The 118,658-nt window shown below is 37.1% G+C and overlaps 5 protein-coding genes and 2 long non-coding RNA genes across 8 annotated transcripts; 1 reads left to right on the top strand and 6 right to left on the bottom strand.

Annotated features, from left to right (window-relative positions):
* Nucleotides 1-33,153: 33,153 nt before the first annotated feature.
* LOC131942872 (uncharacterized) lies at nucleotides 33,154-39,174 on the bottom strand. Its single transcript, XM_059302835.1, has 3 exons — nucleotides 39,148-39,174; nucleotides 36,407-36,481; nucleotides 33,154-34,324 (listed from the first exon to the last, which is right to left on the bottom strand). The coding sequence occupies exons 2-3, from the start codon at nucleotides 36,444-36,446 to the stop codon at nucleotides 33,408-33,410; spliced, it is 957 nt and encodes a 318-aa protein (XP_059158818.1). The 5' UTR covers nucleotides 36,447-36,481; nucleotides 39,148-39,174; the 3' UTR covers nucleotides 33,154-33,407.
* A 2,993-nt stretch (nucleotides 39,175-42,167) lies between these two features.
* Nucleotides 42,168-46,545, bottom strand: LOC131942871 (uncharacterized). 2 transcript variants are annotated; one of them, XM_059302834.1, is made up of 4 exons: nucleotides 46,352-46,545; nucleotides 44,108-44,165; nucleotides 43,685-43,753; nucleotides 42,168-43,303 (listed from the first exon to the last, which is right to left on the bottom strand). In XM_059302834.1, the coding sequence occupies exons 2-4, from the start codon at nucleotides 44,148-44,150 to the stop codon at nucleotides 42,399-42,401; spliced, it is 1,017 nt and encodes a 338-aa protein (XP_059158817.1). In that variant the 5' UTR covers nucleotides 44,151-44,165; nucleotides 46,352-46,545; the 3' UTR covers nucleotides 42,168-42,398. The 2 variants fall into 2 exon arrangements, with proteins under 2 accessions (XP_059158817.1, XP_059158816.1); XM_059302833.1 differs by having other exon boundaries at nucleotides 44,102-44,165.
* A 4,484-nt stretch (nucleotides 46,546-51,029) lies between these two features.
* Nucleotides 51,030-52,043, bottom strand: LOC131942863 (uncharacterized). Its single transcript, XM_059302823.1, has 2 exons — nucleotides 51,988-52,043; nucleotides 51,030-51,607 (listed from the first exon to the last, which is right to left on the bottom strand). The coding sequence occupies exons 1-2, from the start codon at nucleotides 52,025-52,027 to the stop codon at nucleotides 51,030-51,032; spliced, it is 618 nt and encodes a 205-aa protein (XP_059158806.1). The 5' UTR covers nucleotides 52,028-52,043.
* Nucleotides 52,044-54,446: 2,403 nt separating this feature from the next.
* LOC131942864 (uncharacterized) lies at nucleotides 54,447-71,561 on the bottom strand. Its single transcript, XM_059302824.1, has 5 exons — nucleotides 71,503-71,561; nucleotides 60,902-60,965; nucleotides 60,626-60,754; nucleotides 59,713-60,264; nucleotides 54,447-54,559 (listed from the first exon to the last, which is right to left on the bottom strand). Exons 2-5 carry the CDS (start codon nucleotides 60,948-60,950, stop codon nucleotides 54,447-54,449), a joined length of 843 nt encoding a protein of 280 aa, XP_059158807.1. The 5' UTR covers nucleotides 60,951-60,965; nucleotides 71,503-71,561.
* Nucleotides 71,562-76,254: 4,693 nt separating this feature from the next.
* On the bottom strand, nucleotides 76,255-102,732 carry LOC131942865 (ubiquitin-like modifier-activating enzyme 5). Its single transcript, XM_059302825.1, has 11 exons — nucleotides 102,709-102,732; nucleotides 102,177-102,266; nucleotides 98,733-98,842; nucleotides 97,554-97,640; nucleotides 96,078-96,162; nucleotides 95,624-95,728; nucleotides 94,913-95,040; nucleotides 91,529-91,664; nucleotides 90,360-90,441; nucleotides 89,565-89,695; nucleotides 76,255-76,332 (listed from the first exon to the last, which is right to left on the bottom strand). The coding sequence occupies exons 1-11, from the start codon at nucleotides 102,730-102,732 to the stop codon at nucleotides 76,255-76,257; spliced, it is 1,056 nt and encodes a 351-aa protein (XP_059158808.1).
* Nucleotides 102,733-103,947: 1,215 nt separating this feature from the next.
* Nucleotides 103,948-106,640, top strand: LOC131942873 (uncharacterized). Its single transcript, XR_009386819.1, has 3 exons — nucleotides 103,948-104,127; nucleotides 106,018-106,079; nucleotides 106,521-106,640. It is a non-coding gene; the product is annotated as an uncharacterized LOC131942873 (long non-coding RNA).
* Nucleotides 106,641-116,299: 9,659 nt separating this feature from the next.
* LOC131942874 (uncharacterized) lies at nucleotides 116,300-116,554 on the bottom strand. Its single transcript, XR_009386820.1, has 2 exons — nucleotides 116,484-116,554; nucleotides 116,300-116,340 (listed from the first exon to the last, which is right to left on the bottom strand). It is a non-coding gene; the product is annotated as an uncharacterized LOC131942874 (long non-coding RNA).
* Nucleotides 116,555-118,658: the final 2,104 nt, after the last annotated feature.

The raw sequence follows: 118,658 nt of genomic DNA on the forward strand, positions 1-118,658 counted from the left end.
AGAGGAGAGAGTGTGATATAGAGGAGAGAGTGTGATATAGAGGGGAGAGTGTGATATAGAGGGGAGAGTGTGATATAGAGGGGAGAGTGTGATATAGAGGGGGAAAGTGTGATATAGAGGAGAGAGTGTGATATAGAGGAGAGAGTGTGATATAGAGGGGAGAGTGTGATATAGAGGGGAGAGTGTGATATAGAGGAGAGAGTGTGATATAGAGGGGAGAGTGTGATATAGAGGGGAAAGTGTGATATAGAGGAGAGAGTGTCATATAGAGGAGAGAGTGTGATATAGAGGGGAGAGTGTGATATAGAGGGGAGAGTGTGATATAGAGGAGAGAGTGTGATATAGAGAGGAGAGTGTGATATACAGGGGAGAGTGATATAGATGAGAGAGTGTGATATAGAGAGGAGAGTGTGATATACAGGGGAGAGTGATATAGAGGGGAGAGTGTGATATAGAGGGGAGAGTGTGATATAGAGGGGAGAGTGTGATATAGAAGGGAGAGTGTGATATAGAGGGGAGAGTGTGATATAGAGGGGAGAGTGTGATATAGAGGGGAGAGTGTGATATAGAGGAGAGATTGATATAGATGGGAGAGTGTGATATAGAGGGGAGATTGATATAGAGGAGAGAGTGTGATATAGAGAGTTTGATATAGAGGAGAGTGATATAGAGGAGAGAGTGTGATATAGAGGGGAGAGTGTGATATAGAGAGTTTGATATAGAGGAGAGTGATATAGAGGGGAGATTGATATAGAGGGGAGAGTGTGATATAGAGGGGAGATTGATATAGAGGAGAGAGTGTGATATAGAGAGTTTGATATAGAGGGGAGAGTGTGATATAGAGAGTTTGATATAGAGGGGAGAGTGTGATATAGAGGGGAGATTGATATAGAGGAGAGAGTGTGATATAGAGAGTTTGATATAGAGGAGAGAGTGTGATATAGAGAGTTTGATATAGAGGAGAGTGATATAGAGAGTTTGATATAGAGGAGAGAGTGTGATATAGAGAGTTTGATATAGAGGAGAGTGATATAGAGGAGAGAGTGTGATATAGAGGGGAGAGTGTGATATAGAGAGTTTGATATAGAGTAGAGTGATATAGAGGGGAGATTGATATAGAGTGGAGAGTGTGATATAGAGGGGAGATTGATATAGAGGAGAGAGTGTGATATAGAGAGTTTGATATAGAGGGGAGAGTGTGATATAGAGAGTTTGATATAGAGGAGAGAGTGTGATATAGAGAGTTTGATATAGAGGAGAGTGATATAGAGGAGAGAGTGTGATATAGAGGGGAGAGTGTGATATAGAGAGTTTGATATAGAGGAGAGTGATATAGAGGGGAGATTGATATAGAGGGGAGAGTGTGATATAGAGGGGAGATTGATATAGAGGAGAGAGTGTGATATAGAGAGTTTGATATAGAGGGGAGAGTGTGATATAGAGAGTTTGATATAGAGGGGAGAGTGTGATATAGAGGGGAGATTGATATAGAGGAGAGAGTGTGATATAGAGAGTTTGATATAGAGGAGAGAGTGTGATATAGAGAGTTTGATATAGAGGAGAGTGATATAGAGAGTTTGATATAGAGGAGAGAGTGTGATATAGAGAGTTTGATATAGAGGAGAGTGATATAGAGGAGAGAGTGTGATATAGAGGGGAGAGTGTGATATAGAGAGTTTGATATAGAGTAGAGTGATATAGAGGGGAGATTGATATAGAGTGGAGAGTGTGATATAGAGGGGAGATTGATATAGAGGGGAGAGTGTGATATAGAGGAGAGAGTGTGATATAGAGTGGAGAGTGTGATATAGAGGCTAGATTGATATAGAGGGGAGAGTGTGATATAGAGGGGAGAGTGTGATATAGAGGAAAGAGTGTGATATAGAGGAGAGAGTGTGATATAGAGAGTTTGATATAGAGGAGAGTTGATATAGAGGGAGAGAGTGTGATATAGAGAGTTGAGATAGAGTGATATATAGAGGGAGATTGATATAGAGGGGAGAGTGTGATATAGAGGGGAGTATAGAGGGGAGAGTGTGTATAGAGAGAGTGTGATAGAGAGAGTGTGATATAGAGAGTTGATATAGAGGGAGAGTGTGGTATAGAGGGGAGAGTGTGATATAGAGGAGAGAGTGTGATATAGAGTGGAGAGTGTGATATAGAGGCTAGATTGATATAGAGGGGAGAGTGTGATATAGAGGGGAGAGTGTGATATAGAGGGGAGAGTGTGATATAGAGGAGAGAGTGTGAAATAGAGGGGAGAGTGTGATATAGAAGAGAGAGTGTGATAAAGAGAGTGTGATATAGAGGGGAGAGTGTGATATAGAGGGGAGAGTGTGATATAGAGGGGAAAGTGTGATATAGAGGAGAGAGTGTGATGTAGAGGGGAGAGTGTGATATAGAGGGGAGAGTGTGATATAGAGGAGAGAGTGTGATATAGAGGGGAGAGTGTGATATAGAAGGGAGAGTGTGATATAGAGGGGAGAGTGTGATATAGAGGGGAGAGTATGATATAGAGGAGAGAGTGTGATATAGAGGGAAGAGTGTGATATAGAGGGGAGAGTGTGATATAGAGGGGAGAGTGTGATATAGAGGGGAGAGTGTGATATAGAGGGGAGAGTGTGGTATAGATGGGAGAGTGTGATATACAGGGGAGAGTGATATAGAAGGGAGTGTGATATAGAGGGGAGATTGATATAGAGGAGAGAGTGTGATATAGAGAGTTTGATATAGAGGGGAGAGTGTGATATAGAGAGTTTGATATAGAGGGGAGAGTGTGATATAGAGGGGAGATTGATATAGAGGAGAGAGTGTGATATAGAGAGTTTGATATAGAGGAGTGTGATATAGAGAGTTTGATATAGAGGAGAGTGATATAGAGGAGAGAGTGTGATATAGAGAGGAGAGTGTGATATAGAGAGTTTGATATAGAGGAGAGTGATATAGAGGGGAGATTGACATAGAGTGGAGAGTGTGATATAGAGGGGAGATTGATATAGAGGGGAGAGTGTGATATAGAGGGGAGAGTGTGATATAGAGGGGAGAGTGTGATATAGAGGAGAGAGTGTGATATAGAGGGGAGAGTGTGTTATAGAGGGGAGAGTGTGATATAGAGGGGAGATTGATATAGAGGGGAGAGTGTGATATAGAGGGGAGATTGATATAGAGGGGAGAGTGTGATATAGAGAGTTTGATATAGAGGAGAGTGATATAGAGGAGAGAGTGTGATATAGAGGGGAGAGTGTGATATAGAGAGTTTGATATAGAGGAGAGTGATATAGAGGGTAGATTGATATAGAGGGGAGAGTGTGATATAGAGGGGAGATTGATATAGAGGAGAGAGTGTGATATAGAGAGTTTGATATAGAGGAGAGTGATATAGAGGGGAGAGTGTGATATAGAGTGGAGAGTGTGATATAGAGGGGAGAGTGTGATATAGAGTGGAGAGTGTGATATAGAGGGGAGAGTGTGGTATAGATGGGAGAGTGTGATATAGAGGGGAGAGTGTGATATAGAGGGGAGATTGATATAGAGGAGAGAGTGTGATATAGAGAGTTTGATATAGAGGAGGGAGTGTGATATAGAGAGTTTGATATAGAGGAGAGTGATATAGAGGAGAGAGTGTGATATAGAGGGGAGAGTTTGATATAGAGGAGAGTGATATAGAGGGGAGATTGATATAGAGGGGAGAGTGTGATATAGAGGGGAGATTGATATAGAGGAGATAGTGTGATATAGAGAGTTTGATATAGAGGAGAGTGATATAGAGGGGAGAGTGTGATATAGAGTGGAGAGTGTGATATAGAGGGGAGAGTGTGATATAGAGTGAAGAGTGTGATATAGAGGGGAGAGTGTGATATAGAGAGTTTGATATAGAAGAGAGTGATATAGAGGAGAGAGTGTGATATAGAGGGGAGAGTTTGATATAGAGAGTTTGATATAGAGGAGAGTGATATAGAGTGGAGATTGATATAGAGGGGAGAGTGTGATATAGAGGGGAGATTGATATGGAGGAGAGAGTGTGATATAGAGAGTATGATATAGAGGGGAGAGTGTGATATAGAGGGGAGATTGATATAGAGGAGAGAGTGTGATATAGAGAGTTTGATATAGAGGGGAGAGTGTGATATAGAGAGTTTGATATAGAGGGGAGAGTGTGATATAGAGGGGAGATTGATATAGAGGAGAGAGTGTGATATAGAGAGTTTGATATAGAGGAGAGTGATATAGAGAGTTTGATATAGAGGAGAGAGTGTGATATAGAGAGTTTGATATAGAGGAGAGTGATATAGAGGAGAGAGTGTGATATAGAGGGGAGAGTGTGATATAGAGAGTTTGATATAGAGTAGTGATATAGAGGGGAGATTGATATAGAGTGGAGAGTGTGATATAGAGGGGAGATTGATATAGAGGGGAGAGTGTGGTATAGAGGGGAGAGTGTGATATAGAGGAGAGAGTGTGATATAGAGTGGAGAGTGTGATATAGAGGGGAGATTGATATAGAGGGGAGAGTGTGATATAGAGGGGAGAGTGTGATATAGAGGGGAGAGTGTGATATAGAGGAGAGAGTGTGATATAGAGGGGAGAGTGTGATATAGAGGGGAGAGTGTGATATAGAGAGTGTGATATAGAGGGGAGAGTGTGATATAGAGGGGAGAGTGTGATATAGAGGGGAGAGTGTGATATGGAAGGGAGAGTGTGATATAGAGGGGAGAGTGTGATATAGAGGAGAGAGTGTGATATAGAGGGGAGAGTGTGATATAGAGGGGAGAGTGTGATATAGAGGGGAAAGTGTGATATAGAGGAGAGAGTGTGATATAGAGGAGAGAGTGTGATATAGAGGAGAGAGTGTGATATAGAGGAGAGAGTGTGATATAGAGGGGAGAGTGTGATATAGAGGGGAGAGTGTGATATAGAGGAGAGAGTGTGATATAGAGGGGAGAGTGGTATAGAGGGGAGAGTGTGATATAGAGGGGAGAGTGGTATAGAGGGGAGAGTGTGATATAGAGGGGAGAGTGTTATATAGAGGGGAGAGTGTGATATAGAGGGGAGAGTGTGGTATAGAGGGGAGATTGATATAGAGGGGAGAGTGTGATATAGAGGGGAGATTGATATAGAGGGGAGAGTGTGAAACACAAACCTATACCAGTAAATAAAACAATTTAACATCAAGGTTTCAATTAGATTAAACACAAACCTATACCAGTAAATAAAACATTTGAACATCAAGGTTTCAATTAGATTAAACACAAACCTATACCAGTAAATAAAACAATTTAACATCAAGGTTTCAATTAGATTAAACACAAACCTATACCAGTAAATAAAACAATTTAACATCAAACTTTCAATTAGATTAAACACAAACCTATACCAGTAAATAAAACAATTTAACATCAAGCTTTCAATTAGATTAAACACAAACCTATACCAGTAAATAAAACAATTTAACATCAAGGTTTCAATTAGATTAAACACAAACCTATACCAGTAAATAAAACAATTTAACATCAAGGTTTCAATTAGATTAAACACAAACCAAAGTTTCAATTAGATTAAACACAAACCTATACCAGTAAATAAAACATTTGAACATCAAAGTTTCAATTAGATTAAACACAAACCTATACCAGTAAATAAAACAATTTAACATCAAGGTTTCAATTAGATTAAACACAAACCTATACCAGTAAATAAAACAATTTAACATCAAGTTTTCAATTAGATTAAACACAAACCTATACCAGTAAATAAAACAATTTAACATCAAGCTTTCAATTAGATTAAACACAAACCTATACCAGTAAATAAAACAATTTAACATCAAGCTTTCAATTAGATTAAACACAAACCTATACCAGTAAATAAAACAATTTAACATCAAGCTTTCAATTAGATTAAACACAAACCTATACCAGTAAATAAAACATTTCTCTATTTGTAAAACAACTGGGATGTTCTAAACATTTACAGTAAATACAAAACATGGTGCCTAGAAACATTTATTTTACCTTTCTCTGCCAACTGATTTTCTCTGTTCTTTCCACCTATATTTCCCATCTCTGACAACTTTACCTGCAATAAAAAAATTTTTTGTAAAATAAGCTTACATTTTATGATTTTGTTACAAAACTTGTCATCATTTAATAAGTCAACCTTAATGATGAGTTCCAGATTCTATTATAGTGATGTGAAGACAGTTTGGTGAGGTGCTGACTAACATAATCTGGTGATGTGAAGACAGTTTGGTGAGGTGCTGACTAACTTAATCTGGTGATGTGAAGACAGTTTGGTGAGGTGCTGACTAACATAATCTGGTGATGTGAAGACAGTTTGGTGAGGTGCTGACTAACATAATCTGGTGATGTGAATACAGTTTGGTGAGGTGCTGACTAACATAATCTGGTGATGTGAAGACAGTTTGGTGAGGTGCTGACTAACATAATCTGTTGATGTGAATACAGTTTGGTGAGGTGCTGACTAACATAATCTGGTGATGTGAAGACAGTTTGGTGAGGTGCTGACTAACATAATCTGGTGATGTGAAGACAGTTTAATGTGGTGCTGACTAACATAATCTGGTGATGTGAAGACAGTTTGGTGAGGTGCTGACTAACATAATCTGGTGATGTGAATACAGTTTGGTGAGGTGCTGACTAACATAATCTGGTGATGTGAATACAGTTTGGTGAGGTGCTGACTAACATAATCTGGTGATGTGAAGACAGTTTGGTGAGGTGCTGACTAACATAATCTGGTGATGTGAAGACAGTTTGGTGAGGTGCTGACTAACATAATCTGGTGATGTGAAGACAGTTTGGTGAGGTGCTGACTAACATAATCTGGTGATGTGAAGACAGTTTGGTGAGGTGCTGACTAGCATAATCTGGTGATGTGAATACAGTTTGGTGAGGTGCTGACTAACATACTCTGGTGATGTGAAGACAGTTTGGTGTGGTGCTGACTAACATAATCTGGTGATGTGAAGACAGTTTGGTGAGGTGCTGACTAACATAATCTGGTGATGTGAAGACAGTTTAATGTGGTGCTGACTAACATAATCTGGTGATGTGAAGACAGTTTGGTGAGGTGCTGACTAACATAATCTGGTGATGTGAATACAGTTTGGTGAGGTGCTGACTAACATAATCTGGTGATGTGAATACAGTTTGGTGAGGTGCTGACTAACATAATCTGGTGATGTGAAGACAGTTTGGTGAGGTGCTGACTAACATACTCTGGTGATGTGAAGACAGTTTGGTGAGGTGCTGACTAACATAATCTGGTGATGTGAAGACAGTTTGGTGAGGTGCTGACTAACATACTCTGGTGATGTGAAGACAGTTTGGTGAGGTGCTGACTAACATAATCTGGTGATGTGAAGACAGTTTGGTGAGGTGCTGACTAACATAATCTGGTGATGTGAAGACAGTTTGGTGAGGTGCTGACTAACATAATCTGTTGATGTGAATACAGTTTGGTGAGGTGCTGACTAACATAATCTGGTGATGTGAAGACAGTTTGGTGAGGTGCTGACTAACATAATCTGGTGATGTGAAGACAGTTTGGTGAGGTGCTGACTAACATAATCTGGTGATGTGAAGACAGTTTAATGTGGTGCTGACTAACATAATCTGGTGATGTGAAGACAGTTTGGTGAGGTGCTGACTAACATAATCTGGTGATGTGAAGACAGTTTGGTGAGGTGCTGACTAACATAATCTGGTGATGTGAAGACAGTTTGGTGAGGTGCTGACTAACATAATCTGGTGATGTGAAGACAGTTTGGTGAGGTGCTGACTAACATAATCTGGTGATGTGAAGACAGTTTGGTGAGGTGCTGACTAACATAATCTGGTGATGTGAATACAGTTTGGTGAGGTGCTGACTAACATAATCTGGTGATGTGAAGACAGTTTGGTGAGGTGCTAACTAACATAATCTGGTCATAGAACTCAACTGGAGTTGAATCAGCTCAACTCTACTTCACTTCATCCACCATTACATTGTATCACAGTAAATTACATTACATTTTTTTTTACTTTAAATAACAGTTACATCAGATGTTAGCCTACATAAAAAAAAAATTTATATTGTTTGATATCAAATTTGAAATGTTTTTAACTGATAAAATATTAAAAAGTAGCTTAACACATTCGCAAACTATATACTTTTCATAAAAGCTTAATTCTTTTAAACTCAAGTTGTCTCATTTAATTAGTTATCAGCTAGATAAACTCAATTAACAACACAGAAAAAGATGAAGCTAGTTGCAATAAAATTATTGTCATACCAAAATCAAGTACATAATCTTAAAACTTACATTACTTTTGATTTTCTTCTATAAATTATGTTTTAGTTTATGTCACCTTTAAAATGTGGCTTTTAAATGTCTCACATTTTAAATGATTTTTATCTGCCCTCTATGCATTATCTTTCATGTCAGATTCCAACTCAACCCACCCCCTTAAAATGATATCACACCTCAACCTTGTAATTTTTTATTCTCAAGAGATTTCATTCTAAAATAAACTGAGCCTATTGAAGCTTAGAATATTTCTTCTATTTACAATTTACAAAAAAGTATTTTAAATGTTAAATAATGGCAAAATTTAGTTTCAAACACATCTTAATGTAATTCTGAAATTTAAACTTAAAAAGAGACACAAAATCATTGACGTTTTCTCAGAAGTAATCAAAGTTGACTTAAAAAATATGTGGTCTATTAAAATGCTAGATCAAATTCTATTGAATGTGTAATAGATTGAAATAATTGTGAGGTCAAGGGAACTCACTCTTCTGTATTAGTTATATTTATAATATTGTTATCTTGAGTGATGTCCCTTGTGTACTTCCTTCCGTGCTCTCTGTGTGTTACCATCGTGGTAGTTAGACCCAAATAAATGTGTTATATACAACCACAGGCTTCTGTCGTCAATCTATTATAACTGGCGACGAAGGATAAACATCTACTAGAAAGAGCACCTACTTACGCAAAAAAGAGGTTTGCTAGAGCTTATTAGCTAATTATTTCTAGAATTATGGCGCTGTATGGCCAAATAAAACAATTTGATGCGAATGATGAAATCATTCAAGATTACCTAGAGAGGTTAAGCTTTTACCTAGAAGCTAACGACGTGACGATAGAAGCCAAAAAGAGAGCTGTTTTGTTAACAGTCATAGGGCCTCAACAATTCAGGCTACTAAAGGACTTATGCGCACCAGCTAGTCCAGATACCAAGAGCTTTAACGAGCTGAGCAAATTGCTAACAGACCACCATGCGCCTACCCCATCAAAGTTTTTATGTAGAGCTAGATTTGACAGTAGGACTCGTCAACCAAACGAGTCAATATCAGAATATGTTGCTGCTTTACGTCATTTAAGTGAATTTTGTGAATTCGGAGAAACGCTGTCTGACAGACTATGTGAAAAGTTTGTGACAGGTGTAAACAGCCCTGATATTCAAAGAAAGTTGCTGCTCGAGTCAGATCTAACATTAGAAAAAGCAATACAACTTGCAACTTCAATCCAGCAGTCATCAGATGCGGCGAAATCTTTAGCACCTTCAGAGATCCATGCAGTAAACAGCAGGTTAGTCAATAAACATCAACCCCATCAGAGCATTCCAACTTATGCTAAACAGCCTGCTCGTTCAAATCCTAGATCTAAATCTAGTCATAATTATCAAAAATGTCATCGATGCAAAGGTCCCCATGCATCTCATCGGTGCAAGTTCAAGTTAGCAACTTGTTATAAGTGCGGTAAGCAAGGTCACATTGCCAAGGCCTGCTTTGCAAAGTCTTCGTCTGTTGCTAAATCTAGCCAGTCAAGACAGTACCGCAACCAAGAGCAGCACTATGTTAACTCTCACCAAGACTACCTAACCCAACCAATGAACCACTCTACCTGTGAAAATTCTCAAACTGATTCGCAGCCGGATTTCAGCCTGTTCTCTGTGAAATCAATAAGTCATGCTCCCATCAATGTACAAGTTAATATCAACGGTAAGAGCATCAGCTTCCAACTTGACACTGGAGCATCTCTAACAGTCATAACAAAGAAAGATTTTGACGCTGTCATAGGAGGATCAGTGCCTCTACAGCCATGTCACAAGTGTCTAACAACATACACTGGTGACAATGTTCCGGTAATAGGAGAGTGTATGGTTCATGTAAGTTATAATGGTCAAAGTGTTAAACTTCCTCTTCTTGTGGTTGAAGGAAATGGACCGCCATTACTAGGTAGGAACTGGTTAAGTGATCTTAAGTTAAATTGGGAGAGTATTTGTTCATTGAAGAATGTAAAAGAATCTAGTCTTACTTCACTAGATAAAGTTATATCTGAAAATAAATGTGTTTTTGGTAACTCAGGATTACTAAATGATAGAACAGTGAAGTTAAGCATTAAAGATACAAATCCAAGATACTGCAAAGCTAGAGTTCCACCTTATGCAATGAGGAATAAAATTGAAAATGAGCTAAGTAGATTGGAATCTAATGGCATTATAAAGAAGGTAGACTATTCCGATTGGGCGACACCCATTGTGCCAGTGTTAAAGAAGGATGGTTCTATAAGAATTTGTGGAGATTATAAAACTACACTGAATAAGCAAATAGAGCTAAATAGGTACCCTATACCTAACATTGAGGAAATTTCTTTGAATTTGGCAGGAGGAGACAAATTCACTGAATTAGACTTTAGTCATGCTTACACTCAACTAGAACTGCATCCAGATTCAAAAGTCTATACGACAATAAACACTCATAAAGGACTCTACCAATATGAAAGACTATGTTTTGGCATATCATCTAGCCCTGGAATTTTCCAAGCTGTCATGGACAGTATTTTTAAGGATATTCCAAATGTTTGTGTGTACTTTGACAATGTGTACATAACTGGTAAGAATGACACTGAACATCTTAAAACACTTGATAAAGTATTGAAAATTGTTGGTGAAAAAGGTTTAAAGATAAACAAAGATAAATGTCAATTCATGTTGACAGAAATTAGTTTTCTTGATTATATATTGAGCAAACAAGGCATCAGACCTCAACCTGAGAAAACAAAAGCCATTAAAGAAGCACCCAAACCTGAAAATACCCAACAACTAAGAGCTTTTTTGGGCTTGATAAATTACTATGCAAAGTTCATGGGAAATCTGTCTGGTAAACTATCACCACTGTACAAGCTGCTACAGAAAAATGCAACTTGGCACTGGGGTAAACAACAAGAAGCTGCTTTTAATACAGCAAAAGAGGCTTTGTCTGCTGACACCTTACTAACTCACTATGACCCAGGGAAAAGACTTATATTAACATGTGATGCTTCACCAGATGGTGTAGGAGCAGTCTTGTCCCATATGGATGAGAAGGGTGACAGACCCATTGCTTTTGCCAGTAGATCTTTGAACCAGGCTGAGAAAAATTATTCTCAGTTAGATAGGGAAGGCTTAGGCATCATTTTTGGTGTTAAGAAATTTCATAAGTTTCTGTTTGGTAGGAAGTTCACCATCTTTACAGATCATAAACCATTGCTAGGTTTATTTGGAGAAAACAAAACCCTACCTGAGCATGCCTCACCAAGGATTCAAAGATGGGCTATCACACTAACTGCATACAATTATGAATTGAAATACAAACCTGGATCTGAGAATAGTGCAGATAGTCTTAGTAGATTACCTTTAAAAAACCAAAGCCTGAGCTATGTACCAGAAGATGTATTTGTTCTCTTCACTATCATGGATAACTCCAATATAAATGTGAATGATATTAAGAGAGAAACACAAAAAGATGAGTGCTTAATAAAAGTATATGAGTACTGTAAGAATGGTTGGCCTGAAGAGTCAGTGAATGAGGACTTAAAGCCATATAAAATAAGAAAAACAGAGTTAAGTCTAGAAGATGGATGTATACTATGGGGGTCAAGAGTAATTATCCCCAAAATGTTACAAAAAGAAGTTTTAAGAACTTTACATGATACTCATCTTGGTTCTTCCAAAATGAAGAGTCTAGCAAGATCATGGTTCTGGTGGCCACATATGGATGCTGATATTGAAAAATATGTAAAACTTTGTTCAAGCTGTGCACAACATTCAAATCAACCAGCTACAGCACCTTTGCAAAACTGGGACTGGCCAATTGAACCATGGAAACGTATACATATAGATTTCGCAGGACCTTTCATGAACAAAATGTTCTTAATTGTTATTGATTCACATTCTAAATGGTTAGAAGTTAAAATCATGAACACAATCACTGCAAATGATACCATTATAGAACTTAAGGAAATATTTTCAACTCATGGATTACCAGATCAAATTGTTTCAGATAATGGGCCTAGTTTCACAGCTCATGAGTTTAAACTGTTTTGTGTGGCAAATGGTATTGAGCATATAACCACATCCCCCTATCATCCTGCTGGGAATGGTTTAGCTGAAAGAGCGGTAGGCATATTCAAAACCGCTATGGTAAAAATGAATACCGGTAACAAGTTTTCTCTTAGAGAAAGAGTAAACAGGTTCTTAACCAAATACCGCACAACTCCTCATATAACAACAGGTGTTGCACCATGTGAATTGCTATGTGGTAGGAAAATTAAAACTCATCTTGACCTACTACATCCAACTGTTCAAAGGTCTGTTTCCCAACATCAACATACACAAAAAGTAAATCATGACAAATCATCCATTGAAAGAGAATTTGCAGTTAATGATAATGTGTATCTAAGAAATTATGGGAGAAAGGAAAAATGGATTCCAGGTCAAATTGTTCAATGTACAGGACCTGTGTCTTATAAAGTAAAAACAAATGATGGACTTATTGTCCGTAGACATGCAGACCAGTTAAAAATAACTTGTGCAGATAATAAGGGTGAATCTGTCAATCCCACCAAGTCTGATCAGTTCACACCAACTCAGTTTGTTCCACAACCAAGTTCTGTTGATATGAGTGAATCAAGTTGTCTAGAGTCAGAAAATGTAAATTCTGGAGTTAATGATTTAAATCCTAGACCTCCTGAGATAGAGAATCCAGATGGTCAGAATCTTGAGTCACCAAATCAGAAGCCACTGAGAAGGTCAAGCAGGACAATCAAAGTCCCAAATAAGTTAGACCTATGATTCTAAAGGTCAAAAGGACTTTGACATTATTGTTTTGTATTTTGATTATGTTGTAGCATATTGTGCATTGTTTGTAAGGATGTAATCTACCATAGTGTTCATGTTACAATATAATTGGTGATTTTAGGATACTATCAATTGTTCTATTGAGAGATGTGTTATTGTGTTCTAAGGGTAAAGGGATGTAATAGATTGAAATAATTGTGAGGTCAAGGGAACTCACTCTTCTGTATTAGTTATATTTATAATATTGTTATCTTGAGTGATGTCCCTTGTGTACTTCCTTCCGTGCTCTCTGTGTGTTACCATCGTGGTAGTTAGACCCAAATAAATGTGTTATATACAACCACAGGCTTCTGTCGTCAATCTATTATAGAATGAATAAAAAATGCAGGCTTCAACACAAACCTCAAGTAGTTTTGTAATTGGATCCTTTGAATAACAAAATTATGTCTTTATAGCCCTATTGATGGGTGATTCCACTGTCCATGTTTCTCCTTCATACACCTTGATAAAAAGACATGCATACTGTTACATACCTTCAAAACATTAGAATATAGGGTTGCATCTATTAACAAATCTAGATTAGCAATGTATGCTCTAGTCTAAACTCTAATTAACTTGTCTAACTTGGTTTCTTAATTTTATCAAATTTAGCAAATGTGGGGATGTAATGTGTATAAAAGGTGGGATAGATTACTGCGTGTGTGTATGTATCATGTAGCGAGATGCAAGGCCGGGTGTGTTGATGTGTATATTGTTGTCCGGAGTGAACGAGGGTACAAGGGAAGCGAATGGTTGAGTGACAGCGGGTGTGTTGTGAGCAAGAGAAAGGAGGTGTGTAGGGATGAATGCAGAGGACAGTTGAAGGTTGGGGTGAAACTAGACAGGTTGATGTGGACCTGGAAAAGTGTTTGAGGAAAATAAAAGAGACTGTTATACATAGCCTTAAAGTGTTATTAGTGTATTCTATGAGATTCCTGTCACCCTCACAGCAGGACTAAATTATTATAATAGTTTTTTAATGTAAGCTAAACTATAGTGTTTAGACTAAAGTCTAGATCTATTTATTCCTAGACTAGATAGATAGAATTAGTCAGATCTAGATTCTATATATTTATCTAGATATAACCTTTATTCATGTCCAATTACTACTGGATTAATTAATGTTGCAATATAAAAAGTATGATAGCTATATAGGCCTATTAGTAATCCCCCTGTTTAGCATAGGTTATAATTTCGGAATGGTATAGCAATTAAAAAACAATATATAAAACAAACCGTAGTCTGTTACGCTGTACCAGAAGTACTGTAAACCATACTTTATTTGGCAACATCTTTTATTTTTATTACAGAACATTCAAATAATTGGATACATTGATTTTTTTGCATGTGGAATACTGTTTTACTAATCATTTTGTATTGCTAATTATTTATAAGCATTTTTGATAATTATTGCTGCTACTAAACATTGTTCTATTACTATTAGTCATTTTTATATTTGCGCAATCATTTTTACTAGATCTAGAAATCTAGATCCAATTCTAAATTGATTGTTGCAAATCCTCTGCAAGATTTTATTTCTGTGTTTTAGAAAAACAACATTAAACTAACTACTACACACTACACTTGACCTTATTATTTATATTTATAACTTGGCCCTATTTATTTCTGTGTGTCGATTCAACTTAAGTTAAGTTTAAACATTAATTTAGTACACTGAATTTATTATATTTCAACAGTAAAAATAAACCATGGTTTACAGATACTAGTCTAATGTTAACAAACATTACTGGATAATTTCCAATGCTATACTGGGGGATTTTCTGCCTATTAATGCAGAAAATAGCTATAGTGTAGTTTCTAATTCTAGGCCTCTAGTTATAGACTATAGAATCTGGAAATAGAAGTCTAACAGCTGTGCGGTAGCTTACAACTACAGTACAGTGTCTAGATGTAGACTTGAGTGACCTATTACTATTAGTAATATTATTTCCTTTTTATTCAGATCCTATCAGTATCTTGCTAATGCTATCTAATCTAGACTAGATTATTCAGATACATTAAATAATTTAGAATTTAGGTCTAGATATAGATCTAGAACTATCAACTTATTATAAATTATAATTTAATGTATTCTAGACGACTAGATTCTAGAGCTAGATCTAGATTCTGTAGTAAACTGTAGTGTTAAGTGTAGAGTAGTAGATCTAATCTAGAATAGTAAGAAGTACTACAATCTAGATCTAGATCTAGATTAAGATCTAGATCTATGTCTAGATCTAGATTTAGTAAGTAGAGTAAGAGACTGACTGTACTCAAAGTAATTAGATCTAGATTAATCTAGATCTAGAAGAATTAGAATATAGATAGAAATCTAGATCTAGAAATCTAGTAAGTGTACTGTCTAGTCTGTCTGTACGCTGTATGATAGTCTCTAGATCTAGACCTAGATCAAGAGTAAAGGAACGACAGATTGAGTAGTGTCTAGACCTAGACCTGTATCTTTGAAAGTTTGTCACACACACACAATTCATTAAAAATTAAAATACTAGCCTAAATATTTTGAAAACCAAACATTAATATTGACAATAATTAATATTGTTGTCTGTTGTCGTCTGCTGGGGTCTGAAGCAAGCAAACGGCAGTGGCAACGTATTCGATACTGTAAATATCGTGTTATTAAATTGTCGATCAAAATAAATATCTAAATTGTTGTTTTTTGGTATTTTGTAGTGTAGATATGGATCTAGAATATAAATATTTTTTTTAAAATGCAGCACACGTAGAGTCTAGTCTTTATTTTACGATAACGTAAGAAAAATTGATTTTTTGTGAAAGTTCTTGAAATAACTTGTTCAATGCAATTACGCCGAGATTTTATGACATCAATACTTGCCAGATACACGTCAGTATTTTGAGATGAAACGAAGAATCTAGATCTGGTCTAAAACGTGTTGTTATAATTAAATCTTTAAATAATAGATCTCTATGTCAAAAGCCTTTTAAAAATAAGTCTTAAAATACTGACTCAAAAGATTTTTTAATAAATCTTCGACAGATGATAATACACTAATTTAGATCTATATAGATCTAGATCCATTAACAACTGTCGAATATTGGAATAATTTTTCTCAACGAATGTGTACTCTAATCAAATTAATCATTGCAATAATAAATTGTTTTGCACTCGAGTTAAACTGACGTAGTGTTTTTATCATCTCATATGGCGACTGGTTAATGCGATCATTCACACAAGAAGTCTCACTCATAGTGGGAGGGGGGGGGGGGGGGGTTGGACTCTTGTGCCGATGTAGGCGATAACCGTAACGGTTAAAAAAAAAACTAGACGCAACACTTTTGCAATTTAAAAAAAAAAATTCAATATTTGAAGTTAATGTTTGATGATTGTAACAACATTAGATCAATAGTTATTCCTTTTCACGGGAATGTCAACACGACAGATGACGAAGAGTTTCAAAAATAATAATTCTGTGGGGGCAAGATGAGGGTGGTGTGGATGACATGGACTCACAAAACATTCAATAAAGAAAGTCTAATTTAATTAGTTTCCAGAATGTTATTCAGATTTTATCGTATAATTTAAACGTTTTGTTAAAAGGGTAATGCGGAACCAAAAAAAAAAAAGATTAACTTACACGTTACAACACCGTTGACCAGGTCTCTCTTGAGCTGGTTTCAAGTCTGCTCTTGGTGATAATGCGTTCGGGAAATCCTGACGATATTATTACATATTTTACTATTTTAAGACTTCGGGGGTTTTCCTCACTACTTTATTTTTATCATTGAACGGAAATTCCAATATTATTTTTTCACTGGTTTTCGAATTTTCGTTTTTTTTTTTAAATTGTTGGCCTACCCGATTACATGGATGTATTTTAAATTGTTTTAGTTCGTTCTTGCCTGGCCAAAATAGTAATCAATAAATAATAATAGCCTTATTTTAATAGCTTACATTTTACCCTGTTAATTTTTATTCTTGTCGACCGTTTTTTTTTCTTTCAATAAAATTATTAAAAATATAGTTCTGGTTTTATAAATACAGAGAACACATAGAAACTATCACAAGTTCCTTAATTACAAAATTATGCATGAAATTTTAATATATCATCAATTTAATTGATTTTGTGATATTTTATGTTGCAAAATTGCACTTCTAGTTCAGAAAAATATAACATGACACAGAAATAACTTACTCAACAAAAGAAAAAAAAAAATCTCAAAATTTTGATCTCAACCTTTTGAGACATCATGTTTCTTTTTTTGCAATATGAACTAAAAGTTGAAAGAAAAATAGTTTATTTACATCCATTTCAAGTGACAAGAACAAAGACAGATGTCACGTGACAATAGTAAACCAAAGAGCTGAGTTTTATTTATATCAATACATTGTCAATGACTGGGAAAGATTTATAAATCTGATTGTCTTTATATTGTGTAACAATGTAAAAAATATAAAATGCAAACACAAATTTAGAAACAAAAACTTTATTTGCCACAAGTCAATAGAATTTTGTTTACAGTTTTATTTACTGGCGACATAACAGTATCTTACAAGACATAACAAAAATGTGATCATCACATTTCTCCACTGAGAAAATGTTATAGTAACAACCACACATATCATGTGGTAACAACCACACACGTCCTGTTGTAACAACCACACCTGTCCTGTAGTAACAACCACACACGTCATGTGGTAACCCTGGGACCCGTGTGTAACACACAATTGAGCTTCACGGGTACTTCAAATTAAAAAAAAAACTTTCAAGACAAAGACAAACATTTTAATGAACAAAGCTGCTATCATAAAATAAAATATGTACCCAAAGCCATACGGAAGAACATAAATTATAAAAAGTGAAATAGAATCATGATTTACAAAAAATGAATAGAAAATATGTACACCAATTCAAATATTTATCATTAAACAAAGATTTAATAATGTTCATAGTAAACTTTTAATACCAGCACTCAGGTGTAGAACATCAAGTAGGACAATTTGTGTTAGTAGGACGTCATTTACAACAATCTGGATGTATAGGTCATCATGTAGGACAATCAAAATGTATAGGACTTCATGTGGGACAATTAAGATATAAAGGACTTCATGTGGGACAATAATGTTGTACATAATGTAGAACAACTACAAAGTGTATGTCCTACACTACATTATACGGCACACATAAGATGCAAAGTAACCAACATTTTATCATAAATTAATAGTGAGGATAAAAACCTATATCATAAGTAATCGAAAGTATCAAAAGTAATCCTGTTTCTGATGATTGTGTGTTGACTAGTACACGTTTTATACAGCTGGGGCACACAAACAATCTATATATATACTTCTCTTCATGGAGACCATAGAAAGCTTAGCCACCACCCTTATCCCCACCTTTCAGGTGAGCTGTGGTTCACTCCGAATGTTTACAAATGTAGAGCCGGTTCGAATAAGTGACGGCTATTAGGGGCAGATAATTTACTTTTTAAACGATTTGAAACTAAGGGGACATAATAAGTTCTGCTTGATATTTTCATTGTCGTCTGTAAACGGCTGCTTTCACTGGGTGGGGTGGGGTTCCCAAATTATGAATATTATTGATAAGTAGAAAATAAAACAACTGTATAGGGGTATATGCTACGTCCTGTGTCAGCTCGTACACAATAAGTGAAATAGAATATTAAACTAAAATTTACTTCAGTGGTCAGACTTGTTTTATCACACAATCCGTCAAGCTGGCGAGTCTAAGACAGTAGTTCCACTTTCTCTATCAGTATAACACAGTAGAATAAAACAATTCCCTTTAACCTAAATAAAGCAGTATATAGCATGGATCAATTGAACTTTGTAGCTGTACACAGGGTTGCTAAGGTCGTCTTTTTGGCAGTTCTTCAATGAATGTTTTTTTTCACATACCTATTGTTTTAGTTTGAATGTTTTTAAACTTTAGACCAAGCAGAATAGTTGTGTAAGCGTGTTTTGGGTGGTCAGACAAGGAATCGACTCGGGCAGCTTGAGCATGGTTTCTGTCTCTTGCTGCACAATAGGATGGTCTGGCCTGTCCGGGAGTACCAGGCATAGAGCTGAACTGTTGATTCCAGCTCTCTCTCTCTCTCGGTGCATGAAAAAGTGGGGTTTATCCTTAAAAAGTTGTATTTCTGTTAATTTCAGTGGCGTATCGTTTGTCATATTGATGATGTTGTTTTGTGTCTCTGGTGTAGTAAGTAAGGTTTGCAGAATGCCAGCCGTTCTGCTGAAAGCTGTTGATTAACACTGGACATGTGTCAATCACATTCTGTATAAGAATGTCCTCAAACTGGAAAGTATGTGAAATCACTTTAGACCATTTGTGTGCTAGCAGATGACATGTGATGTTTTCCCCTTGATTCTCATTGACTGGTACAGAAATAACATGGACATCTGTGGTTTTTCGCGGTAAACATTGGACACCCATTGTTATTCTATTTTGGCATGTTTTTAAAAACCTAACTATTGCTGTATTGAACTGGATTTTTTGTTTTCATATCTTTATGCAAGTTAGATATGCACTAGTACTACACGAAAACGACGCTAACTCAAAAATTTCAAAAAGTGGACAACTGTGGTTTAGCCCGTTTGGTCTTCAAATGCATTGTATAGGAAAATTTCTAAATTTATAATGTAATACAGCCTAAAAATTTACGAACAATAAATAAAATAATCACTTTGATTCCTTTTTAAATCGTTAATTAAACATCTAGTAGATCACTTTTATCAGAGTGAAATGTTTGAAACAATTTGGCCTGATAGAATTTATATTTCTTAAGAAGTCGGAAATTCCAAAAAGAACAACTTCCGGTCACCAGAAATAACTCAAAATTTGAGATGTTAAGACAGTAAGATTTTATACCTATGCATACAATTTCTTTAGTAATCTGAAACTGTAATTATGTTATCTGTATTTTAGAAACTGGAAATAGAGTAAAGTGCCACCTTCAGAAATCGAAAGTCACTCAAAATTTTAGAGTATTCCAAGTAGCCGTTAAGATCTTGTAGGTGAAATTACATCTACCTAACTGAAACATTACCAATTCTCGTTACAAGCTATCGTTATAAAACGTCGAACTCTCGTTTTAGATTTTTTGGACAATTACAATGCACCATTTGTATTCCGTATAAAGTGGGGAGATGTAAAACGACGACTGTCAAAATTTCTTTTAATTTTTGTAGTCGATTGAAATTTAATCAAAGCTCGTCTCTACAACAAATGCAGCATTTTAATTAGTTTTATTTGAACAGTTTTTTTCGTCCAGAGTTTCTTCTAGGCATCTCCTCGGTGAGAAAGTCTACCGCTATTCTAGTCATGCTATTCTACTGTATTACAATGGTTAATTAATTAAACTATTTAAAAAACCTAATGAAAAAAACGTTTTAATAACAATCTTTTAAAAAAATTATGCACTAAAAAATAGAAAATAAACGTTTTTCTTTAAAAGATTTAATAATACACCACACTTTATAAGCCGTAATGAAAAGTGTGGGTCAGTATGTTATCTGTTGAATACCTTTTGCTAAAATATAAGAAACGACCAACGCTTTTCTTTCAAGTTAATTAAATATTTTAAAGACAATCATTTATTTTCTACTTTTGTACTACATTATTATATACATGATTGTTATTAAAATTGTTTTTTTTATTTTTCTAATATAGGTACAGCCATAACTACATAAAAATAAATATGAACTTTTTCTGATATATCAGGTAGACATTATATATATATATATATATATATATATATATATATATATATATATATATATATACGCCAGTTTTACACAGAAAATAAACGTCATTTTTAAATAAAAAAATCTACATGCTACTTCTAAGATACCAGCGACATAACTGGAACAACTGGACCTAGAAACCATAGCAACGTGTTAGTACACAATATATTGCACTAGCTTATTAAAGGACCAGGAACCAGTTGATTTTACTAGACCGAACTAAGGCATAGACTGGTCTTGTTGTCAAGTGATTATACTAGACCGAACTAAGGCATAGACTGGTCTTGTTGTCAAGACTGGTGACTGGCCGTGACGTTATCTCCTCTACCCGTGTCCTATCGAGGCTCTCCATGCTGACGGTGTGTGACGTGGTGTCGGGGTCCTCTGAGTGGAGCACGAGCCGCCCCTGGCTGTGTGTGTCGTGGTGTCGGGGTCCTCTGTGTGGAGCACGAGCCGCCCCTGGCTGTACACCAACATCCCTCTACAGCTCCGCAGGAAAAATTCGACCTTCACCTTGCACACCTGGATAACGCACAGGGCCAGGATACACAGGAAACAGAGGATCAGCATGATCATGTAATCCATCTTGGCTAAACTTTGTTAAATAGGTCAATTTGATTCGGTCGCTTTGTCTGTTTAACTTAGACAAGATGTTTATTGAATAATGCTAATTTTTTAATTTTTGCATATTTATTCAGCATGAGAATGAGCAGTTTTACTGTGCCGGGATGTATTTTTAATTCGGAGAATATAGTTTGTTCGGCTAAATGTTTACACTGAATGGGTCGAGAAATTATGTTTTTCTTGGTTTTTTTCTGTTTTTTTTCTTCTAATATCGGATTTATATGATCACAACCTTTCTAAGTCGATTTGATTATTAAAATTAGCTTTGTCAAAAGTTATTTTACCAGATGAATATATGTTTTTTTTAAAGATAAGATAAACACCCTAGTACGCAATGTAATTGTCATTTGACAACTCAGAGTGCTTGTAGATATACAGGTACATCGCTCAGTGGAAATCAACAACGAGTTTAACACTTTGTCTGATATCGTTATTTTATGGATTACAATATTTAACTCTGAATAAGACAAAGTAATGTCTTTTGTAAACTTTTCATTTCCACTATACAAATTTGAAATGTAGTCAAGAATAAAACTGTAGAGAAGTTTGTCAAGCTGCTGGATAAATTATTTTCCCTTATCCTCGCCATGAACGTTACCAAATAAAACCACTGTCATGACGATTGACCACAGGCGGGGGTAGTGATGACGTGACTGTTACCTGTTTGACGTCAGTACATGGTTGAGAGATTTAAAACAAAGTCTAGTCACGTCATTAGGTACTCAGGTGGTAATTGGACTACACATGACACACTAACACGTTCAATGAATTGTGGTACAGATGTAAACACACGTCTTGCGTGATAAATTTAAGTATCGGTTTCTCAAAAGTCGGGCATGACTGCAAGTCTGAAAAAAAAAAATTGAACAACTAATGTAGTGACAGTGAAGGCCATACCACTGCGTTAAGTTTGAGTTTCGGGTTTGGGTTTGGTATAGAGTTGTTTTTATAAAGTGAAATTTCAATTACTTAAAGTACCAATGAAAACAATACTAAAGACAACTCTTGATGTAAGTCATCTAATTTCGTTTGTTACTTCTCTTGTTATATAATGTTAACATTGCAAGCAGGTTTAGCTTGTGTTATGAATAATTTACACACTCAGAAACTCCTAACACAGTATAAATGAATTGGACTCTATTGACAGTATCGATTGTGTATCGATTTACTAGATACTCGGCCCTGAAACAGTAACAATGAATTGGACTCTATTGACAGTATCGATTGTCTATCGATGTACTCGATACTCAGCCAACGTGACCAGGTTGACAATGTGCTGCCACACAGGGTTCTGGTGTCTGGCAGGCAGATATAACACAACAGAATTAGCCAAAGGTAAATAGTTTACCATGCAGCTGTAGCTGTCGTTGTTGCCCGAAATAAATAAAGCTGTTTTGTTTACCTTGCAGCTATAATTGTGTTGTAGCCTGGAAAAATATTGTAAAAGGTATATGAGGGTGGACATCATACTTGCATAAAGCAGTGCTTCACGGCCTTTTTAATTGTAGGCATTGCTGACAATAGGCGGGATATATGCGAGCATGTTTGGTTCTTGTATTGTGTATAAGGTTGTTGTAAATGTGGTTGCTAAGTGTTTGGTTTATACCTTGACTTAGTGTCAGATCTCATGATTGAGTTCCTGTACCTTATGCCACTGTTCTGTATAGTATATGTTAATGTAATGTATTCTTGTGTCAAGTGTCAATGTGTCAAATCTCACTCTGTCATTTGTAATTCTGCTACGTGTCAAGAATGACGGAACCTTGTGTTACCCTCTTCCATGTGCCACTGTATCTCAATGTATACTGTAACAACATGAATTCTTTGTTGTTGTGGGTTAGCTTTCATACAGGAACACGAGCAACAGTGGCAACTTCAAATGACAACTTTATTTACACTATGTACAGATAAATCCGTGGTACATCCATATTTGAAGATCAACTGATATAGGTACAAATAATAATCACGACTCCAAGTCATGGAGACATCTTACATTCACTGCCATTGTTCCAGTCCCAAGTCCTAGCACACAACACCCGTTCACCTTTTGCTCTCCCTTTTATTCACAACTTTCTCTCCCCTTACGTCAATGAGCGATCTCACCCAAAACACGGAAAAACACATGACGATCGCTCAAACAGTCCTTCCGCTAGCCAGGTACTCTTCATTCATGCAACTTCATGTAAAACACAATATAATATAAACATACATAATTATACAGTCTGTGACACGTCCCCCCTTCAAATAAAATTTTGTGTAGCAAAATTTATAAATACAATATTGGTAGGGCAGGATCATGTGCCAGACAACAAAAAATTGTGTACAACTCAAAGTAGAGTAAAATATATTCATTTTAGACTAAGCACTTGTAGTCATAAATTTATAGTGCATACAAATACAACAGTATGTAGTGACTATATCAGTGATAATTAAAATATGTCAGTGTTTTGAACAAAAACTTTAAATGTACAAGCATTATATGTAATATTTAATGCATCAATATACATACACATAGGAGAAAAAAAATTTCAATTACCCAGTAACTGTAGTATAAAAAACTACATCAGTTGGGATAAATAATATACCAAACTAATCTGGTACGTGACTTAATTACCAAAACATAATACATAGTTGAAATTATCAAAGACTTAATTCAACTCATAATTTAAATAACTATATCCTATGTGGTAAAAAAAAACTTCCTTATCATCAAGGTATGTTATTACCACGCATGAGTAATATACTTTGTTGTCTCCCCTAGTCGACCCATTTCAGACATCTAGGTCACAACACAATCACATTCCTGCCTTCCACAGGTAATGACTAATACACAATTCATCATTGAGACTTCCGTCTTATTGTTATGCGGAATAAATAGTCTCTAACTTTTACTTTATACATTATTCCCTGTTAATTAATAGTATAGAATAGGTTTAACATAATACAGTTTACATTCTTTAGATATAGTACACAATTTATGTTTACTCAAACACATTATTTGATATTTATATATTACAGTTAGAGACTGTATAATATTAATAAACTGTCAATTGATAATTTATCTTAGCATCCTCTATAGCATGAGTAATCGTTCTCGTGCAGTTGACGATGACCTGTATGCCATCTCTCCCTCAAATTGTAGCTTTTAGCTGTGCTACCATAATCATTTCCTAGATTTCGTGTAACTTGTGTTACTTCATTTGTTTTAATATTCTCCTCTAGTTTCTGAACGTCAGTAGTTTTCTTGCTTTGTGTACGCTCGTTTGGTTCATCAATCAACTTAATATAAATATTATGGCATTGCTTTGGCCTCTCATAATATGTGTTGCGTCGGTAACTTCCATTAGTATACCTATTCACACTTTTGTTATTCTGATTTGAACTTAATACATTATTCCTTAAATTACTGTATTTCTCATATGACTTTCTGTGTACATAATTGTTTCTTCTCTGATTTGCCAACCTATGCCAACATTGATTTTGGTAATGACCTGTTTTTCCGCAGTAAAAACATCTAGATTTTGGCTTCTTATAAACATGGTGACTGTATTCATAGTTTGCTAAATTTCTTTTTCTTTCATTCTGTGCATTAATGACATTAATGACATTCTTATTAACATGTTGACTGTATTCATAGTTTGCTAAATTTCTTTTACTTTCATTCTGTGCACCAATGACATTGTAGTTTCTAGTTACTGTTTCATCTTTCTTAACTTCCTTGTGCTTCTTTATTGATTCTAGTTCACACATAAATTTATGTGTTAATTTCTCCATTTCTTTGTTAAATTTAGTCTTGAGTTCTAGTATATCTTCTTTATAGTTTGACTCCAGATTTCTAAGTAACTCCTCAATAGGTACGTTCTCATCATTGTGGCTTATTAAGTTCACTGATTCATTAATCATCATTAGTTTATCATGATTCCTGCCATTCTCCGATGGACTTATTAAATCATCACTGCCATTCACTGATGGACTTACGATACAACTTTCAATAATATTCTCGTGTACCTGCGTATCATTTAATAAAGAGTCAATCTTAAGACATTCTAATGTATCTGTCACCTTTAAATCATTATTAAGTTCACCCTCTGTTTTATCCTTGGGTTTCAATTCTTCCTGGACTATGTTACTCTGTTCTTCATTCCAAAGGTTGCCAATATTTACTTCTTCAAGTTCTGCTTTAAATTCTGTCTGTTCACTTTCTAATTTTGGTTCATTTGTGTCTGTTATAGCTTTCATTTCTAATAGTTCTTGTTTATATGCTAGTTCATGTAGGCCAACTTGTTTTTCCATAGTTTCAGCCCTATTATCTGCTCTCTGTTTTCTGTTTCTTTTTTTCCGCTTTCCTTTTGGTTGTACAGTCTCCTCTGCTTTATCTACTTCTGAAATGTCTTCTTCTTTATGCATGTCTGTAATAGCTCTTGATCTATTACACACTATTTCTATCACATCATCTAGTTCTCTCAATACATTTCCATGAGCTCGTCCGGGTTGGTCTGTTTCTTCGTCCCATGCTTCTTTTGCTTCTTCTATGTCTTTTTCAAGTCGATTGGTTCCCAGGCTATCTGCTTATTCATCTTCTTAATGCCTTGCGCCCTCGCTAGTGCTAGATATTCTTCAAAACATGACATTTTGATATATTTTCTATTTATGACATAAAATATAAATTCATTAGTTGACAATAGATAAATGTTAATTAATTTACAATACCCTTTCTTGGTTTCTGGCTTGTTTTAGTTGATTACAGACATCTGGTAATCCAAGAAAAGTTCATAGTACATATATACGTCCAAAAATAGTTCACTTTGTTGATTCCAAAAAGTTGAAAAAATTCAAAATAGTTCTAGTAGCCTGTTACAGAGTAGAAGTTTGTCCAGTTTTAGATAAGACATCTTTAAGAACAGTTTACAATTAATAAACTAGATCTGCTAATCCACAGTAGAAAAACTTGAACAGCTAAATCCAAACAGTAGAAAAGAAACTTGATCGGCTAAATCCAAACAGAAAAAACACACAGACGATATTTACTCGACATTGGTGAGACAATATCGAAATAAGGTGATAAAATTATCACGTTGATGACTTGACTTGAACAAAACGTCTGACTTGACTACTGCAACCCTTCTGACTTGAGTGTAGATAGACGACTTTCAAGAACTTGACGTACTTGGTAAACAGTGGAAGACCACAGACTGTAATATCTCCATTTCTGACATATGTAGCACCAATTCTTCAACCACTTGTGACATCATAAGTAACAGTAATACAATGTAGCAACATCACTTTATTGCCTCCACTTCTGACACCATATGTAACAACATGAATTCTTTGTTGTTGTGGGTTATCTTTCATACAGGAACACGAGCAACAGTGGCAACTTCAAATGACAACTTTATTTACACTATGTACAGATAAATCCGTGGTACATCCATATTTGAAGATCAACTGATATAGGTACAAATAATAATCACGACTCTAAGTCATGGAGACATCTTACATTCACTGCCATCGTTCCAGTCCCAAGTCCTAGCACACAACACCCGTTCACCTTTTGCTCTCCCTTTTATTCACAACTTTCTCTCCCCTTACGTCAATGAGCGATCTCACCCAAAAACATGGATAAACACATGAGGATCGCTCAGACAGTCCTTCCGCTAGCCAGGTACTCTTCATTCATGCAACTTCATGTAAAACACAATATAATATAAACATACATAATTATACAGTCTGTGACATATACATTTAAACATTTACTTATATTATTATTATATTTACACACACAAACACACACACACACACACACACACATATACATATATATATATATATATATATATATATATATATATATATATATATATATATATATATTCTTATAAATTGCACGGTCGATTTTGTTTACAGGTAATATCTTTGAGCTAATTACGTTTTTATGTTTATGGCTTTGTAAATCACACTGTCACACACTAACAACAGCTTATAACTACATGCTATTGAATATATATTAGGATAAAAAATGTTTTCTCGTGAATACGAATAAAAAACTTAGATGTCACGCGATAGAATGTAAACATCACTGTGTATGAGCCAGACATGCATCACTAGCCACGTATTAGGAAAGTGAGTGAAGGATCACAAGCTAGTTTTAATGCGATCACTTTCTTTTAGAAAAAATCTTCGGAAATTCATTTCAAAGTTCTATTTTGTTAAGCCAGGCTAATGAGATATATCTAACTGTTATGGTAGTCATAGCAAACAAGTCTAGACATTACAGTTGTCAAGTCAACCCCTAACACAATTAACCAATCTATTATTGATTGTCTGACCACAACCCCTAACATAATTAACCAATCTATTATTGATTGTCTGACCACAATACCTTCTAGTTTAGAGAATTGCCAGGGAAAGTAGTATATAGAAAAACACATGCATGAGCTCTCATGTACATTCTTACATATCTGTTGATTATACCTTATGATAACAGGGTTAATTATGACGGCCTGAAAAATCATTTTTTAAGGAAAAACATTTTAAATCTATTTATAGAAAACACGGTTTGTGTAAACACTGCCTCACTATAGGCGCGACTTTCCCAGAATTTTGACAGAAGGAATCTCCGTTGTTGTCTGCATTTGTAAGCTCTAAAATAGGCATAGCGGGGAAACGTCTGCTCTGCTGTTCTTCTGTTTGCCGTAGTATCAAATTATTGATAGACTTTTTGTTACATTCAAATATTAGCTCACGGTGCGATGTTTTTTCCACGCTACTTGTGAAAAACATTATATATATATATATACTAGCTGTATCCCGTGCTCCGCCACGGTAAATCATTTTTAAATATACCAACTTTGGAACAGAACAAAACTAAACACAACACAAACGAAGGAACGAAAAAAAAAAAAAAAACAAAAAAAAAACGAAAAAACGAACACAACACTCATAACATAAACACAATTTAAATGCAATCAGAAAGGCATAGTGCTCACAGTCTAGCCCGTAGCGCCAAATCGCGCCCTTTCCGAGTCCCGGCGGACGCGTCTGACACAGTGAATGACTACAAAACAGAGGCCTAGCGACCCTTTCCGGCGCCCGGGGACAAACTTTCGATTTGACCCTCCCTCAAACTTACGATTTGCACCCCCTCCCCTCAAAATTTCAATTTCCACCCCACCCCCTTAAACTTTTGATTTGCATTCCCCTCAGACTTTCGATTTGCACCACTTTTGATTTGAAATTCCCCCCCGCTCAAACTTTTGATTTGCACCCCCTAAAACTTTCGATTTGCACCCTACCCCCCTCCCCCTCCGTAAAACTTTCGATTTCCAACCCCCCCCCCCCCCTAGCTACGCCTCTCTTATAAAACCCCAGCTTGTCCGCAAACCGAAAGATAGAATAATAATAAATAATATACAATAAAAAATAGGCAATATTTAAAATATCCGTGTTTACCTACCATATATCACTTTATCAATTCACGCATTTTTTTCCCAGTATTTTAATTTTAAAAATTTACAATTGAGTTTCATAACTAAAACCATTGCGCACCCAATGTCTATAATGGTGCGGAATAGTTGATTAAAAATTAGAAGTAGTAAACAGTACATTCAGTGAATACAATAAATAAAAGATTGCCTTGTATCAATCCATGCTAATTATAATTTTCCAACAATCCGCATCCGCACAATTTGCATTCACATTTTGCTAATTATATTATTTCAACACTAATTCCTTCTAAGAGGTCCGTAGATTTGCATTCACATTTTTTTATTAGCGTGAGTTTAATTTATTTTTAAATTACCTCCCTTTTCATAATTAGAAAGAGTTAAATTAATTTGATTTTTCTACCCTACTGTTATTATGTTATGAAAATCTATCCAATTTTTCTAGGAATATAAAGTAAAATAATATTTGACATTGATCTTTTTAATCTGTTTTAGCAAAGCGCAAATATTTAATATGTTCATAACGTTATGCAAAAAATTAAACACAGTGGCATTTATAAAATAGCTCTATGCCGCTATATAAACAAACCCTACTCTATTACTTATAATAAGACACTGCGGTGCACTGAAAAGCACAGCATGGTGCGTAGTTTACTTTTATAGTCCCAAAATCTATAGCGATGACGGACGGACGGACGGACAGAAGGAAGGAAGGACAAGCACAGCCCGCTTATATTATATATATATATATATATATATATATATATATATATATATATATATATATATATATATATATATATATATATATATATATATATATATCTGTAAAGATCACACTTATATAATAAGTTTAATATTTTCTAAAATATTCGTTGCCGTGTATGTAAAGATAAAGTCACTGTCGTTAACAGCACACTTGCAAGTGAGTTCTGTGTCATAGTTGCAGCTGTAAAATATATAGATAGTAAAAAGAACTTACTATTCAATTGCATTCCTCATTTAAATAAGTTTGCCCAACAAATTACCTCTAACGTTATTTTTTTCAATAATATTTGTATACAACACGCGATTCGTTTATAAGAAAGTAGAATTTTCTGGGAAAAATAAATTTCTTAGAAAGCCGATTAACACATGTCATCTTGACATTTTCAGGTGATATATAAAACCCGGTAAACTTTACATCGTTTTATCTAGTTCAAACCTCTCAATTTGAGAGTTAAGTTTTGTTGAAATAGATACTTTAGCATATTGAAACATTTGAAACTGTTCGTGAGCTAGCTTAGCATTTAAATGTCTTATTTTAAACGTACAAGAAGTGGGTTGTAAAAATAAATTTAAAATAAAAAACGAAAATAACCAACTAAACCAGACGACAAAGGTAAGCAAATGATGATGTATGTTATTGTGTAAAGCAGTAAAAAAATTGTAATTATTTGGTACATAAGATTCATCTCATGTTTCACCTTGAGAACAGTAAAACTATGTTTTCTGTTATAATTCCACAATAACATCCAGTTATGTAACTGTAATAAAATTTTCTTATAATTTTTTCGCACGCTGAGTGTGGAAATGCTGACTGTCTAGCACAATTTAATTTCTTGTGGCAGATTTGTTTCACAGTGAATGAAAACGTAAGACATAATTTGGTTTTTTTTTTTTTTTGTCTTTTCCCTAATTGGACATTAGACATTAAAATCTAATTATAAAATATCAATCAGTGTAAGTAGGGGCGCAGTGGCCTAGCGATAGATAGCCAGGCTGCTGACCCGAAAGTCTCGAGTTCCAATCCAGTTTCCAGTCAGTAGAACGTCCCAGCTACGATGGGTACCTAACTCACGTTGGGGAAAGTAAAGGCAACTGGATATAGTGCAGACCACATCATCCCTCTACTTCATCTACTCATGTAAATCATCTTGGGGAAAACAAAGTCAACTGGATATAGTGCAGACCACTTCATCACTCTACTTCATCTACCCATGTGAATCATCTTGGGGAAAGTAAAGGCAACTGGATATAGTGCAGACCACATCATCTCTCTACTTCATCTACCCATGTAAATCATCTTGGGGAAAACAAAGTCAACTGGATATAATGCAGACCACTTCATCCCTCTACTTCATCTACCCATGTGGATCATCTTGGGGAAAACAAAGTCAACTGGATATAGTGCAGACCACATGATCACTCTACTTCATCTACCCATGTGGATCATCTTGGGTACGAACTGGAAAAGATGGTGAATAAGTGCAAGTGGAAAGTTCAAGAATAAGTATATTAACTCTAGTACAGATTAGTGTTAAATCTAATGTTTGGATTCCGGTCATGTATAGTGAGATAATGTTCGATTACCGTAATTTTGGCGGCGGGTAATTTAAATGAGGTAAGTAGCAGGCCGGGTATTGTTTAGAGAACAAGAATAATGATTGAAGGTTAATTGAAATCGTCATTTGACAGATGACTATTCTATTGTAATACAAATCTCGATTTTTCTTTTTGCGCGATTACAAGACTTACTCTATACTTCGTATATAGGAGAATGTAAGAAAAAACTGATGACAAATTTACATAACAATATTAGTTAGTATTCCAGTGCCTGGATATTTTAGTATATTGTGAGTATGACAGTTTCAACAAATTTGCATGCAATAATTTTGATTCACGTCTCAGCTACAAACAGGACAGTTTTACAGATGTTTCTCTAGGCTACCATTTTTTTTTTACTATCAACACAAGACATTCAGAATATCAATGACAATAGAGTGAATAAAAGAAAAATTATTAAAAGCAATGCAAGCAATTAAATTTAAAAAACAACATAGCTTGTGACATAAGAGACCAATACAATCTCAAGTATAGGTTTGAACATTTGTTTGGATTCTATTTACATGTTTTATAATCTATATATAAAAAGCAATGTATGTGTGTCTGTCTGTCTGTTCGTCTTTTATGCATTACCACACCTCTTATCACACCGCCGTGAAACTTTGGGAAGTTGTTGAGAATATTCCTGCGAAAAAAAAATTCAAATTCGCAGGTGTGGCGCCCCGGCAAAGCGCATTTGGTTTTTTCTCTATATACGGTATATAAAAATAAACGTCGATTCCGGTTTTACGGCGTTATTCCGATCGCCATCAAACATTGGGGAGTTGATTAGAACACTCCAGGGGAGGTTTTTGTAAAAAAATCATTTTTAAAATTCGCAAGGGCGGTGCCACGGAATGGTGGGATTTTTCTCTATATACGGTATATAAAAATAAAAGACAATAAAACTTTAGGGAAGTTGATGAATACTCACGAGAAGGTTTATGGGGTGGGAGGGGGGAATAGGAGTGGGTTGATGATGGGAAAGGGGGGAATTAATTTTGCATTGGCGGCCCCCCCTGCAGGATGCGATTTGGCGCCCTGGTCTTTCCCGTGAGCGCTATGGTGACTACGTTCGATCTAAACAGTGTGATAGACAATAGATACTATGGGGCGTTACAAACGCTTACTAAAGTGAATCAGGCGTGTCCCCTGGCGCCCTGGTAGGGTGAAATTAGGCTGCAAATAAAAATGTCTGTTTCGGCATTCAAAGGCTCACATGGGCCGCTGAGGGCCATGTAATACGTTTTATTTTGATAATCAGAAAAATTAACCAAGGTTAGTTTATAAACTGGGATGTTTCTTTTTGTCCGTAAAAAATCCAAACAGTTTCGTCACTTTGCGAATGATGCAATTAGCATCTATTTTTAGATAATCCAATCAGCAATCGAGATCGAGCATTTAAGAATAGACCATAAGTAACATATTGCCACAGTCACACTGATGTTTAAAGCACGTCAAATAATGTTTCTACGTGTTAAATAACAAATCCTGTTCATTTTTGTCACTCTAGCGAATGACGCAATCTGCATCATTGTTAACACGATGCTATTTGGCACAATGGCGCCTGTTAGTTTTAAGGAGCCAGGGGTGGTAGGCCGCGCATATGCGGTAGTGCAATAGGAGGGGGGTCCTGATAGCGCCCCTCTACGTTTCTGAAACATAGGCGGTTAACAAGTAGTGTTCTACCATATTATTTCGGTGAGCGATTAATGTACACCGAAGGTTTTCATGCGGTAGTGTAGGTAAACCCGTAATACAAGCGCAGGCATTGTTTATATTTAAATAACTCACATTTAGAAAACAAGGTCACGAGTCTAAGAATATAGGATTGGTAACGCATGGATGAAACCCTTTTTATATATTTCGTCGGACTTTCTTCTATTCCCGCGGCAACACGCGGGTACGGGTACGCTAGTTCTAAATAAATTATTTGTTGTCTTCACCAGAAAACAAAAATTACTGTTGAAGACATTCAATTTTTCAGCAAACAAGTTTAATGTTTGGAAAATTCATTGCATTCGTTGATATTGTGTGTACAAGGAAAGAGAATCGATCGTTAAATCTGAATCATACAACCAACCCTCCCTGCCCACTGTAATTTCCTTTAGAATTTGTTCCACTGTGGGGATGTGAAGACTGCCTGACATATCCTGGTATGTAGACATACGCTCCACTGGAACCCAGACACGTACATGTAGTGTATGTGTACGTGTACTTGTACCAACCCTTCTTTTGCTTTTTGTCTGTCCATTGTCCTACAGAGACCTGTTTAGAACAGCCATGAGGATGAGACACTATAACGGTCAACTTGTCCACATAAACAAACCTCCAGTATTTGTCACTTATTTTCCCACATAGATTATGAAAATGCCAACACATCTTGTCCAGTTCATCAACCAACTCTAAGTCACATGACGCACATGTAATAACACATCTGTCTCCCTCAATATCAGCCCACTTTAACTCCCAGCCATCAAGACTGACCCCAGGACTTTTATTGTCATCAAAACCTACAACACACCTGGTCTGTCTCGCCTCACTGTCATCAAACACCACATGGATGGCTGTCAACACACTAACCTCCCCCCACACTTTGCTGGGTGTGTCCGAGTGTTGACACTTGCCACATGGACAAGTGCCCTTGTTATCACTCTCTGTGTACTTGACAACACTCCACACCCTCCCCGTCCCTGTCCTCAACACGTCACTTCCTCTGGTGCAATAACATGGATACTGACCACCGAAGCATTCACCAGATTCTGGTCTTTCTAGACTGGTGTACTTGACCTTTATCAGGACCGTTAGGCCAGACAAAGCTTTGATTGCCGTCAACATGGTGACGTCACGGTAACGTGGGGGTAGATGATCCAAGTTAAATTCATTAACAGGTATAAAGTTGACATGACCTGGATTCTTCTTGCAGTCAACACAGTGCTGGTGTAAGTCAGCTTCACCTCCAGGACAGATCTCACATTCATGATGTCCTGGACATCATGGAGAATAACATGGAGAAAAAATGAAAAAAAAATGTCAATCCTTTATTTTTACATACCTACATTATATTACATTATTTTTATTTGGTATTAGAAATTACGTTGTATTTATTTAATAATACTAGCCGTCCCGGCCAGGCCCTGCTCTGGCCTCTGTGAAAAACCAATCAGTAAAGGACCTAGACATGTGTGTTTAATAATCGGGATATATCCGGCATTTCCCACCCTAACCACAACTAACCAAAACCAAAACAAAACTAAAGAAAGGAAACATAACATAAACGCATACACGAATACAAACGATAACACAAACACAAACACAAACCCAAACCCAACCACAAACACAAACGAAAACACAAAACCAACCACAAACACTAACACAAATACAAACACAAACACAAAGAAAAAACACAAACGAAAACGAAAACGAAAACGAAAACGAAAAAGAAAGAACGAAAACGAACTAAATCAAAACGCAAACCCAACCACTAACGCAAACCCAAGTCGTACCATGCTGGGGCGCCGGCGGAATCGGCTGTTTCAGCTTAATAAATGACTATAATACCCCAACTTATTTATAGTCTTTTGCACTCACTTAAACGAACATATGCGCCAGACCGAACACGGTAATGCCCGGGGCCAAATATAGCACTCCCGGATTTGATTCACTTAAAAACTATAGTAACCTTTGTTATCCATACTCTATCGCACTGTTTAAAGCGAAATTATGCACCATAGTGCTCACCGGATAGCCCAGGGCGCCAAATTGAACCATGGTGGGGCGCCAGCGGACGCGCCTGTTTGAATTAAATGAAAAATTATAATACTCCAAGCTTTTTCGTAAACGGAAAGAAATAAACATATAAGACATGTAGGAATTGGCTTATTAACTGTTATTGATTTAAAAAAAATTAGTAAACAGTAAGTTCAGTGTATTGAATAAATAAAAGGCAGCATTAAAATACCTACAACATTGCACTTAATCAATCCCCGATAATTATGTAATTTTTTTTCTAACACCAAAGCAAAGTAATAAAAAAATTCATAAAAAACGTTTTAATAACAAGCTTTTATGTAATGATGCACTAAAAAGTAGAAAATAAATTATACACTACTATTTAAATTACTATAAAGAAAAGCGTGGGTCACTTTAGTACTTTAGTACCTTTACTAATATTTGAGAAGAGACCCACGCTTTTCTTTATAGTAATTTAAATAGTAGTGTATAATTTATTTTCTACTTTTTAGTGCATCATTACATAAAAGCTTGTTATTAAAACGTTTTTTATGAATTTTTTTTTCAGTACTTTACATGTTTTATTTGCAATAGTGTTACAAGACTAAAAACCATTGCGCGTCTATTGAACGTGATAGCGCGCAGCTATTAAACCTGATTGAACGTGATGACGTATGTGGTGTGGTTGGCTAGACATGCCTACTAATTCGGTCCAAATTTTAATTAATTCATAAAAAATTAATTATACATCCAATTAAGTCAAATTTAGATTCAGATTGCATTGTCTTCATGTCTTGAACCACGTGCCAACTGTGAATCGTATCGGTCAAGTAGAACTGTCCGAATTTTCACTCCTGCGTTTCCATCTAGACAGACAGACTGTCGACAGAATGTCGACAGAGGAAGTGAGTTAAATAAAAGCTTGTAAAAAGTAAATTCTTTCTCCCCCGATTTAATGGGTTTTTCAAAGGGAAGTAACTATGTTTTCCAAATCAATGGACGTAATGAGCGCTAAAGGACAAAATGCAAATACATTTCAGACACAATTTTAGAAATTTTATAAACGTTGATACACTTTTATTTTAATTTTATGTAATCTTCGTAATTGAAAATTATTATTCTAAGTATATAAAATGAAAATTGTTTTTAAAGACATTCAATATTAATTTTTTAACTCATAAATTTAAACCCTGAGTACTTTAATAATCTAACACTTGAATCCATAGAAGTATATTTTTTTTTTCGTTTTTTTCTAATATTCTTTTGTAATCCACGACAAACTTTTTACATACAGAATTGAACTTTATATATATGAGATTAGTAGATTAGTCACTAACCTGGAATAAACTCTACTTGACTGTTTTTTTCTTCTTTCATTTTAATAAGTTTGAACTGTCTTTGGCTATCCTCTTCTGTAGAAAATTTAATAGGAATTTTCCGATCGATGGCAAGCTGAGACGTGAATGTAAATTTATAAAGTACTAATAATATTCCGCACAAGTATGGGCATTTTATTTGGCGTTCACTGATGTGCAATTCTTTTTTCTACGAGATTGTATTCTATTTTAAAAAGTTTAAGTATTTAAAATGGATTAAAATTCATGTCGATATCCCGAGTACCCATCCCCTGTTTTTTATATAAGAATATTCGAGAAAGTTTAGGGGAGATCACTCCCGGTTTATTTATCCTTTTTTATCCTTTATATATGCTTTGTATTTTCAAGTACATCTACATTATTTATTTGTTAATTTTGTTATATATCGCATTATTTTTGTTCCACTTATATTTAAAATAAATCTATGAGGTCTAGCACTAGCCTTTATGTGGAGAATAAAATATCGTTCTTGGTTATTTTAGTACATATTAATTTCTATTAATGGACTTTCAGGAAACATGTATAAATGGTACTAATTGTATCATAAAACTAAATTAAAATCTCTATATTATGCCCCCCCCCCCCCTCTGTGGTCAAAGCCCCGTTGTAGTCAAAGCTCCGCTGTGGTCAAACCCCCTATGATCAAAGCACATGTGGTCAAAGCACCTAGGACAAAAAAAGTGATATTTTGATGTGCCTTACGATATGGATAACACCTGTGATAATATAAACGTCAGCATGAATGATCTTGGATTTTTTTTTTAAACAAGAGCACTGTCGTATTAATTTTATTTTAACGGGCATACTACGAGTTTTATGTTTGTTTTAAAATGAAATTCTTCAATATGAAATTCAACTTCTGTACGTACACATGGATTTAAACCACCAAACCCCCAGTCCACACGCGTTAACAAATGTTGATTTTGCGGGCCCTCACATCGTCCTTATTTTGTGTGAAAATCACCAAGTGGTAGCGTAGTCGATTATAAAATAATTGGTTCATTAAAAGTTTAGTACAAATTAGTTTTGTTTTATGAAAAGTGTTAAATTGTTTTTTAAGCAAAATTTCTTGAAAAACCTTGATGAACGCAACTAGGTCTATATTCGTTATCGATACTAGCCATACATACGTCAATATTTTAAGATGAAACGTAGAATAGAAGGTTGTCATAATTAAATCTAAAAATATGTATGTAGATTTTGTTTAAAGTCTTCGATAGATGAAAGCATAGTGCGCTAGATCAGTACATCAACAACTCTTGAATATTAGAAAAAAAAAATTCCAGCATTTGGTATGAAATAAAATCATTCCAATAAAGCGTTTAAATCACCAAAGTAACAGACTTTTTTGTTTGCTGTACGTTGGCTGCTTGTAAATTCATGATTCTGCTTGATTATTTCTTATGAAAACAAAAAAAATATCTCCTTTTCCTTAGAAAATAATGCAATTTAATATTGCTTACTCAAAAGGCAAAGCACATTTGTATATTTATACGCTCCTCTGGTACACAAATCACACAAAAATATCGGTTAATAGCAAATCTTAAAAATGCTATTATATCAGTAATTATGTCAAAATGTGGTGTTCAATTTGTAAATATAACTCGAAAATAGGATGAATGTAGAACTATAAATACTATCAGTAAATTTCTGGCAAACGGATCCTACCTTAAAAAGTCTTGTGTGTACCTACGGTGACTGTAGACCTAGTTCGTATGGTTGTCCTGGAGCTGTCGTCTTGACACAAAGTCAACATTGACCAACGCCAAAACCTTGTCTACTCTTGTCTTGGGAAGCCTCGTATATTTTATAAGACACGTAGACATAAATCAATACTTTACGTAAGTGGAATATCGACCACAGTTAAACGGACGACTTATATATTTTATCTCTGTAACTTATTATATTGTTTTCCTCAATATTGATTAGTGCGACTTTTGGTATGCAAAACAAGCGACGTGCATATTTCATTCAACGGTGATTTGCTTTATTCTTCTAATTATTAGCATATATAATTTTTAAAGAATCTCTGTATTCCCTGTGTGACTTGTATTACAAAATACAAAATTTTTAAAAGAATTTTTGTATTCCCTGTGTGACTCGTATTACAAAGTACAAGACTTTGAGTTTGGATTAAGTGTCGGTGTGGCCGTGTACATACCAACTGACATTGTCTCTTGGCGGTCCGCATTGTTGAATGTGGGGGCTGATGCTCGCGGTTTTTGATTTGGTTCTTTGATGGTTGTCTCACCTCGTTGACATAGCTATGAAAGACAGTAGTGACCGTATATAGGCCTTGATCCTTTGTTGTTAAGAAACTCCCGTAATCTCCAGTCGCATGGAACAGTACCTGATGTCATATCATTATCTCAAATGCCAACTTACACATCTTTAGACTACATTTGTACCTGAGGTTATATTTTTACCTGAGATATGTATTTTCCAATCACATTTTTAAATTTGATAAACGCTTGTCTTTCAGTATCTGACATTTCCATTGTAAATTATGAAAACTACTTAATCAATTAATATTCCAAACAATTTTCTAAAATAATTATTATCTACGTGTTTTCCCATGTTAATCGGTGGCAACATAAATACTTAATCAATAATATAACGTAACTTTTAAGTAAATGACTTTTGCACCATTTCACTATCCATTTACACTAGCTGCACCGCAACTTAAACAACCTGTCACTTACTTGTAGTTCCTTGATGTTGAGGCCTGTCATTTGACCACCCCCCTCTCACCCCACTATACAAAGTGTTCAGGCTGCCTCAATACAACCAGCGTCGTTGTTTCATTATAGTTTCAGCATGGATATTTTTAATTATTTCACTTGGGGTAAGAAAAACATATGACAGAATGTAAAGGTGTTGTTTGGAAATCAGTACAATGTATGAGTAATTTAAATAAACATCCGAACACACTCGTTTGACCGTGGAAAGGGTGTTAGGCAAACCACTCAAGAACAGCTCGAGACGATCACATCAAGAACAGCTCGATCACATCAAGAACAGCTTGACCAGATCACATCAAGAACAGCTCGACACGATCACATCAAGAACAGCTCGACACGATCACATCAAGAACAGCTCGATCACATCAAGAACAGCTTGACCAGATCACATCAAGAACAGCTCGACACGATCACATCAAGAACAGCTCGACACGATCACATCAAGAACAGCTCGACCAAGAATCGGAGCTGGCCTTTGTAATGTCCCGAGGACAACAAGGAAAGCGCTGAAGCCTCTATTTCAGAGTTTCTTCCAGGCATCTCTTCGGGGGGGGGGGCAAAGCCCCCCGAAAATTTTTTACCGCCCCCCCCTCCCCCGAACGAAATGAAATTTATATAATTTATATAGAAAATATATACTTTTAACAGTGTCCGCCCCCCCCCCCGAAGAAAGTCTACCGCCCCCCCCCCCGAAAATTTCAAGTACCCCCCCCGGAGAAAAAAGTCTGGAAGAAACACTGCTCTATTTGGTCGCAGGCATTGGCTGTAAATAGCGACAACATCTCTAAAACGGTAGCCGAAATCCTTGGAATGGTCAGAAGAAATACGGAAATTTAACACCTGGACGGCACTCAAGAAACAATCTAAGGATGGTGCTTAAAGGGAAAATTCAACGATATACAGACCAAACTCAACAGACTGAAACACTTCGGAAAAATAATCAACCAACCTTTGTGAGGGACCTACACGATATACAGACCAAACTCAACAGACTAACACACATCGGAAAAATAATCAGCCAACCTACATGATATACAGACCAAACTCAGCAGACTAACACACATCGGAAAAATAATCAGTCAACCTACATGATATACAGACCAAACTCAACAGACTAACACACATCGGGAAAATAATCAGCCAACCTACATGATATACAGACCAAACTCAACAGACTAACACACATCGGAAAAATAATCAGTCAACCTACATGATATACAGACCAAACTCAACAGACTAACACACATCGGAAAAATAATCAACCAACCTACATGATATACAGACCAAACTCAACAGACTGAAACACTTGGGAAAAATAATCAGTCAACCACCCTTCCATCCACTCGCTCACTACTATATGGTTATTCAGCTTAATACATAACAAAACAATAAAACTCCCCACTATTTAGGACAGAAACATAGCACTTTTTACACATAATGCTCACATAATGCTTACAGACACACACACAAAATTCATGAAAAACTTATACAAGACTAATGTTAAAGTATTTACCAATAAATAGCACAAATACTCTCAACCCTGCTTTACAACAGATTCAAATGGTGCACGAAATAAGCTCTAACAGACACCATCAGGAAACTTCACCTTAAAACCATCACTCCCAAAGCTAGGGAAACAACATAGTCACATTTATAATACAACACCAATAGCATTATACCAGAAACTTTATTGTCCACTATGCAGACAAAATACCATAGAAAAAGAAACACACATCTATCTAGAGTGCCCTACCATCCAGACAATGAAAACAACCCTAAGGACCAAAATAATTGGTAGAGAAAATACTTACAACGCTGATATAGCTATAACTTTAAATATATTCCCCAAACAAAAAGATTTGGAGGAAAAACAAGGACGGTAGTTATTTACAGACAAACTATATGGGCAAGTAGATAAAGAACCAAACATTACATTGCACAGTTCACTGGACAGATACTAGATTTGATTTATAACAGACGAATCGACAAATACAGCACATTAACACACGCTATAAATAGTACCAGCATGTAGATTACATGGCACTGCTTTTGACGCCTGACACGCCTTACCCTGAACCCACACACATTTACTTCCTTCACGCCCCGCCAGCTATGGTTACACCACCTCCTCTACCCACGTGACCCCACCAACTACACACCAATACGCCAGCGCCCAACATACACAACAAACATTAGAATAAACACGGCGTGTTGTTCCGATGAAGTATCGAAATCCCCCCTCTTACCCCCGTCACCCGTATTCAACACACATACATTTAACAAATCAAAACATTCTCCCCCACTTAGGACACGCTTCACTGCCTCCTAGTCTTTTTTCTACATTTTATTTTACTTTAATCTCTTTTACTATTTAGCCTTTTGAATTGTGTAGGCCTACACAGCAAACCTAGTATCGCCATATATGCAATAATGTAAATATCCACTACCTCACGCAATCACAAGTAAATTTTGTTGCGTTAGTTCCCTTCCTTGGCCACCCTTACCCCATACTAAACAATCACACAGCCTTTAACATTGGCACAAATCTCTGAACCTGAACCCTCACAAACTGCTCCATAGATGTATTGCCTCTCGCTCGACTTCGAAATTATGTTATGGTATATATATATATATATATATATATATATATATATATATATATATATATATATATATATATAAAGCGGGTCTACGTGATATTTAAGCTGAAAGGAAGCGCTCTTCTGTTTTCAGCTTCAAATAAGGCGCTCAAATGGGCGTCTAGAATTGTTTATAAAGTTGGTTAAAAAAATTACTTATTTACGTGGCATAACATTGTCATGGCAATATATTTGTTAACAATGTATGGTTCGTGGTTTCTCACAGGTGAGGTTGCCTTATTTTTAGCAGCTGGGGCTAAGGCTTAAATTTTATTTGAAAATCATTTCCAAAAGAGGGGGCACTATAAAGAATATATTAATAACTACCAGGTTAAATAAAATAACAGAACAGAATACATATTTCTGCATTGCATATTTATTTAGAATTTTGGTTATGTTTTTATAACGTCTAACAAACTAAACAATTTATTTATTGTCTTTCATGTCTACACTAGAATATAAAGCAAATGAAAACATTAAAAGCTTGACACATACACGTGTACTCAAGGAAATCGTAAGTTTGTTTGTTAACATTGTGTAGGCAAGAAGAGAAAATTAACAGTTACAGACAGATTAAGTCCAACCATTCCCACTGTAATTTCCTTCAGAGTTTGATCCACTGTGGGGATGTCGCCACCTTACATACCCCGGCATGTAGACACACGCTCCACTGGAGCCTGGACATGTACATGTTGTGTACATGTACTTGTACCAGCCATCGTCCCTAACATGTTTCTGTGTCCATTGTCCTACGGAGACTTTTTTAGGACAGCCATGAGGATGTGACACTATAACGGTCAATTTGTCCACATCAACAAATTGAGTGTATTTTTCACTAACTTTTTCCCAAAGATCATCAAAGTTCCGATAAGCCTTGTCAAGTTGATCAACTAACTCTAAGTCACATGACACACATGAAAACAAGCACCAGTCTCCATCAACGTCTGCCTTCCTCACCTTCCAGCCATCAAGACCGACCCCAGGACTTTTATTGTCATCAAAACCTACAACACACCTGGTCTGTCTCGCCTCACTCTCATCAAACACCACGTGTGTGGCTGTCCTCACATGGACCTCCCCCCACACTTTGCTGGGTGTGTCCGAGTGTTGACACTTGCCACATGGACAAGTGCCCTTGTTGTCACTCTTTGTGTACTTGTCCACCTGATACACCCTTCCCGTCCCTGTCCTCAACACGTCAGTTCCTCTGGTGTTATAAAATGGGTATTGGCCAATAAATAAATTAGTACGTCTTGGCCTAACCTGGCTGGTATAATTGACCTTTACCAGGACCGTTAGGGCAGACAAAGCTTTGATTACCTCCAACATGATGACGTCATGGTAACGTGAAGGGAGATGGTTCAAGTTAAAATCATTAACAGGTATAAACCTGGCATGACCTGGATTCTTCTTACAGCTAGTATAGCGCTTAGGTAAATTAGCTTCACCTCCATTGCAGATCTCGGCTTCATGATGTCCTGGAGAGGAGAGTCAATGGTGATTAATAAAAATGTTCTTTAATGTTTTCATATATATTTTTAGCAAAATTTCTTTTATTCTATCAATTGATTATAATTTGTTATATGTATAGATTATTTTTCACAATGCTAGAGCAAGTTATTAAGCTCATTTGTTTCCATAATAAATAATGAAACAACTATATGTATCATTGTCAAAATGTATGACACATAGGCCTAACATTATATCAGTTGTGTTTCATAGGTCAATTGAACCATGGATTCGCTACAGACTCAACACGTGTACCAGCTGTAAAATAAATCTTTGAAGATCACATCAGCAATAATCTACTCAACCACTCTTACATGTTATACACATGTTTGGACCAAGCAGAAACTCACCTGGAATAAAACCTGCTTTTGTTTTCATTTTGTCTAACTGGGTTGCCTGGCATTTTCTATTAGTTCCATCTAAAAAAAAATAATTTTGTATTGTTAGTGATTGATTTAATAAAACGAATTACCCATGAATAAATCGATTACCTAAATGTAGGACATCTGAGAAGTTATAGACACTTACAGGCGCTTGAGTGGAACCCCCAATGAAAGCGAAATAGAGGGAGCCCAAGACAGACCTGGAGGCGGAGTCTTCTTGAAGAACTGAACCCAACAGGGATGTCTTGGGAGATTGCAAAATTAATACCAAGGGACCGGACAAAAGGGAAGGGTATGTTAGAGGCCCTATGTCCCACAAGCAGCAAAATGGACTGGGTCAAGTTAGTCACACACATTCTCTTTGAAATAGATATATAGTTTTACCTTCACCTGCTAACTGAAGTTCTCTTCCCTTTCCTCTTCTATTTTCCATTGCCAATAATTTTACCTGAAAAAAAATTCAATTCTAGTAATACACAAGTTGACCTGTTTAGATACGTGTGAGTATTTTATTAAAAACTGCACAGATGATTCACTGATTCTAATCTCCGTTAAGATAGAGTATACCCAGTACAGGCTCTAGATCTAAATCTATTTTATATATTAAATTGATTCAGCATTCATAAGCTAATGACATTAATAATCGAAATTCAATAAATAGTATGCCTAATTAAATGATAAAGCTAAATAATATATGGAATGTAGTATCTGCTCTAGTATAGGCATCGGGCTTTTGTGTGTATAGATCTAAATCTGTTACAAATACTATCCAGACTCAAGTTTTTATTTCTACACCTCTAGTCTTAAAAGTTATTTCACGTTAACTTAAATCTACAGATCTAGAATTTCTAGGTGAATGTAAATATTTAAAATCCAAATCTGTCGAGAAGTAAGTCTACGCAATTGTTAATATTTATTTTTTACTTTATCCTATTTGTTACCATGTATTGAGAAAGTATTGTAATCGCGTACAAAAATGAAATGAGATTTTAAAAGTTTTCATCGTTTCACAGCTCCCTACTCTATCATAAACAAATAAAAAAGATATATGCACTCGAGCAACAAATATAAATTTAGATTTTGACAACTTTTGACGTTATTCATCCTTCTGATTCTGGAAAAAGTTAGTTTTGCAATCTTGTCCTTCTGTATGTCTGTCTATCAAGACGATAATAGGAGCAACGTTTTTATGATAAAATATTTGTAGTTTTCTATAACGTTTGAACGGTTTCCGGTAAACGGAAGACCAAAACTTGAGTACCGGTTAAGTAAGGTAAAGAAATATTCAAATACAAGTATTGTATGGACATTTGAACGAATTTTGGTAGCCGAAAGTGGCATTTTACTCTATTTTTTGAACACGACAACTAGAGTACTATTTCAGCTAGGTAGATTAAATTTCATATTTCATAATGAAATATTGTACTCGGATGACGCTCAAATTTTCAATGACCTTCAAGTAGTACCTTACACTTTTTTTGTTTCTAAAACTCTAATAACGTAAGTACCGTTTTACTATTGTTTATGTCTTTCTGTGACGGACAGTGATTCCACAAGTTGATACTTCGATCCAGAGGCGTAGCTAGGTCACCCTATGTTGACCGGAATCTACTCCACTCCCCTTGCTACGCCTCTGTATGCATCTGTTTCTAGTTTAAACTAATGGCGTCAATGCTACGTATGTTCAACAAGGTTGTTACAATACATCCTATGGAAATATTTCAGACAATATTGTTAATAGCTGTGTGTCTACTATACCAACTTTTAGGGTGAGGCGTGGCTGACTTAGTAAATTGATAAGGCTTGCATACTTTTGTTGCCGTTGGTTACAGAATGCGAAAGGTACAGTCAAGGCAAACAAAAAGAAATATAACCAACACTGCCACAATAAACGACTTGGACTCACACAAAAATGTTTGCTCCAAGAGTCTGATTTTAAGTTGTTTTTTTATTCAATGACATTAATCACTTTTCATTTATAAATGTTTCTTTAACATGTTGGAATAAACATTGATAAAGAGTAAGTTAATTTTACAACACCTTTTACCAAGCCTCACAAACAACCCTATTTCCCACACACACCCCGAGCCCCACACACGACCCATGTGCCAAACACAACACTAGAACCAGCGCAACCCGCGACTCACTCTACCGGAAAGCGACAACTGGTGCATTTCAACTGTTTTATTCGTCGCTGTGGAAGCATTTTGGTGTGTAGTGGGTCAACACAGAAACACGAGTGTGCTACGTTAGCTGCTGTGTTAAACACAGTGCTGAGCCAGTACACATTTTATGCACATAAACAAGTTCTATTTTTATTTTGACACGTAATATCAACACAAAAACAAATCTAGCCGATATCTTCATCTTCTCTTTACTACACTTTCTCCTCCATCTAGATTTCGTTGCTGGATAGCAATATTGATTTTTGCAATCATTGTAGTACCACTTAAAAAAAAATGAGCTACCATATAATGTGCTGATGTTAAGCCTGTCTTCATATCTGTCAAAAGTACCCATGAATTATCGTTAAAATAATTAGCTAATGGTGGATTACGTCACGCTTGCCCTGATTACAAAAAAAAGATTTTATTTTAGTGCATGCTAATTGTAACTAAACAAAAACGCACATACTCCCTTTTCACAGTTTAAGATTTTCTCTGAAGCAACAAATGTGTCACGTTAATTTCCACGTGAAATATATCGTGATAGTTTGTAAACAAGCTGATGGTGACCTGACATCAAAACGTCGTGTAGTGTACAAGGAACTGACGAGAATTTCGTTTCCCTCGCATGACTGTCGGAAACTTTTTGAGATATGTGCGGGTCAATCAATGGTACTAAAACATGACGTCATTGCGGAAAAATCCGCTGTTCCGTAAGTTGCTTTTATTAAAGGACACATTAGTTCGCAACTATTACATTCGTGTTTTAAATAAAGATCTATAAGGCTTTTTAATTGGTTAGGGCGTTTACAATACCGATGTTATCCCATTCACTTGTTCACATTTTCTACTAAATAAAAATTGTTATAAAAAACTGTAGCGTATTGTTCTAAAAAGTTTGTTATTATAAATATTGTACTAAGTTATGTTTAATTAAATGACGTCAAACTGGTCAGGGGCCGGGGGTCCATTATTTTGTGACGGTGTATGATGAGGGGGGGGGGCGGGTGTTGAGATGGTGTAGCGACACACTTTTGTATTATAAAAAGGCAATGTTAGAACACGAATTTTAGCCGCTCTTTCGCGTTTTAGTTTTAGAAAACTGTTTTAATAAATTGCAAAAGAAATTGATTAAAATACTCTTTGGTGACAGAAAGATTTGACTGCAATTTTAAGCGGGGGGGGGGGTCGTTGTAGGCTGAGGTGTGACGTCATTTTAGGGGGAGTATGGCTTATTGTGACGATGTGTGTCGGATGCAATGGGGGAGGTAAAAATCGTCAAAAAAACCATTACTTAATATACTGTTTCCAATAACAAAATCAAATCAAACATGTGAAACTTTTCGTTGCACACAATGGCTGGATCACTGGACGCGCAATAGCTTTACAATAGTTTTACGTATTGGTTATAAGCAGGCTACAATAGTTTTACGTATTGGTTATAAGCAGGCTACAATAGTTTTACGTATTGGTTATAAGCAGGCTACAATAGTTTTACGTATTGGTTATAAGCAGGCTACAATAGTTTTACGTATTGGTTATAAGCAGGCTACAATAGTTTTACGTATTGGTTATAAGCAGGCTACAATAGTGTTAAGTGCTTGACATGTATTCGACACAGTTGTCAGGTGTTGGTAATCTAAATTAGTGTCAAGTGTTGGTAATCTAAATTAGTGTCAAGTGTTGGTAATCTAAATTAGTGTCAAGTGTTGGTAATCTAAATTAGTGTCAAGTGTTAAATACAGGTATGCTACTAAGTCGTCGATCTGACGTCTAGTGTTGAATGGGATTTCATCCAGCATAAAATACATATCATGTATCAGCAAGTTATGTGCCATATGTCCAGTTGACTTTCTCAGAAGGGTTGCTGTCCACAACCCACGAGCCCCATTACCGTGGTCAGTGGCTTAGCTAGGGTTTTCGTGCCTATATGCAAAAATTATAAGTGGGCACCCTTCGTCAGCCTTTAGGCTACAATGGAGTTAAACGAAGAAATCATCTGCTACTTATGATGGATAATTTTAAAAATAATATAAATATTCTGTACATTTTATATTTTATACGTCCTGATTGTGTATTTATACTATATTAGTATGTAGTTTTGTAAAAAAATTATTAAAGGCTTGAATAAGTTAATTTGTTTTTTAAAGTAAACAAACACAGTAGAGTCACAAGGCAGGGGCAGAGATGCGGTCTACATCGGATGAAAACATTTATGCGTGACCCAATCGCAAGACATTATAGAATTATTATCAAAAGTATGTCGCATCCAGCTTAAGCAATAAAATATTAGTGAGAATGGGTTAACACTCCTCCGAAAAGCAAAATTGTTGGGAACTATAGGGTGACACCTTTAGTAAACACGTAGGGTAATACCCGACCTTGTGTCGCTACTAACGAAACAAATTTATTTTCAAAAATCGCTAATGATTTATTTAGATTTTTTTTCATGCTTTTAATTTTGTAAAATGATTAATAAGTTCATTAAGATCTACTTTAGCTGCTTCTATATGTTTGACTTTTAGGATGGCCAAGCTACTGACCCAATGGGCATGTCTAAAATTTATTTCATAACAAATAACATCATCATAATGAACAAATAATGAGAACCATCATAGGCATCAAAATCTCCTTCCCGATCACAGTGGAATGTTAAAGAATGTTTATACTAACTAGCGTACCCGTCCGCGCTGCTGCGATCTAGTCACAAAACAATGTGTAAGGGTTTCATCAACGCGTTACCAATTATGTATCTTTAGTCGTGTGACCTTGTTTTCTAAAACTGAGATATGTTTAGTTAAAATGTAAGCAACGCCACTGCTATTTTTTTCGGAACTTTGTTGCGGGGGCGCGGGTTGGTCTACATTACCGCTCAGACGCCCCTGGACGTGCTGCATGAGAGCATTGAGTGTACGTTAATTATCTTCCGTAATTGTGAGGTTAAATACCTTTAGGAGACCGCCTAGGTGTCAGGGGCGTCGTGGGAGTGACTGTTTACACTACCGTATGTAGCTAGGTGCAGCATCTGTCCCTTGTGGAAAGCTTGTGTGATTGGTGTCAGTGAACGCCGAGGGCGTCGAAAGCCGCCCCTGTTGCAGTTTGACTGTTGAAACAAGTAGTACCCCTGACTCTGCCGGGCATCTAATTAACGGATCTCGTGCACTCAGAAAGCCGCAGGGTAACACGGGAGCCCAACCGTTTCTACTGCAAATGCGCTAGAGGACACCCCTTATTCGAGTTAGTAATTAAATTTAGTATCCCGACATATCCTTAGTGTATGGCGCTCATTAAAACAAATATAGGCGACCGGCGGGGTGCCTGCTGATGCGCCCGTGCAATTTGACCGCTGAATCGAGTAGTAACGCTGACCCGCTTCGCCGGACACCCAATCAACGGACCCCAGGGTCAGAGATGGCGGCTGGAAAACTTCGGGTGGCACACCGCATCGCCCTACTGCCGGGGCTCCACCCTCAGAAATATAATTAAAAAAAGTATGGCAGAAACCTCCCCAAAAGTCAGAGTTTCTTTTAGGAAAATTGTCTGGGGAAAAAACACTTCCTTTGGCGTATTCTCAACGATTTCCCAAAGTTTCTTGGCGTTTGGATAAAAACAAAAAACGTATAGTGTTAATAGCGCCATATTGATTAAAGACTAATTAGATTAATTAGATCAACAAGTGAAATGTGATTACGGTAAAGATATAGTGATATTATTAAGGATGGGCCCTGTTCGACCCCCCCCCCCCCGTTTTAATTTTTTTTAAGTGAAAAGGGCCCCTAAATGCCTTGGGCCCCTATGCCTGGTTTACGCTAGCTTTACGGCAGCTACGCCACTGACCGTGGTCCAAACTCGGGTTCTTGGTGTTTTGTCAAAAGGGGTTTGACAGTTTTTGGGTCATTTAGTTGTTTTTTTTTGGGGTTTTTTTGCCTGTAAAAAATTGTGTATTACTTACTGTATAAAAATCACTGCTGTAGAAGATCTGTTGTGTTTAATAAAACCACTAGTCTCTCAAGGTGAAAAAAGAAAATTGTTTTTGTTGGTCAGATTTTGGGCCCCCTAAGTGACATGCCCCCTCCCCCCTCCTATAGTCTGGCAGTATGGCAGTTCCACCACAGGCGTTGTATTGTTTGTGTGAACCAAAATATAATAAATTTAGATAACGCGGTACGATAATATTTATTAAACGTGTGTAAAACTATCAATGCTAAAGTATTGAAAGATCTCATAATTGGGATTGTTTAACAACTTTAATGACATTAATACCAATACATTTTTAATTATTAAAAAATATTAAATAAAAAATAGCAATTAAATTTTAATTTGCCAAACCAATATGACTTTTTACAATAACATAATGGAATCATAGATAATTTTGGATTCTTACAAACATTTAATGACATCAATTTAAGTAACTGGTCAACAGTCACAAAAAATACATGAAATAAAGATTGTAAAGCATAATGCACAAATAAAATTATTTAGGTCTTCGCCAGATCAGTTAGACTCTAAATGATAACATAAGCAATATATTTATTGCGAACATATCTATATAATTAAATAATTAAAAACCACATAAAGACATTTTAAAATATTAAATCGTATTAAGCCAAATACGCTCTAAAATATATTCTGCTCTCCGCGGAGTAATAACTGAATGATAATGAGGGAGGAATTTGCTGTAAAGTTAATACATTGTGTCATCACTTACAATATCAGAACTATAATTTCCTTCAGAGTTCGACCCTGAGTGGACCCAGGAGTCCGCCTCAGGAGGGCGATATACCGGCATGTACACAAGCGCTCCACTAGAGCCTCGACATGTACATGTTGTGTACGTGTGCCTGACGTATATGGTTTCATCATCGTCATCATCATCAAAATAATAATCATTTTCAACTTCATCACCATAAACAACATCAACATCGACAGCCTCAACACAATCAGGACCTTGATTATCAACTCTGACACTCTTGTCAGTTATGTTTGTCCGACGTCCCACAGAGACCTGTTTAGAGAGTCCATGAGGATGTGACACTATAACGATCAAATCGTTGCAGTGGAAAGGATCTGAAAACGTATGTTCTACTTTTCTACTTAAATCATCGAAGAGCCGACACATCTTGTCCAGTTCATCAACTAATTCTAAGTCACATGACACACATGAAAACCAACACATGTTTAACTCTTCGTCTGCCACCTCCACCCCCCCAGCCATCAAGACTGACCCTAGGACTTTTATTGTCGTCAAAACCTAAAACACACCTGGTCTGTCTCGCCTCACTCTCATTAAACACCACGTGTGCGGCTGTCTCCACACTAACCTTCCACCACACTTTGCTGGGTGTGTCCGAGTGTTGACACTTGCCACATGGACAAGTGCCTATGTTGTCACTTTCTGTGTACTTGACCACACGCCACACCCTCCCCGTCCCAACCCTCAATATTTTTCTTCCTCTGGTGTTATAACATGGATACTGACCACTGAAGCATGGAACAGACTTTGGTCTCTTTAGACTGGTGTACTTGACCTTTATCAGGACCGTTAGGGCAGACAAAGCTTTGATTACCTCCAACATGATGACGTCATGGTAACGTGAGGGGAGATGATCCAAGTTAAAATCATTAACAGGTATAAAGTTGACATGACCTGGATTCTTCTTACAGCTGGTATAGTGCTTGTGTAAGTCAGCTTCACCTCCATAGCAGATCTCGGCTTCACGATGTCCTGGAGAGATACAAGGGGAGAGAATGGACTTGTAAAGTTATGGTTGATAACGTTATATTTTCTCCATCAAGTATTTAGGAAATATGTGAAATGCAATATAAAAAACAATTTTCATATGAAGTGTTTCTAGCACTACCTCTTATTTTATAGAACATTTTTAAAAGGAACATGACCAGCACGCCCCCCCCCCCTCCACACACACACCAACAATGATGGTTACAACATTCTACCCCATACAACTCAATTTTGTGAAATAACAAACCCACCTCTATACCCAAATATTTGTATATAGCGCGTAGACATTCCCTACGGGACCAATTGCAAACATAAAATTTTGTTTTGTAGTATCACCTTTTGGTTACGTTTGATCAGTTGCCTACCTGGAATAAATTTTCTACAACGGTCTCCACAAGGCTCCATTTGTGCACGTCTTTACCTGCCCAGAGTAGAAGAAAATAATGAGTTATGAACCACGCTGCCCCGTTGACTCCGACTCAGTATTGTCGGTCAGACGTGTTTTAATTTAAAGTTTTATCGTAAAGACACACATGCGTTAGTATTGGAGAATCGTCTACCGTATTCCCACTTATGGAAATTGTGCATCGACTTCCGTATTCCCACTTATGGAAATGTGCATCGACTTCCGTATTCTCAAAGCGACAAAGATCGGGCGTCTTCTCGTCCAACCAACGGTGCCGGCTCGAAGAACGGTTGAATCTATGGTAGCGATAGACGGGTATACACGGCAGGTATGTGATCAATACAGCTTAGGCCTCGCGCTTGCTGGGAATACTTTGTTCATGTACAACATTCACGGCCCCAACAACCAGTCTCAATCACCACCTGCAGTCACCAATGAGCAACATTAAGAAAAAAAGGATTTCCTCAGAGGCTCACATACCTAATTATTCTGTGGAGCACGCATGGAGCCAAAGACATCTACCGACATAGAAGGCCACATACATTGCCCTATATATCTCAAGGCCATCACAGACATTGGTCCCTATCGTGAGGCTACATGCTACTAGTCCATCTAAATCTCAGCTTTTAGCGTGTAGCTCGGATTGTGTTGGACATAAGTTTGTCATGGTTTTCCGTCGGGATCATATTGTATGGATCAATTATTGAACGCGTCACAAATTGTAATGTACACAGCAGCAAGCGGATATCGACAGCTGACGTTAGTACGCGTGTTTATCGATTGCTCCATGGTTCGATTATGGACGCATCCTTGTGTGTAGTGGGTCAACACTCAGACATTGGTGTGTTGTATCAGTTGCTGTGTCAAGCACAACGACGTGCGACTACACATTTCACAATTAAACAATTGATCTATTTTAAAACATGTTTTAAGCAACATTAAACATGCAAATTCGGATATTCTTTTTTTTTACCCCGACTTCTTTTAGATCTTTCCAGAATATCGATTTTGTCGATTGCTTCATCAGTTAAAACATTTTTTAAACTAGCAAGGTCTCCACAAGTCAATCATTTGTCCATGATTTTCTCTTGTTATAAGCCGCAAGCGCTTGATGTTTTCATTGTAGCATTTAATAATTATAATTAGTATTTCATAATAGAAAAAATAAAAGCAAAAACTCACGAATCACTGACAAATATTGCAGCAAAGATGAGTCTCTCTGTCTTGCTATTTGCTGCTTGAAATAAATTTGTTGACTTTTGAAATATTATGATGTAGAACAGGTAAGGAAACGTCAAGAAGTGCCACACCCTGACAAGAACTGACACAAGTAGTGCCACACCCTGACAAGAACTGACACAAGGAGTGCCACAACCTGACAAGAACTGATCTCATCTGTAAGAAACTCACGAAGATATGCGTTGATCTATTAATAGTTAACAATGACGTCATTGTTGGAATATCCGCTATGTTCTCCGCCGCCAGACTTTCTTGTCATGTTTATTTAAGAGACAATTTTTTCCAAGAACAACCGTAACTACATGATGTACAGAAACGTTTAAAATATCAACATAGAACACAACTACTGATATTATGTCGGTCCATTATACGAATGTTAAACTTTTCTTTTTATTCGTATGAAATTTTAATTATTAAATTATTTATAGTAAATGATAAAAATGTTAATTTCAACGAAGCTTTCTTTTCAAAACTTAAAAAAAAAAAGTAACGTCGGCATGTCCGTGAAATAATTTTTATGTCCTGCCACTTTAAGCTCCCTAACGTAAATGTGGTGCCACAATCAGCTGGTTGGGTGCAAGACGTCCTACAACCTCGTGAGGGGATCAAATGCCGAGACTTTCGGGGTAGCAGTCACGTGTTCTGCTGCTGCCCATTCGTGTAAAAGGCCGTTTTTATCAGGTTCACATGGCATCTAGAACTGTCCAAAATCGCATGAAGTAAATGTGTATGAGCTAGAGATCCACACAACATCGAGAGTCAGGTGTTGAAGTTCTTAAAGGTATCGTGGTGTCAGAACAGCTGACTGAGAGTTCAGAGTTCACACAAATTATTGTCACGTGCTATGATAATTGCACGTGACCTTTACAGCACTGTAAAATTTATGAGAACAGGACATTACTCTCCCTCGACCACCCCCACCCCCCCCCCCCCCCCCAAATTACCTAATTTTTAATTACTTCCGAAGATCCCGATGTTTAGTCATTAAGAATGGTCATCAATGAGATATAGAAGGAAGAATGTTGACGAAAGAGCTTCCAATAACGGTCTCGTAATCAAAGCTCAAACATGAAATCCTCGTCAACAAATATGGATCCAACAAACTAACATGATAGATGAGCAATTACCACAACCTGTTATAACTTCTTATTAAACACATATTATTTTAAAATTTGGGATTCATGTGGTTTGGCCAGCACAGCACACGTATAGAACCCCAGCAAGACGAGAATTGTAATCTGGAGACAGCAGCCCAGCTAGGGGAGACTTGTAATCTGGAGACAGCAGCCCAGCTAGGGAAGAAAACTCCGAAATCAAGCAGCAGTGATGCCCCTTAAAGGAACGGAATATCATCTCGTGTTTACTTTCGACAGCTCCTACGACACCGCTGATGCCAAGTTGTATGGGTAACCTATCCTTTGGGTCTATAAGCTGTGTGGAGATAGGGGTCGGATAACTGGGCAACATTTGGCTTTCCTCAACTTGCTGTCTTATACTTACGTCTTGATTTGCAAGGCGCAATTATCTATTCCTCAATCAGACTATGAAACCATTTATTTATTTATTTATTTATCTTCAGGTGAAGGTACAGCATATTCCAAAACATGCTTATGTATAGTTATGTCTGGGGACGAATTAAATCGAACTTCGTACTTTCCATAGTCAAGTTATAAAATTCAAAAAAGCTGAGCAAGCAAAAGAACAGACAAAGTTTATTTCACAGAAAAATATGCTAACACTAGACTGACATTAAACCTAGCGCTATCCATAACATTGCCTTACGATTAGGGTTACGTGTAACATTAGGAATAAGGCCAACTTATAGTTGAGGGTAATGTCACAATCTACCCTTTATCTTAGCGGGAGGGTTAATTTAATAATTTTCGACCCTTGCACCTTCAATCCCCCTGCACCAACCCCACACACATACACACGCACACCCAACTACAGATTGATAGTACAAAAATGTTCGTCTCTTTAAAAAAAAAAAACATCATAAGAATCACACTATTGTAGAGAAAACTGTATGTTGTATCTCTATTAGAAATAATTACTAAGCCGTATATTGAGTTTTTAACAAAAGTTTTTAAAGTTTTATTCAACTAATTAATCCCGTCAATTGACTTAACAGCAATTTGCAATAATTGTAGGCTTACAACCAAAATCATATCATAATATATAAAAGACCAGTTGCGCACTTCTCTCTCTCTCTCTCTCTCTCTCTCTCTCTCTCTCTCTCTCTCTCTCTCTCTCTCTCCCTCTCTCTGTCCACAAAATTTTTGAGGCTATGTGATCAGTATGTTGGGCGATATATGGAGAACATAAAGATACGGACTTTGGTTGCAAGTAATATGTTGGATGTTTTAAATTGTTAAATGTATAAACTAAATTTTTTTTAAATGAGGAAAATAAAAATAAAGGCATATTCTAATGTAGAAACACATTTATAATTGTGCAAACGGAAAAGTGTTTATTGTTATGACAAAACATCTAAAAACGACGTCACAAGTCACATGTTTAAACTACAGAAAGACCACAAAACTAACGGCGTCATCTTCCAATTTTAGAGTATGAAGAAAGGAACTATTTCAATCAAATTTGATTTAGATAGAGCCACTATAGTCGAAGTAGAATTATAATTAATAATTCAACAACCACGTTTATAAGACTGATTTAGTAAAGGGTAAAATTCACAATTTTAATGACTTGTTTTAGTGACGTGTTAGTGAGTAGATCTGTGTTATCATGTTATCTCACCAGGGCATCGATCACAACAAGAGATTTTAAAACAACTTTACCGTCAGCTTGTTAAGATTTCCGTTAATTTAATTCTACCAAATTATTCCACAACACTGGATCTACTGTATTAGCCCAAGCCGTTGAAAAAATTAAGCATTTCATAACATTTACTAGGGGTCAACGTGGTTGAGTCGGTTCGAACCCTCGGGCAGATGAGGCTCGTTAGCTGGGGACAGCCAATCTTCTAGAAGCTATGGAAGCAGATCTAAAAAGAAAAGTAGGCTGAAATCAGAGTCAATGGCCTCAATGGCGCAAAACCAGTTGACAAGTATACTGAATTGTGTTGGAGGGGATACTTTCCGACACCAAAATAAGAACGAAGAAGATGATATCATTTACCAGCCATCGGCGCCCATTACAGATGAATAATAGTCCTATCTACTTTAAAATGTTGTAAGCCCTACTTTTTAGAGGAAAATATTGTATAAAATAGTTATTGTTCAAAACGCAATGTGCTTAGTACACGTTGAACAATATTAGTGACAAAGCATAGGAATAACTAAATATATCCGATACATTTAAAATAACAGGCTACCAATACCTATTAGAAAAACCAAATTATATACAATATTAGTCAGCACAACACCTTATTAAATCTACACACTGATTAAACTACATGTTTCTTATATGTTGGCAAGTCTGAAGAGTAGCTTAGAAAGTTACTTAAAGTAAATTTGAAATGTTCTTGTCTTAGCATCACGCCCAGATGAAAACAAATGTTTAGTTTATCATCACGAGAGCTTCCCTTTTTCTAACACTTCTCTACGGCCACGCACGAAGAGTTCACTGATTGCCAACCTAACTTTAGCGCACTAATAGACTTTAACAACCGCTCCACCAGCTAAATCAAATTATTCCGACCCGACAAATCTTGACGTGAGCTCCCAGTTTCAGTAAAATATGACAGTCACTCATCAGGTCCCCATGGTGGGATGTTAACAAAAGAGCTCTCTACTATTGTCTCGTCATTAATGTTCATTTATTCTTCGTCAACAAAACTGGATTCATTCGTGCAAATTAATATTCTATTCCTCCTTCCCTCTCACCACCCGTTTATTCCCCCTCCCCTCTCACCACCGATTTATTCCCCCCTCCCTATCTGTTTTCCCCTACCCTCCAAATAATTACCCCCCCCCTACCAATCTTCCTTAACGCTAGTTATCCCCGCCTCTCACATGTTTATTATTTAAGCGCTGTATTCCATTGACTGACTGAGATATGCTGACATAGCAAGAAATTAATTTTTATGTGGTCCTTTCACAAGATATGTTATAAAATACCAAACAGTTGAGCTGTAGAATAAGTATTTTCTCATAGAATATATCTTAACCCTAGACTGACTTTAAACTCAACCAATCCATAATCATAACATTAGCTTACGATTAGCGTTAAGTATAATATCAGAGTTATGGTACATTGTATTGTACACAGAGGAAAGGTAATGTCCTACTCAAGTTTTTTTAGGCGGGTTGTTATTTACATAAGTTAACGAGACAGTGGTTGATTGAGCATGTGAAATGTGCGGGAAGACGGAATGCCAGGGGGGGGGGGGGGGGGAGTAGAATGTCCCCCCCCCCCCCTACCTACACACCAAACCACAGTTTGTGAGCTGTTTAATTCCATTATTGGAATCACATCATAGTGGAGAAAGACGTTGTATCTTCATTAGGAACAAATTAGAAAACATTTTGGTTAAAAATTTGTTTGAATCTTGAGTCAACGTATTTAACTCACCAGTTTAGGTAACAGAAAAATGGAATAATAATAAGCTAAATCAACAAAATTCATTAATAATTCATTAAAATAATGTGTTTGTGTTATTGTCTCGATACCGTGTAGAACTAACGCAGTGTACCCAGTGTTGTGACATGTTATGGGGGGGTTTAATATTGCTTGTAACTGAAACAAGCTGACGGTAGAGTTGTCTTTATTTGTTGTACCGATCTATGTACTGGTAGGATGACAGGATAAATACAGATCTACTGACTTGTACGTCACAAAAACAAGTCATTGAAATTAGATGATAAATTTTACTCATTATCTAATGGGACTTTATCGGAATCGTGTTGTTTTAATTATTAATTTTAATAATTATGTTTTATTTAACATCCTCTTTAACACTTCTATTTTCAAGGGCTCTGCATTATACGTTTGTGGTCAAAGGGAATTAACAATGAAAACAATTTACAAATACTTTCTGACGCAGTTATCTCCTTTGAGTAGTCTGCAAATTGGAATTATTAGTATTTTAAATTTTATAATCCGACGATCTTTCAAAAATCTACATTTCTAGCCATGTGACCTCTAAACTAAATTGAGAAATGGCGAAATACAGTTGAAATAGACCTCAATGTATGATCTTTCAATCACAATGGCAAGACTTAGCTAGGCATTCTGTACAATGCTAAAATCGAAAACCAAGGAAGTTTGGTTTCATTATTTCTAGTTAACGTAACTGTCCTCTGTTTAAGTCTAAGTCTGTTGTCTGTTTACTCTATGCATGACAAAATTGATTATCAAAATATTTTAATATACTGATAGTCAAGTAACTATATTTTTGAAAAAGTAACTAAGATGCGATATTTCTTTGCAAAGTCTCGGCTACAAACTTGACTGCCGACACTAAGTCAACAAACTTGACTGCGAACATAAAGTCTCAGCTACAAACTTGACTGCCGACATTCTCAGCTACAAACTTGACTGCTGACATTAAGTCTCAGCTACAAACTTGACTGCCGACATCAAGTCTCAGGTACAAACATGACTGCCGACATTAAGTCTCAGCTACAAACTTGACTGCCGACATTAAGTCTCAGCTACAAACTTGACTGCCGACATTAAGTCTCAGCTACAAACTTGACTGCCAACATTTCTCTTCACTACCATCGTGTTTTGTTTATCATCAACACAAAACATTAAGATTATCAACGATAACAAAATGAATGAAAAAAACTTTGAAATCTTCTAAAACTTTATTGACATCCATACAAACAGTTTGTAAGCAAATACAAACAGTTTGTAAGCAAATACAAACATGAATTAAAGTATAAATAAAGACAATGATGGCGATGACAAATCTAATGTGGAGGTTTAAACAAAACAAAGATACAAGTGTAGCCTATAAAGATTTCATTTCTCAACAATAAACATTTGTTTATAATTTTGTTTATGTGTCTAACAACTCTAAACTAATGACGTGAAGGGAGCCGCCATTTTGTTTGTTAACATTAGACCAGGGGAGAGAACCAACAGTTACATTAGACAAGGGGAGAGAACCAACAGTTACAGATAGATCAATAGAACACAGTCTCCCCACTATAATTTCCTTCAGAGTTTGATCCACTGTGGGGACATGACCACCTGTTATATACCGGCATGTAGACATACGCTCCACTGGAGCCTGGACATGTACATGTTGTGTACGTGTACTTGGACCAAACTTTCCCCTTATGTCTGTGTGTCCATTGTCCTACAGAGACCTGTTTAGGACAGCCATGAGGATGTGACACTATAACGGTCAACTTGTCCACATCATCAAATCTCCAGTATGTGTGACATACTACCGCACATAGACCATTAAAGCGCCGCCTCATCTTGTCCAGTTCATCAAGCAATTCTAAGTCACATGACGCACATGTAAACTTACACCCATCTCCCTCAATGTCTGCCACCACCACCCTCCAGCCATCGAGACTGACCCCAGGACTTTTATTGTCATCAAAACCTACAACACACCTGGTCTGTCTCACCTCACTGACATCAAACACCACGTGTGTGGCTGTCCTCACACGAACTTCCCCCCACACTTTGCTGGGTGTGTCCGAGTGTTGACACTTGCCACATGGACAAGTGCCCTTGTTGTAACTCTCTGTGTACTTGACCACACCACACACCCTCCCCGTCCCTGTCCTCAACACGTCACTTCCTCTGGTGTTATAAAATGGATACTGACCACTGAAGCATGGAACGGACTTTGGTCTCTCTAGACTGGTGTACTTGACCTTTATCAGGAACGTTAGGGCAGACAAAGCTTTGATTAGCTCCAACATGAAGACGTCACGGTAACGTGAGGGGAGATGATCCAAGTTAAAATCATTAACAGGTATAAAGTTGACATGCCCTGGATTCTTCTTACAGCCGGTATAGTGCTTGTGTAAGTCAGCTTCACCTCCATAGCAGATCTCGGCTTCATGATGTCCTGGAGAGATACAAGGGGAGGGAATCCATATTTTAAAAAAATACAAAATTAAAATGTATTTAAAATAAGGAACTTGTCAAACAAAAGGTGCAACTATGAAAATTAACAAAAACTTCATATTGCTGATTTTTTTTATTAGCTGGTGAAGATGAAGTAGAGTTTACATGTATCGTGGTAAATATTGCCTGCCAAACGACCATTTAACTAACCATCAGTTGTCGACAGACTCAGGACGTGTATTAGCTGTAAAAAAAACTCATGCACTTCATATATTTAAATAATGTAATCATGTGCCCAATAGATCTGTATAAATTTAGCTTCTTACATGTTATGTACATATTTCACACACTCTGAGACTCACCTGGTATAAAACCAGCTTCAGTTTTTTTTTCTTCCAACTGTGTTGTCTCACCTTGTCTTTCTTCCAACTTTGTTGTCTCATCTTGTCTTTCTTCCAACTGTGTTGTCTCATCTTGTCTATGTGTTAGACCTAAAACATTTGAACATCAAGGTTTCAATTAGATTAAACACAAACCTATACCAGTAAATAAAACATTTCTCTATTTGTAAAACAACTGGGATGTTCTAAACATTTACAACAAATACAAAACATGTAGCCTAGAAACATTTATTTTACCTTTCTCTGCCAACTGATTTTCTTTTTTCTTCCCACCTGTATTTCCCATCTCTGACAACTTTACCTGCAATAAAAAAAATTATTGTAAAATAAATTTACATTATATGATTTTGTTACAAAACTTATACTCATTTAAGTCAACCTTAAGGATGAGTTCCAGATTCTATTATAGTGATGTGAATACAGTTTGGTGAGGTGCTGACAAACATAATCTGGTCATAGAACTAAACTGGAGTTGAATCAGCTCAACTCTACTTCACTTCATCCACCATTACATTGTATCACAGTAAATTAAATTACATTTTTTTTTTACTTTAAATAACAGTTACATCAGATGTTAGCCTACATAAAAAAAATGTATATTGTTCGATATCAAATTTGAATTGTTTTTAACTGATAAAATATTAAAAAGTAGCTTAACACATTCGCAGACTATATACTTGTCATAAAAGCTTAATAATTATTTTAAACTCAAGTTGTCTCATTTAATTAGTTATCAGCTAGATAAACTTAATTAACAACAATGAAAAAGAAGAAGTTAGTTGCAATAAAATTATTGTCATACCAAAATCAAGTACATAATCTCAAAACTTATATTACTTTTGATTTTCTTCTATAAATTATGTTTTAGTTTGAGCTAATGTCACCTTTAAAATGTGGCTTTTAAATGTCTCACATTTTAAATGATTTTCATCTGCCCTCTATGAATTGTCTTTCATGACAGATTCCAACTCAACCCACCCCCTTAAAATGATATCACACCTCAACCTTGTAGTTTTTTTTATTCTTAAGAGATTTTATTCTAAAATAAACTGAGCCTATTGAAGCTTAGAATATTTCTTCTATTTACAATTTACAAAAAAGTATTTTAAATGTTAAATAAAGGCAAAATTTAGTTTCAAACACATCTTAATGTGATTCTGAAATTTAAACTTAAAAAGAGACAAAATCATTGAAGTTTTCTCAGAAGTAATCAAAGTTGACTTTAAAAAAATGTGGTCTATTAAAATGCTAGATCAAATTCTATTGAATGAATAAAAAAATGCAGGCTTCAGCACAAACCTCAAGTAGCTTTTTAATTGGATCCTTTGAATAACAAAATTATGTCTTTATAGCCCTATTGATGAGTGATTCCACTGTCCATATGTTTCTCCTTCATACACCTTGATAAAAAGACATGCATTATATACCTTCATAACTTTAGAATATAGGATTACATGTATTAACAAATCTAGATTAACAGTGTATGCTCTATTCTAAACTCTAATTAATTTCTCTAACTTGGTTTCTTAATTTTATAAAATTTTGCAGGTGTGGTGATGTAGTGAGTATGAAAGGTGTATACATGGGATGGATCACTGTGTATGTCGTGAATGTTTCCCATAGCAAGATGCGAGGCTGGGTATGTTGACATGTATGTTGTTGATCGAGTGACAGTGATTGTGTTGTCAGCGAGACAAAGGAGGTGTGTAGGGATGAATGCGGAGGACAGTTGAAGGTTGGGGTGAAAGTAGACAGGTTGATGTGGAACTGGAGAGGTGATTGAGGAAAATAAAAGAGACTGTTATACCTAGCCTTAATGTGTTGTTAGTGTATTCTATGAGATTCCTGACACCCTCACAGCAAGCCTAAATTATAATAGTCCTGCTTCAAAAATGTGAGCACTATAGTCAAGATTTATTTATTCCTAGACTAGATAGATAGTTATTAAGATCAAGATTCTCTATATTTATCCAGATATAATCTTTATTCATATCTAATTACTACTGGATTAATTAGTGTTGCAATATAATAAATGAGTTAGATATATAGGCCTATTGTTAATACCCCAGTTTAGCATCAGTTATTGTTTTGGAATGGTATAGCAGATTAAAAACAATAAAAGAAAGCGTAGTCTGTTACTGTGTGCTGGAAATACTATAAGCCATACTTTATTTGGCGCAATCTTTTATTTTTAATACAGAACATTAAAAAAATTTGATAGATTAATTTTTTTGCATGTTAAATACTGTTTTACTAATCATTTTTTATTTCTTATTATTTTTAAGAATTTCTGATAATTATTGCTGCTACTAAACATAGTTCTATTAGTCATTTTTATATTTGCGTAATCATTTTCACTAGATTTAGATCTAATTCTTAATTGATTGGTGCAAATCCTCTGCATGATTTTTATTTCTGTGTTTTAAAAAAAAAAACATTATTTATTAAACTATTACTAATTGCTACACTTGACTTAATTATTTACATTTCTAACCGTTTCTGAGTGTTAAATAACTCATGTTAATGAAACTCAACAAACATTACTGGATAATTTCCAACGCTATACTGGGGTATTACTGGCCTATTAAGTATTAATGCAGCAAATAGCTGTAGCCTAGTGTCTAGTCTTCTAGTTATAGAATCTAGAAATATGAAATAGAAGTCTAACAGCTGTGCAGTAGCTTACAACTACACTAGACTACAGTGTCTAGACATGACTTGAGTGACTAGCTTATATTTATATTATTTCCTTTTTATTCAGATCATATCTCTTTATCTAGATCTATCTTGTGATCTAAGCTAGACTTAAGACTGGGATCTATAATCTAATCTAGATCTAGAGTATTCAGATAAATAATTTAGAATTTAGGGCTAGATCTAGATAATAGATATTCTAAGGCAGGAAACAGATTAGTACCGCAAAATGCATATTCGGTCTTCGCCGTTCATAAACTTTCTAACCAGACATCGTTCGGGGATTTTGTTTATACTGATAAATAGAGCAAGGTTTTTACAAGCTTCGTTAGCAACATTTTTGTGGAATTCGTTTTTATGACATTTTGTGCCGCGGCGAAGGATGCGAAGTATGCAAATCTAGACGGAATGGATCTACTTGGAAAGTACGTGTACTGCACTAATAAGGTAAGAAATAATATTTTGTAAAAATAACTATTATTTTTTTTATGGATTTTTCATTAGAAATGATTGCTGTAAATTATGAAAGTAAAAAAAAAGTATATTTGAATGCGTTTTTTACTTTAATTTGAACAAAATGACTGCCGAAAATTACGACACATCGGCGTCGCTGAAAGCGGGAATTTCAGTTAATTTTTTACGGATATAAAATTGTATTTTTTTTACTCCGAAGCATGTATTTAAATAACAGTTAAGTTAAATCTATTTAATTCTGTAAAATATAATTATTATTTTGCCGTAGATACTTTTTTTTTTTATTTTTAATGATTTTCTGTCGCGGAAAATCGGTATTCGCACCATGCACGCACACGTAGTAAAACTAGACTTATCTTTAAAACACGAGAATCTTGAGTACACTGCGAATAACAAAGTTTTTAAATGTTAGTTTACTTTTGACTTTAAGCCATTTGTTTAAAATCGAAATTAATTGATAATGTAATTATTTCAAAGTAAAAACTTTCCGTCTGAAATTGGCTTCTAACCTTCGCCACTGAACCAGCCTACGCACGACATTCGCGCGAGTCTGTTTCTTCGCAATAGTCTGTATAGTGTCGAGGGTTAATCCTAAAAAGAACCGAGTCCTTACTAATGTAATGTTTATTAAAATTAGGTACAATTGTTGGAACACATGAGAAATAACAAATTTAAATTTCATCAAATCTATAGCCAAAAGAAAGTAGAACTTTATAACTCTGTAAATTATGAATCGAGTGACGGCTGTCGTGAAAACGGGAGCCATTGTACTCTTTTTTTAGGGTGACCTACTTTTATTATATAAATTTAAAATTCGAAGATTTTATAAGCAGCTGAGTAGCTGAATACGCATGCGATATGGCTGGCACGTTTTGGGATAGGGATCGAGTACACCGTAGAACATTTTTTTTCTTAGAACTATGCGTATTTTTTTTTTAAATCAAAAGATACTTACATATTAGCTGTGGATTTCAATTTCATTACAGAACTAATCACTAACTTTAGTTTTTAAAAGTGATTTTGCTTCTAGATCTAGCGTATTTTCAAAATTACGTAGATTCTAGATCTAGATCGATTTTACTAACTATTTGACAAACGTGTCAGTAAAATGAGGTCACCGCTTCCAGATTCTTAGGTTTTAATTATGTTTGTCATTTTGATCTATTATAAGTAGCATTAAAACTACTGTATCTATCATCAACATTGTTTTTATAGGCCAGTTCTAATGATACATTCTGTTCATTACCAATTCTAATGAAATCGTATCAGGCCCTAACTAACACCCTGTTCACTGACACCACACTATTTGAATGAGGCCACAGACAGCCGTAACTTTAAATTAATTTATAAAGTACTAAACAATTATAATTAGCCATGTAAATGCTGCAACTATAATAAAAATTGGCATATAGACTATAATAGATTGACGACAGAAGCCTGTGGTTGTGTATAACACGTTTAATTGGGTCTAACTACCTCATGATGGTAACACACAGAGAGGAGGAAGGAAGTAGACAAGGGACATCACTCAAGATAACAATATTATAAATATAACTAATACAGAAGAGTGAGTTCCCTTGACCTCACAATTATTTCAATCTATTACATCCCTTTACCCTTAGAACACAATAACACATCTCTCAATAGAACAATTGATAGTATCCTAAAATCACCAATTATATTGTAACATGAACACTATGGTAGATTACATCCTTACAAACAATGCACAATATGCTACAACATAATCAAAATACAAAACAATAATGTCAAAGTCCTTTTGACCTTTAGAATCATAGGTCTAACTTATTTGGGACTTTGATTGTCCTGCTTGACCTTCTCAGTGGCTTCTGATTTGGTGACTCAAGATTCTGACCATCTGGATTCTCTATCTCAGGAGGTCTAGGATTTAAATCATTAACTCCAGAATTTACATTTTCTGACTCCAGACAACTTGGTTCACTCATATCAACAGAACTTGGTTGTGGAACAAACTGAGTTGGTGTGAACTGTTCAGATTTGGTGAGATTGATAGATTCACACTTATTATCTGCACAAGTTATTTTTAACTTTATAAGACACAGGTCCTGTACATTGAACAATTTGACCTGGTATCCATTTTTCCTTTCTCCCATAATTTCTTAGATACACATTCTTATTAACACCAAATTCTCCTTCAATGAATGTTTTGTCATGATTTAATGGAACTATTTTTGAATTGGCATCTGAAAGTATTATGCTGTTATTCAGATCCTTGACTGACATAGATTTCTTTGATTGATCAATTTTCTCAGGTAAACTGATAGTGCTTTCCTGGTAACCAAAAATACTGTTTATGAGTAATATTCTGGACCATATCACTTTGCAACTGTGATCCAGTATTTGAAATGGGTGTATTAAATTGCAAAAATCTTTTTCTTCTTTTGATGTTACCCTTTTAGTTTCTGTAAGTGCTAATGATGTTAGCAAAGTTGTTTGATGATCACATTCTTTCTTACTAATGTATTCTCTTTAAAACATTTGAAATTGCCATATCACCATAATCATTTATTAAGTTACAAATACTTTGTTTAGGCAACTCTGACTGATAATGGACTGCATCTTCTCCATCTTTTATATTATCTTCACAAAGGTTTTTATTTCTTATTTCATATGGCTTTTAGTCATCATTCACAGACTCTTCAGGCCAACCATTCTTACAGTACTCATATATTTTTATTAAGCACTCATCTTTTTGTGTTTCTCTTTTAATATCATTCACATTTATATTGGAGTTATCCATGATAGTGAAGAGAACAAATACATCTTCTGGTACATAGCTCAGGCTTTGGTTTTTTAAAGGTAATCTACTAAGACTATCTGCACTATTCTCAGATCCAGGTTTGTATTTCAATTCATAATTGTATGCAGTTAGTGTGATAGCCCATCTTTGAATTCTTGGTGAGGCATGCTCAGGTAGGGTTTTGTTTTCTCCAAATAAACCTAGCAATGGTTTATGGTCTGTAAAGATGGTGAACTTCCTACCAAACAGAAACTTATGAAATTTCTTAACACCAAAAATGATGCCTAAGCCTTCCCTATCTAACTGAGAATAATTTTTCTCAGCCTGATTCAAAGATCTACTGGCAAAAGCAATGGGTCTGTCACCCTTCTCATCCATGTGGGACAAGACTGCTCCTACACCATCTGGTGAAGCATCACATGTCAATACAAGTCTTTTCCCTGGGTCATAGTGAGTTAGTAAGGTGTCAGCAGACAAAGCCTCTTTTGCTGTATTAAAAGCAGCTTCTTGTTGTTTACCCCAGTGCCAAGTTGCATTTTTCTGTAGCAGCTTGTACAGTGGTGATAGTTTACCAGACAGATTCCCTATGAACTTTGCATAGTAATTTATCAAGCCCAAAAAAGCTCTTAGTTGTTGGGTATTTTCAGGTTTGGGTGCTTCTTTAATGGCTTTTGTTTTCTCAGGTTGAGGTCTGATGCCTTGTTTGCTCAATATATAACCAAGAAAACTAATTTCTGTCAGCATGAATTGACATTTATCTTTGTTTATCTTTAAACCTTTTTCACCAACAATTTTCAAGACTTTATCAAGTGTTTTAAGATGTTCAGTGTCATTCTTACCAGTTATGTACACATTGTCAAAGTACACACAAACATTTGGAATGTCCTTAAAAATACTGTCCATGACAGCTTGGAAAATTCCAGGGCTGGATGATATGCCAAAACATAGTCTTTCATATTGGTAGAGTCCTTTATGTGTGTTTATTGTCGTATAGACTTTTGAATCTGGATGCAGTTCTAGTTGAGTGTAAGCATGACTAAAGTCTAATTCAGTGAATTTGTCTCCTCCTGCCAAATTCAAAGAAATTTCCTCAATGTTAGGTATAGGGTACCTATTTAGCTCTATTTGCTTATTCAGTGTAGTTTTATAATCTCCACAAATTCTTATAGAACCATCCTTCTTTAACACTGGCACAATGGGTGTCGCCCAATCGGAATAGTCTACCTTCTTTATAATGCCATTAGATTCCAATCTACTTAGCTCATTTTCAATTTTATTCCTCATTGCATAAGGTGGAACTCTAGCTTTGCAGTATCTTGGATTTGTGTCTTTTTAATGCTTAACTTCACTGTTCTATCATTTAGTAATCCTGAATTACCAAAAACACATTTATTTTCAGATATAACTTTATCTAGTGAAGTAAGACTAGATTCTTTTACATTCTTCAATGAACAAATACTCTCCCAATTTAACTTAAGATCACTTAACCAGTTCCTACCTAGTAATGGCGGTCCATTTCCTTCAACCACAAGAAGAGGAAGTTTAACACTTTGACCATTATAATTTACATGAACCATACACTCTCCTATTACCGGAACATTGTCACCAGTGTATGTTGTTAGACACTTGTGACACGGCTGTAGAGACACTGATCCTTCTGTGACAGCGTCAAAATCTTTCTTTGTGATGACTGTTAGTGATGCTCCAGTGTCAAGTTGGAAGCTGATGCTCTTACCGTTGATATAAACTGGTACATTGATGGGAGCATGACTTATTGATTTCACAGAGAATAGGTTGAAATCCGGCTGCGAATCAGTTTGAGCATTTTCACTGGTAGAGTGGTTCATTGGTTGGGTTAGGTAGTCTTGGTGAGAGTTAACATAGTGCTGCTTTTGGTTGCGGTACTGTCTTGACTGGCTAGATTTAGCAACAGACGAAGACTTTGCGAAGCAGGCCTTAGCAATGTGACCTTGCTTACCGCACTTATAACAAGTTGCAGACTTGAACTTGCACCGATGAGATGCATGGGGACCTTTGCATCGATGACATTTTTGATAATTATTACTAGATTTAGATCTAGGATTTGAACGAGCAGGCTGTTTAGCATAAGTTGGAATGCTCTGATGAGGTTGATGTTTATTGACTAACCTGCTGTTTACTGCATGGATCCCTGAAGGCGTTAGAGATTTCGCCGCATCTGATGACTGCTGGATTGAAGTTGCAAGTTGTATTGCTTTTTCTAATGTTAGATCTGACTCGAGCAGCAACTTTCTTTGAATATCAGGGCTGTTTACACCTGTCACAAACTTTTCACATAGTCTGTCAGACAGCGTATCGCCGAATTCACAAAATTCACTTAAATGACGTAAAGCAGCAACATATTCTGTTATTGACTCGTTTGGTTGACGAGTCCTACTGTCAAATCTAGCTCTACATAGAAACTTTGATGGGGTAGGCGCATGGTGGTCTGTTAGCAATTTGCTCAGCTCGTTAAAGCTCTTGGTATCTGGACTAGCTGGTGCGCATAAGTCCTTTAGTAGCCTGAATTGTTGAGGCCCTATGACTGTTAACAAAACAGCTCTCTTTTTGGCTTCTATCGTCACGTCGTTAGCTTCTAGGTAAAAGCTTAACCTCTCTAGGTAATCTTGAATGATTTCATCATTCGCATCAAATTCTTTTATTTGGCCATACAGCGCCATAATTCTAGAAATAATTAGCTAATAAGCTCTAGCAAACCTCTTTTTTGCGTAAGTAGGTGCTCTTTCTAGTAGATGTTTATCCTTCGTCGCCAGTTATAATAGATTGACGACAGAAGCCTGTGGTTGTATATAACACGTTTAATTGGGTCTAACTACCTCATGATGGTAACACACAGAGAGGAGGAAGGAAGTAGACAAGGGACATCACTCAAGATAACAATATTATAAATATAACTAATACATAAGAGTGAGTTCCCTTGACCTCACAATTATTTCAATCTATTACATAGACATATTTTACTAATAATATTTTTTATATAGACCTTCTATATTTAACTCTGTTATTTTTTTCTTCCCCAGAGTGTTTTTAAAAGCCAGAATTTTGAACATTTTTTAAAGGGGATAGCGGTCGTTTTTTTTTCAAGAATAATTATAGAAATAAGCTATAAACTGGTATATTTTGTAAAGTTTGACATAATTACAAATAAATTTATGCCTAAGTGACATTTCTGTGTAATTATATTGTTAATTTTGTGAATTTCGTGGATTTTAGACCTTACTACATTTAGATGAAAAAAAAAATGTCATTTGAGTGAGTGTGGTTAATCTAAATTTTGAACGTGATGTAAATGTCTAGTGCTATTAATTTTTATATTTTTGAATTCCTCGATTGTTAAGCAACAAAATTGATATATAATATGTCAATATTTGTTACTTTGAAAATTGGCGAAAATCGACCCTAAAAGTAGATGTTTGAGAGTTGAATCTGTTTCCTGCCTTTATTATAATATTCTAGACGACTAGATTCTAGATCTAGAATCTGCTGTAGACTGTCACACGACTAGATCTACTGTGTAGTGTGTAGAGTAGTTTAGGTACTAGATCTAGATCTAGATCTACTAGGTAGGTAGACTGTACTGATGCGAACTGTACGACTGTTAGATCTAAATCTAGTCTAGTTGTTACTCAAAAATTGTTACGATCCTAAATATTAAATAAGGGCTAGTCTTAGTCTAGATCTAGAGTAAAGGAACAAAAAATTATGTCTAGATCTATATTCTAGATCTGGATCTTTGAAAGTTTGTCACACACAATTCATTAAAAATTAAAATACTCAATTTTTTTGAAAACCTAATATTAATATTGCCTGTTGTCGTCTGCTGAGATCTGAGGTCTGAAGCAAGCAAACGTGTTCGATACTGTAAATATCGTGTTATTAAATTGTCGATCAAAATAGCCAAATTGTTGTTTCTCGTATTTTGTATTGTAGATATAATTTTTTTTTTGTTTTTTGTAAAATGTAGATCTGGTAAACGTAGTCTTTATTTTATGATAACGTAAGAATTTTTTTATTTTTTTGTAAAAGTTCTTGAAATAACTATCTCAATGCAGTTAGGCCTAGACTGAGATTTTATGACATCAATACTAGCCAGATACACGTCAGTATTTTAAGATTAAATCAAGAATCTTGATCTAGATCTAGTCTAAAACGTGTTGTTATAATTAAATCTTAAAATAATAGATCTCTAGATCTATGTCAAAAATAATTTTAAATAGGGTCTAAGTCTTTAAATTACGTCTCAAATAGATTTTTAAAAATCTACGACGGATGACAATACAATAATTTAGATTTTAGATCTACTATTAACAACTGTCGTATCTTCCAATAATTTTTCTCCACGAATATGTAATGAAATTAATTATTGCAATAATAAATTGTTTTGCACTCGAGTTAAACTGACTTAGTGTTTTTATCATCTCATATGGCGACTGGTTAATGCGATCGTTCACACAATAAGTCCCACTCATAGTGGGAGGAGGGTCGGGCTTTTGTGCCGATGTAGGAGATAACGGCTCAAAAAACTAGACGCAACACTTTTGCAATAAAAAAAATTAAATATTTGAAGTTAAATTTTAAAGATTGTAACAACATTAGATCAATAGTTCTTCTTTTCTAACGGGAATGTCAACACGACAGATGACAAAGAGTTTCAAAAATAACAATTCTATGGGGGCGAGATGGGGGTGGTGTGGATGACATGGACTCACACAAAAAATAAAATTCATCAAAGTAAGTCAAATTTAATCTAGTTCCATAATGTTATTCAGATTTTATCGTATAAGTTAAACGTTTTCTTAAAGTGGTAATGCTGAACAAAAAAAAAACAACCAACAACAACAGATTAACTTACTCTTACAACACCGTTGACCAGGTCTCTCTTGAACTGGTTTGAAGTCTGCTTTGGGGATGATTGTGCGTTCGGGAAATCCTGACGATATTTTTACATATTTTACTTTTTTTAGACTTTGGGGATTTTCCTCCATAATTTATTTTTAATCATTGAATGGAAATTCCGGAATTACTTTTTCAATGGTTTAGCATAAGTTTTAGTTTTTCGGATTTTCTTTTTTTTTACATGGATGTATTTTAAGTTGTTTTAGTTCTATCTGGCCTGGTAACAACCACACATGTCCTGTGGTAACAACCACACACGTCCTGTGGTAACAACCACACACGTCCTGTGGTAACAACCACACATGTCCTGTGGTAACAACCACACATGTCCTGTGGTAACAACCACACATGTCCTGTGGTAACAACCACACATGTCCTGTGGTAACAGCCACACATGTCCTGTGGTAACAGCCACACATGTCCTGTGGTAACAACCACACATGTCCTGTGGTAAAAACCACAATGTCCTGTGGTAACAACCACAAATGTCCTGTGGTAACAACCACACACGTCCTGTGGTAACAACCACACACGCCCTGTGGTAACAACCACAAATGTCCTGTGGTAACAACCACACACATCCTGTGGTAACAACCACACACGTCCTGCGGTAACAACCACACACATCCTGTGGTAACAACCACAAGTGTCACAGCCAGACCAGAGTGGAACACACAGATACTTCAAATAAAGAAAAAATTATTTCAAACATTTAAACACAGGAAACATTTTCCATTATGTTTATTATAATAGTATACAACCAAAACCAAGACAAATCACATGAATTATGATAAGTAAAATACAACCATGATTTATTGAGCATAATGCTAGAAATTAGAAAACAAAATTTATACAAATTAAAGATCAACATTACATCAGTTATAATAAAGTTGATGGTAAACTGACACAATCAGGCATAGCACCTGTAGGACAAACATAATGTGTAGGACATACACTATATGATAGCGAAGACAGGCAGAGTTTCTTCCAGGCCTCTCTTCGGGGGGGGGGGGGCTTTCCCCCGAAATTTTTTTACCGCCCCCCCCCCGAACAAAATGAAATCAGGGATGTGACCAGACCAGGAAAAAAAATTAGGAAATTTTCTTCGGATAATAACTCAATATGTTTTATCTACTTTTTAACGCAGTTAAGCAGCTTCAAACCGCAGCTTCATACTGTTACTGTACTAATTAATTGTTTAATGAAGTTAATATTTTAAATACAAGAAGTTTATGTTACTCTAAAATAACATTGAAAGTCTTGTCTAATTGCAATTTAATGTTTACTTTATAAACAACTTTAAAAAAAATTACAATGTAACAAAACTAGCAAATTAAGTTTTATTTTACCATTAAGCTAATTTAAATTGCACTAATCTAGTGTAGATGTACTCCTGTTTTCAATTTTAAATAGGGGGCCTAATGCCTTATATTCTTTTAAAGATTGGATTGGTAAAAATATTTGTCTTCAACTGTAAAGAGCCTAGATTAAGATTAGTTATAATATGAACATTTTAGATTCATGTGATGGAAAAATGAAATGGATCAGGTTAGCTAAAATTAGAAAGGGTCTGATGTGTGAACCAAAGTTAATCATTTTGATAGCCAAGCCACATCGATATTTGTTTTTTTTTTGGAATAGCTGTAAACTGTTAGGGGTCATCCACGTTTTTTTAACGATATTTACCTCCCCTCTCTCCTACAAAAGCCAGACCCCATATAATGACGTCACACCTCAGCCAACAAATGCCCCCCCCACCCCTCGAATTGAATTTTTTCCTAAAATATTGACTGAGGTCGACCAACATAGGGTATTTTATTCAATTTCTATTACAATGTTTTACAACAGTTTTCTAAAACGCGTAATAGCGGCTAAAATGCAGTTGCTTCTAACATTAATTTTTTAAAATACAAAAATATGACGTTACACTATCTTACGAGTGTGACGTTATTTATGGAAGACCCCTTATTAAAAAAAAAAAAAAAAACAGTCTGTACGTATTTTTTCTTCCACAATCAAGACACGGTCATAGTCACGTTGAGTTTAGTATTTTTTTTAAATCTGTAGGCCAACGAAGCATACGTATTGACTGTGACGTCATTTTTTCCCCCCACAAGCAGTACTGAACACGTACTTGGGGTCAAGGTGAGGTCACAAGAGCCACCGTTGCTACGAGGTGGGGCGGGTTAGTCTTGTCCTCATAGTCACCTTTTGCAAGGATTTCAATATTAATTTGAGATTGCGAAATAAAATAGAATCAGAGAGAAACTGTAGATTTAGGTGGGTTAAAATACCGATAGATAAATTAGGCTATATCGATAGCTAGATTACCAGGCTTAAGAGATGTAAGTTGCATTTAAATAACTGAATTGTTTTAGGTTACCTTTTCCCGTGTTTTTAATAAATAGTGTTAACTGAAAATATCAGCGGAAAATTAGGGCTAAAACAAATTGTGCTTTGAAAAAGTCCGCCGAAATTCCGAATCTTAATCTACATTTAATCTTGATCTAGCACCGTCAGACCTAAGCGCAATCGACCAATCGAAAATAAATGCGCATATTCGAGTGTCCGTTTGACCTAAGAACAGTAGTTGTCGATTTAAATACGAATAAGTGGAACGAGCATGTCGGCCCTTTCCGTAGAAGACATTTCCGTTTTTTTTCCTAATTTTTAAAACTTCGTAAAAAATCGACAAAAATTGAAAGTCGGCGGAAAAATTCGGCAAAAATTAAATCAGCGGAGGAAAATCGCATCTGAAACGGAAAAATCGGATTTCCGCTAAAATTCGGAAAAGTCACATCCCTGTGAAATTTATATAATTTATATAGAAAATATATACTTTTAACAGAGTCCGCCCCCCCCCCCCCCCCCCCCACCCGAAGAAAGTCTACCCTCCCCCCCCCCCCCCCCCCCCGGAGAAAAAAGTCTGGAAGAAACACTGGACACAGGAAGCACAATAAATAAAGTCTGTAGCACAATAAATAAGTGCTGAAGCACACCTTTATTTATTAACATGAAGATAAAAACTTAGGCTATAAGCTACATATCACAAAAACTATTCACATTCTCTTATGGCTGGTTGATTGAGTGTTGACTAGTACAAGTTTTATACTGCTGGGCTTAAATATCACTACACAATGAGTTACATAGGTCAAACTGACTGTGGTCTTCAGTGGTCAGACATCTTGTGCCAGATAAACTGTCAGACATCTTGTGCCAGATATTGTCAGACAAATGAATCTAGGACTCTCAATTTCCTATACCTGTACAACACAAGAGAATCATCTTCTATTAACCAAAATAAAAGAATGCAAAATTAATCAATTGAACTTTGTTGTTCTTAGATCACTCTATGTAACATTTGCTAGCAGCAGTAAAAAAAATCTTACATAAACATGTGTTTGATGGCTGCTCAATAAAGACAGAAAAACAAAATTTAATAAAACAAGTCATGAAAGGCTACTTCTATAATTATCCTTGTCATTTATACACCATTTGATGTCAGTTGTATGGCGTCATTCATACACCATTTGATGTCAGTTGTATGGAGTCATTCATACACCATTTGATGTCAGTTGTATGTAGTCATTCACACCACAGATAAAACCAGACTATTACAGTTAGAGAAAGCTTCAACTCAAATAATCCATTCAAGATTCACACATTTATAAAATAGTTTCAAAGTTTCTGTGCTCCATTTCTTGCTCGGTGGCTGTACTACAATGTCTGTTCAAACTGAAAGAACTTGGTTTTTTAAAAAGTATATTTCAACGTTCAAACAACATATGAATGAATCAGTTGTTTTAAAGTATATTTCAACATTCAAACAACATGAATGAATCAGTTGCTTTAAAGTATATTTCAACATTCAAACAACATGAATGAATCAGTTGTTTTAAAGTATATTTCAAGATTCAAACATCATATGAATGAATCAGTTGTTTTAAAGTATATTTCAAGATTCAAACATCATATGAATGAATCAGTTGTTTTAAAATACATTTCAAGATTCAAACATCATATGAATGAATCAGTTGTTTTAAAATACATTTCAAGATTCAAACATTATAGAAATGAATCAGTTATTTTTAATATTTCCACGCTGATACTGTTGACGTTCCAACCATTGCAATTGAGTGCATGATCAAATGTTAAAATTGAGAGAGGCAAACATGATATTAGTAACAAACATTTAAAAAAAAATGAATTTACTTTTGATAAGTGATCTTGGTACCAAATTTAAGATCTTAAATATAACGTTATATTTCTATATAATTATTCAAGTTTTGCTGTGAACACTTACATTTGTTTAACCAAAACTGTAGATTCTATTTATAGTAACTTACTCTTGTGAATATGAAATAAATTTAAAAAAAAATAGTAAACATCAATATAAAACATGAATTTTAAAATGTTTTACAGCTGAACTAGCCATACTTTGATATACAATACTTGAATGGTCAAATTTCAGACCCAGACAAACATCAGACTTTCTGGATCAGACATACATCAGATGACTTTAACATACACAGACATACATCAGACTTTATGGATCAGACATACATCAGATGACTTTAACATACACAGACATACATCAGACTTTATAACATGAAGGAATAAATACACAGAAATTAGACATAATATTTGAATTAATTACACCACCTAAATGTTGAGAGTGATACGACATAATGTTGAGAGTGACTTGATGTTACAAGTTCTGCATCTGCTTCATCAGGTCTTGTATACTCAGCTCTGTGGCAGGAACAAACTCAGTCACGTCCACCTCCTGTATCAGGTGTCAAGGGGGGAAAACATGGTTAGACAAGCTCTTTGGTGGGGAGAAAACATGGTTAGACAAGCTCTTTGGTGTAGAGAAAACATGGTTAGACAAGCTCTTTGGTGTAGAGAAAACATGGTTAGACAAGCTCTTTGGTGGGGAGAAAAAATTTGTTAGACAAGCTCTTTGGTGTAGAGAAAACATGGTTACACAAGCTCTTTGGTGGGGAGAAAACATGGTTAGACAAGCTCTTTGCTTTAGAGAAAACATGGTTAGACGAGCTCTTTGCTTTAGAGAAAACATGGTTAGACAAGCTCTTTGGTGTAGAGAAAACATGGTTAGACAAGCTCTTTGGTGGGGAGAAAACATGGTTAGACAAGCTCTTTGGTGGGGAGAAAACATGGTTAGACAAGCTCTTTGGTGTAGAGAAAACATGGTTAGACAAGCTCTTTGGTGGGGAGAAAACATGGTTAGACAAGCTCTTTGGTGGGGAGAAAACATGGTTAGACAAGCTCTTTGGTGGGGAGAAAACATGGTTAGACAAGCTCTTTGGTGGGGAGAAAACATGGTTAGACAAGCTCTTTGGTGGGGAGAAAACATGGTTAGACAAGCTCTTTGGTGGGGAGAAAACATGGTTAGACAAGCTCTTTGGTGTAGAGAAAACATGGTTAGACAAGCTCTTTGGTGGGGAGAAAACATGGTTAGACAAGCTTTTTGGTGGGGAGAAAACATGGTTAGACAAGCTCTTTGGTGGGGAGAAAACATGGTTAGACAAGCTCTTTGGTGGGGAGAAAACATGGTTAGACAAGCTCTTTAGTGGGGAGAAAACATGGTTAGACAAGCTCTTTGGTGGGGAGAAAACATGGTTAGACAAGCTCTTTGGTGTAGAGAAAACATGGTTAGACAAGCTCTTTGGTGGGGAGAAAACATGGTTAGACAAGCTCTTTGGTGTAGAGAAAACATGGTTAGACAAGCTCTTTGGTGGGGAGAAAACATGGTTAGACAAGCTCTTTGGTGGGGAGAAAACATGGTTAGACAAGCTCTTTGGTGGGGAGAAAACATGGTTAGACAAGCTCTTTGGTGGGGAGAAAACATGGTTAGACAAGCTCTATGGTGGGGAGAAAACATGGTTAGACAAGCTCTTTGGTGGGGAGAAAACATGGTTAGACAAGCTCTTTGGTGTAGAGAAAACATGGTTAGACAAGCTCTTTGGTGTAGAGAAAACATGGTTAGACAAGCTCTTTGGTGGGGAGAAAACATGGTTAGACAAGCTCTTTAGTGGGGAGAAAACATGGTTAGACAAGCTCTTTGGTGTAGAGAAAACATGGTTAGACAAGCTCTTTGGTGTAGAGAAAACATGGTTAGACAAGCTCTTTGGTGGGGAGAAAACATGGTTAGACAAGCTCTTTGGTGGGGAGAAAACATGGTTAGACAAGCTCTTTGGTGTAGAGAAAACATGGTTAGACAAGCTCTTTGGTGTAGAGAAAACATGGTTAGACAAGCTCTTTGGTGGGGAGAAAACATGGTTAGACAAGCTCTTTGGTGGGGAGAAAACATGGTTAGACAAGCTCTTTGGTGTAGAGAAAACATGGTTAGACAAGCTCTTTGGTGGGGAGAAAACATGGTTAGACAAGCTCTTTGGTGGGAAGAAAACATGGTTAGACAAGCTCTTTGATGTAGAGAAAACATGGTTAGACAAGCTCTTTGGTGGGGAGAAAACATGGTTAGACAAGCTCTTTGGTGGGGAGAAAACATGGTTAGACAAGCTCTTTGGTGTAGAGAAAACATGGTTAGACTAGCTCTTTGGTGGGGAGAAAACATGGTTAGACAAGCTCTTTGGTGGGGAGAAAACATGGTTAGACAAGCTCTTTGGTGTAGAGAAAACATGGTTAGACAAGCTCTTTGGTGGGGAGAAAACATGGTTAGACAAGCTCTTTGGTGGGGAGAAAACATGGTTAGACTAGCTCTTTGGTGGGGAGAAAACATGGTTAGACAAGCTCTTTGGTGGGGAGAAAACATGGTTAGACAAGCTCTTTGGTGTAGAGAAAACATGGTTAGACAAGCTCTTTGGTGGGAAGAAAACATGGTTAGACAAGCTCTTTGATGTAGAGAAAACATGGTTAGACAAGCTCTTTGGTGGGGAGAAAACATGGTTAGACAAGCTCTTTGGTGGGGAGAAAACATGGTTAGACAAGCTCTTTGGTGTAGAGAAAACATGGTTAGACTAGCTCTTTGGTGGGGAGAAAACATGGTTAGACAAGCTCTTTGGTGGGGAGAAAACATGGTTAGACAAGCTCTTTGGTGTAGAGAAAACATGGTTAGACAAGCTCTTTAGTGGGGAGAAAACATGGTTAGACAAGCTCTTTGGTGTAGAGAAAACATGGTTAGACAAGCTCTTTGGTGGGGAGAAAACATGGTTAGACAAGCTCTTTGGTGGGGAGAAAACATGGTTAGACAAGCTCTTTGGTGGGGAGAAAACATGGTTAGACAAGCTCTTTGGTGTAGAGAAAACATGGTTAGACAAGCTCTTTGGTGGGAAGAAAACATGGTTAGACAAGCTCTTTGGTGTAGAGAAAACATGGTTAGACAAGCTCTTTGGTGGGGAGAAAACATGGTTAGACAAGCTCTTTGGTGTAGAGAAAACATGGTTAGACAAGCTCTTTGGTGTAGAGAAAACATGGTTAGACAAGCTCTTTGGTGGGGAGAAAACATGGTTAAACAAGCTCTTTGGTGTAGAGAAAACATGGTTAGACAAGCTCTTTAGTGGGGAGAAAACATGGTTAGACAAGCTCTTTGGTGTAGAGAAAACATGGTTAGACAAGCTCTTTGGTGTAGAGAAAACATGGTTAGACAAGCTCTTTGGTGGGGAGAAAACATGGTTAGACAAGCTCTTTGGTGTAGAGAAAACATGGTTAGACAAGCTCTTTGGTGTAGAGAAAACATGGTTAGACAAGCTCTTTGGTGGGGAGAAAACATGGTTAGACAAGCTCTTTGGTGTAGAGAAAACATGGTTAGACAAGCTCTTTGGTGGGGAGAAAACATGGTTAGACAAGCTCTTTGGTGTAGAGAAAACATGGTTAGACAAGCTCTTTGGTGTAGAGAAAACATGGTTAGACAAGCTCTTTGGTGTAGAGAAAACATGGTTAGACAAGCTCTTTGGTGTAGAGAAAACATGGTTAGACAAGCTCTTTGGTGTAGAGAAAACATGGTTAGACAAGCTCTTTGGTGTAGAGAAAACATGGTTAGACAAGCTCTTTGGTGGGGGAAAAACTTGGTTAGACAAGCTCTTTGGTGTAGAGAAAACATGGTTAGACAAGCTCTTTGGTGTAGAGAAAACATGGTTAGACAAGCTCTTTGGTGGGGGAAAAACTTGGTTAGACAAGCTCTTTGGTGGGGAGAAAACATGGTTAGACAAGCTCTTTGGTGTAGAGAAAACATGGTTAGACAAGCTCTTTTGTGGGGAGAAAACATGGTTAGACAAGCTCTTTGGTGTAGAGAAAACATGGTTAGACAAGCTCTTTGGTGGGGAGAAACATGGTTAGACAAGCTCTTTGGTGGGGAGAAAACATGGTTAGACAAGCTCTTTGGTGTAGAGAAAACATGGTTAGACAAGCTCTTTGGTGTAGAGAAAACATGGTTAGACAAGCTCTTTGGTGGGGAGAAAACATGGTTAGACAAGCTCTTTGGTGTAGAGAAAACATGGTTAGACAAGCTCTTTGGTGTAGAGAAAACATGGTTAGACAAGCTCTTTGGTGTAGAGAAAACATGGTTAGACAAGCTCTTTGGTGGGGAGAAAACATGGTTAGACAAGCTCTTTGGTGTAGAGAAAACATGGTTAGACAAGCTCTTTGGTGTAGAGAAAACATGGTTAGACAAGCTCTTTGGTGGGGAGAAAACATGGTTAGACAAGCTCTTTGGTGTAGAGAAAACATGGTTAGACAAGCTCTTTGGTGTAGAGAAAACATGGTTAGACAAGCTCTTTGGTGGGGGAAAAACTTGGTTAGACAAGCTCTTTGGTGGGGAGTAAAAATGGTTAGACAAGCTCTTTGGTGTAGAGAAAACATGGTTAGACAAGCTCTTTGGTGGGGGAAAAACTTGGTTAGACAAGCTCTTTGGTGGGGGAAAAACATGGTTAGACAAGCTCTTTGGTGTAGAGAAAACATGGTTAGACAAGCTCTTTGGTGTAGAGCAGGGGTCTCCAAACTTTTCAGTCCGAGGGCCGCATTAACTATCAAATTTCAGTTCGGTGGCCAGTTTCTTCCAGGCATGTCTTTGATTTTTCCGGGCAAAGTTCCTCAGCCATCAGCAAGAAACATTTTTCCGTGGACAAAAAGATCTCCGCGGGCCGGATAAGAGGACCTCGCGGGCCACATCCGGCCCGCGGGCCGTAGTTTGGAGACCCCTGGTGTAGAGAAAACATGGTTAGACAAGCTCTTTGGTGTAGAGAAAACATGGTTAGACAAGCTCTTTGGTGGGGAGAAAACATGGTTAGACAAGCTCTTTGGTGGGGAGAAACATGGTTAGACAAGCTCTTTAGTGTAGAGAAAACATGGTTAGAAGCTCTTTGGTGTAGAGAAAACAAGGTTAGACAAGCTCTTTGGTGTAGAGAAAACATGGTTAGACAAGCTCTTTGGTGGGGAGAAAACATGGTTAGACAAGCTCTTTGGTGTAGAGAAAACATGGTTAGACAAGCTCTTAGGTGGGGAGAAACATGGTTAGACAAGCTCTTTGGTGGGGAGAAAACATGGTTAGACAAGCTCTTTGGTGTAGAGAAAACATGGTGAGAAAAGCTCTTTGGTGTAGAGAAAACATTGTTAGACAAGCTCTTTGGTGGGGAGAAAACATGGTTAGACAAGCTCTTTGGTGTAGAGAAAACATGGTTAGACAAGCTCTTTGGTGTAGAGAAAACATGGTTAGACAATCTCTTTGGTGTAGAGAAAACATGGTTAGACAAGCTCTTTGGTGTAGAGAAAACATGGTTAGACAAGCTCTTTGGTGGGGGAAAAACTTGGTTAGACAAGCTCTTTGGTGTAGAGAAAACATGGTTAGACAAGCTCTTTGGTGTAGAGAAAACATGGTTAGACAAGCTCTTTGGTGTAGAGAAAACATGGTTAGACAAGCTCTTTGGTGTAGAGAAAACATGGTTAGACAAGCTCTTTGGTGTAGAGAAAACATGGTTAGACAAGCTCTTTGGTGGGGAGAAAACATGGTTAGACAAGCTCTTTAGTGTAGAGAAAACATGGTTAGAAGCTCTTTGGTGTAGAGAAAACATGGTTAGACAAGCTCTTTGGTGTAGAGAAAACATGGTTAGACAAGCTCTTTAGTGGGGAGAAAACATGGTTAGACAAGCTCTTTGGTGGGGAGAAACATGGTTAGACAAGCTCTTTAGTGTAGAGAAAACATGGTTAGAAGCTCTTTGGTGTAGAGAAAACATGGTTAGACAAGCTCTTTGGTGTAGAGAAAACATGGTTAGACAAGCTCTTTGGTGGGGGAAAAACTTGGTTAGACAAGCTCTTTGGTGTAGAGAAAACATGGTTAGACAAGCTCTTTGGTGTAGAGAAAACATGGTTAGACAAGCTCTTTGGTGGGGGAAAAACTTGGTTAGACAAGCTCTTTGGTGTAGAGAAAACATGGTTAGACAAGCTCTTTGGTGGGGAGAAAACATGGTTAGACAAGCTCTTTGGTGTAGAGAAAACATGGTTAGACAAGCTCTTTGGTGGGGAGAAAACATGGTTAGACAAGCTCTTTGGTGGGGAGAAAACATGGTTAGACAAGCTCTTTGGTGTAGAGAAAACATGGTTAGACAAGCTCTTTGGTGTAGAGAAAACATGGTTAGACAAGCTCTTTTGTGTAGAGAAAACTTGGTTAGACAAGCTCTTTGGTGGGGAGAAAACATGGTTAGACAAGCTCTTTTGTGTAGAGAAAACATGGTTAGACAAGCTCTTTAGTGGGGAGAAAACATGGTTAGACAAGCTCTTTGGTGGGGGAAAAACTTGGTTAGACAAGCTCTTTGGTGTAGAGAAAACATGGTTAGACAAGCTCTTTGGTGGGGAGAAAACATGGTTAGACAAGCTCTTTGGTGTAGAGAAAACATGGTTAGACAAGCTCTTTGGTGGGGAGAAAACATGGTTAGACAAGCTCTTTGGTGGGGAGAAAACATGGTTAGACAAGCTCTTTGGTGTAGAGAAAACATGGTTAGACAAGCTCTTTGGTGTAGAGAAAACATGGTTAGACAAGCTCTTTTGTGTAGAGAAAACTTGGTTAGACAAGCTCTTTTGTGTAGAGAAAACATGGTTAGACAAGCTCTTTGGTGGGGAGAAAACATGGTTAGACAAGCTCTTTGGTGGGGAGAAAACATGGTTAGACAAGCTCTTTGGTGTAGAGAAAACATGGTTAGACAAGCTCTTTTGTGTAGAGAAAACATGGTTAGACAAGCTCTTTGGTGGGGAGAAAACATGGTTAGACAAGCTCTTTGGTGTAGAGAAAACATGGTTAGACAATCTCTTTGGTGTAGAGAAAACATGGTTAGACAAGCTCTTTGGTGTAGAGCAGGGGTCTCCAAACTTTTCAGTCCGAGGGCCGCATTAACTATCAAATTTCAGTTCGGTGGCCAGTTTCTTCCAGGCATGTCTTTGATTTTTCCGGGCAAAGTTCCTCAGCCATCAGCAAGAAACATTTTTCCGTGGACAAAAAGATCTCCGCGGGCGGGATAAGAGGACCTCGCGGGCCACATCCGGCCCGCGGGCCGTAGTTTGGAGACCCCTGGTGTAGAGAAAACATGGTTAGACAAGCTCTTTGGTGTAGAGAAAACATGGTTAGACAAGCTCTTTGGTGGGGAGAAAACATGGTTAGACAAGCTCTTTGGTGGGGAGAAACATGGTTAGACAAGCTCTTTAGTGTAGAGAAAACATGGTTAGAAGCTCTTTGGTGTAGAGAAAACAAGGTTAGACAAGCTCTTTGGTGTAGAGAAAACATGGTTAGACAAGCTCTTTGGTGGGGAGAAAACATGGTTAGACAAGCTCTTTGGTGTAGAGAAAACATGGTTAGACAAGCTCTTTGGTGGGGAGAAACATGGTTAGACAAGCTCTTTGGTGGGGAGAAAACATGGTTAGACAAGCTCTTTGGTGTAGAGAAAACATGGTGAGAAAAGCTCTTTGGTGGGGAGAAAACATGGTTAGACAAGCTCTTTGGTGGGGAGAAAACATGGTTAGACAAGCTCTTTGGTGTAGAGAAAACATGGTTAGACAATCTCTTTGGTGTAGAGAAAACATGGTTAGACAAGCTCTTTGGTGTAGAGAAAACATGGTGAGAAAAGCTCTTTGGTGGGGAGAAAACATGGTTAGACAAGCTCTTTGGTGGGGAGAAAACATGGTTAGACAAGCTCTTTGGTGTAGAGAAAACATGGTTAGACAAGCTCTTTGGTGTAGAGAAAACATGGTTAGACAAGCTCTTTGGTGTAGAGAAAACATGGTTAGACAATCTCTTTGGTGTAGAGAAAACATGGTTAGACAAGCTCTTTGGTGTAGAGAAAACATGGTTAGACAAGCTCTTTAGTGGGGAGAAAACATGGTTAGACAAGCTCTTTGGTGGGGAGAAAACATGGTTAGACAAGCTCTTTGGTGTAGAGAAAACATGGTTAGACAAGCTCTTTGGTGGGGAGAAAACATGGTTAGACAAGCTCTTTGGTGTAGAGAAAACATGGTTAGACAAGCTCTTTGGTGGGGAGAAAACATGGTTAGACAAGCTCTTTAGTGTAGAGAAAACATGGTTAGAAGCTCTTTGGTGTAGAGAAAACATGGTTAGACAAGCTCTTTTGTGTAGAGAAAACATGGTTAGACAAGCTCTTTGGTGTAGAGAAAACATGGTTAGACAAGCTCTTTGGTGTAGAGAAAACATGGTTAGACAAGCTCTTTGGTGTAGAGAAAACATGGTTAGACAAGCTCTTTGGTGGGGAGAAAACATGGTTAGACAAGCTCTTTGGTGGGGAGAAAACATGGTTAGACAAGCTCTTTTGTGTAGAGAAAACATGGTTAGACAAGCTCTTTGGTGTAGAGAAAACATGGTTAGACAAGCTCTTTGGTGGGGAGAAAACATGGTTAGACAAGCTCTTTGGTGTAGAGAAAACATGGTTAGACAAGCTCTTTAGTGGGGAGAAAACATGGTTAGACAAGCTCTTTGGTGGGGAGAAAACATGGTTAGACAAGCTCTTTGGTGTAGAGAAAACATGGTTAGACAAGCTCTTTGGTGGGGAGAAAACATGGTTAGACAAGCTCTTTGGTGTAGAGAAAACATGGTTAGACAAGCTCTTTAGTGGGGAGAAAACATGGTTAGACAAGCTCTTTGGTGGGGAGAAAACATGGTTAGACAAGCTCTTTGGTGTAGAGAAAACATGGTTAGACAAGCTCTTTGGTGGGGAGAAAACATGGTTAGACAAGCTCTTTTGTGTAGAGAAAACATGGTTAGACAAGCTCTTTGGTGTAGAGAAAACATGGTTAGACAAGCTCTTTGGTGGGGAGAAAACATGGTTAGACAAGCTCTTTTGTGTAGAGAAAACATGGTTAGACAAGCTCTTTGGTGTAGAGAAAACATGGTTAGACAAGCTCTTTGGTGGGGAGAAAACATGGTTAGACAAGCTCTTTGGTGTAGAGAAAACATGGTTAGACAAGCTCTTTAGTGGGGAGAAAACATGGTTAGACAAGCTCTTTGGTGGGGAGAAAACATGGTTAGACAAGCTCTTTGGTGTAGAGAAAACATGGTTAGACAAGCTCTTTGGTGGGGAGAAAACATGGTTAGACAAGCTCTTTGGTGTAGAGAAAACATGGTTAGACAAGCTCTTTGGTGGGGAGAAAACATGGTTAGACAAGCTCTTTTGTGTAGAGAAAACATGGTTAGACAAGCTCTTTGGTGTAGAGAAAACATGGTTAGACTAGCTCTTTAGTGGGGAGAAAACATGGTTAGACAAGCTCTTTGGTGGGGGAAAAACTTGGTTAGACAAGCTCTTTTGTGTAGAGAAAACATGGTTAGACAAGCTCTTTGGTGGGGGAAAAACATGGTTAGACAAGCTCTTTGGTGTAGAGAAAACATGGTTAGACAAGCTCTTTGGTGTAGAGAAAACATGGTTAGACAAGCTCTTTGGTGTAGAGAAAACATGGTTAGACAAGCTCTTTGGTGGGGAGAAAACATGGTTAGACAAGCTCTTTGGTGGGGAGAAAACATGGTTAGACAAGCTCTTTGGTGTAGAGAAAACATGGTTAGACAAGCTCTTTGGTGTAGAGAAAACATGGTTAGACAAGCTCTTTGGTGTAGAGAAAACATGGTTAGACAAGCTCTTTGGTGTAGAGAAAACATGGTTAGACAAGCTCTTTGGTGTAGAGCAGGGGTCTCCAAACTTTTCAGTCCGAGGGCCGCATTAACTATCAAATTTCAGTTCGGTGGCCAGTTTCTTCCAGGCATGTCTTTGATTTTTCCGGGCAAAGTTCCTCAGCCATCAGCAAGAAACATTTTTCCGTGGACAAAAAGATCTCCGCGGGCGGGATAAGAGGACCTCGCGGGCCACATCCGGCCCGCGGGCCGTAGTTTGGAGACCCCTGGTGTAGAGAAAACATGGTTAGACAAGCTCTTTGGTGTAGAGAAAACATGGTTAGACAAGCTCTTTGGTGGGGAGAAAACATGGTTAGACAAGCTCTTTGGTGGGGAGAAACATGGTTAGACAAGCTCTTTAGTGTAGAGAAAACATGGTTAGAAGCTCTTTGGTGTAGAGAAAACAAGGTTAGACAAGCTCTTTGGTGTAGAGAAAACATGGTTAGACAAGCTCTTTGGTGGGGAGAAAACATGGTTAGACAAGCTCTTTGGTGTAGAGAAAACATGGTTAGACAAGCTCTTTGGTGGGGAGAAACATGGTTAGACAAGCTCTTTGGTGGGGAGAAAACATGGTTAGACAAGCTCTTTGGTGTAGAGAAAACATGGTGAGAAAAGCTCTTTGGTGTAGAGAAAACATTGTTAGACAAGCTCTTTGGTGGGGAGAAAACATGGTTAGACAAGCTCTTTGGTGTAGAGAAAACATGGTTAGACAATCTCTTTGGTGTAGAGAAAACATGGTTAGACAAGCTCTTTGGTGTAGAGAAAACATGGTTAGACAAGCTCTTTGGTGGGGGAAAAACTTGGTTAGACAAGCTCTTTGGTGTAGAGAAAACATGGTTAGACAAGCTCTTTGGTGTAGAGAAAACATGGTTAGACAAGCTCTTTGGTGTAGAGAAAACATGGTTAGACAAGCTCTTTGGTGGGGAGAAAACATGGTTAGACAAGCTCTTTGGTGTAGAGAAAACATGGTTAGACAAGCTCTTTAGTGGGGAGAAAACATGGTTAGACAAGCTCTTTGGTGGGGAGAAAACATGGTTAGACAAGCTCTTTGGTGTAGAGAAAACATGGTTAGACAAGCTCTTTGGTGGGGAGAAAACATGGTTAGACAAGCTCTTTGGTGGGGAGAAAACATGGTTAGACAAGCTCTTTGGTGTAGAGAAAACATGGTTAGACAAGCTCTTTGGTGGGGAGAAAACATGGTTAGACAAGCTCTTTTGTGTAGAGAAAACATGGTTAGACAAGCTCTTTGGTGTAGAGAAAACATGGTTAGACAAGCTCTTTGGTGGGGAGAAAACATGGTTAGACAAGCTCTTTTGTGTAGAGAAAACATGGTTAGACAAGCTCTTTGGTGTAGAGAAAACATGGTTAGACAAGCTCTTTGGTGTAGAGAAAACATGGTTAGACAAGCTCTTTGGTGTAGAGAAAACATGGTTAGACAAGCTCTTTAGTGGGGAGAAAACATGGTTATACAAGCTCTTTGGTGGGGAGAAAACATGGTTAGACAAGCTCTTTGGTGTAGAGAAAACATGGTTAGACAAGCTCTTTGGTGGGGAGAAAACATGGTTAGACAAGCTCTTTGGTGTAGAGAAAACATGGTTAGACAAGCTCTTTGGTGGGGAGAAAACATGGTTAGACAAGCTCTTTTGTGTAGAGAAAACATGGTTAGACAAGCTCTTTGGTGGGGAGAAAACATGGTTAGACAAGCTCTTTGGTGTAGAGAAAACATGGTTAGACAAGCTCTTTGGTGTAGAGAAAACATGGTTAGACTAGCTCTTTAGTGGGGAGAAAACATGGTTAGACAAGCTCTTTGGTGGGGGAAAAACTTGGTTAGACAAGCTCTTTTGTGTAGAGAAAACATGGTTAGACAAGCTCTTTGGTGGGGAGAAAACATGGTTAGACAAGCTCTTTGGTGGGGGAAAAACATGGTTAGACAAGCTCTTTTGTGTAGAGAAAACATGGTTAGACAAGCTCTTTGGTGTAGAGAAAACATGGTTAGACAAGCTCTTTGGTGTAGAGAAAACATGGTTAGACAAGCTCTTTGGTGGGGAGAAAACATGGTTAGACAAGCTCTTTGGTGTAGAGAAAACATGGTTAGACAAGCTCTTTGGTGTAGAGAAAACATGGTTAGACAAGCTCTTTGGTGGGGAGAAAACATGGTTAGACAAGCTCTTTGGTGTAGAGAAAACATGGTTAGACAAGCTCTTTGGTGTAGAGAAAACATGGTTAGACAAGCTCTTTGGTGTAGAGAAAACATGGTTAGACAAGCTCTTTGGTGTAGAGAAAACATGGTTAGACAAGCTCTTTGGTGTAGAGAAAACATGGTTAGACAAGCTCTTTGGTGTAGAGCAGGGGTCTCCAAACTTTTCAGTCCGAGGGCCGCATTAACTATCAAATTTCAGTTCGGGGGCCAGTTTCTTCCAGGCATGTCTTTGATTTTTCCGGGCAAAGTTCCTCAGCCATCAGCAAGAAACATTTTTCTGTGGACAAAAAGATCTCCGCGGGCCGGATAAGAGGACCTCGCGGGCCACATCCGGCCCGCGGGCCGTAGTTTGGAGACCCCTGGTGTAGAGAAAACATGGTTAGACAAGCTCTTTGGTGTAGAGAAAACATGGTTAGACAAGCTCTTTGGTGGGGAGAAAACATGGTTAGACAAGCTCTTTGGTGGGGAGAAACATGGTTAGACAAGCTCTTTAGTGTAGAGAAAACATGGTTAGAAGCTCTTTGGTGTAGAGAAAACAAGGTTAGACAAGCTCTTTGGTGTAGAGAAAACATGGTTAGACAAGCTCTTTGGTGGGGAGAAAACATGGTTAGACAAGCTCTTTGGTGTAGAGAAAACATGGTTAGACAAGCTCTTTGGTGGGGAGAAACATGGTTAGACAAGCTCTTTGGTGGGGAGAAAACATGGTAAGACAAGCTCTTTGGTGTAGAGAAAACATGGTGAGAAAAGCTCTTTGGTGTAGAGAAAACATTGTTAGACAAGCTCTTTGGTGGGGAGAAAACATGGTTAGACAAGCTCTTTGGTGTAGAGAAAACATGGTTAGACAAGCTCTTTGGTGTAGAGAAAACATGGTTAGACAAGCTCTTTGGTGGGGAGAAAACATGGTTAGACAAGCTCTTTTGGTGTAGAGAAAACATGGTTAGACAAGCTCTTTAGTGGGGAGAAAACATGGTTAGACAAGCTCTTTGGTGTAGAGAAAACATGGTTAGACAAGCTCTTTGGTGTAGAGAAAACATGGTTAGACAATCTCTTTGGTGTAGAGAAAACATGGTTAGACAAGCTCTTTGGTGGGGAGAAAACATGGTTAGACAAGCTCTTTGGTTGGGAGAAAACATGGTTAGACAAGCTCTTTGGTGGGGGAAAAACATGGTTAGACAAGCTCTTTGGTGGGGGAAAAACTTGGTTAGACAAGCTCTTTGGTGTAGAGAAAACATGGTTAGACAAGCTCTTTGGTGTAGAGAAAACATGGTTAGACAAGCTCTTTGGTGTAGAGAAAACATGGTTAGACAAGCTCTTTAGTGTAGAGAAAACATGGTTAGACAAGCTCTTTGGTGGGGAGAAAACATGGTTAGACAAGCTCTTTGGTGGGGAGAAAACATGGTTAGACAAGCTTTTTGGTTGGTATATATAAACAATGGATTAACTTAACAAAAGGATAGGTATGTTAACTCACCTGTGTGGCAGGTTAATTCACCTGTGTGGCAGGTTAATTCACCTGTGTGACAGGTTAACTCACCTGTGTGGCAGGTTAACTCACCTGTGTGGCAGGTTAACTCACCTGTGTGGCAGGTTAACTCACCTGTGTGGCAGGTTAACTCACCTGTCTGGCAGGTTAACTCACCTGTGTGGCAGGTTAACTCACCTGTGTGGCAGGTTAACTTACCTGTGTGGCAGGTTTACTCACCTGTGTATCAGGCTTTGTGTAAGCCACTGTAACTCCTTCTGTCAGCTCTGGTTTTTTACCTTCAGCTGCCAGAGCTTCTTCTTCTGTTGTCTCAGCTACAATCTCTATACCTGTAGGTATAGTGGGAATACATGACATTGGGGGAGTATATGACATCAGGGGAGTACATGACATCACAATCTCTATACCTGCATGTACAGGGGGAATATATGACATTGGGGGAGAACATGACAACACAATCTCTATACCTGCAGGTACAGGGGAATATATGACTTCAGAGAGAATATGACATCAGGGAAATACATGACATCAGGGGAATTGCAGGTACAGTGGGAGTATATGACATCATAACCTCAATTAACAGGTACAGAGAGAATATGACATTAGGTGAATACATGGCATCATGGTAATATATGCAAATGGGGGAAAGTAAAGTAAACTAAAGAATCCTCTTTAGACCTAGCGATCTATTGGGCAGATTAGCAGTGTTCATATTATGCTTCTTGACCTCAGCATATTTAGGGAAGGTGTGGTCAGCACTTTGCCCAGCTGCTTTTACTTTCCCAAACACGAGTCAGGTACCCATCTGGGCTGGGTGGACTGAGGGACTTCCTACTGACTTGGACCCAGATTTGAACTCGAGACTTCGACATCAGGGGGCAATACATGACATCATAGGACAACATATAAAAGAAAAATTAGATGCCTCCACCACAAAATGAAACAACTAGGTATTCTGTGGGATCCCCCCACCCCACATAACAATCAACTTACTCCACTCGTTCTCCTCATGTACCACAGCCACCTCCTCCACTTTCTCCTGCTTGTCAGTCTTTGGTCTGGCGGCTTCTCTCTCCTGTAACACATGGTGGAGCAGGGTAATATAGGGTGGAGTGGGGTAATGCAGGGTGGAGTGGGGTATTAACAAATAGTGGAGTGGGGTAATAATACAGGTTGGGTTGGGGTAATAATACAGGGTAGGGTGGGGTATTACAGGGTGCAAAAATCATTTGCTTAAAAATCCATAATATAAAAATAATTGCTAATTCTAATAAACCGGGAGTGATCTCCCCTAAACTTTCTCGAATATTCTAATATAACACAATGTGGGATGGCAACTCGGAATATGGACATGATTTTTGTTGACTTAAACTTTTAAAAATAGAATAAAATCTAGTAGAAAAAAGTATTTCGCACCATGCGAACGCCAAAGCAAAAAGTGCATAATAGTGCGCAACATTATTAGTTCTTTATAAATTTACATGCGTTTTTTGAGAAATCGGAAATAGCGTAAATTAGTACTTCCGGTCAACGGAAATTACTCAAAATTTGAAAGAAGGTAGAGAATTAGATCTTTTACTTACATGTGAAATTTCATTTATTTATCTGAAATAGTACTCAAGTTATAGGCTTTTGAAAAATTCAAAGTAGAAAAAGTACCACTTCCGTTTGTCGGAAATCGCTCAAAAGTTGATACGTATCTACGATTTTGATAAATACCTATATATGAAATTTCATCAACCTAGCTGTAACAGTACTCAAGTTATCGTGTTTACGCACAGACAGACAGACAGACACGCACAGACAGACAGACAGACAGACACACACAGACATACGGACAAGATTGCAAAATTATGTATTTCCGTATCAGTGATGTGTAAAACGTCGAGATTTGTAAAAATCTCGTTTTTTTTTTTTGCACGATTACAATACTTTCTCTTTACTTCGTATATACGAGAAAGTAAAAAGTTGCCACTGATCAAATGGAGAAAAAAGTATAATGATTTTTAAAAATGTATGGCTGAATAGCTTTCAAATTTTATCTTGAAACTTTCAGCTATTGAAAGGTCCTTATCAGATGGGAAAATCTGATTGGAAAATCTAAATCTGAGGTAAAGATGTGACCCCAGGAACTGACATAGTCTAATGACGTGAGGACAGACCTGGAACAGCTGCTGTTGTCTGCGACAATGTGAGTCATCACACTGGGGGTTGGGCTTCATCCTCATGGTGGGGAAAAAATCCTGGAGGGCGTTGTAGCCCAGGTAGTAGGAGACAGATCCAAACTGGAGCAGGTACCTGTGGGAGGGTAGACACAGGTGAGGTGGTGGGTAGTAGAGACAGGTGAGGTGGAGGAGAGGGGAGGTGGAGGATAGTTGTGGTTTAGTGGCTAATTATTACTTTTATTTTAAATATTAACATTTTATTTGTTTGACCTCCTGCAGTGTATTTTAAAAGTTAAATGTATTTTTAAATAAACTAAGTACAATTTTGAAAACAAAAATTCAAAACAATCAGGCAAATAAAGACAGACAAATGCAAAAATTGAACCTATTTCAATAGACAAAAGTTACAGCAATATTTTAAAAATTAAAAAGTAAACAAAACAAAAAAAAAATAAAATACTAGATACCGAAACTGTTGTTTTACTTATAGTTAGACTGTTATAATATACAACTAAACAATTGACTTTACTTGAGGACATTCTGGACCAGCTAGTGACTTGAGGACATTCTGAGCCAGCTAGTGACTTACTTGAGGACATTCTGGACCAGCTAGTGACTTACTTGAGGACATTCTGGACCAGCTAGTGACTTACTTGAGGACATTCTGGACCAGCTAGTGACTTACTTGAGGACATTCTGGACCAGCTAGTGACTTACTTGAGGACATTCTGGACCAGCTAGTGACTTACTTGAGGACATTCTGGACCAGCTAGTGACTTACTTGAGGACATTCTGGACCAGCTAGTGACTTACTTGAGGACATTCTGGACCAGCTAGTGACTTACTTGAGGACATTCTGGACCAGCTAGTGACTTACTTGAGGACATTCTGGACCAGCTAGTGACTTACTTGAGGACATTCTGGACCAGCTAGTGACTTACTTGAGGACATTCTGGACCAGCTAGTGACTTACTTGAGGACATTCTGGACCAGCTAGTGACTTACTTGAGGACATTTTGGACCAGTTAGTGACTTACTTGAGGACATTCTGGACCAGCTAGTGACTTACTTGAGGACATTCTGGACCAGCTAGTGACTTTAGGACATTCTGGACCAGCTAGTGACTTGAGGACATTCTGGACCAGCTAGTGACTTGAGGACATTCTGGACCAGCTAGTGACTTACTTGAGGACATTCTGGACCAGCTAGTGACTTACTTGAGGACATTCTGGACCAGCTAGTGACTTACTTGAGGACATTCTGGACCAGCTAGTGACTTACTTGAGGACATTCTGGACCAGCTAGTGACTTACTTGAGGACATTCTGGACCAGCTAGTGACTTACTTGAGGACATTCTGGACCAGCTAGTGACTTACTTGAGGACATTCTGGACCAGCTAGTGACTTTAGGACATTCTGGACCAGCTAGTGACTTGAGGACATTCTGGACCAGCTAGTGACTTGAGGACATTCTGGACCAGCTAGTGACTTACTTGAGGACATTCTGGACCAGCTAGTGACTTACTTGAGGACATTCTGGACCAGCTAGTGACTTACTTGAGGACATTCTGGACCAGCTAGTGACTTACTTGAGGACATTCTGGACCAGCTAGTGACTTGAGGACATTCTGGACCAGCTAGTGACTTACTTGAGGACATTCTGGACCAGCTAGTGACTTACTTGAGGACATTCTGGACCAGCTAGTGACTTACTTGAGGACATTCTGGACCAGCTAGTGACTTACTTGAGGACATTCTGGACCAGCTAGTGACTTGAGGACATTCTGGACCAGCTAGTGACTTACTTGAGGACATTCTGGACCAGCTAGTGACTTACTTGAGGACATTCTGGACCAGCTAGTGACTTACTTGAGGACATTCTGGACCAGCTAGTGACTTACTTGAGGACATTCTGGACCAGCTAGTGACTTACTTGAGGACATTCTGGACCAGCTAGTGACTTACTTGAGGACATTCTGGACCAGCTAGTGACTTGAGGACATTCTGGACCAGCTAGTGACTTACTTGAGGACATTCTGGACCAGCTAGTGACTTACTTGAGGACATTCTGGACCAGCTAGTGACTTACTTGAGGACATTCTGGACCAGCTAGTGACTTACTTGAGGACATTCTGGACCAGCTAGTGACTTGAGGACATTCTGGACCAGCTAGTGACTTACTTGAGGACATTCTGGACCAGCTAGTGACTTACTTGAGGACATTCTGGACCAGCTAGTGACTTACTTGAGGACATTCTGGACCAGCTAGTGACTTACTTGAGGACATTCTGGACCAGCTAGTGACTTACTTGAGGACATTCTGGACCAGCTAGTGACTTACTTGAGGACATTCTGGACCAGCTAGTGACTTACTTGAGGACATTCTGGACCAGCTAGTGACTTACTTGAGGACATTCTGGACCAGCTAGTGACTTACTTGAGGACATTCTGGACCAGCTAGTGACTTACTTGAGGACATTCTGGACCAGCTAGTGACTTACTTGAGGACATTCTGGACCAGCTAGTGACTTACTTGAGGACATTCTGGACCAGCTAGTGACTTACTTGAGGACATTCTGGACCAGCTAGTGACTTACTTGAGGACATTCTGGACCAGCTAGTGACTTACTTGAGGACATTCTGGACCAGCTAGTGACTTACTTGAGGACATTCTGGACCAGCTAGTGACTTACTTGAGGACATTCTGGACCAGCTAGTGACTTACTTGAGGACATTCTGGACCAGCTAGTGACTTACTTGAGGACATTCTGGACCAGCTAGTGACTTACTTGAGGACATTCTGGACCAGCTAGTGACTTACTTGAGGACATTCTGGACCAGCTAGTGACTTACTTGAGGACATTCTGGACCAGCTAGTGACTTACTTGAGGACATTCTGGACCAGCTAGTGACTTACTTGAGGACATTCTGGACCAGCTAGTGACTTACTTGAGGACATTCTGGACCAGCTAGTGACTTACTTGAGGACATTCTGGACCAGCTAGTGACTTACTTGAGGACATTCTGGACCAGCTAGTGACTTACTTGAGGACATTCTGGACCAGCTAGTGACTTACTTGAGGACATTCTGGACCAGCTAGTGACTTGAGGACATTCTGGACCAGCTAGTGACTTACTTGAGGACATTCTGGACCAGCTAGTGACTTACTTGAGGACATTCTGGACCAGCTAGTGACTTACTTGAGGACATTCTGGACCAGCTAGTGACTTACTTGAGGACATTCTGGACCAGCTAGTGACTTGAGGACATTCTGGACCAGCTAGTGACTTGAGGACATTCTGGACCAGCTAGTGACTTGAGGACATTCTGGACCAGCTAGTGACTTACTTGAGGACATTCTGGACCAGCTAGTGACTTACTTGAGGACATTCTGGACCAGGAAACCAGCAACAACAGCCATGGTGGTGGGGAGACTGGCCGCACACACACCCTCTTTCTTCAGGGTTCTCTCATCTGTGTGGGTGGCCACGACTAGTGGAGGGGCACACTGGGGTAAAGTGTAACATAGGAGATTAGAAGTTAGATCAGTTGAGTTCTCTCATCTGTGTGGGTGGGGGGAGGGGCACACCGGGGTAAAGTGTAACAGGAGATTAGAAGTTAGATCAGTTGAGTTCTCTCATTTGTGTGGGTGGGGGGGGGGGGGGGGCACACTGGGGTAAAGTGTAACATAGGAGATTAGAAGTTAGATCAGTTGAGTTCTCTCATTTGTGTGGGTGGGGGGGGGGGGGGAGGGGGCACACTGGGGTAAAGTGTAACATAGGAGATTAGAAGTTAGATCAGTTGAGTTCTCTCATTTGTGTGGGTGGGGGGGGGGGGGGGGCACACTGGGGTAAAGTGTAACATAGGAGATTAGAAGTTAGATCAGTTGAGTTCTCTCATTTGTGTGGGTGGGGGGGGGGGGGGGGGAGGGGGCACACTGGGGTAAAGTGTAACATAGGAGATTAGAAGTTAGATCAGTTGAGTTCTCTCATTTGTGTGGGTGTGTTGTGGCACACTGGGGTAAAGTGTAACATAGGAGATTAGTTGGATTAGTTGAGTTCTTGTGACTTACACTGACACACACAACTTACAGCGAAGCATGAGGTGTCCCCAGGTACAATAAACTGGATGTGACCAGACACAGCGTTTTCACTGACCCCAGACTCAAACCACGACTGACCCAGTTCATTGCAGGCCTGAAACAGTTGACCACAAGCTTTTATTTAAACAGAAAGTGATAAACAGAATTACAAGAATGTAATCTATAACAAGGCTTAAACTTTACAAAACACCAACATTTTTTGTTCAACTTTGACTTAGCCTTGAATCACTAAAAGCAATACCATGTTTAGCTAAATGTGAACAACAAAATTTGTTTTAATTTCTTCACATTTGATAAAAATTGTTTTTTTTATTTACATTTTTTTGCACTTGACAAAACTTAAAATCAATAAGTTTAAAACTTCCTGACATTCAAATTTATTCAATTTCATGATGTAGACAACAATAAATGTAAATACATGTAGAAAAACATCTCAAACCTACTGTGTTAATTGCCATACGAGCTTCAAAGTTGTCGACACAGCTGAGAACTAGGTCAACAGGCGTGTCCTGCTGTTTGCCACCCAGCCTGAAAATAAAACAAAGGTCATCAGAACTAGGTCAATAGGTGAGAACTAGGTCAACAGGTGTGTCCTGCTGTTTGCCACCCAGCCTGAAAATAAAACAAAGGTCATCAGAACTAGGTCAATAGGTGAGAACTAGGTCAACAGGTGTGTCCTGCTGTTTGCCACCCAGCCTGAAAATAAAACAAAGGTCATCAGAACTAGGTCAATAGGTGAGAACTAGGTCAACAGGTGTGTCCTGCTGTTTGCCACCCAGCCTGAAAATAAAACAAAGGTCATCAGAACTAGGTCAATAGGTGAGAACTAGGTCAACAGGTGTGTCCTGCTGTTTGCCACCCAGCCTGAAAATAAAACAAAGGACAAAAAGTTAAGAATATCGAGACAAACAAAAAGTTAAGAATATCGAGACAAGTATGTAAATTATTCATGGTCATATATGTGTATCCACCACACAGATTATTGCATTTAGTGATGCAAAGATGATACAGAATATATCAACTTGTGAACTAAAAAGAGGCAAGAAAAGCAGCAAAAACTATTTTCTCCTTTTTTACTTTCTCGTATATACGAAGTATAGAGAAAGTCTTGTAATCGTGCAAAAAAAAAAAAATCAAGATTTTTACAAATCTCGACGTTTTTCACCTCACTGATACGGAAAAACATAATTTTGCAATCTTGTCCGTATGTCTGTGTGTCTGTCTGTCCGTGTGTAAACACGATAACTTGAGTACCATTACAGCTAGGTTGATTAAATTTCATATATAAGTATTTTATCAAAATCGTAGATCCGTATCAACTTTTGAGCGATTTCTGATAACCGGAAGTGGTACTTTTCCTACTTTGAATTTTTCAAAAGCCTATAACTTGAGTACTATTTCAGATAGATAAATGAAATTTCACATGTAAGTAAAAGATCTAATTCTCTACCATCTGTTAAATTTTGAGTAATTTCCGTTGAATGGAAGTAGTACTTTACGCTACTTCCTATTTCTCAAAAAACTAATGTAAATTTTAAAAGTACTAATAATATTGCGCACTATTATGCGCTTTTTTATTTCGCGTTCACTTGGTGTGCAATTAATTTGTCTACGAGATTTTATTCTATTTTTAAAACTTTAAGTATTTAAAATGGATTAAAAATCATGTCTATAGCCCGAGTTCCCATCCCCTGTTATTTTATATAATAATATTCGAGAAAGTTTAGGGGAGATCACTCCCGGTTTATTAATTAAAATAGCTAAATTCAGTGGATTTTTTGTAGCAGGCAGGTCACGTCTGGAAATTAAAATATGAAATTGCTGGGTGTTACAGTGCGTAGATTGTCTAAATCCCAGTAGAAGACAACTGTAATTGTTTACTTTCTTGTTAAAGTTAGATCAGAGCTAGGGAACCTCACCTGATTCTGTCCATGAAATGTTGAAAGTTATCAACTGTTGTAATGTTGTAGTTGTAAACTTCAAACTCAACATCTGGGTTGATTTCTCTGAAACATGAAAGATTGATTCAAACATTTAATAAATCAACATCCAGATAAAACAAACTTGTGTAAGCAAATAAAATCTTCCTGTCCATACATTAATAATTACATACAAATTATTTAATCAACTTTGTTACTCTATTGTAATATTTGCAGAGAACAATCAACTGATCAACAAAGCTGAAGGGCTGTTTACTGGTATAAAAAGGTTAAAGTACACAAAGTTCATGTAAGTGTCAAGGGTGTAATTTTATACCTTTAACCAGGGGAATAAAAAGGAGGACAAAATAAATGAATGCAACACCCCCCCCCCCCCCAAATTAGACTTTTAGTTACTACAACTAAGCTGCATTTAAACATTCAAAATATGTGTTCACAAAATGTGATTTACCTGTGGCTCTACAACATGTGATTTACCTGTGGCTCCACAAAGTGTGATTTACCTGATGGCTCTACAAAATGTGATTTACCTGATGGGTCTACAAAATGTGATTTGCCTGTGGCTCTACAAAATGTGATTTACCTGTGGCTCCACAAAGTGTGATTTACCTGTGGCTTTACAAAATGTCATTTACCTGTGGCTGTACAAAATGTGATTTACATGTGGCTCTACAAAATGTGATTTATATGTGGCTCTACAAAATGTGATTTACATGTGGCTCTACAAAATGTGATTTACATGTGGCTCTACAAAATGTGATTTACCTGTGGCTCTACAAAATGTGATTTACCTGTGGCTCTACAAAATGTGATTTACCTGATGGGTCTACAAAATGTGATTTACACGTGGCTCTACAAAATGTGATTTACCTGTGGCTCTACAAAATGTGATCTACCTGAGGCTCTACAAAATGTGATTTGCCTGTGGCTCTACAAAGTGTGATTTACCTGTGGCTCTACAAAATGTGATTTACCTGATGGGTCTACAAAATGTGATTTACCTGTGGCTCTACAAAATGTGATTTACCTGTGGCTCTACAACATGTGATTTACCTGTGGCTCTACAAAATGTGATTTACCTGATGGCTCTATAAAATGTGATTTACCTGTGAATCTACAAAATGTGATTTACCTGTGGCTCTACAAAATGTGATTTACCTGAGCGTCCTCTCTGCAGCCTCGACCTTGCTGAGACCAGCTTGGTGCGGCTGGTAGAACAGCCTGTTCATGTTAGCCAGCTCCACCTTGTCATAGTCAAACAACAGCAGCTGTAGGGGCATAGACATAGGGCATAGTCAAACAGCAGTTGTAGGGGCATAGACATAGGGCATAGTCAAACAACAGCAGCTGTAGGGGCATAGACATAGGGCATAGTCAAACAACAGCAGCTGTAGGGGCATAGACATAGGGCATAGTCAAACAACAGCAGCTGTAGGGGCATAGACATAGGGCATAGTCAAACAGCAGTTGTAGGGGCATAGACATAGGGCATAGTCAAACAACAGCAGCTGTAGGGGCATAGACATAGGGCATAGTCAAACAGCAGTTGTAGGGGCATAGACATAGGGCATAGTCAAACAACAGCAGCTGTAGGGGCATAGACATAGTCAAACAACAGCAGCTGTAGGGGCATAGACATAGGGCATAGTCAAACAACAGCAGCTGTAGGGGCATAGACATAGTCAAACAACAGCAGCTGTAGGGCCATAGACATAGGGCATAGTCAAACAACAGCAGCTGTAGGGGCATAGTCAAACAACAGCAGCTGTAGGGGCAGACATAGGGCATAGTCAAACAACAGCAGCCGTAGGGGCATAGACATAGGGCATAGTCAAACAACAGCAACTGTAGGGGCATAGACAATGGGCATAGTCAAACAACAACAGCTGTAGGGGCATAGTCAAACAACAGCAGCTGTAGGGGCAGACATAGGGCATAGTCAAACAACAGCAGCTGTAGGGGCAGACATAGGGCATAGTCAAACAACAGCAGCTGTGGGGCATAGACATAGTCAAACAACAGCAGCTGTAGGGGCATAGACATAGGGCATAGTCAAACAACAGCAGCTGTAGGGGCATAGTCAAACAACAGCAGCTGTAGGGGCAGACATAGGGCATAGTCAAACAACAGCAGCTGTAGGGGCATAGACAAAGGGCATAGTCAAACAACAGCAGCTGTGGGGCATAGACATAGGGCATAGTCAAACAACAGCAGCTGTAGGGGCATAGACATAGTCAAACAACAGCAGCTGTAGGGGCATAGATATAGGGCATAGTCAAACAACAGCAGCTGTAGGGGCAGACATAGGGCATAGTCAAACAACAGCAGCTGTAGGGGCATAGACATAGGGCATAGTCAAACAACAGCAGCTGTGGGGCATAGACATAGTCAAACAACAGCAGCTGTAGGGGTATAGACATAGGGCACGGGTTCCCAACCTGGGGGTCGCGACCCCCCTGGGGGTCGCGAAGGTCTTTCTGGGGGGTCGCCAACTGGTATACTAAAACCTTAGTAATTTTAAACAAAACATAAATATTTAGAAGATTTTTTTTAAATTCGGCTTCATTAACATCACTGGAAATGTAACAGAGAAGAAACAAAGCGCACTGTACAAAGTTGTTCTCAGTCACGAATCTATGAAATCTTCAAAACTAAAACGTCATTTGAGACGAGTCATTAGGAACACACCAAAAAAGATATGAAGTTCTGTCGGTAAGAAGCTAGTTGCAAACGCCAGAGACTTGATCGAACAGGAAGTTTTCACCAGCATTAGTGCAAGCATCAAATGAAGTCGCGATAACAAATGCCAAGCAAAAAAAAAAAAAAAAAAAAAAAAAAACAATAGGAGAAAATCTCATCAAAAGCTGCATGTACGTAAAAATGTTAAATAACACATTTTTTATCGAAATTAAGCTTTCACCATTGTTTGCTTTTCAAGTTGATAAATCAACAGACGTGAGTTCGTGTTCGCAGTTGCTGGTCTGTGTCTATATTCATGCGGATGATAGCAAAGAAGAGTTGCTCTTTTGTGAAGATAGCATGGAGAAAATAAATACATTTTTGAAACTGGATGATTAAAATGGGTTAGAACGTCTGTGGGGGTTTGTACGGATGGTGCGCCATCTATGTTTAGCTCAAAATCGGGCTTTCAGAAAACAGAAAAGATTTAGCCCCCTAACCACTGCCCTAACCAATCGACATCAAGAGTCCATTGCTAGTATAAGTCGTAAATTATATGAAATCTGGAGCCTTCAAAGAACTGAGCAAAAACATTAATATAGATCACGAGGTTCTGGTCTTCTACACTACAGTATGCTGGCTGTCAAACGAAATGTTGTAAATTTTGTTTTTGAATTGAAATCTGAAATTGAATTGTTCTTGGAAGTGCAGAGGAAACAAGACTTTTTGGTATACTTAAAACGACATAGAGTGGTTAGAGAGAGTATCATACCTAGCAGATGTGTTCGAACATCAAGATAAGCTTAACCTGAAGAATCAGGGAAAATGAACGAATATTATAACTTTCCATGATAATCTCGAAAATAAATCTTGGAAATATTGTAAGTTTGAGAAACTCTGCGGTGTGGTAGATGTATCTGATTCTGAGATAATTAAAATTTTGAAAGAAGCGATTTCTGGGCATCTTGAATCTCTTGAAAACGAACTGCGGCGCTATTTCTCTGAGCTGAAAAAAGAAGAATCTGCATTTACGCATTACCCATTCTCTTCTTCCCTTGATGTTGCTAGCATTCCCGATGAATTACAAGATGAATTCTTTGATTTGCAGAATGATTCCGAATAAGATGAGAAACTGCAGACACAATTTTGGTGTAGTATTCACCATTCATACCCAAACGTAAAATTGATTGACTTTTCGAGAATATATTTTCAACACTATTCTTCGATTAAACACAAAATTAAGATAATTATAATGACATAGGTTGGCGTTAACAAAAAAATAAATAAATTTAAAACTTAACCACGAAGGTTTAGTGAATAGTATGCAATTTTACTCATGCTATTAAAATAGTTATTAAGAGTAGTTCATATTGAAAGTCTACTAGAAAATCTTATTTTAGTGCTTATTAATTTCCATACTAATTTCGGCTTTTTAATTCTATGGGGGTCGCGGGTCACTTACTTTTTATAAAAGGGGGTCGCCACTCGAAAAAGGTTGGGAACCACTGACATAGGGCATAGTCAAACAACAACAGCTATAGGGGCATAGACATAGGGCATTGATAGTTGTAGGGACGTAGTAAAAATAGCTGTAGGGCTCAAACAGCAGGGTAGTAATATTGGGATTCATCACAGTAGATGGTCACCATCACCATGGCAACATCAGGAAATTGTCGGCCATTTTTTTTATTTTTAGACTTAACTCTTTGAGCTATAAATATATGCTAATTATTATAGCAACAGGTTTAGAAATAAGCATTTCGGCTAATTTAGAATTCATCACCCGCCCATGTCCTTAAGGTAGTTAATAGCATCGTCACTAGTAAGTAGCTGGGTATTAAGAGTTATGCCGTTTTGTCAAATAATTGCACAAAAACCTAAGTACTACAAACTTCCTCTAAACACATTTCCCAAAAGGCTGACCTTGCCAATACCACAGCGAGTCAACATCTCAGCTGTCACACTGCCAACACCACCCACACCAACAACAGCTATGCTGAAGTCACGAATTCTCTGAAACACAGTACACAAAACACTGTTAACAAATTAAATAACGTAAAAACGTTTGCTGTCAATGTATAGAAAAAAACAGCAACCAGACATCAAAAAACTAAAAACTGCCCATAGTAGGCTTGTATACACGGGTGGTAGGTGATGATATAGGACTTAACAAATGTACAGCTGTACAGTATGTAGATCAGGTGAGATGACTAAACTCAGGGTTTTATGGATATATTATCTATAATCTTAATAGTTTATTGGACAGCCTATGCATAGACAACTGTAGATTAATTAATTGGTGCATCAGTGGTTTTTTTCTGGCATTATTCTCCTGAGGGGGAGGGGCTAAGAGATGCCTGAAAGCAACTCAGTTGATGAATTTAACTACCAGAAATTAATCATTTTCTTACAAATTTGTGACATGGAAGTTTTAGAGTTCAGAAACAAAACATACCTCATAATTCTCCACAATCCCCATTGTGACATGGAAATTATAGTTCAGAAATCAAAACATACCGTACCGTACCGTATCGTACCGTACCGCACTGCACTGCACTGCACTGCACTGCACTGCACCGTACCGTACCGTACCGTACCGTGACGTACCGCACCCTACGGCACCGAACCCTACGGCACCGAACCCTACGGCACCGCACCCTACGGCACCGCAAGGTACCGTACCGTACCGTACCGTACCGTACCGTACCGTACCGTACCGTACCGTACCGTACCGTACCGTACCTTACCTTACCTTACCTTACCTTACCTTACCTTACCTTACCTTACCTTACCTTACCTTACCGTACCGTACCATACCATACCATACCATACCATAACATACCGCACCGTACCATACCGTACCGTACTGTATCGTACCGTACCGTACCGTACCTTACCGTACGTACCGTACGTACTGACCGTACCGCACCGTGCCGTACCGTACCGCACCGCACCGTAACGTACCGCACCGTACCGTACCGTACCGTACCGTACCGTACCGTACCGTACCGTACCGTACCGTACCGTACCGTACCGTACCGTACCGTACCGTACCGTACCGTACCATACGTACCATACCGTACCATACCGTACCATACCGTACCGTACCATACCGTACCATACCGTACCATACCGTACCATACCGTACCATACCGTACCGTACCGTACCATACCATACCGTACCGTACCATACCGTACCATACCGTACCATACCGTACCATACCGTACCATACCGTACCATAACCATACCATACCATACCATACCATACCATAACCATACCTAACCCTATCGTACCATACCCTCCCCCCCCCCCAAACACACAAATAATTTAACCCTTTCAATTTACTCCAAATGGTTATTATGCCTATATGAAATTTTTAAACCTTGAATTAGGACAGTAATTGTCTGAAAGAAATCGTGTTTCCTACTGTTCCTCTGCATTCAATGTAACGAACCGGGAAAAAAAGTAGATTAAACACTTCCTTTTCGAAAGTTTCCAACCCCTAAACCTAATCCTAGCCCTACTTCTATCTATGATACAAACGACAATATTACCTTACAATGGGTGTTACGTTTAATGTCAGACACTAACATATAGAACTTGTAAGTTTATCGTTCTTTCTCGCGTTAATTCGTGTCAGGTTAGCCAGGGAGAGATAAAAGTTTTCGAACTAAATCAATTGTTTTGAACGGGGTTTCCCATTGATAACAAAAAACATGGCGGCTATTTGTTAGTAGGTCCCGCTTCAAGATTTCAAAATCATCAAACGTTCCAGAAATGCAACAACTGTAAAAACTTTCAACGCTGTTTTGTTCATATGGATGGGAACAAACACATGTGTATGCATTTTTGAATATAAAAGTTTTGTGGCGGTAAGTATATTGATTTTATTTCTTTTGTTGATAGTTTGTCCAAGGCTAGGGGACATTACTCTGACTCTACTCAGTCTTTGCTACGAGACTTAAGATTCCCAGACCTAGACCTAGACTAGATCTAGATCTAGATCTAGATTCTAGAATCTACCAACTAAGATCTACATTGCTTTAATCTAGTTCTAAGAGTATAAGTTCATGAATTAGAATATATTAGATCTAGATTCTAGATCTAGTATTTTAGTGATCTAGATAAAATATTAAAAATATTAAGAAAAGGATGACGGTAAAAACTAAAACAACAGGAAAATGAGGATGACTTCCAGTCTCACTCAGCCTACGACTTACTTATTAATCGAATCTAGATCTAGATCTAGATCTAGATATTAGATCTAGATATCTAGAACTTAGACAACAATGTTAATAGACTAATAATAGACCTTGATCTAGATCTAGACTAGCTAGATTACTGAAGTAGACTCTAGTACTGATTACTCAGTGATTACTGTTTAATATTTTAGAAGTAGGCCTATTTGACTATTACTATTAGTTATTAGAAGTAGCTTGTAGATAGATGGCTAGATAGATCTAGATCTAGATAGTATTACTAGATCTAGATAGAGATAGTAGAATAGATCTAGATCTAGATTCTAGTTGCAGATGGTAGTATGGTAGGCCCTAGATCTAAAATCTAGATCTAGAGAATCTAGTAGATCTAGATAGATTCTAGATCTAGATTAGATCTAGTTTAGGTAAAACCGACCCTAGTTAGTTAATAGTTAAGTTTAGTAAGAGCTAGATCTAGTAATGCCTAGTAAGGCTAACCTGTTTTTAATTTTAAATCAATTTTTTTATATCTAGAATCTAGACTAGATCTACTCTAGCTATTTACTAGATCTAGATCAGTAGCCAGTAGACGTAGAGTGATTAGAGTAGTAGTAGAGTGTAGTGTAGAGTACTGTAGACTATTGTAGAGTGTAGGTACTAATAACTAGACTGAAACTAAATTAGACTAGAATCTAGGTCTAGATACATTTAGGGCTTACAGACTTATCAGACTACAGTGTTGCAATGAGTAGATCTAGTAATATATAGATTAAATTTAGTTTGAAATTGTTACAGTAGTGCTACTACTTTTCTAAGTAGTAAGTAGTGTAGACTACTAGAAGAGCAAGATGATAGATCTCCATCAAGCTACAATAGAGTTTAGTTAGTAGTTAGTTAGTCATAGTAATAGTACCAAAAGCAGTGTAAGTAGCACAGTAAAAAAAAAGTATTACTAGGCCATCTACTGTTGTATTAGGCCCTTTTATTTTTAGCAAGTTAAAGTTTGGTTAAGTACTAGTCTTCTAGCAAGTTGCCTAGTAGTAAACTTATAAACTAGATCATGTGTATTAGTACTATTAGACTTGTAGGCTAGTCTTGTTAGTCTAGACCAGGGACTATAAAATCTACAATTGATAACTTTCGGCCTTTTAGTATAAGCCTAATTATTAATGAATTACAGGGTACAAAAATTAATAAATTGGTTAGAGTCAGTATGGTTACAGTTAGCTGTTAATAGAATTAAGTTTTAGATCTATTGACTACAATTTTTAGTTACAAGTAATGAAAATGAAACTAATAGTTTTGTAATAGTTAAGATATGGTTAACTGTAAACCAGATATTTTAGTTTTTAAGACAAGCTAAGTAGTTAGAAAACTGAACCTTTACAATAAATTAAACCTTTTATAAATATAAATAAATATATATATATATATATATATATATATATATATATATATATATATATATATATATATATATATTAATATCACATATTAGTTAAATAATTATTTTAATATAATATATGGATAAACTTAATAATTTATTATATTTAAATTCTATAGGTACTTGGCAAGCAATTTTCTCACACTTTACTGTGGCTATTGGTGCTGATCTTGAACTAAAGGTGAGCTGAATTTTTTTTTTATAATAAGCCATTTTTCAGCTTAAGCCCAAGTTTGAAACCGATTCAGTTTTCTAATTTTTAAAGAATATGTTGCTACTAAGATTATTTACTGTAAGTATTAATATGTATGGCTTGATAGTGGGACTGTCAGACAGTAGCTTTCACATTTCTATCCTAAAAGATAAGAGTTCAGATCCCTGCCTTTAGTGCTAGTATGATGTCCTAAGTCTCATGAGTACCAGCTCTCATGAGTACCTGGCTCAAGATAGGGAAATTAAAGGTGGCTGGGTATATACCTCTGAACACTCTAATTTTACATGCAAATGTCACAGAAACAGGTGAATTTTAATTCAACTGCTATATTGGCTGTCTGTTTTAATCAATGATTAATTTTTTCATATTACAGAAAGTTGTTAAAAATATTATTTATTTAATTTCCAGGTAAATGGAACAGCATGGATGTGGATTTTTAGACACAAGGAAGCTGAATTTAACTTTTAATGAAGAATTTAAATGATGATTGTCCATGACAAGAAATATTAATCATATACATTGTAATGCTGTATTGATGCATCTTCTGTTTTAAGTAATTAAAAAACCATCCATTTATGAAATTCTTTTCATTTTTTTTTTTCAATTTTAAAACTGTAGTTCTGTTTTGTTATTTGAAAACAATGATGAAAGTATACTGAACTGCCATTGAGATATTAATATAAATGCTATTGTTTATAGTTTAATTCTTTCAGAAGCAACTATATTGACATCAAAACTGAATCTTTATTGTACACTAAGTATAAAAGCTTACCCGCAAACCAGTCCATGTCAACAATTTATTGACATCCAAACATTAAATTGTTTTAAAGGTGATTTTTCTTAAATAAAACAGACTACTTTCATATGGGATAAGAAACATTTAATTTTGAAATTGATTGGTTTATTAAATTTTAATGGAGCTGAAACTAAAACACTGGGTACAAATTTATTATTACTTTGTTTCTCAGAAAATTGCTAATTTTGAACATAAGAACTGTGGGAAGTAGGCAATGATGTTAAAATATCTCTTGAAACTTGAAGAAATTGTGGAAGGTTTAGAGATAGAAAACAACATTTCAGAAGATGATGTTTGAAATAATGGTAAAATATCTTTAGCAATTGTCACTGAATAAATATTTTCATTAGACAAATCACATTTAGGTATAGAAGAATAAGGTACGTCTTCAGATTTTCTTATCAGCGAAGATCCTGGGTGATTCTCTTTGTTATCATCGGTCAAACGACAAGCCAATTCTGGAAAATTCATTGGGTTCTTTGCCTGGGCAGCTAAATATATTTAAATTAAGTTCATGCAAGGCTTTAGAAACATCAATTGGATAAAACTCTATAATTTCATTAACTTTTTATTAATATCAGCTCCAAAGGAATAATATAAACAAGTTACACATCATCAATAAATCAAATTTGCAGATATTTCCATTTCACCAAACTTTCTCTAAGTCATAATATATATTTTAAATTCATGGCATTTTGTTAGGCTAGATATGTTGACTTTTATTTACCACAATAATCTGATTATATAAATTAGGATTACCCAGCTATCATACATTCTTCTTTTTACTGCTCTCCTTTATGAGGGGGAGGTAAAAATCATCATAAAATGTGTGATGCAATTTACAGATGAACCCTCTCTCTCTCTACCCCTCCCCCTATATATATATGTATATCTACATAATCTCTAAAATCATGTTGGTACCTCTACCTGTTTGAATGTTAGGCCCATTTCCTTAAACTGTTTCTGTGTGGATCTTCTCCATGGGGGGTCATCTATAAATGACGTCACGCATTTTTTTGACGATTTTTACCTCCCCCCCCTCCCCCTACACATCGTCAAAAAAAGCCAGACCCCCACCCCCTAAAATGACGTCACACAGTACTAGATTCTAGATCTAAATTACTACAGTTGCCTACACTCTAGATTTAGTTCTTAAGTTCTACAACAAGACTACACTAAACTTCGATAGATCTAGAATAATGTAGATTCTATATATAAATTGATATTGAACATATTCTAGTCTACCTGTCTTAAAGTAAATAGCCTATTTAGTAATTTAGTAATTAATTCCACTCAACTACACTGTAAAATAAAAGAAACTAGATCTAGAATCTAGATCTCTAGACTACTCTTGAGTCTATAAATTAAAAATAAATCCTGTATGTCGTATGTTACTGTCTAAGTCGGAATTTTCAAGAGGGTTTTTTTTAAGTCATAGATCTAGATATAGAATTCTAGATCTAGACTCTAGATCTAGGCTATATATATTTATTAATTAAATTAGGCTTGATTTCAGATTTACGATTGAAATATTTTAGGCCTATAAATATATTTTATATAGATTATAGATGTATTATTATTATACAGGTTGTATTCTAGATCTATCTAGATCTATATAAAATATAATATATTTGTGTGTGTGTGTTATTTTAAACTTAATTTACTTAAAACAACTTATTGTCGGAGTTTTTTTTATTCCAAAAACGAAAGTAGATTTCATAACTTAAAAAAAAAATAAATAAAAAATATTCACATTTGGTTTGAAAAAACAAAAAAACGCCAGCTGGCAACTACCGGAGCGAGAACTTGGTAAGCTACTTAAACAACTTACAAGCCCAATATCTCGAATGTGCTCCATTAATAAATAAAAAAATATATCCATAATGAAAAAAATTCATAAAAAACGTTTTAATAACAAGTTTTTATGTAATAATGCACTAAAAAGTAGAAAATAAACTATAGACTACTATTTAAATTACTATAAAGAAAAGCGTGGGTCACTTTAGTATCTATTGGATACCTTTACTAATGTTAAGGAAGACACCCACGCTTTTCTTTATAGTTATTTAAATAGTAGTCTATAATTTATTTTCTACTTTTTAGTGCATTATTACATAAAAGCTTGTTATTAAAACGTTTTTTATTAATTTTTTTTCAGTACTTTACATGATTTATTTACAATAGAGTTACATGACTAAAAACCATTGCGCGCCTACTGAACGTGATGGCGCAGCTATTGAACGTACCGTGATGGCGCAGCTATTGAAGGTGATGACGCGTGTGGTGTGGTTGGCTAGACATGCCTACTAATTCGGTCCAAATTTTAATTAATTCATAAAAAATTAATTAGGCATCCAATTAAGTCAAATTTTATTTCAGATTGCATTGTCTTCATGTCTTGACCCACGTGTCAAATGTGAATCGTATCGGTCAAGTAGAAGTTTCCGAATTTTCACTCCTGCGTTTCGATCTAGACTGACGACTGACGACAGAGGAAGTGAGTTAAATAAAAGTTTGTAAAAAAAACTCTGCGGATGTTCCAGTGATATTCGAGCTGAACGGAAGCTCTCTTGATTTGGCAATCCTTGCCTTGTTTTCAGCGTCATATAAGGCGCTCAAATGGGCGTCTAGAATTGTTTATAAAGTAGGTTAAAAAATTACTTATTTACGTGGCATAAAATTGGTCATGGAAATATATTAGTTAACAATGTATAGTTCGTGGTTTCTCTCAAGTGAGGTTGTCTTATTTTTAGCAGCTGGGGCTGTGTCTTAAATTTTATTTAAATATCATTTCCGAAAGGGGCGGCACTATGAAGAATATATTAATAACTACCAGGTTAAATAAAATAACAGAACAGAATACATACCTCTGCATTGCATATTTATTTAGAATTTTTGTTATGTTTTAATAACGTCTAACAAACTAAACAATGTTTTTACTTCTTTCACGTCTACACTAGATTACAAAGCTAATGAGAACATTAAACTCTTGACACATACACGTTTATTCAAGGGAATCGTAAGTTTGTTTGCTAACATTGTGCAGGCAAGAAGAGAAAATTATCAGTTACAGGCAGATTAAGTCCAACCATTCCCGCTATGATTTCCTTCAGAGTTTGATCCACTGTGGGGATGTCGCCACCTTACATATACACACTCAACTGGAGCCTGTACAAGTACATGTTGTTTACGTGTACTTGTACCAGCCATTGTCCCTCACATGTTTGTGTGTCCATTGTCCTACAGAGACCTGTATGGACAGCTATGAGGATGTGACACAAGATGGGTTAACTTGTCCACAACAAAAAATTTAGTGTATTTCTCACTAACTTTTAAAAAAAGAACATCAAAGTGCCGATACACCTTGTCAAATTCATCAATCAGCTCTAGGTCACATGACACACAGTGTAAACTCACACCTGTCTCCATCAACGTCTGCCCACCTCACCCCCCAGCCATCAAGACTGACCCCAGGACTTTTATTGTCATCAAAACCTACAACACACCTGGTCTGTCTCGCCTCACTCTCATCAAACACCACGTGTGTGGCTATTCTCACACGAACCTCCCCCCACACTTTGCTGGGCGTGTCCGAGTGTTGACACTTGCCACATGGACAAGTGCCCTTGTTGTCACTCTCTGTGTACTTGACCACACCACACACCCTCCCCGTCCCTGTCCTCAACACGTCACTTCCTCTGGTGTTATAAAATGGATATTGACCACTGAAGCATAGAACAGACTTTGGTCTCTTTAGACTGGTGTACTTGACCTTTATCAGGACCGTTAGGGCAGACAAAGCTTTAACTACATCCAATATGATGACCTTTCTTCAACACCAATGATACGCTTTTTGGAGGGTTCATGACTTCACTTAACTTGGACATTTTTAAATTTTACTTTTGCTTAGAAAAACCTAAAATAAAACTAACAAACCGGAAAAGTGCGTATTTTCACTGCCTGGGCATGCAGACACCCGCTTAATGGAAAAAATACGAGACGAACTTCAAGGCAGAGTTTTCTGAATGTCTGGCGGGCCACAAAAAAATGTGGCGGGCCCCACATGGCCCGCACTTTGCCCACCCCTGCTCTATAGCATTATATTTTTACTAGCTTTTATTTAACTCACTTCCTCGTCAGTCGTCAGCCGTCAGTCTGTCGTCAGTCTAGATCGAAACGCCGGGGCGAAATTGCAGGTACTTGACAGATACGGTTCTTAATTTGTACGTGGGTAAAGACATGAAGACAATACATTGTTATAACTGGGTTCTAATGTGTACCACAGTTATGCAGTGAGAGGGTAAAACTACTTGATCCAATATTATATTCCGATACCAGTACCATTTTATTATGTCTATCCGGTTAGTAGCTTATCTTAAAACACGACGACATCAACGCATACAAATGATTTTACTGAATGACATTGTTTACTGGTTCTATTTCTTGCACTATAAGGAATAAACATTGAACGACTTGAAAAAACGATACTAAGACTGGACAACCTAACCCTAACATAACACGAACAAGACTAATTGAAGCTTCTTCCCCGGCAACATCGAACTCACACTAAAACGTCACTTTCTTGCGTACCGCGTCACACTTTCACTCGTTCAATATTATAGCTTCGCACCAGCATTCATGCGCACCAATTTGTCTAGTTAAACATACATTATAACATACATCGTGACATTAAATTTGACTTAATTGGATGTCTAATTATTTTTTTATGAATTAATTAATATTTTGACCAAATTAGTAGGCATTTCTATCCAACCTGTGACCTACTTAGGTCTGTTTATTTTTAGTTTTACATTTGTTCCCTCACCATATATGGTCTGCGGTATAATGACCGGTTTTTTCCGCTGTCTTACTAAGAGAGTCTTAGACTCAGAAATGTTCCATCAAGATATGATTGATTGATTCAGACCAGATGACCACCCCAGTGGTATAGTGGTTAGAATCTCGGCGCGCCACGGCGGCGGTTGAGGTTCGATTCCTCGGTTCGGAGCCGAGTAGGGTGGCCCTGTTACGCAGTGGCCTGGATCCCGCTCGCCCATAGGCGGCGTAGATCCCATGACCCTCAGGGTGGCCCTTGTGGCCTGGATCGCATTTCGATCCCATGACCCTCGACCTGTGTGGTCGTATGACTTATGTGACTCACAATAGGCACACAATGGGCAGTCTTTGGTCAGACGTCGTTGAGAGTTGATAAGCCCTGTGTGTTACCGTGCAGTATTAAGTTGTTTAAGTAGCATATTAATATATTACTTGTGGTTAAGTAATTCTTTATGCTTATCGCAGTGTTTTGTATACTGTGGTGATTTTTCTGAAGTGTTAAAAGCTGTGATAGTGTATCATATTATTTTTTTCCCACGAATTGTAAGTTGGGTTTTGATCATTCTGTAAATCCATTTTATTTTTGTATAAATCTAGTGTTCTGTCACGACTTTGTACACTCATTACAAGTTATATGCAGATTAAATGTATTGTTGGCATCAGTAGTTTCTCTAGTGTTTCCCCTAGACATCAATTACGAGTCCTAGCGAACTAGTGTGTTAACTTTCCTTTATTTAGGCTTGTCGCCATCTGTGTGTAATCAGTTAAACGAATCCGGGAGCGTTCGCCATCTATCTGGCTGATAGATTGGTTTCCGTTACAAACCACACCACATGCGTCATCACGTTCAATAGCGCGTCATCACATTTAATAGGCGCGCAATGGTTTTAGTCATAACACTCGACTGTAAGTAAAAAAATGTAAAGTACTAAAAATTTTTTTCATAAAAAACGTTTTAATAACAAGCAGCCAATACCTGCGACCAAACGGAGGCTTGAGCGCTGTCCGTATTGTCATCGAAACATAACGAAGGCCAGCTTCGATTCTTGGTGAGTATAGACAATAAGGTCTTGCGAGTTTTTATATAAGCACTATGCGTTTATGTTTCCATTTAAGTTGTGTTTATGTTATGAGTGTTGAGTTTCTGTTTCCGTTTGTGTTTTTTGCGTATGCATTTGTGTTTGCATTGTGTTTGTGTTTTTATTTGTGTTTTTATTTGCGTTTGCTTTTGTGTGTGTTTGTTTATGTTTTCGTTTGTGTTTGTTTGCATTGTGTTTCCTTTTGTGTTTGTGTTGTGTTTGTGTTTTCTATTGTGTTTGTGTTTGCATTGTGTTTGTGTTATGTTTGAGCAAATGTTTTGTGTTTAGTTAAGCACGGTTACGCAGCTAGTTCAAATACACATAAAGACAATGATGGCGATGACAAATCTAATGTGGAGGTTTAAACAAAACAAATATACAAATATAGCCTATACATATTTTATTTCTCAAAAATAAACATTTGTTTATAATTTTGTTCATGTGTCTAACAACTCTAAAACAAACTAAACTAATAATTTCTTGTCTTCACCAGAATACAAAGTTGCTGATTAAGACATTCAAGTCTTGATACACACAAGGGAGCCGCCATTTTGTTTGTTTACATCAGACAAGCGAAGAGAACCAACAGTTACATTAGACAAGGGGAGAGAACTAACAGTTACAGATGGATCAACACAAAAACACAACCTCCCCACTATAATTTCCTTCAGAGTTTGGTCCACTGTGGGGATATGACCACCACCCGCCATATCCCAGTATGTAGACAGCAGCTCCACTGGAGCCTGGACATGTACATGTTGTGTACGTGTACGTGTACAAACCTTCCCTCTCACGTACGTGTGTCCATTGGCCCACAGAGACCTGTTTAGGACAGCCATGAGGATGTGAAACTATAACGGTCAACTGGTCTACACCAACAAATCTCCTGTATTTGTCCCTTACTTTCCCCCCATAGATCCTCAAAGTGCTGACACATCTTGTCCAGTTCATTAACCAACTCTAAGTCACATGACACACAGGTAAACTTACACCAGTCTCCCTCAATGTTTGCCTCTCTCACCCACCAGCCATCAAGACTGACCCCAGGACTTTTATTGTCATCAAAACCTACAACACACCTGGTCTGTCTCGCCTCACTCTCATCAAACACCACATGTGTGGCAGTTACCACACAAACCTCCCCCCCCCCACACTTTGCTGGGTGTGTCCGAGTGTTGACACTTGCCACATGGACAAGTGCCCATGTTGTCACTCTCTGTGTACTTGACCACCTCATACACCCTCCCTGTCCCTGTCCTCAACACGTCACTTCCTCTGGTGTTATAAAATGGATACTGACCACTAAAGCATGAAACATACTTTGGTCTCTTTAGACTGGTGTACTTGACCTTTATCATGACCGTTAGGGCAGACAAAGTTTTGATTACCTCCAACATGATGACGTCATGATAACGTGCGGGGAGATGATCCAAGTTAAAATCATTAACAGGTATAAAGTGGACATGACCTGGATTCTTCTTACATCTGGTATAGTGCTTGTGTAAGTCAGCTTCACCTCCATAGCAGTATTCGGTTTCATGATGTCCTGGAGAGATACAAGGGGAGGGAATTGTTATTCTAAAAAAATTCAATTTGAACGGTGTAACTATAAAAATTAACACACACTTATTATTTCTAATACAACTAGCCATCGGTACCCGTTACAAGGGCAATTTTGGTGACTTTTAGTTCTCTTCTCTTTACAAAAGGCTACCCGGTTTTTCTTTTAGATATTTATCTCCGGGGAGCGGCATTTAATTCTGTCCGAGGAGGGTTCGGGGGTTGTGTGTGCGTTCGGGAGGGGGGGGCGGATACTGGTTTTTCTATATTTTTGTATGAATTACGTTTTTCAATTTTTTTCGTAGGTGAAAGGGGAAGAAACTTTAGAGATGCCTGAAGAAAATGTATATACCTATGGAAAGTGAGTAATCAAATGAATTGTAATTAAGCTTTTAAAAAAGTCATTATCAAAACTTAGGAAAACAAACATTTTATTGATCAAGAGCATTGGAATGAAAACGTTGTTTAGATTATGTAAAGAGGGGTTTTGTTTTATGTACTGTCTATGTTTATAGGCCTACTTGCTTAAAATAACATAGACTACCAATACTTATTAGAAAAATTAAAACAAAATTATATACAGTATTAGTCAACACAATACCATATTAAATGCACTCGCTGATTAAGAGACTTAAAATTAAGAGACTTAAAAGATTTCGCTAAAAACCCGGCTGTTCAATTGTAGTTATGTTGGTTTTTGTCTTTTAAAAATACATGTTTTGGCTGAGCATGGGTCTGACCGAACTATCCCTTCATATGCTAAAATGACAGAAACAGTTGAACTCTATTTTACCTGCCTGGTGTCCCGCCAAGTCCCAATAGACAAATTTATCATCAACATATAAAAAATTTAACATTGACTTCGTGTGTCTCGGACCCATGCCACCCGCATGTTATCAATTACATTATCATCTCGGCCAATTAAGGCACCTTATTATTCATGAAGAAAAAAAAATGTATTTAAGAAACTTAACTTACGCGAATAGGCCTATTCTTTCAAACTAAATTTTATCCCAAATTAGCCAATTCTATAGCTAAAAAAACAAAGATTTCTATAAATTAATTAAGGCCTGTAATATAGAAATGTATCCTTTGAATAGATTCTAGTGTATATATAGCCTAAATCTAGATCTTAGCGTCTACGTCTAGTTTTTCGGTAAATCCAGTCTAGATCTAAAATCTCTAGATATAGAATCCAAATAGATAAGTTAAATTTTATAAGTTTAGGCAGCGAAAAATGTATTGTATACATTTCATAGCGTACGTAGATCTAAATCAAATTAAATAAAATAGTTCATTTCTTTATATTCTAAAATCGGAAGATGAAGCCATTAGTTTTGTGTACTTTCCTTAGTGTAAACATTTGTGAATTCATTGGTAATCGCGTTCTTGTCACAACTATAAACACTTTTCTGGGTGCATAATTAAAACTGTTTTTCTTTATTCGAATAAGTCTTTATTTTTTTAAATTTTCCTCTTTAAATAAAATTTTGTTTATACATTTAAAACATCTACCATATTATTTTCAACAAAAATCCGTATCAATTTCTTTATGTATCGCTGAAGATACTGATATGATAGCCTGTGAAAATATTTTGCGGACAGAGAGAGAGAGAGAGAATTGCGCACATGGGCTTTTAAATATTAGGATATTTTTATTAGCTGGTGAAGATGAAGGAGAGTTGAGATGTATTATGTGGTATATATTGCCTGCAAAATGACCATTTTTACTAACCATAAATTGTCTACCAATTTATCATGTATATATGTAGTTATTTGCCCAGCAGATCTGTATAAATTGAACTTCTTAAATTTTACGTACATTTTGCATATATATTTCACACAATATGAGGCACACCTGGTATAAAACCTCTTTCTGTATTTGTTTCTTCTAAATGTGCTGTCTCATCATGCCTTTCTTCCAACTGTGTTGTCTCATCTTGTCTATGTGTTAGACCTAAAACAATTTAACATCAAGGTTTCAATTAGATTAAACACAAACCTATACCAGTAAATAAAGCGTTTCTCTATTTGTAAAGCAACTGGTTCTAAAGATTTACAACAAATACAAAACATGTTGCCTAGAAAAATTTATTTGACCTTTCTCTGCCATCTGATTTTCTCTTTTCTTTCCACCTGTATTTTCCATCTCTGACAACTTTACCTGCAATAAAAAAATTATTTTAAAATAAACTTACATTATATGATTTTGTTACAAAATGTATCATCATTTAACTCATCCTAAGGATGAGTTCCACATTTTATTCCGAGGATGTGAAGACAGTTTGGTGTGGTGCTGGCAAACATAATCTGGTCATAGAACTCAACTGGAGTTGAATCAGCTGAACTCTAGTTCAAATCATCCACCATTACCTAGTATCACAGTAAATTACATTACATGTTTTCTTTACCTTAAATAACGGTTACATCAGATAGTAGCCTACATAAAAAATTATATCGTTCAATATCAAATTTGAATTGTTTTTAACTAGTACAATATTAAAAAGTAGCTTAACACAATCGCACTTGAAATGAAATGAAATTTATATAATTTATATAGAAAATATAAACTTTTAACAGTGTCCGCCCCCCCCCCCAAGAAAGTCTACCGCCCCCCGCCCCCTCCCCCCGAAAATTTCAAGTGCTCCCGGAGAAAAAAGTCTGGAAGATACACTGCTACATAGATAGTTATTCAGATCTAGATTCTATATAATTATCTAGATATAATCTTTATCCATATCTCATTACTACTGGATTTATTGGTGTTGCAATATAATAAATTAGTTAGATATAAAGACCTATTGGTACTACCGCAGTTTAGCGTCGGTTATTATTTCTGAATGGTATAGCACAGGGGTCGGCAACCTTTTGCTACGGAAGAGCCAAAAGTTACAATTTACAAAATTTCCCAGGTTTTAAAGAGCCACTGACATTTTTATTTCAATATTATGATATTTGATAAGGATTAGGTAAATAGATATAATTCTTGATTGAAATAAATAGCGTTAAATATTAACTAATATTAATTAATATAAAAACATATACATGATTCGCACAAAAAGTGTTTTAGCTAGCTCTGCTATGACAAACTTAGTAATCAATTAATATAACTATAGGACTATCCCAATCCACTTTTCTTGCTTTCTTTACGACATCATCGGCTTAGAAGGTGTCTCTCGCGGCGGCCAGGCAGGCCTCAGAACTGCCAACTCCGGCTAATTGGCTTGGGTATCGGTGTGATTACCATATCGATCGCTACTGCCCATCGGTTCTCACATGGCGTTTCTTTCAACCTATTCGAAAAGTCTGGAAGAAACACCGTATCCCTTTGGTTACAAAATCTAGATCTAGAAGTCTAACATCTGTAGTAGCTTACAACTACAGTTTACTACAGTGTCTAGACTTGAGTGACCAGCTTATATTATTTCCTTTTTATTCTCCAGGCAAATCGCTACCACCCCCACCCCGCTTTGGTTCACGGCGAATGTTTACAATCGTAGAGCCGGGTTAGTGACGGCTATTAGGGGCAGATAATTTAGTATTAAACTATTTGAAACGAAGGGGAGGTAACAATTACTGATTCATCTTTTCTTTGTCTGTAAACGGCTGCTTACACTAGGGGGGAGGGGGAGGAGGGGGTAGTGTTGGATTCACACATTTTGAATTGCTAGATTGCGGCGTGTGCTACGTATTTTTTATTGTACGATTAATTATTTTACATTCTAAGAAAGTAGGTCTACTGTTCTGTTACTGTTAGTGCAGACTTTTTTCTTCGTTCTTAATTTTAGTGTTGGAAGAGATTTCCAACAAAATTAAGTATACGTGTCAACTGGTTATGCGCCATATGTGCCGTTACTCCGATTTCAGCCTGCTTTTCTTTTTGCTACCATAGACTATGTCCAACCAAGAATGTCCAACCAAAAATCACTACAAGGCATCATTTGCTGAATAGTTGCTAGTTAACAAGCCTCATCTGCAACCATGAGCTTTACCCACTCGACTACCCCTGTTAGTGCCAGCGATCTAGATCTAAATGCTAGATCTAGCTAGACTAGAAAATACTAGATATATTTCTATATCATAATATAGGCTTTAGTTTAATATAAAGTAGTGTTAGCACAGGACAGCCTCCAAGACGGCGCATTAGGTAAACGGCCATCTGCAAAACGCCCGTCCGACGATATCTGAACACCAAATTTGTCTTTTATGAAGTGCGGAGCTCCTTTAGAGCGGAGCTTGAAGGGAGGTGGGGGGGGGGAGAGATTGCCTTTCCTG

This window comes from Physella acuta, unplaced genomic scaffold, assembly GCF_028476545.2.
Source record: "Physella acuta isolate Inbredline_101_S28 unplaced genomic scaffold, ASM2847654v3 ptg000430l, whole genome shotgun sequence".
NCBI classification, from domain to species: domain Eukaryota; kingdom Metazoa; phylum Mollusca; class Gastropoda; family Physidae; genus Physella; species Physella acuta.

What these genes read in the sequence shown, in the direction of transcription:
- LOC131942871 (XM_059302833.1), bottom strand. Translation starts at nt 44,150, where the DNA reads ATGGAAAATAGAAGAGGAAAGGGAAGAGAACTTCAGTTAGCAGGTGAA. An exon ending in ACTTCAGTTAGCAGGTGAAG is followed by an intron (nt 43,754 to 44,101) that starts GTAAAACTATAT and finishes ATTTTTTTTTAG; the next exon opens with ATGGAACTAATAGAAAATGC. An exon ending in AAAAGCAGGTTTTATTCCAG is followed by an intron (nt 43,304 to 43,684) that starts GTGAGTTTCTGC and finishes TCTCCTCTCCAG; the next exon opens with GACATCATGAAGCCGAGATC.
- LOC131942863 (XM_059302823.1), bottom strand. Translation starts at nt 52,027, where the DNA reads ATGGAGCCTTGTGGAGACCGTTGTAGAAAATTTATTCCAG. An exon ending in TTGTAGAAAATTTATTCCAG is followed by an intron (nt 51,608 to 51,987) that starts GTAGGCAACTGA and finishes GTATCTCTCCAG; the next exon opens with GACATCGTGAAGCCGAGATC.
- LOC131942865 (XM_059302825.1), bottom strand. Translation starts at nt 102,732, where the DNA reads ATGGGGATTGTGGAGAATTATGAG. An exon ending in CTCGCTGTGGTATTGGCAAG is followed by an intron (nt 98,843 to 102,176) that starts GTCAGCCTTTTG and finishes ATGCCCCTACAG; the next exon opens with CTGCTGTTGTTTGACTATGA. An exon ending in CTCGTATGGCAATTAACACA is followed by an intron (nt 95,729 to 96,077) that starts GTAGGTTTGAGA and finishes CAACTGTTTCAG; the next exon opens with GCCTGCAATGAACTGGGTCA.
- LOC131942864 (XM_059302824.1), bottom strand. Translation starts at nt 60,950, where the DNA reads ATGGGAAATACAGGTGGGAAGAAAAAAGAAAATCAGTTGGCAGAGAAA. An exon ending in AAATCAGTTGGCAGAGAAAG is followed by an intron (nt 60,755 to 60,901) that starts GTAAAATAAATG and finishes CAAATGTTTTAG; the next exon opens with GTCTAACACATAGACAAGAT. An exon ending in AGACATTGAGGGAGATGGGT is followed by an intron (nt 54,560 to 59,712) that starts GTAAGTTTACAT and finishes TTTCTTCCCTAG; the next exon opens with CTGGGCTGCTGTCTCCAGAT.
- LOC131942872 (XM_059302835.1), bottom strand. Translation starts at nt 36,446, where the DNA reads ATGAAAGAAGAAAAAAACAGTCAAGTAGAGTTTATTCCAG. An exon ending in TCAAGTAGAGTTTATTCCAG is followed by an intron (nt 34,325 to 36,406) that starts GTTAGTGACTAA and finishes CATGATGTCCAG; the next exon opens with GACATCATGAATGTGAGATC.